At 49.7% G+C, this 102,800-nt stretch overlaps 1 protein-coding gene and 1 long non-coding RNA gene across 3 annotated transcripts; one reads left to right on the forward strand and one right to left on the reverse strand.

Annotated features, from left to right (window-relative positions):
* Positions 1–14,367: 14,367 nt before the first annotated feature.
* On the forward strand, positions 14,368–74,457 carry SSH1 (slingshot protein phosphatase 1). Of its 2 annotated transcripts, XM_044244101.1 has the most exons (15): positions 14,368–14,495; positions 19,306–19,346; positions 41,155–41,258; positions 45,422–45,486; positions 45,936–46,057; positions 50,097–50,165; positions 51,496–51,561; positions 54,176–54,370; positions 55,503–55,596; positions 56,879–57,007; positions 59,530–59,576; positions 61,122–61,268; positions 62,822–63,022; positions 65,301–65,868; positions 68,346–74,457. In XM_044244101.1, exons 1-15 carry the CDS (start codon positions 14,427–14,429, stop codon positions 69,597–69,599), a joined length of 3,171 nt encoding a protein of 1,056 aa, XP_044100036.1. In that variant the 5' UTR covers positions 14,368–14,426; the 3' UTR covers positions 69,600–74,457. The 2 variants fall into 2 exon arrangements, with proteins under 2 accessions (XP_044100036.1, XP_044100037.1); XM_044244102.1 differs by lacking the exons at positions 14,368–14,495; positions 19,306–19,346 and adding an exon at positions 22,908–22,924.
* A 12,654-nt stretch (positions 74,458–87,111) lies between these two features.
* On the reverse strand, positions 87,112–101,422 carry LOC122902043. The gene is made up of 4 exons (XR_006383730.1): positions 101,342–101,422; positions 91,716–91,821; positions 89,872–89,949; positions 87,112–87,142 (listed from the first exon to the last, which is right to left on the reverse strand). It is a non-coding gene; the product is annotated as an uncharacterized LOC122902043 (long non-coding RNA).
* Positions 101,423–102,800: the final 1,378 nt, after the last annotated feature.

The raw sequence follows: 102,800 nt of genomic DNA on the forward strand, positions 1-102,800 counted from the left end.
TCGGTGGGGGGGGAGGGGGGAAGGGCGGGAGGGCTGATGGGGACAAGGAGGTCTGTCTCTCGGGCCAGCTGGAGACAATCCTTTCTTCCCTCTTCCTGCTGCCACCCTGGGGGAGGGGAGGGTTGTTCCCTGGGCCACTGTGAGCCTGGTCTGCCTGACAGCCCTGTGGGGAGGCCACAGATACAGGACAGGGCCTCCAAGCGGCCAGCCGGCCAGCCTAATGCCATTTTTGGATGCTGGATGCCTGAGGCCAAGAAGAGACTCAAGGCAACGCCTGTTTGGGCCATAAGGATGCGTGGCTCTTTGCTGCCGTATCCCAGAGACACGGGCGGCAGAACTCCAGGTCCCTCCTCTGCCAGGGCTAGACGTGGAGTTGTGATTATTGGAGCCAAAGGATTACTAGGTGCCTACTGTGTGGTTGGGGAGACTGAGGCCCAGAGACACGAACTAACCAGCCCCAAGTCAGGCATCCTTTGGGTCAGCTTTGAAGATCCAACCTCCACTTCCCTGTCTTCAGCATCATCGATAAACAAGTGAGGATAAAATAAGAAAATGCAGGGACGCCTGGGTGGCGCAGTTGGTTGGACGACTGCCTTCGGCTCAGGGCGTGATCCTGGAGTCCCGGGATCGAGTCCCACATCAGGCTCCCAGCTCCATGGGGAGTCTGCTTCGCTCTCTGACCTTCTCCTCGCTCATGCTCTCTCTCACACTCTCTCTGCCTCAAATAAATAAATAAAATCTTTAAAAAAAAAATAAGAAAATGCATAGAAAAAACATAGTGCATGGTATTTTTCAATAATAACTTTAATTTTTAAATTTTAAATTTTGTCTTTATTTGACAGAGATAGAGAAAGAGCAAGCATAAGCAGCGGGAGCAGGGGAGAGAGAAGCAGGCTCCCCACCGAGCAGGGAGTCTGATGCAGGGCTCCATCCCAGGACCCTAGGACCATGACTTGAGCCGAAGGCAGACACCCAACCAATGGAACCACCCAGGTGCCCCTTTTTTAATAATAATTTTTTAAAAGATGGAGTGAACTTTATTTTTTACTCTATATATTTCTATTTCAATTGAATTTTTAAAATAATAGTCATGTATCACTTTCATATCACATGACCTTGTGTCCCTAATTTCCTTTTGCCCCTAGTTCATCATGGGAATATTTTAAATTAACAGTTAATTTAAAGTTAACAGAAATTCACCAGAGAGCTTCACGTGCCCGCCGACTCTTATACCAGCAACGATTGTATATCTTATAAATTTCAGTATGCCAGTTTTATGTATTATTTTTTTTAAAGGGTTTCTTTTTAAGTGATCTCTACACAGGGCTCAAATTCCTAACCCTGAGATCTAGAGTCCTGTTCTCCTCCAACTGAGCCGGCCAGGAACCCCATGATGTGACAGTTTTAAATACTTTGCCTGGATTATCTCATTTTTTTTTAAGTTTATTTATGTATTTATTTGAGAGAGAGTGTTCACAAGCAAGAGCAAGAGCTGGGGGTCGGGGGCAAGGAAGAGGGAGACAGAGAGGCAGACTCCTCGCTGAGTAGGGAGCCTGATACTGGGCTTGATCCCAGGACCCCGGGACCATGACCCAAGCCAAAAGCAGATGCTTAATGGACTGAGCCATCCCAGGTGCTCTGGATTATCTCATTTAATCTCACAATAGCCCTATACACTAGGGGTTATTATGATCAGCCCTCCCTTCAGTTAAAAAACTTGTTCCCCATGTCCACTCATGCTAGACACACAATTATCCCCATACCCAGGAACCCCGATTCTTACACATATCCCCAAGAGAAATTAAAACATGCCTCAACCAAAAAGCTTGTACAAGAACATTCACAGCCCAGAAGTGGAAACAACTCAAATTATCTATCAGCTAGAGAATGAATGAAACCAGTGGTGGAGTTTTCGCACAATTCCCACCATGGAATATTACACAGTGGTGAAAAAGTCAAATGTTGCCACATGCGACAGCCCGGAGGAATGCATAGTTGCTATGTTGAGTAGAAGAAGCCATACAGCAGAGGAAACCCAAACATGCTTCCGTATTTGTGAAATACAAGAAAAAGGCAAAACACGGGCGCCTGGGTGGCTCAGTGGGTTAAGCCGCTGCCTTCGGCTCAGGTCATGATCTCAGGGTCCTGGGATCGAGTCCCGCATCAGGCTCTCTGCTCAGCAGGGAGCCTGCTTCCTCCTCTCTCTCTCTGCCTGCCTCTCTGCCTACTTGTGATCTCTCTCTGTCAAATAAATAAATAAAATCTTAAAAAAAAAAGATTCTATAAAAAAGAAAAAGGCAAAACAAATTAATGGTCATAGAGGATATGGGAAGATCGGTTGCCTCTGGGGGAGGTACTGAGGAGAACAGGGCACAAAGACATCTTCTGAGAGGCTGGAAATGTGCTCTTTAATAAGTTGGTGGTTACGGGAATATGTATACATAAAAATTCATACGGTTGCGTATTTAAAATTAAGATCAATTAGAAGAGGGGGGTGGGATGCCTCGGTGGCTCAGTGGGTTGGTCTGCTGCCTTTGGCTCCAGTCATAGCCCCAGGGTCCTGGGATCGAGTCCCGCATTAAGCTCCTTGCTCAGCAGGGAACCTGCTTCTCTTTCTGCCTCTGCCTGCCACTCTGCCTGCTTGTGCTCTCTCTCTCTCTGACAAATAAATAAATAAAATCTTTAGAAGTGGGGGAGGGAGAGAGGGAAAGAAAGAAGGAAAGAAGTCCCACAGACTGGGTATAGGGCTCATGTGGTCTCAGTGATCATTAAAGCCCTTAAGAATCTACTCTAAATCCCCAAAGCTCGCTGCTTGTGCTGGTAGAAGCTTCCCAAAGAGCCCCCCAAAAGGACCTCTGGAAGCAATTTCTGTATATTTGGGTGGAGCTCTGGGAGTCAAAGATCCTTCTGTTCCAGTGGCTGGTTGACAAACAGTGTGACCTCGTAGCAGCTCTGAAATACTCTTGGTTAAGGCGAAAGAATCATTCACCTAGAGAATTCCCTGCGGGAGGCAGAATTCTGCGTCCCGCAGGGAATTCGAGGTGGGGCAGGTGAAGCTGTAGAACAAGTTAGCACATAGCTGCTCTCCCTCAGAGAAACTGAAGTTTTACTTTAACTTTTCTAAGTATGAAGGTCATCAGAACCTCTGTAAACGTGTACAACAGTGGAGGCGTAAAGAAGAAAGGGCTCATCACCTGCCACCAATCCCACCATTAGCAAATAGGGGCTGTTAATGTCCGATGAATAAGGGGGCCTGGGTGTCTCAGTGGGTTGAAGCCTCTGCGTTCCACTCGGGTCACGATCCTGGGGTCCTGGGGTCAAGCCCCTCATCGGGCTCTCTGCTCAGCGGGGAGCCTGCTTCCTCCTCTCTCTCTCTCTCTCTTTCTGCCTGCCTCTCTGCCTATTTGTGATCTCTGTCTGTCAAATGAATAAATAAAATCTTTAAAAAAAAATAAGGGCACTTGTGTGGCTCAGTCATTAAGCATCTGCCTTACTCAGGTCATGATCCCAGGGTCCTTGGGGTCAAACTCCACTTTGGGTTCCACACTCAGTGGGAAAGCCTGCTTCTCTCTGTCCCACTCCCCCTGCTTGTGTTCTCCCTCTCCCCGTGTGTCTCTCTGTCAAATAAATAAACAAATAAAATCTTTCAAAAAAAAAAATGTCGGATGAACATCCAAGTAAAAAAATGGGATTGTGTTATATGTTGCCGTGTCTCCTGTTCTGTTCACTTATCAGTGCGGTAGGTCCTGGAATATCTCTCTCCAACAGCATCCATCTCGCACAGGGTACAAGTGTCTACGGATATAACAGTTTTTCAAGTCAGTCCCTATGGGGGGGCTGTCCCTATACTCTTTTTTTTGTTTGTTTGATGTTACAAAGAAATATCCTGAACATGTTTCTTGGCACACTTGTCTAATTATTTCCTTAGACTCAATTCCTAAAAATGAAATCATTGTGCCAAAGAGTTTGCATGTTTAGAATGTTGTTCCAGGGACGCCTGGGTGGCTCAGTGAGTTAAGCCACTGCCTTCAGCTCAGGTTATGATCCCAGGGTCCTGGGATGGAGCCCCGCATCGGGCTCTCTGGTCAGCAGGGAGCCTGCTTCTCCGCCTCTGCCTGCCTCTCTGCCTGCTTGTGTGCTCCCTCTCTCTCTCCTTCTGTCTGACAAATAAATAAAATCTTCCAAAAAAAAAAAAAAACAAACAAAACAATAAAATGTTGCTCCAGGGACACCCGGGTGGCTCAGTCGGTTGAGCGTCTGTTCTTTGACTCGGGTCATGATCCCAGGGTCCTGGAATCGAGTCCCGCATTGGGCTCCCTGCTCAGCGGGGAGCCTGCTTCTCCCTGTACCTGCTGCTCCCCCTGCATGTGCTCTCTCTCTCTCTCTCTGACAAATGGATAAATAAAACCTTTAAAAATAATAATAATAAAAAATAAAATGTTGATCCATTTTGCTAGATGGCCCTCCAGAAGGGCTCTATCAACTGACAAATGTAAGGAGGTGCCCACCCTGTACTTGCACCATTCCAAGAGTGAAAGCCTCCTAGGTTTTGCCCAGCGCCCCCACAGCACAGGCTTCAGTCTCCGCCCAGCCCAGCTGGTGACATTGCAAATCTTCTCATATGGTGATGGGCCGGCCCTTTTGGATCCTTTCCTTCCTTACCTACCTTCCTTCCTTCGTTCCTTTTTTTTTTTTTTTTTTTTTAAGATTTATTTATTTATTTGACAGAGAGAGACAGAACCAGAGAGGGAACACAAGCAGGGGGGGTGGGAGAGGAAAAAGCAGGCTTCCCATTGAGCAGGGAGCCCGATGAGAGCCTGATGCAGGACTTGATCCCAGACCTGAATCAAAGGCAGCCGCTTAATGAATGAGCCACACAGGTGTCCCCCCTTTTGGCTTTCTTTACCAAGTGCCTATGTCGGTATGTTTGTATGTACTCATGCATTTATGTATGTATTTATCATTTTTCTCTGGAATTGAGCTGGCTCTTTTTCCTGTTGAATTGTGAGAATTTCTGTTGCAATTATTTTCTCCAATTTGTTTGTCATACAAAGATTTTAAAACTTTTTGCTATCAAATCTACTCATCTTTTTATTTTCCTTCATGGCTTCTGCCATTAATGTCATATTTAGAAGCCTGCATCCCCCCTTCCCCCCGCCCCTTATTATAAATTACTTGCACAGGGGCGCCTGGATGGCTCAGTGGGTTAAAGCCTCTGCCTTCAGCTCAAGTCATGATCTCAGGGTCCTGGGATTGAGCCCCGCATTGGGCTCTCTGCTCAGCAGGGCGCCTGCTTCCCTTTCTCTCTCTCTGCCTGCCTCTCTGCCTACTTGTGATCTCTGTCAAATAAATAAATAAAATCTTTTTTAAAAAATTACTTGCACAGACTTTTAAGAACCTCTGAGGGCTTTTTTCCCACATTTATTTATTTACTTTTAAATATTTTATTTATTTATTTGAGAAAGAGAGAACGGCAGTGGGAGAGTGAGAGGGAGAAGCAGGCTCCCCACTGAGCAGGGAGCCTGATGTGGGGCTCAATTCTAGGACCCTGGGATCATGACCTCCGGAAGAGGCAGGCACTTAACCAACTGAGCCATGCAGGTGCCCTTTTTATTTTTTTTATACTTAGATATTTGATTTATTTGAAATTAATTTTGGAGACTAGAAGCGGGATATGGATCTTGCTGTACTGGCTAGCTAATGGCACAAAAACTATTGGGTAAGTCACTTGGATTTTCTCTAGAAATACCCACCTGATTTTTATCATTCACTAAACTCCTCATATGTCTGGGTCTATTCCTGAACTCTCCATTGATCTATCTGTGGCTTTCTAATCCAGTGTCCATTCTGTTTCAATTTCTGCAGCTTCATCATGTTAGAACAGACCCCTTCTCTTTACTTTTCCTTCTCAGAGTTTATCCCTCCGTCTTCTCCCACAGTTACCTTTCCGGGGATGGGGAGGTGCGGGGAGTGGTTAAGGTCATGGACTCTGGAGTGCAACAAGCAGACTCAGTTGGCAGCCCAGTGTTGCCCTCTCTACCTGTGTGGTCTTGCACTGATGTTTAAGGAAACCAGAGCACCATAGAGCATGGGACTCTCAATCTTAGGGCCATGAGTTCAAGCCCCACATTGGGCCTAGAGCTTCCTTTAAAAAAAAAAAAAAATCATCATCATAAATGCCAACTATGAAATTATTCAAAAGAAGGCAAAAAGGAAATCAGAGCACAATTGGGAGGCACATGGCAGGAGGTCCAAGAGCACACGCTTTGATATCAGACATGTTAACCCCCAGCTCCACACCTCATGGTCCTCCCGATCTCCAGCCAGTGCCCCCTCCCCCGCCATGTTTCGTGTGGAACAGGGGAGGGGCCTGGGAACTGCTCCTTATTATTGGAAAAATTACATAACTAGGGACTTTCTCCTACTGTGGAATTAAGATGAAATAGTGATTGTCAGAGGACGCAGTGCATAGTATGTGTCCAACAAATATTCGCTTGTTCTGTTATCTCTCGTCAGGACCCCTTACCCCCCCAAAAAATCAGGCTGAGATTTTCACTGGAATTGCATTTGATTTAATAGAGAGAGAGAGAGAGAGAGACGGATAATCCTACTATAATAAGTCTTTTCAACAAAAACAGGCAACCTTTTCCAGGGCACCTGGCTGGCTCAGTCAGTGGAGCACGTGACTCCTAATCTCCAGGTTGTATGTTCAAGCCCCACACTGGCATAGAGATTACTTAAAAATTATTATTTTGGGGGGTGCCTGAGTGGCTCAGTGGGTTAAGCCTCTGCCTTCAGCTCAAGTCATGATTTCAGGGTCTTGGGATCGAGTCCCACATCGGGCTCTCTGCTCTGCAGGGACCCTGCTTCCCCGTTCTCTCTGCCTGCCTCTCTGCCTACTTGTGATCTCTCTCCCTCTGTCAAATAAGTAAATAAAATCTTTTTTAAAAAAAAAATTTTTTTTTTAAAGAAAATGTTTCCATCTCTCCATGTATGTCTCCTCTTTTGTTCTTTGGTAGCTTTCTAACTGCTCATACTTTTCTTCCAAAACTGGGATCCTGTCTTATACTATATGGTGACCTACTTCCTCTCCCCCACCGCCGACTTCATATTTTATGAAAATCTTTCTGCAGTAATGCATTGTTTTATGATATACTATTCTTTTTTTTTTAAGATTTATTTATTTATTTATTTATTTGACAGATAGAGATGACAAGTAGGCAGAGAGAGAGAGAGAGAGAGAGAGGAGAGGAAGCAGGCTCCCTGCTGAGCAGAGAGCCCGACGTAGGGCTCAATCCCAGGACCCTGGGATCACGACCTGAGCAGAAGACAGCAGCTTAACCCACTGAGCCACCCAGGTGCCCCATGACATATTTTTCTATGGCTGCTGTATTCATTTTCTGTGGCTGTATAGCAAATGGCCTCGTAATTTAGCAGCTTAAAACAATAAACATGTATTATCGTACCTTTTCAGTGGGTCTGGAATCTGAGAGCAGCTCTGCCAGATGGTTCTGGTTGCGTCTCTCTCTCAAGCCCCATCCGGGATGTTGGCCCCGGCTCTAGTCTCACTGAGGGCTTGAATGGGGCCTGAGGAGTCACTTTCAAGGTGGTTCGGTCATGTGGGTGGTAGATTGGTGTTGGTCGTTGGCCTCTGTTCCCTGCCCTGGAGGACCTCTCTCCACAGGGCTGTTGGAGTGTTTCCTCATGACGTGGCAGCTGGCTTCCCTGAGAGGGAGTGATCCAAGGGACAGCAAGATGACAGCCATGGTATCTTGTATGACCTCGCCTCAGAAATCACGCACTGTCACAGCCGTGATGACGCAGGTCAGCCCAATTCATTATGGACAATGTTCCACAGGGGGCGGGTACCAGGAGATGGGGATATGGAGAGCCTTCTAGGAGGGCCGTCATATGCAGATACCCCCATTGGGAACATTCCCCTCCTGGGAACATTTAATCCCTCTGTCTCACAAGCTGAGGTTCCAAGGCCCAGGAAGGGTCAGCGTGCACATAGAGGGTGTTGCCTGTGAATGACACACTGGGGAGCCTTGGGGATGCCTGGAGGCAGGCATGGCCTCCCCACCTAGCAGAGAAAACCCATAGGTTGAAGCAGGAAGTAGGTAGAGGTAGGGAGCCTCTAGCCAACATCCAGGAACACTGGACTCTGAGGCTGCCTGGCCGCCGGTGCTCATCAGCCCAGAGAGACACCTTGACCACAAGTGCTGGATACCACCCATTGCTAGATCCATCCCTGGACACCACACCCCATGACTGAGGCTTTGGGTCTCAGAACACCATTCTCTGCACAGGGGAGCCCCTCCAAACCATTACCTCTTGGGCTAGAAGGGCTGACAACCTGTAAGTGGCCCCTGGGGGCTGGTTGGCCTGGGTTCGAAGACTAGCTCTGCTTGGAGTTTCAGTTTCTGCACCAGGGAAATGACATTATTAGGTGTATTCATTTCCTCGAGCTGCTGCCACAAAGAACCACAGGCCACGTGGTTTATGCAACAGAAATCTGTCACCTCGTAGCTTTGGCTCCCAGAAGTCTGCAATCAGGCTGTTGCCAGGCGTGGCTCCTTCTCAGGACTGTGAGAATCTGTTCCATGCTCCTCTCCTAGTTTCTGGTGGTTTGCTGGGGACCTTGGGGTTTCCCTGGCTTGTGGCAGCGTACCTCCAACATGGCAATTTCCCTGTGTGTCCCCCTCTGTGTCCGGATTTCCCATTTCCATAAGGACACAGTCACATCAGATGAGGGCCCACCCCAAGGACCTCATCATCATTTGATCATCAGCAGAGACCCTGCTTCCAAATCAGGCCACATACGCAGGTCCTGACGGGGAGGACTTCGACATCTCCCTGGAAAGGACAGAGTTCAACCCACTACACGAGGTAACATGAACAAGTGGAACAGCTGCCTATTCCTTTGACGCGCCTGGTGGGGTTCAGTCCTCACAACAAACCCGTGAAATAAATGAGTGCTGTCATTCTTATCCACGTGTTACAGAGGAGGAAGGTGAGCCTCAGCTGAGGGAGTTCTGTAGCTCCTAAGTCAGGATGCTGGGTTGAACCCAGCAGATCCCAACGTTTCTATACCTCCCCGGTGGGCTTGTCGTGTGTTCCTTCTGCCCAAATGCCACCTTGTCCAGAGATTTCCCTGACCACTCTCCTAAACAGCCGTACTCATCACCCTTCTCCCCTTGGTCTGCTTTCTTTTTCTCTCAAACCCTTTTCACTACTTGACATCCTATTTCATTTATCTGATCTTTATCCGTACCTGCCTTAGTCTAAGAAATTTGCCGATATTTATTTAAGCAAGAGATATTTCCCATGTATTATAGCAAATATATTTGTTTATATGTTGTTTGGCTCTATCCCTCTCCCCAGCTTAACTGAATGCCCTCAACACACAGTGACTGTTCCATTCACTTGTGGACCCCAAATACCTATGGATAGCAGAGACACTCCATACACACCTGTTGAATGAACTGAATAAATGAGAAAGTGACACAACATCCAGAAAGTGTCTGGTATATACTACTTTATGACATTATAATGATTTTTTTTTCTTACAGTATATATACTGGTAGGTTTTCATATTCATTGTCTACGACTGCTATCCCCAATTACCAGAAACATAGTGGCTAAACTACAGGAGATTTTTTTCTCTTGTAGTTCTAGAAGCTGGAATTCTGAAATCAGGTAGGGCTGAGTTCTTCCGGAGACAGTGAGTGGAGAATCCATTTGCTTGCCTTTTTCTGCTTCTAGAGGCCTTGGCTCAGGGTCTTGCTTACATCCCTCCAACCTCTTCCTTTTGTTGTTGTTGTTAGGTCTCTTTCTGCTCACTTTGATCCTGCTACTTTTTTTGTTTGTTTGTTTGTTTTAAAGATTTTTTATTTATTTTGACAGACAGAAATCACAAGTAGGCAAAGAGGCAGTCAGAGAGAGAAGGATGCAGGCTCCCGACAGAGCAAAGAGCCCGATGCAGGGCTTGATCCCAAGACCCTGGGGTCTTGACCTGAGCGGAGGGCAGAGGCTTTAAACCACTGAGCCACCCAAGCGCCCCCTGCTACCTTCTTCTTATAAAGACCTTTGGGATTATATCGGGGCCACTCGGATAAGCCAGGATACTCTCCCCTTCTCAACAGCCTTAATTTAATCACACCTGCAATATCCCTCTTACCTGGGTCAGGTAACATATTCACAAATTCCAGGGATTGGGATACAGACTTGGTTTTTTTTTTTTTTTTGGAGGGTCATTATTTAGTCTACCAAAGCTTCATTACCTCTGAATTTCAATTCCGAATAGTTAAAGAGGAATTGCAAATTAGTTTGCTCTAAGGGGCACCTGGAAGGGTCAGTTGGTTAAGCTTTGGCCTTTGGCTCAGGTCATGATCTCAAGATCCTGGAATCGAGCCCCTCTACCACTGCCCGGTTTCCTGCTCAGCAAGTGAGGCTGCTTCTCCTTCTCCCTCTGCTCCTTCCTCACCCCCCAAGCTTGTGTTCTCTCATTCTCTCTCTCTAGCAAATACATAAATAAAATCATTAAAAAATAATAATAATAAACTAAAAAGGGAATGGTCCATAGAGTTCTGGAAAGACCTCTGTCTTGAACTCGAAAGCAGAAAACATGATCTTGGTTACCAGCTTCATGGCTCCCTAGCTATGTGACCTTGGGTGTGTGACTTGACAACTCTGTGCGTCAGTTTCCTCAGCTGTGAAATAAGGATCACAACAGTAGTGACAAGAAATAAAGAAAGCAGCGCAACCCAGAAAGAATACTGAGGCCATAGCAGCATAGAGAAGGGGCACCTAATCCAGCCTCCATCAGGGAAGGCTTCCTGGAGGACGTGAGCCTGCAGCCTGAGTGGGGGCAGTCACGTGTTAATAAACTGTGTCCCCAGCACACACACCAAGCATTTTGCATAGCACCTAGCAGACAGCAAATAACTCAACAAAATATTGTTTTTAATAGTGGAAAATAGCTTTCACTTCTCCTTTCCCCATCACCCCCTTAGTGCCAAGGTTGAGTCAAGCCCCCAGACCGTTTGCACAGGAGGTTAGAGTGACCAGAATTTGAAATCAGGGCAGAATCAAAGCAGGCTTTCTCTCATGGATTTTGACATCAAGTTTGATTTCCAAGTATGTTGCATGAAAATATTTTTCAGGTTACTTACTGAGGTGGGTTTTTGTTTGTTTGTTTTTTGGTGCCCCCTTAAATTTTGTGCCCTCACCTTGGTCCCAGCCCTGCCCCTGAGGTTTTTTTTTAGGGACCATGTGACCAGACAGGGATACTTATGACAATACCCAGTGACACTTGCTGTGTCTTCAGGGATAGAATAGGGGTTATGGGATCCTGGAAAGGACCCGGAACCTGGACCAGAGGCTGTCTTGATAAACTGGGCTGGAAGAGAATAGAAGAAAGAGCAGAGGGACGACTTGACCTTTGTGTAGGTAGTGGTTCTCAAACTGCAATCCCCAGACCGGGATCTTTAGCTTCCTCAGGGAATTGTTTAAAAATGCAAGATTTCCAGCCTCCCGTGAAAACAGTACACCAGAAACTCTAAAGGTTGGGGCCTAGAGGTCTGTGTTTTCTCCAGCAAATTTTCAAACACTTGACTAAAAAATGCTAGTGTTGGGGCGCCTGGGTGACTTAGTTGGTTAAGCCTCTGCCTTCGGCTCAGGTTATGATCTCAGGCTGCTGGGACAGGTCCTGATCTCAGGCTCCTGGGCTCTCTGCTCAGTGGGGAGTCTGCTCCTTCCACCCTCCCTCTGCCTACTTGTGATCTCTCTCTGTCAAGTAAATAAATAAAATCTTAAAAAAAAAAAAAAAAAAAAAGACACGTTGGCAAAAGTCTCTAAACCATAATGCCCCACATCACTTTTGATTTTGGCTCAGGTCATGATCCCAGGGTCCTGGGGTCTAGTCCTGTATTGGGCTCTCTGCTCAGCGGGGAGTCTGCTTCTCCCTCTCCAGCTTGTGCTGTCTCTGTCTCTCTCTCAAATAAATAAAATAAAAATGTAAAAATACCCCCCAAATCCATAATCCACCAACTGTAATATTGACATAAAAGAAAAATAAATCATAGCAAAACACATATTTCGGTATGTAAATACTTGGACACAACTTTCCAGGACACAGGAAAGTCTCAGAATCTGTTTTTTTAGATTTTATTTATTTATTTGACAGATAGAGATCACAAGTAGGCAGAGAGGCAGGCAGAGAGAGAGGAGGAAGCAGGTTCCCCACTGAAAAGAGAGCTGGATGTGGGACTTGATCCCAGGAACCAGGGTCACAATCTGAGCTGAGGGCAGAGGCTTTAACCCACTGAGCCGACCAGGCACTGCAGTGTGCATCTGTTTGTTTTTTTTTTTCCAATTTATTTATTTTCAGAAAAACAGTATTCATTATTTTTTCACCACACCCAGTGCTCCATGCAAGCCGTGCCCTCTATAATACCCACCACCTGGTACCCCAACCTGTTTTTAATGAATATGTTTGGGGAGTAAGATATTCATCATTCAACTGACTTTTGTCCCTAATTTTGTGTTATAACTGATTTTTTTTTAAGATTTTTATGTATTTATTTGACAGTGAGAAATCACATATAACTGATATTTTATAATAAACCCTATATAAGTATGACCATTGGTCAGCCAAGATCACAGCGACAAAATCAAACGTGCTGGGTCAATTACTCTAATATTAGGAGTAGTGCTGGTATCCATAAATTTTTCCCAGATGGTAAACAACTCCAGACAAAGCTCTCCAAGTATACTTTTCCCTCTATTTAAACATAGTTGCATTTCTGAAAATTCAATGAAAGAGACTTTATGTTGATATCTAAAGGAGTTAGGTTCTAGCTCCACAGAATTATGAATGGGTTTCCCACCAACATAAGGTCAAGGTCAGTGGGAATGGAGCAATTCTCTGGGTGCACTCTCCAGTGCATTGCAGGACATTTAGCATTCCTGCCTCCTGCCCTCTAAATGTCTGTGGCCTTCCAGTCCCCATCAGCAAGACAACCAAAAATATCCCTACGATTTAAAAAAAAAAAAAAAAAGTTTCATAGGGGCTGAAATGTCCCCACTGAGAACCACCTTTAATATGAATGTTGCTGAGCCAGATCCCAGGAATAAGTAGGGGGTTCCAGCCCCTGGCTCTGGGGGAGGGGTCCAGGAGGCTGCCTGGGTTTGTGGTTGGGGTGTGAGCTGGCGGGTGAGGCACTTTGCTAAAATGCAGGATTGGACCATGCTATTTGTGGGTGCTAGTGCAGTGTGCATGTAGAGACAGAAGAGGAGGGCTTTTCGGAAATCAAAGAGAAGCTTCCTATCACTGAATAGAACTAGTACCACCAGACTACTACGGTACTCCACCTCTTCATCCCCGTACTGGTCACATCTCCCCAAGAGGGCCGCCGCAGCCCCTTCCCTGGTCTGCTTTAAACCCTCTGCCACACAGTCCATTCCCTCCCCGGGAGCCTAGAGCTTCCTAGAGCGCACCTCGATGTGCCATCTTTTCTTGCTTCCCTCACGAGGCCCTGGCCCCTGATCGACAAACAGCCTCCTTCCAGTTTCCGGGCTTTTGTGCAAGCCGTGTTCCCCCTCAAGCCCCAGGGCTCCCTGCCCTCCAGTCACCGTTAATCCTGCTCTTCCGTCAGGCCTCGGAGCAAATGCTCTTTTCTCAGAAAAGCCTTCACTAATTTCCCAGGGAGTTGGCCGGGTCTATGGCCACATAAGATTCATACAAAAAATAGTAGCAAAATAACTTTTAAACGTGCCTAGCAATTGGATTCACTCCTGCAAAATCCCTGAAGACGGGCCCATTCTCTCTGGCACACTGTTGACTCTTCCGTGCCTGACACTTAGAAGGTGCTCAGCATTGCACAAATGAATGAATTTCTGCAGACTGCCGGTCTGGGAGTTTATTTCCTGGACCCTGCGTCACCCTGCCTGCGCAGTAGTCGGACCTCGGTTTCCCCGTCCGCGCTGCTGGCGGGTCTCCCGGGGCAGATGTGCCCGCGGGGGGGCGCGGCCCCGGTCCCCAGGCTCGAGGGTCCGGGGGCGCGGGCGGGGGCGTGCGTGCTGAGCGTGCGGGGTGGGCCGTGACCGCCCGCCCGGAGCCTCCTGCCGTCCGCCGCAGCCGCCGCTTCGGGCTCCCGCGCCGCGCACGCGCACGCGCGCCGCCCGGCGCCCCGCCTCCCCGCTCCCCACGCCCCAGGGGGCCCGGCGCGCGCCGGCGCGGGAGGCGGGAGGCGGGGGGAGGGGGGCGGGGGTGGCGGACGCCGAGGGGGAGGGGCGGGCCCGGCCCGGCTCGGCCCGGCCGCCCGCGCGCGGCTGCTGGAGCGCCCCGGGCCCGGCCCAGGCGGCGGCGGTGGCGGAGGCTCTAGCCCGAGGCCTCGGCGGCGCCCTTGCGCCGCACCGCAGCCATGGCCCTGGTGACCCTGCAGCGCTCGCCCACGCCCAGCGCCGCCTCCTCCTCGGCCAGCAACAGCGAGGTGAGACCCGGGCCCACGGCCCCGGCTCGGCCGAGCAGCTGCCGCTCCAGGCCTGGGCCGCGAGTGTGGGGTGGGGGGCGTCCGGGCCTGCGGGGGAGGGGCCCCGCGCTGCGACCCTGCCTGGGCAGTCGGCCTGGGTTACTGTGCGGGGGACCGAGAGTGTCATCCCGTCTGGGGGTGACTGTGTGTGCAGCTGTGACCTCTGTGTGGGGGGTGACTTTCCGCGAGACTGTACTGCGGCTGTGACCTCTGTCTGGGGGTAGCTGTGTGTGTGACTGATCCCCGTCTGGGGGTGACAGTGTGGGAAACTGGCTGTGCCCCTGGGACTCCTAACGGGTGACTGGGAGATGCTGGTTGTGAGATCTGTGGTCCTGGGGTTGGTCTAGGCCCTCTCCCCGTGTGCCTGACTGTATGTGAGTTTGTGTGTGACTGTGGCCTGTCTCCTGGGAACCGTGCCTGCCTGATGCTGTGACAGAGGCCCCCCGGAGGTGCCCCTGTGAATGTTTGAGATTGTTTCCCTGGACTGCATGCCCCTGGAGGTCTGCCTCTTGGTGTGAGTGGCTGGCCTGTCGGGTGCCCGTGTCACTGTGTGACAGTGACTGAGTGAGCTCAGGGCGCCCTGTGACTGGGTGTCTTGTCTTTGTGTGAGTCTGGATCTTCCTTTTTGTGATATCCTTTGAGACTGCATGTTTGTGTTTATCTGGCTGTGTGGCTGGGGGTGATTCTAGGGTTTACTGTGGTTGCAGGGGTGCATTTTGGTGACTGAGAACACATCGCTGCACCCTGCCGGTTTCTGTGCCTCTCTCTGCCATCAGGCCTCTGTGGGCCAGCTCCTTGCTCTGGGGTAGACTGGGAAATGGGTCTTCTGAGTGGGCGGTTGGCCTGGGCTGCACTTGGGGCCTCAGGGTACTCTAGGGCTGACTCTCTCGTCCCCCACTCTCCCACCTTCTCTTGGAGAACTGTTTATGGCCTCTGGTCTCAACTCCTAACCATGGCAAGGCTGAGAGTTGGCCTGAAGACAGAGAAGCTGGAGGAGGAAGTTGGGAAGTGTTTGGAGAAGGGAGAGAAGGCTGGAGGAGGGGCCTGCAGGCCCAGGAAGTGGCCTGGCAGCTCTAAGCCATTCAAGCCCCTTCTCTGTGGGGGAGGTTGACGGATAACACGGAAAGGTTTGTGTGAGAGAAGAGGAACTGGTTTTGGTGCAGTCCTATTTGTCCTGCAGGCCCAGGTGGCTCTTCTGCCTGATTTTGTTAGGAGACTCTGGAACATTTTCAGAGTGGCGGTAAGGGTGGATCCTCCCCGCCCCCAGCCCCCTCCTTTCCTGGAGAGGCCATTCATGAGTTACCTGGTCTGCAGACAGGATTCTCCTCATCCTTCCTCTGCGAGTCAAGTTCAGGGAAAAGGACACTGGTGGCCGGTTGCCTGCAGCTGAGACTTGAGGCTACAGTGGCTCTTTTCCTCACCACACAGATACCTATTTTCCTCCATCACTGTGATTACCATCAGTTTGCAGTCTATAGAGAGCTTGCACTTGATCTCAGACTGCCTTCTCAACAGTGAAATGAGGCAATGGTTGGACTCCAGTAAGGGCTTGTCCACAGGACCCCTCAGCCTTGGTTTCGGATTCTAAACTCCACGTTCCCTGCGTAGCTCACACCTGATCTTTTCCTGTCAGAGACACATTTTTTAAAATTTCATGTTATCTTTCAGCTGAGCTATAATCCATGTATCATCTGTTCACCATTCCACAGTATATGATTCAGCGACTTTTGGTACCTTCACAAGGTTGTGCAGCTGTCCCCACGGCCGGGTGCCGGAAGTCTTCATCACTATGAAAAAGAAGCCAAGTACCCCTTAGCCACCACCTGCAGCCCCCTTCTCAGCACCCCTACCCTGCTCTCACCAAACTCTAGGTTCCCACTGATCTGCTTGCTGTCCTCATAGATATGCCCGTTCCGGACATTTCATATGATCACAATCCTACAATATGTGACCCTTTGTGTCTGGCTTTTGCCACTTAGCATGATGTCTACAGGGTTCATCCATGTCGTAGCACAGATCAATACTTCATTCCTTTTTATTGCCAAATAATATTCCATTCGGTGGATGTATCACATGTTTGTTGGACATTTGGGTTGTCTCTATGAGACACATTTCAAATTATTATGTAGAGCATTACTTTTACCAAGTGCCAGGGACCCATTAAACATGAGAATAAAACTCAGCCACCTTATTTTTTCCCCCAAAGATTTTATTTGAGGGAGAGAACTCAAGCAGGGACAGGGTGAGAGAAGCAGACTGAGCAGAGAGTCTGACATGGGACTCGATTCCAGGACCCCAGGATCATGACCTGAGCCGAAGGCAGAGGCTCGACCCACTGAGCCACCCAGGCGCCTTGGCCCCATTTGATTGGCTGTTAATAGAGCAGCAGCATTAGTTGCCCAGTGAACTAGCCGAGGTTGGGATGTTCCCTAGAAGACAAGGCTTGCTTTCTGATGGGGTGGGGCCAGGCAGTATGGAGAGAGCAGGCACGTGCATGTGAACTCAGGAGACGAGGCCATCTGTGCCTCAGGTCTGACCTTCCCTGGACCTCAGTTCCTGTGAAAGGGCCAGCTTCCCTCCTATGTGTGTCCTTGGGCATGTACAGCTTGCTTCCCTAGGAAAACTAACTGCACATTGCCTCCATTTCATTTCTGGGAATCCCAGAGAATGAGCAAGAATTAAATGTCTTTTTGAGGCCTGTACCCCTAACTCACTTTCTCTCTCCTCGAAATGCACCTCCTCCCCTGAGTCAGACTCAGCCAGGCTGACTCAGCTGACTCAGCCGGGTTAGCGTGGGAACAGAGAGGGAGATCAGCCCGCCCAGCAAAGCAGCTCTCCTCTCTTAGTTTTTTCTCCCTGCCCCCACCCCATCTTTAATTATCTCATTTATGTCGCTTTACTGTTAATCTTATCTCATTCCTTTGCGAGAACAAGCAGAAAGCCCCACAGCAAATAAATCAATAACTTTCAGGAATGGATTGGAACATTGTTATTTTTGACAAATGTTCAAGGTGACTCATTTTTATGGGCAGATCTCCAGAGTCTTTTTTTGGCCAGAGGGAGGTGGGACACAGAGGAGGGGGTCGGACGTGGTGTGTTGGGGTTAGATCAGGATCAGGTTTTCTCAGCCTTGCCACTGCTCATGCTGGGGCCAGAAAATTCACCATTGTTGGTCTTTGGGGGTGGGGTGGGGTGTTGTCTTAGGCATTGTGGCGTATTTAATGTAATCCTGTCCTCCACCCCCAAGATGCCAGTAGCATCCTCTCGATAAAGGCTCCAGACATTGCCCAATACCCCCCTATTGAGAAAAATCATCCCCAGTTGAGGACCCCTGGGTTAGATCCAGCATTGTCTTCTAGTGGTTGTGTGAGTTGTTTGTGCTGCCGTCCGGGACAGAAGCTCATGGCCCTGTGGTCAGCACAGCCTCACCTCATGGGTTCCGTTTCTCCTTTGCCCATGGGGTAGGGAGGGTGAGAAAACCAAGTGACTGGCCACCAGTGCCCGCCGCTACACATAGAATATCTTCGTAACATTTAGGGACCCCGGGATTCTCCGCTGTCCCCCTCTTTCTTCGTTGTGAGACTGCCCCCCCGCTCTGTGTCCCTTGCTCCGCAGGCCCCTTCCCGCGTGAGCTCCTCACCCTTTCCCATTACTGCGGACTCCTGCCTGGTCTCTGTCCTCATTCAGCCTTGCATCTCTCCCAGAGATCGCTGCTTTCCAGGTTTCTCTTTCCTCTTCAATGGGTTCCTCTGTGGAACATCAAAACATGCCAGGTCCCAGCGGTGCAGAGTTGTTGGCGGGGCGGGGGTGTTTTCTTATTTCAGTTTTCTCATTGAAAGCGAAAAAGAAAAATTGCAATCAGCGCTTAAGTCCCTATTACTTTTAGATTCTAACCCTCTTGGCTTTTAAACTTTTAGAAAATATTAAATGTCCGTTTCTTTTGCTTATATAAATAAACCAATAGCCTAGAAAGTTTTATGTTAAACATTTAAGCCTTTTTGGGAACCACCAAGAGCTTTGGAGACCCACAGACAGACAGGCTGCTCCTGGCCCCCTTCCATGGTGAAAGGCTTGCCCAGAATGATTTTTCTTTTTTCTTTTTTTTTTTAAACCCATGTGTTGGAGCTGAAAATGATATTGATCACTCAGCTATTACCTGGCTTGAAGGAGGAAATAGATTCTTCTTAAAACATCACACCCCCCCCCCGTTAAAAAAACAGGGTGAGGGTGCGCCTTGGTAGCTGAGTGAGTTAAGCGTCTGCCTTAGGCTCAGGTCACAATCCCAGGGTCTTGGGATGGAGCCCCTCATTTGGCTCCCTGCTGAGCAGAGAGTCTGCTTCTCCCTCTGCCTGATGCTCCCCCTGCTTGCGTTCGCTGGCGCACTGTCTCCGGCAAATAAATAAAATCTTTAAAAAAACAAAACAAAACAGGGTGAGATCGCAAACCACACTGGAAAGTTGAGATGAGCGTGTGGGTGAACAGGGCCAGGTAGGAGTGTCCAGTGAACAGGAATCAGTGCGGGACACTGCGGAAGGAATGTGGATAAAGGCTGGGAAACCTGAAAAATCCCTCCATGGAAAGTTCTCAGCCGGACAAGGGTGGGTGGAGCAGGGTTGCTGAGGAAAGGGTGCGACCATGTGGACAGAGCCAGGTTTCCTGGACATCTGTATCTCTGTCAGGCATCAGAGCAGAAAACGTGAGACTTGTGTCTGTGTGTGAGGCTCGTTGCTAGTGGCGTCTGTGGTGTGACACTGTCTTTCTTTCTCCGTAGTTGGAGGCTGGCAGCGATGAAGAGCGAAAGGTAAACCTCAGGTAAGCGGCCTCGATTTTCGTTCCTGAGTCTTTCTCCTAAGCAGGTTGAAAGACTCTTGTTCCTTTCTGGAAGGGAGAATCCTCGGAAGAGAGGATACACCAGTGCATTCAGTGAGAGCTTTAAAAATCACACCGCAAGCATGTACAACGGTAGCGCGTCCACGTTCGTGAACATGTTTAACCATCAGGAGCTTTCATAACGTTGTATAACATTTCAAAAAGAAGGAAGGTCATTGCCAGGATTCCACCGCCCTCCTCACTTCCCCACTTTGAACATCTTTAGAGACTTCCTTCCAGATTTTACCTTTCTGAAAAAATACTCTTTGTCTCGTGTTCTCGCTTTTCCATCCAGCTTTTGGTACAGTATCCTCCTGCGGTAAGCACGTTGCTGATTTGAAATAGATGTCCCACCCCCTGGGTTCAAGGTGGGGTTTTTTTGTGTGTGCCTGTGTGAAATCTTGTGGGATGCTCCATGAAAAATAATTCCTCAGGCTGTAGTAATAATTCCTCAGCTGCTGTAGTCACTAGCAGACCCCAAGGGCATTTTTATTTTTCTTTGCCAAAAACGAAGGCCTTCTTTTGAGTATTTTGTTTACGGAAGATTTAGTTCTCCGTTACATAATATATTCATATTATATAATGTGTTGTACCCTAAGGCACCAGTCTTAAATTCAGATTCTTAAGAGTCTAAAAAAGTAAATGGAGTTTCGAGGATATTGTTCTTTGCGGGGGTGGGGGGAATCTGTTTCATCTTGTGAGGAAGAAGAACACCAATTGGGAAAGGGAATGTATGTTCAGAAACTGGGGTCCGCCATTCATTACTGAGAGCAGGATGTTCTCTGGTTAAACTCACGGGTCTTTGAAGATTCATGTCTTTGGGCGAAAGGAGAGAAGACACTCACTTTTATTGTGGCATACAGTATTTGTGAAGATTTTACGTATAGGGAAATAATGGCCCGGAAAAATCAGAGAGGTCTTATTTCAGGGGCTGGGTCCTCATTTTAACGATACCTTTGGGGATGATGACGGATTTTCCCTGTCCCTGGGGTGTTGGGTTGCTCGGGGTCTGGGTCAGGGCTTGAAGGCTGGAATCAGCCAGACTCCCAAGTGGGGGCAGTCACGGGCTGTGTTTTGTGTTTTTGAGCTTGGCTCTCTGGGTGGAGGCAAAGAGGGGAGGAAGTGGAAATCCACTCTCTGGAGGCTCTTTGGGGGAGGAAGTGCTGGAAGAAGGGCTTGCTGACCACCGTGGAGGCCACGAGGGAGGCTGCGTCTATAAGTGCATCTCCTGCCCCAAGCCTCCCTCCAGTACTCCCCTGGAGTGGGAGTTTCTTCTATCCCCGAGGCCTCCCCTTGGCAGGGCTTATGCCCAGGAGAAAGTATTTAGCTGTCTCACTTAGATTGTCTTTGGGCAAAGAACTAATTTTTTTTCCCCAAACTGCCCTTACTTAGTGGACAGCATAGTCCAAATGGAATTATTTCATTTCAGAACTCACAAGTAGCAGTGATGTGCAAATGTGAGTACCCTGGCAGCCACTACAAGCCCTTTCTCTGCACAGTTGGGAGCTCGAGAGGACCTCACAAGGGGGAGGGAAGTCACCTCTGCGTATTGCCATATTCACTCCTCTCAGCTGTGCCAGGAGGGGTTTTTTCCCAGTTTACAGGGGAGGAGCCTGAGGCCCAAGGTTGCGCATGGCAGGTACTAAATTTGAAGCGAGGCCTTTGTTGCCTCCCACACCTGTGTTTGTCGGGATGCCCCGACACTGGCATTCTGGAGACCGGTGCCAGGACCAGGACTGAGGAGCCCTGCTGACTTTGGGTGGTGTCCCCTGGATGTGTGCTGACCATGGGAATCCCTCATCACTGCCCCCAGCAGGCCTCCCCCCATGCCCTTGTGAACGCTGGGAGACCCTGGCCTGGAGCTGGGAATCTGGGCTCTGAGCTTATTCTCTTGGGTTCCCCTCTTAGTCCCTCTTCCCCCACCTTGACATTGACCCCCCATTTTTAGGCAGACAACACCATCCTGCTTTCTAAGTATTGTAGCCACGCAGGAGAAATTCTGGTTTAAGCTTTGACTGCAACTCATTCATGGCCATGTGTTGATTTGCATTTTCAAGCCTTTGCTGTCCAGGCTTCTAGAAGAAGTAGTAATGGAATAGTCCGTTGTGTTTGCTTGTCTGGGGAAGAGGGGATTTCTCCATGCTTCAGATTGGTTCTGAATAGTTGCTGGTAGGAAGGAAGCCTGGAGCTAGCAGGATACTCCTTTCCCCACTCTCCTCTGTCCACCCTTCATTGAAAGCTTTCATCTTTCGGTAGTTCTCTTTGACGCAGCCATGGCCAGGAAATGGCTGAATCACATGGGCGGGTCTTCTGGGCCTCAGCTGCTCCTCTTCCCCAGTTTCCCCTGGTGGCCCCATAGCTCAGGTCCTTATCCCTCCCCTGTCCTGTGTCAGTTGTTATCCAGGCCACCCTCCTTCCCACTCAGGTTTCCATCCCCACCGTCAGATGGACACAGTCTCAGAGCGCCCCTGTGCCTCTTGCTCTGGTCCCATCTTGCCTGCTCTCCACCTTCCCCCTCCGTGGCTGCCCCATGCTCTTCCCACAGCCACCCCACTCTTGCATGGGTTGTGTTCATCCCACTCCCTGGCCAGGCTCTTTCTTGAAACCAGTTCCATTTCCTGCTGAGCCAGCTCAGTAGTCCTGCCCCCAGACGTGTGACTTCCTTCTGTCTGGCGGGAAGCCCTTAGCTCCCCTCTGTGGACCACGTGGCTCCACCCTACATGGCAGGTGCATGTGCTTTTGTCCCATCCCTGACCGGCGACGGCACTCCCCTTAAGGACGGGGCCTTAGTTCCCTGCTTGGGCATGACATTTCAGCTGCTGCAGTATGTTAGCTTTGTCCTGGCCCTGCAGTACAGTGTGTCCCTGGATGAGAAAGAGTGAGGTGTGGAGGAGACAGTGGGGGTTTGGACACAGGTAGGCGTATGTTCACAGTCTGGCTCCTACCCGAGCTGCTGAGCTCCTTTGCCTCTGTGCCTTACTACACTTCCGTGGGTCTCTTTCATTCCGTCTGTCAAACACATATAACTCGCACCTAATAGGGTGGTGGAGGGGCTGAGTCAGGGCTCCTTGCACGGAGCCCGGCTCACGACAGGCTGAAAGAGCCATGGTGACGTTTGGTCCCCGTGAGATGTTCACGTTCATGTCAGTTCACAGCCCAGACTTAGCTGGACTTTCTGCAGGTGCAGTGTCCACTCTGTCACGCTGGGCCCCTGGGCCGCCACCGGGGACACTCTGTGACCTGGAGCAGCCCCGTCCTTTTCCCAGCTGCAGCCCTGTGGGATGCAGACAGCTTCGGGCACACTCCCCAGGGTCAGCGTTGTGATTCAGACAGTTTCTCAGAAGGCCTTCCTGGGGACCTCGCAGGAGCTGATCACCTCGTGCCCAGAGCGAAGCCGACTGATGCAGAGCAAAGGAGGTCTGGTTCTCCACATTCTCCCTGCTGCCCTCCTCACGGACAGACGGCCGCTGGCCTCCTGCAATCCCCTTCTGGAAGCTGTGCCGCCCAGCCTGTGGGAATCGGTGAGCAGACAGCTCCGCTGGCAGCGGCTCCCGGCTCCCTCACCATCCTGGGAGCTGCCTCCATCTGGCACGAGATGGATGCGTCTGTGCGCCAGGCAGGGCCCCAGGGAGAGAATCTGGCTATGGTTTCCAGAGGGTGGCTCGGGAGTGAATGTTTTTTATTGTTGTTGTTTCCATCCAGAGTTCCCAAGTCAAGCGTATGAAAATGCTCATTAGAGTTCTTTTAATTTTTTTTCGTGCCTCCCCCAAACAAACATGGGGCCAAGGCTGCAGGACTTTGTCTTCTGTTTTATGTGGCGTCCATGCTGAACGGTGACCTCCCTGCACCTCTCCTCTCTGTTCATGTTCCCTTCCCCTTTGGATCTTGACCTGGAATTCCTCAGAAGCCCCCGCTGTCCTGGAATGTGGTTGTACCTTCCCTCCGTCCCCCACAGCAGCTCCCCATGTCCTCACTGCCCCATGTCCATTCAGCACCTGTCTTTTACGCCTGTCTGCTGTGGGCGTTCCTATTCGCCTTTCTCAGTGGTTTCTTAGGCTGGACTTTCTTGTCCCTGTGGATGGTCCATCCGGTGAAGTCCTTCCAAGGGGCATCAGGCATCCCCTGCGTCCCAGTTCTGTGGCAGGTCACTATATCCGTTAGCAGTCACCGTGGAACAAGTTAGCCCAAACCTGACAGTCCAAAACAGTTCCCGGTCATGGCCTCGCAGTCGCCAGGGTTGAGAATTGGGACATAGTCCAGCTGGGCTCTCCACTTGGGGTCTTACATGGCTGTAGTTAAGGCATTGGCCAGGGCCAGGGTCGCACCAGAGCTTCAGGTTTTCGTCCAGGCTTACGTGGTTCTTGGCAGAATTCCTTTTCCTGCAGCTGTGGAGGTCCTGGTGGCTTGCTTCTTCAAGGCCAACTGGAGGATCTGTTGCCATGGACTCTTGAACCCACTGAGCCACCCAGGTGCCCCTGCCATGGACTCTTGTAACGGATGCCGTCGCAGGAGTGACCATCCCATCACCTTCACTATACAGTGTCACCTGAAGGGAACAGCTGTCCCATCCCGTCAGGATAGAGGCTCACCCAGGGTGCCTGTGACAGGGGCTGGGATCTTGGGCCTTCTCCTAATTCCACCCACTGGTCTCAGCCTGTGCGTACATTACATAAAGGTGACAGCGACTGAGAGATGCTCGCAGGGTCGTCAGGAGCACCAGCAAGCCCGCAGGCCTTGACCCTCACGCCAGTGAGTGGCACGTTCTTTCTAGTAGGTGCCCACATGCTTGTTCTCACTTTCAGGCTTGGCATCTCTTGGATTCACCCCGACTTTGACTGCCTTGTCCTCTGTTGGCCCCTGCATCTCCCTCCTTGAGCTTCGGCTTTAGGGGACGGTCTGGGTTTGGCTCCCCCCGTCCCCCACTGCCGTCATCTGTCGCCTCACCAGGCAGTGGGCCAGACCTTACACAGCTTGTGGGGTCGTTGGCAGAATTAAATATCATAACTCCGTGAGCCTTTTCACTATTGTAAACTCTGAACAGATGTCCTTTGCCTGTACCTCTTTCGGAGGTCAGCTTCTGTAGTGATTTCCTGGCTCTTCCTTTTCCTTCCTCCATGCGCTCTTCTCTTCTCATATTTCCTTGGGACCAGCTTTGCTGTATATATACTTAGGTACATAAAGGTTCCCCGGCCTGGTGCAGTAGGAAGATGGTAGGGGCCTTTGTTAAAGAACGGTTCAGAATCTCGAGATGGTGAGAGCAGAGCTAATCCTTGAGGCCCTCCTGAGCCTGGGGCCTTGAGTGGCAGGACAGGGCCTCCCTGGCCTCAGCCCTCCCAGCGCCTGGCACACACTGGATAGGCCACTGAGGTGTCACACAGTGACTTCCTCCCATAGAGGAACTCGTGGTGCTCTTGGATGACCTACCGGATACTGAGGACAGATAGCCTTCCCGCCATTTCCCCCTGTAGCCACTCTTAGAGCATTCACGGCACCCCTCTGTCCTAACCTTTCTGCTTAGGTGCCACTCACCCAACATATATTTCCTGGCACCTACTCTGTGCCAACACTATTTCCAGGAGCTGGGAATCAAGCAGTGGACGAGACAGATCTCTGGCCTCAGGGCTGACATTCTGTTGGGGGAGACCAGGCAGTAAGGAAGATAAACTAGAATAGCATGTCAGTAAGTACTAGGGAAAGAAAGTGAAGCAGGGACAAGAGGCTCTGGAATGGAGCCTCCAAACACGCTCCACTCTGTGAGTTGCCAGATGAGAGTTATTTCTTCTAACATACACAGACCTCCTGTAAGGAAGGCGCCATTTTGATTCCCATCCTGTGGACTGGAAGAGTGAGCCTTAGCTGGCCTGACTTCGTGTGGTATGAAGTGACAGAGGCAAGACCCTCAGGCTCCTTGTCTCTCTGCCTTCAGAACCTGTCCTCACCCCCCAAATTCAAGAGCCATCTCAACTACCCTCCTGCCGGTGGTTCAGAGCTCTCACCAGGAGGCTGAGAGGAAGGAGTCCACCCGGAAGAACTGCCATCTTTGCAGCCATTCTTCCTGCTTGGAGCCTAGCGGCCCTTCTGTGAACTGTATTCTTGAGCAAGTCATGGGGGACCCCCCGCCCCGTGTCCCTGAGCCCCACTGAGAGCAAGAATTGTGACACGTCCCCCTTCTTGGATGGTCCCTGGGCAGTCACTGGGCAGAGCCCCTTGGGAATGACAGTACCACCTCCTGTTTCCTGCAGGTGTAGGTGCTGGATTTGGAATCTTGCCCCATAGGTTATGTCATCACCATAATCCTCAAGGTGGCTGCCAGCCCCAGCTTAGGAAGCTGCAGTTCAAAACGGCCGGTGGGACGTCAGGGCCAGGGTTTGAATGCAGGTCCCTGTATTCGGAAACCCGTGTCCTCTCCTTTCTGCCCCGTCTGGTCCCTCACAGGAGAAGGACGCAGTTTTATGTTCAGCAAATTCTTTCCTGTCCCCATCCCCTGGACTTTATAGGCACTAGCTCCCCACCGACCCCCACTTTTCAACATTGGGGTACACAGACTTTTGAACTTCTGGAGTTTAACCCAGGTGCTCTCCCTAGTGTATTGGGACATTTGATTTTCAAATCAGAATTTGCCTTTAGGGCAGGTTAAATTCTTTGTTAGAAAAACTCCATCTACAGTGGGGACAAATGAGGACAGAGGAAAAGAATGTGATTCTTGATTCTGTAGGAACTTAATTAAACTTCTTATTAAGTTTAACTTGAAATGAATTTTGCTAGAGTCTAGTAGGTTTCATTAAGCTTTACCAGTACTTAGACTTCAAAAGAATGCCACGGGGCCCCGGTCTCCTCCTTCCCAGGCACGGGTGCACCAGGGGAGTGCATACGGTGTCAGAGTCCATGGTGTCAGAGTCCATGCTCGGGTGGTACCAGCAATCATGCCGGCACTGGCCGTGAGCAGAACAAAGCTGTGAGAGGGAGTCAGCAAAGCTAGGTTCTGTCCTGAGAGGTGATGTGAACCTTAGCCAAGTCACTAGACATCTCTGGGCCTCCACCTACTCCTTTGTAAAGTGAAGAGACGAGATTAGATTGTTGCCCCCAGATGGAGATGAAGAGTCCTCAGACCCATCCTTCTTGGCCTGTGTCCTCGTGTACTTGTCATAGTTCCCTGTAGATTTGTAACAGACTGCCCAGACTTTCCCCTTCATTCCAGGACAGAGGTCAAGGTCATACATTTGTGGGGATCCTAGCCAAGTCAGGGTTATGGTCTGACCCTGACTTGGAGGACACTGGCGTGGCATCTGAGATGAAGCGGACCCTTTGTTTGCACTCCTCAGTGGAGCCCTGGGCCAGCCACACTTTGCTCTCCGGAGCAGGCTTCAAGGGACTCGCCTTTGGCGTACCTTGCCCTGTGGTCAGAGCTCAGGATTTGGAGCACTTATTAGAAAATTCCTAAGACGAGGAGAAATCCAAAACAAGTCGTTTTGCTTCGAGGAAGGCTGCAGTAAGAAAACAGGATTAATCAAAATGGGATTATTCGGAGTCCAGACAGCCATTTTCAAGGCCTGTGAGTGATTGGGGGGGGTGTGTGATCTCGAGTCCCACTCTGGGGCGGGGTCACTACTGGGACACATGGGAGGTGACATGCCAATGGGGAAGCCAGCTGGCCCACCCAGCTGCCTCCCCAGAGTCCGGAGCTAGCAGACTGCCCTGTAAATTATGGAGGTCAAGCCGTCAGGCCTCGAGGCCCGGGTACAGCCCCTGCCCCCGCGCTGCCTGTGTGACTGTGACCTAGGGCCATCTACCTGCCCTCCCCAAAAAGTCCTTCTCCGTCTTGGGGCCCTTGGGAGCCTTAGGGAGAGCCTTTCACTGCCTGGGCATAGTGTCCTTGTGGATGCTGTTGGACACATGGTAGCTGTTTGTTTGGTTGGGTTTTTTTCAGCTGTTACTTTCATTGATGGTAGTGCCTGCCAGCCCCGCCTGCTGCCCTTCCCGACCTCCTTCCCCTCCACAGATTCCCAGTTTCACCGCAAAAGACCAAAAGGTCAACCCAGTGGAATCCAGAGGAGAAACCGCCAACGCATGACCTATTTCCCTCCCAAGTTCTACTGAACTTTGTACCAGACCTTTATCTGGGAACCAGCATGTCTTGTGGGCCTTTATTTTTACAGATTTTTTTCTTAATGGCTACTTTTGGAGTTATTTTTAAAAGACTTCGTTTAAAAGAAAGCGGTTGCTGTTCAGTGTTAGGAAATATCTGATGCTCTCGCTACTAGGGGCTGCCCTGCACCGGCGGACATAACTCCCAGTCAGGTCTCAGCACGTGGCTTGGCAAGAGTTCTCAAGGTGTGTTTCCCCAAATCTGGGCCCAAGCGAAATTCCCACAAGGGAGGGATGTGGTTTGGAGAGAGCCAGGTGGCTACCCCTTCTGGGTATCACTTGTCATTTCCCACATGTCCAGGCCCACCTGCTCTGTGCCTGGTCAGTAGCAGGTGGAGGTTTGGGAATGGTTTCTTTAGTCTGGGGCTGAGGCCACAGAACCATGCAGCAAGAGGGCTTCCTAAAGGGCCTGCTTTCTGGGTCCTGGGCACCCCTGTGCTGACCCTACCATGTGGGGTGGGAGGGAGAAGTGTCTCCTAGGAGGCAGCCTAGAAGTAGAGGCAGTTTTTGAGTTAATTTGCTTTATTTAACAATTCAGCCAGTATATATTTAGTGTGTATATACTGGGATCTGGCTGAATGCTGGGGTTCTTTGTTAAATAAAGAAAGAGTGCTTACTACCACAGGCAATGTGGGTATGCTGTGTCTACCACAGCTTTGTCCAAAAGGGATTTGAAACACCCTATAAAATTCAGAGAAAATTAACGAGAAAAGTGGGGCACAGGGAAAATAGGGAAAAAATAAGATGAAGCCAGGAGAAGATTTGTATGTGGAATGTATGTATGGTGTAACATTAGTATAGTTACCAGAGCGCAGCTACAGATCTGACTTCAAGCTTCCTAGTGGTCAAAGCAAAGAAAGAAACAAGATCAGTTGCTTGATTCATGATATTCCTAAAAATACCACCAGGTTAGTTCATTCCTCTGAAGAATGCTTCCTGATGGACACCTGTGGGTGTTCCTAAGACAGCCCAGTGTGGTGGGCAGATAAGCAGGTTGTCTTAGGTTTAGCCCTGAGGCCCACAGAGGGAGCTGATGTTATGGGCCCGTCCCACCAATTAACCTGGGTGTTTGTGGTCTGGAGAGGTGAGGTCAGCAGTAGGACTTGGTGCCAAAGCTGCTGGCCGCCCCAAACGTTGCAAACAGGATGCTGAGTCACATCCTGCGGGCCTTTAAGTCCTGACTACATGTGCCCTTCACAATAGGAGGCTCGCACGGGCAGGCTGGCCTCCCGCTGTTTCAGAAGTGTGGTCACAAGCCAGAAAATGCTCCAGTTAGGTTTTCGACAGGTCAGAGCTGTAGGTACCCAAGGCCCCCAAACTCTGGACACACACAGACCAGGAGGAAGTGGGAGAGTGGAGTTTCCCATCACCCTTTGTGGCCTCTGTCCTGGAAAACACGGAGAGGGAACAGGGTCTGAAGACAGGTCGAGGTCTCCATCAATGAGGATATGAAAGTCTCCAAAAGATGGAAGAGGAAGGCCGTGAAGTATGCCGGTGGCAACGACTCATAGTCTTAAAAGCTTTTATCACCTGCCAATAAAGGAAAATTACAAGCAATGCTTTCCCAAAGCCCAATTAAGTGGAAATTTTCCAAATAGCTTTTTAGATTTTGAAACTATAAAACTTACAGGAAAGTTCTCACAAAGAATTTTTTCTGAAACAGTTGAGAGTAAAGTTGCCGGCCTGGTGCCCATCACCTTTTGCATATAGGCAGCAGCCTTCTCCTACAAAGTAGACCTTTGATCCTTGACCCTGACACATTACCACCCACAGAGCCCCATCAGGGTCTGCCCTGTGACTCGGTAACCTTCTCTGTAGAAGAATCTAGTTCAGGATTGTATGTGGCTTCTAGGTGTCCTGCCTGAGTCTCCGTCATTCCAGCCCATGTCCTCCATCTCCCTTGGACAATCTTATGAATAGGACACTTGTGCAGGGGACAGGCCTTTTGTTTTGTTGACTGTCCCTGAATTTAGGTTGGCATGGTATTCCCAGGAAATTAGATTTGGATGGGGTCTCTTTGGCAGAAATAGCCCAGGAACAATGCTGTGCACTTTGCTACCCACCACGCGAGGGAGCACACAATTTCATTTTGTCCCGTTCCTGGTGTTGTTAACTTTGGGCACCTTTACTATATGATTATTCTTTCCCCCTTTATCCTTAAGAAGTATTTCTTGGGGGCTATACTTGGAAATTATTTTAATTCTATCCGTCTTTGTCTATTTATATCTGTACAGACTCATGTTTGTCTGTTCTATCCCACGGTTTTTAATCCAGTGGTTGTATTATTGACTTCAGAGTCCCCTGCTTGGCCACTGGGGTCATGTGCAACCTGGCTTCCGTGACCCTTGAGGTCCTGTCCCTGCCATCCTTCAGCACTGCACGCTCTCCAATACCAGATGTTCCAGGCCTCATCTTGTCCTCTCTTTGCCCCATATCTGGAGCCAGTCATTTGTCCGAGGAGCCATGCTTCCATTTAGTGAAGAATGGAATTTACAAGGTGTGCTTATCACTCTGGGGGTGTTGCCCTCCTCAGGCCCTCTTGGGGCAGAAATAGGGAATTTGTATATATATATACACATACACACACACACACACACACACACACACCTGCATCTCTGGTTCTCTATTTAAATAATTTTGGGAACCCTGAGTTCAGACCTTCCTCTCTGATCCAACATCTCACAGTTTATTCTAGTTTTCTCTGTCTTCATCTTTGTGACTCCCTTCCCTGACCGTGAGAAACCTGGTTCCAGACTGACCCTAAAACACTTGCTTCTTTGAACAGTCTCCTTGGCTATCACCAGCCTCCCATCTCTGCAGCCACCTCTCCTCTGCACAGATTCCTTCCTAGCCCTGCTCACCACATCCCTCCCCAGATGCCTGCCTGGCTCAATCCGCCAAATGGTCTTGGGCCTGAATTGTTGGAGAAGAGAAGTCAGCATTTCTGGGGCGCCTGGGTGGCTCAGTGGGTTAAGCCGCTGCCTTCGGCTCAGGTCATGATCTCAGGGTCCTGGGATCGAGTCCCGCATCGGGCTCTCTGCTCAGCGGGGAGCCTGCTTCCTCCTCTCTCTCTCTCTGCCTGCCTCTCCATCTACTTGTGATCTCTCTCTGTCAAATAAATAAATAAAATCTTTAAAAAAAAAAAAAAAAAGAAGTCAGCATTTCTGATGCTGTTTCCCTGAGGTGTCCGTTCAGCAGGAGAGCCAGGATGTCAGAGTCCTCTTCCTGGTTTCCCATCCTGGCTCTTCCACTTCTTGGCCCTGTGAACACAGGCCAGCAGCTCAGGCTCTCAGAGCTTCAGTTTCCCTCAAAGACAGACACTGGGGATTAGGTTAATGTGTGTAAGTGACTTAACATGACACTCAATAAGGATGTTCATTATTAGTATTACATTCATCGAGTGCACACTGCCTTTTGGGCCCTCGGAGATCCAGAGAAGGAGAAGTCATAGGCCTAGCCTTCGAGACACTCGAGGTGATGTGGAAAACTTCGTTGTGTTGTCCGAGGCCCTTGGTTGCCAAGAAGGCCTGGCCACCAGGTGACTGTATGTCCACTTGGAGCCTTTGTGTGGCGAGTCTTAGGTGTCTGGTACAGCCCGCTGGTGGCGAACACCGCATGTTCAGCTGCTTGGAGATGCCCAAGGTGACTTAGTCATGCACTGCTTTGAAACTGAAGAGGAGGCCAGCTCAGTGAGTGTGTTGCTGAGTATTTACTTAGAGCCTCCTGTATGCTAGGCAAGGACGGCGCCTTAGAAAATTACGTGTGTCTGGCCCTCAAGTCTGACGGTGAAGTTCAGATACACTGGCGTGAGGATAACTTCACTGTGCGTTTTAGTAAGTATTTCTGGGAACACAGTTTGGGGACCAGGGGCCTTAGGTTCCTATCATTTCTTAAGTATCTGACCTTGGAGAGGTGACTTAATGTCTAAGGCTCAGCTTTGTTACCTGCAAGCAGAGGGAGCTGCTATGAGATGTTGAAAGGGTAGAGCCACGGCTGGCCACTGGGGCAGCCAGGGAGGGCTTCCCGGAGAAGGGGGTCAATTCTGGCAGGTGGGCACGAGGTGGGGGGCAGACAGGAGAGAAAGAGAAGGCCATGAAGCAAGGCCAGGGTAGAAGAGTCAATGAGGACGACCGCACAGAGAGAAAGCAGAGACTGTGTGGAGTACGGGAGGAACTGTGTACAAGGTCACATGAGGAAGGTTTTTATTATCAATCACTTTTTCTGATTGTTTTATGAGCTCCTTGAGGTCAGAGAGTGTCAGACGAATGAAATTGAGGTCAGCAACATGGCTGATTAGAGCTACCACAGAAAGCTGGCAGAAGCGGGTTGGACTGTACCAATAATGTGGCATCGTCGAAAGTTCTAGAGCTTGGAAGGGCGTAGCAAGAGCTGTGTTGAGGAGCTGTATGGTGGCTGGGAGGTCAGAAGTCCCTGCCCTGGTTCTCCTTAGAGAGTTCATGAAGTTGAGCTGCCCCCCTCCGCCGTAGCTGCCAGCCACATGCACCTCACTGAACCTGAATTTAATTGGAATTAATAAAACGACCAATTCAGTTGATCGGTCAGACTTACCACCCTGTCCGGGTTCGGGAGGTGCTTGGGGCTAGTGGCTCCCTCCGGGGACGGTGCAGTTAGAGAGCATGTCCACTCTCCCGCAGGAATGCTCAGAGTCCTCAGCATAGGGCCAGGCGCACAGCGGGCCCCGGGGAATGTGGTGTGGCTCGCGGGGATGAGGGAGGCCAGAACTGGAGCGGTGACCGACCAACTGGGGAGAAAGGGACCTTGGGAAAGATTAGGACTCAGCGGCGAATGAATGTGGGACGGGGCTGCATACCAAAGAGAAAGGGCAAAAGACCTGGGGCGGTTGAGATCATCTGTCCTTGGAATTTTTGCGTTGTTTCAGAAACATTTCCTCCGTGTGTCTGTTATTTCTGGCTGGCTACGTTGTCTTTGCTGCCGCTGCATTCCCAGCACAATGCGGCCTTTGTGTCTTCTGCCCTCCTCAGGGGGCTTAGATCCTAGTATCTTGGATGTGCAGAGGAAGATAGCAGTGGCTCGAGCTTCCACAGGCGGAGGACCTGAGGGCTCTCACGCGGGGCGGGCCACGAAGGGACCCATCTGAAGTTTTGGAGAGCCAACTCTGGGCACATCATTTGCTGTCTTTCTTCTACGGGGTGGGGGAAAATCCTGCTGCTGCGAACTTGCTGGTATATTCCTGGTAGGAGCTGCTCGCTGCTACCCGTTGATAGGAAGGAGAGCTGTGTAGCTGGCTTCAGAGAATGTCTCTTACTGTCTGAAATACTTCTGGACATTCCTTCTCTCTGAGAAAAGCCTACGCTTTCGAGCCAAACAATACATGCCCCGGCAGCAGAGACATTTGTACTGAGCCCTGCCAGCATTTCTTGCCTGTGACCCCTGTTCCCTAAGTAGAAGGCCCTGCCCAGCTGGCATTTCCCTGTCCTCAGCATTCCGGCTGTCGGGGAGAAGCTGGGGAGCTCTGGTGGAGAGACATGGCAGGTGAGCTGCTGGTTTTCTCCTGCTCCGAACGACGGCCTTTGGGACAAGGCCCCAATGAGCTGCACTGTGAAGCACGAAGCAAGACAGAGCAGGGCCTTGGCATACACTGGGGTCTTGGAGGCTCTTGACCAGGCCTTCAGAGTGAGGGAAGGACCTGAGGAGAGCACACAGTGAGTCTCCAATCATTCCGTCCTCTCAGACTTCACTTCACTGGGAATGAGGTCCAAATCCGTCCAGACCACCGTCTGTAGCTGCCCGGCTTTGCCTGCTGCTTCCAGGGCCCCGGGACAGGCAGGCAGGCCGGCCATCGTGCCCTCCGACCCAGGCACCCGGCCATGCAGGTGCCCAGCGTGGAGCTGCTCGGCGCAGCCCTGCCTCTTCGTGGACACGTGGCTGCAGACGAGTCTTTCCTCTTCTCTATCTTGTCCCCTTCTTCAAAAGCATGAAATTGGAAGAATTAAGTGGAAAAACAGAGGAGCAAGCTCTCTGAAAACTGCACGGCACCATTCAGGCGGAAGGTAGCATCAACACGTGTTTATCCAAAGCGACACTCTGCATGTCATCGGTCTACTGAGCTGCCGGGTGCTGAGAACTTACCTTGACAGGTTGATGGCTCGACTTAAGCCCAAGGTTTGATTCTTAACTTTGCCCATTCTGAAACTGGAATTTATTAGCACACCAGGGATGATCAAACTTCTGAGGAACCGACTTAGGCTGATCAGACTCATAAGGAACCAGAATAGGCATTTATGAATTCACAGGGGGCTTTTCACAGCAGAGACCAGGGTCTTCCTTGGTTTGCTCTGGGGTATGTCTGACATGATCCTCCCACTCTCCTGCTCCCCGATGCCCTCTTCTGTGTTCACTGATCCTCTGAGGCCCAGCTTGGTGGTGTTTCTTCCGGGGAGATCTCCTTGCCCCCCCGCCCCCGGGCTGTGCTGGGGGCCCTTCCCGTGGATATGCACGTGGGCAGCACGTATGGAATCTGCTGCTTCACCTTGCGGTCACTGTCCTGCGTCCGTCCCGCCCCCTGGAGTGCGGTGTCGCCCCAAGGCAGAAGCCAGGTCTGCTTTATTTCTGCATTCCCAGGACTCAGCCCTGACCAGGCACGGCAAATCTTTGTTCGAAATAAACAGAAATTCCTCTTCGGAGCATTCACTTGCCTTTTCTGTGGTGACCAACTTTATATTCGTTCCCCTTTTTTTTTTTTTTTTCCTAGAATTGTCATCACGCCTGCTGGACAGACATCAGTCCCCTGAGCCATCCCTGTAGCAGGCCCAAGGGACTCGAGGGTTGATCCTGTAGACCAAGTTCAGTTCATTTCAGTCAGCCCCATCCGTTGATTCTTCTCAGAGCCTAGGCTTAGGGCTCTGAGTCTCTGATTTTTGTGTGAGATGTAGCATCTGAAATACTGTAAGTAACTTTCTGAGTGTGGTGAAGATCAGGTGCCCGATGTTAGCCAGAATGCTCTGTCCACAGCGGAGCCCATCCCAGGGCCGACGTGTCTGTTTTGTTACTGTTGTTTCATAGCGTCCCGCGGGGTTACCTTTCAAAGGCCGGGACCCTGTGACTGAAGGTGTTTGGTAGAAGAAGGGCAGGTGCATTTTCGTGCTAACCTGTCTGGCAGCTTCCAAGGAGGGTGTTCTGGTTTTTGACCTCGCGTGACCTCCCCTCATCACACCAAATCGTGTCTGCTCTCCCTCCGAGAGGGCCCTGCGTTTTTCGTGGTTATTTCTCACCAGCAGGAAACACTGACTGCGCACCTACTGTGTGAAAGCCGCAGCGGGCGCCCGTTTTCTCTGTCTCTTCTGTCACTGTGAGGCTCAGGAATTCTCACTCTGCAGCAGGAGCACTTTCTTAAAACACAGATGCCTGGACTTCCCGCAGACGTTTTGAGCTAGAATCAGCTGAGGCTGGACCTGGCCACGACCGTGTTCTAGAAGTTCTGCACGTTCTTGGGATGTATAGCGGGTGTTGGGAATCAGGGGCGGGAGCGTCGTATTCCGGTGTGTGGTGTTTTACACCTTACATTTCCATTTTCCAAGGAACTGTGCTGCTGAGTGGCACAGCACACAGCCAATCCACCTGAATATAGGCCTGTTCCTTAGAGAGGGTTATTGTCTTTACTGACATGCGGCCAGGCTTGGCGTCGCATCGAACACCTCTGTCCGCAGGTGTTCGGCTGTTTGAATGAATGAACAGAACCCTGTGAGTATCATGACGAACGTAGAGTAGAACATAAAGTAGAGCCCAGAAATACAAGCTCCCATACCCCACTGCATTTTATTTTCTTAAAAGCCCAGTGTGCCCCAGAACCCCCAGTTTAAAAAATGAGGTGATCCCCGGAGGCGGCAGGAGATTGACTGGCTTTCTTCCTGTGTCCTTTGGAGAACAACATTGCCCAGCCCTCAGAGCTGTGGGAGCTGGACACCACGGTGTAGCCTTGCATCCGGCCACAGTCTCTGTCCACAGTGAGCCCTCAGCAAGTGACAGCAAATGACAGTGCTGTTGATGAGAAGCCTGCCCTGAAGGTGGCTTCTCCACCAGTGTGGCCATGGCTGTGGTGCTGCCCACAGAACTCCACCCCCAGCTTCCCAATCTGTCCACAAGGACTGCCCCCCAGTTACAGAGGAGCCTGTGGCGGAGGGGGGATGGCGGTGGTCCCCTGAGGCCTCCTGCTTGCCCCCGGGGCTGGTCGGGGAGCTCTGACGCTGCCGAGTCTTCTCCCACTGGAGTCCTGTTTCCCTGAATCATGCCTGCCTTCCCCTTCCTCTGCACGATGCCTGCACCTGCTAGAAAGAAGGGCTGCCTACCCGACCATGTTCTGACTTCCCAGTGACATGTGCTTTAATGTAGCCGAAGTGGCTGCCCTGCACTTAGCTGGCAGGGGCAGAGGTGACATCAGGGTGAGTCTCACGCCAGGCTGGGGAGGCATGGGAGCACTCCTGAGCTTAGGGAGATGGGCATGGGGCAGAGAGTTGGGTGTCGCCCCAACTTGTAAAGGTGTTACTGAGTTCCTGGGCAAGGTGCAGAATCACTCTAGTATGGGCCCCCACTTAATCCTCTTGTGAGGATTTATTTATCCTCCGGAAGCTGGGGGAAGCTTCCAGACAAGGCCTTCCCAGGAGTCTCTGCCCGCCACTCCCTCCTTCAGCAAGGGTTCCAGAATCTACCAGTTAGATGCTCCCGCTTCCCTCTTCAGAACACCAGCAGGGCTCCTTTCTTTGGGTGCTTATCCCATCCACCCTGGGATGGTGGCTAGTCGTGTCCTTCATTTCACCAGCTCAGGGTGGTGCTGCAGACCGCAGCCTGGGGGCTCCTGCCCGGCGGGTTTGGGGAGGGTCTCATGCCAGGTGCTCAGGGTTACCTAGGCCTGCTTTACCTTTGCAGCCCGCCCTGCCCTTCATGCTTGTGGTTCCAGAAGCTTCTCCTGTGTGTGCACATGCAGGTCCCTCTACCTGGGTTCCCCCCACCATCTTCCCCTCACTTTGCTTCCTAAGGCAGCGATTAGCATGACTGAAGAATTTTTGGAATGCAGAATGCTTTGACAACATGGGATAAATGCGGCAGCTGCCCACGGTCACCATTGGGGGAATGTGTGGCAATTTGACAGAATCAGGAGTCCTTCAGCCTGTCGATTTCAACCAGAAGGGGGTCCTCATCTCCCGGGTCTGTTCCTTGGCGGCCAGCTGTTTCCCCTCACAATGTAAGGCACACCCTGGTGCTTGTTCCTAAGGCCTCCCAAAACCCGTAGGAGTAAAGTGATTAGAGGAACTTCAGCTGTTTTGCTCCCTCTGAATGGCCCTCTTTCATCTGGATATACAGGGACAAGAGCCTTTTTAAACCCAAATATCAGGGGAGGACAAGAGTCCCACAAGAGCCATTCTCGCTCTGGGTGGAACACCATCCGGGGACAGGGACTCCTGCCCAAGGAAGGACTCCAGCCCCTTCCTTCCCTTTCCTCTTTCACCGGAGGGAGTGCAAGGCAGGAGCTCGGGGGCAGTCAGAGATGCGAAGCCGAAGCCGGCTGTCGTGAACATGTTTTATTTCACTGACTTCTGCGTCTCCCTTCAGCCAGCTCACAACTTCCGCTCTTCAGAGGTTTCCGGCCCCAAATAGTACGTACCACTACCCGATCTCTCTGTTCCTACCACGCATGGGTTTCTGGATGACGCTGGCCGTTTATTCATCTGTCCTTAGTGCCTTGTAGAAAAAACCCTAATGCTGTGTGGTCTCCTGAACCGGGCAGTGGCCAGTGTCTGAGAACATATCTGTACGGCGGAGATAAAAGCATTGGGGGGTTGGGGGGTTGAGGGAGCAGGGAGGGCCGGGGCTGAACTTGTTTTTACTCTCCCATCAAGGTTTTTCTTAAAGCAGTGAAGGAAAACAGTTCAGTTGTATTGGTCTGGGTCTGACCTTTCTGGAACTTCAGTCACATACTTTTTAGGACACCAGCATTTGTGGGGGAGAACTCTGGTTTTTCTGTAACTGGGAGGGGTGGTTTGTGAGTCTATATTTCCTTACCCCAAGTAAAATGGGTGTGCCATCCCCAAAATGGTTGTTTGTTTTTTAAGATTTTATTTATTTGAGGGGCGCTTGGGTGGCTTAGTTGGTTAGGCGACTGCCTTCGGCGCGGGTCATGATCCTTGGAGTCCCAGGATCCAGTCACATCGGGCTCCCTGCTCACTGGGGAGTCTGCTTCTCCCTCTGACCCTCCCCCTTCTCATGCTCTCTCTCTCAGTCTCTCTCTCACAAATAAATAAATTAAATCTTTTAAAAATTTTTTATTTATTTGAGAGAGTGAACAGGGCAAGGAGGAGCAGAGGGAAAAGAAGAAGGAGACTCCCCACTGAGCAGGAGCCCAACTGGGGACTCGATCCCAGGACCCTGGCATCACGACCTGAGCTGAAGGCAGCCACTTACCCCACTGGGCCACCTAGACGCCCCCTCAAAATGGATTTCTTAAAGGACATTCCCATCGTTGTGCCCTGAGACTCGCAAATCAGGGTACCACGCTTCCCTGTATTACAAGCCCACCACAGAGAACCCCATGGGGCCTGGCAGTGGGAAAGGGTGTTCTCCTTGGCTACCCAGAGGGTGTGCGAAGCTCAGGGCCTGGAGTGAGCTCAGAGCAGAAGACAGGAAATGGGGCCACAAGGAAGATCTGCATTTAGTTTCCGTAAATGCTGTGGCTGCCCATGCTCTCCATCCTCCTGGCCCCAAGAATCATCGAATGCGGTCACCCTAAGGCTGTATCTGCTTACTGTCTCCCCAGCCGCAGGGCAGCCTAACAGGCTAAGATGGAGAATGTGCTTTGTGGGCTTCCCCGCAGCTTTAAATCTTGCTCTTTACTGGAAATGCTGGTGCCTCATTGCCGAGGGCAGAGGCAGCATTCCAGGGCCCTCTTCCACCCCGCCTCTGATTTCATATGTAGATGGGGACTCTGGTTCTTCTGCAGTCGCAGGAACACTGAGACACTGGCCTTGCACGCCATCACGGGATAAAACCAGCCTATTCTTTTGCATTGTTCCCTTTTTTCCCCCCAAAGGAAATGTAAGGGAAACCAAGGGGAATTTTTGCCCGTGATTTCCAAGGCAAAGGCCACTGTTAATGGCTGGCTTTTTCCAGAGTGTTGGGGCTTCTGATAAGTATGGATTTTTTTTTTCCCTTTTTTTCCCTTTTCTCTTTTTCTTTTCTTTTCGTTTCGTTTTGTTTCTCTCTTTCTTTCTTCCTTCTTCTTCTTATTCTTCTTGTTCTTCTTTTTTTTCTTTTTGGTGGGGGCAGAGAGAGATGAAGAGGGAGAGAATCTTAAGCAGTCTCCATGTCTAGCACAGAGCCAACCTAGGGCTTGATCTCATGACGCTGAGATCGTGACCTCAGCTGAAATCAAAAGCCGGACGCTTAACCGACTGACCCACCCAGGAGGCCCCTCAATATTTTTTTTTAAAGATTTTATTTATTTATTTGACAGAGAGAGATCACAAGTAGGCAGAGAGGCTGGCAGAGAGAGAAGGGAGGGAAGCAGGCTCTCCACGGAGCAGAGAGCCCGATGTGAGGCTCGATCCCAGGACCCTGGAATCATGACCTGAGCCAAAGGCAGAGGCTTTAACCCACTGAGCCACCCAGGTGCCCCCCCCTTTTTAAGATTTTATTTTTTAAAGTAATCTCTATGCCCACCGTAGGGTTTGAACTCACAACCTGAAGATCAAGAGTCCTAGACTCTATTGGCTGAGCCAGCCAGGTGCCCACTCTTCTGGTATTTATAATCCTGGGATCCCCAGCTCTTGTAACTGGCAACACAGACATACAGCTGATAGAATGGAAAGGATGGCTTGGCAGCAATAGTTGGGAATACTAAATGAAGAAAAGCTAAAAACTGCACGAATGTAAAGGATTGGTAAATGAAATCTACAAAACCATCAATAACTCAACAGCTTGAGTAAGAGAGGCAGTTCTCGGCCTTATTCTTGGGTATTTGAGCAGAGTCACTATTTTTGGCATGAGAATTCAACCAGGAGAAGTCACAGATTTTATTGTGGACTTCATAGTGTACAAAATCACTGGTTTTCTAATTCCAGGAGCCACCGAGTTCAATGTGGTGAGTCTTTTTAGCACCTAGAGTTGTGTATTAGGCTTAGCCAAGGTTTTCATTCCATGGTTTAGAACACTTAACTACTAATATTAGACGTCTGAGGAGAAGGTGATCTTGCCCTTTTTTTGGTATTTATAGAAATTGTCCTTGTATTGGTGAGTCTTTTTAGCACCTAGAGTTGTGTATTAGGCTTAGCCAAGGTTTTCATTCCATGGTTTAGAACACTTAACTACTAATATTAGACGTCTGGGGAGAAGGTGATCTTGCCCTTTTTTTTTTGTATTTACAGAAATTGTCCTTGTATTTCTGTCAGGAATCGATTCGCTTCCTGTTGAAACAAACACTCAAATCATGTATGTTAATTGGTTGCTCAATAGAGAGTTAATGATTTTTACAATTCTCTTTGTTGTGAACTGAGATCTTTCACAAAATTAGTAGAAAGGGAATGCTTTTCTGTTATCATGTGTAGTACATGTTTTCCCTTATTCTGAAAATCAAAGAATAATTGCTTTAAAAAGTTAGTATTTGCTCAGTATAGAAAATTTGGAAGATAGAGATTTGGAAATTTGGAAGAAGAGAAAGAAGATAATCATAGGTGGTCCATTCCCCCCCCCAAAAAAAAACCCACTTTTAATAAGTATTTGCTCAGTATAGAAAATTTGGAAGATAGAGATTTGGAAATTTGGAAGAAGAGAAAGAAGATAATCATAGGTGGTCCATTCCCCCCCCCAAAAAAAAACCCACTTTTAATAATTCTAGCTTACAGGTAATTTTCCACATGACAGTATTTCTGAATAATTGGTAGTAACTAGTAGCTAATACAATCTGTCAGTTTATAGTCTTAATTTCTGTGTAAGCTAAAGATCCTTTTTTGATAGCCAAATCATGAAATGTTTAAAATTTAAATTATAACTTCTTAAGGCTGTATGTCAAATGTAAATGTTACTGCTGGTTTAAAACAACAAAAACCTAAGGTTCCTTCTGCTGAGAATTTCATTATGTCAACTGGAGGTTTTCTGTCACAGCAGTGACACTGTAACCCTAAGTTAAATCACCAGTCAAGAACTGTGGGCTTTTGCTAAGATGCAAACCAGTAGTGAAAGCGTAACTTCCTCTTCTTTATAGCCCATCAAGGGAAGGCACCAAGATCAGTGAAGTTGTCCTAAGTCAGGGAGTACCAAAGAAAATTCACCAAGTTCAGAAAGTTGCTCTGTATCTTTAGAAGACATGATGTAGGGAGATCCTTTCACGGTATCCTATAGGAGGGGGCTCTCAGCCTTGCAAGAACCTTGGGCGTCTTAGCCGAGGCCTGAGTTCATGACCCAGACGCTCCAGCAGCAAGCTTGTAGCCAAGATGTGGAAGAGTGTAGCGCAAAATGATTTTAATCGCTGTTTTGTCCTGTGTGCATTGTATGTGTCGTTTGTCTGCACTAAAGCTTTTCCTCTGATGCATTGTCTTTGAATTCCAGCCTGACTGTGCTCTGGTTTTATTCTTCCCAGCTTAAGTGAGAGCTTTTTCATGGTGAAAGGAGCAGCCCTCTTCTTACAGCAGGGAAACAGCCCTCAAAGCCAGCGAAGTCTTCAGCATCCCCACAAGCATGCAGGTAAATTGAGGTTTTGACCTTGGAACTTATTTTCTGTGCAATGGGAGAACCTCCCATTACTGGTGGTGAGCAAGTTGCTGGTTTTCAAGGCCAGAGGAATAGTGGAACACAGGCTTGTCATGCCTGGTGCAAAGCAGGAGCTGTTCCCTTGGGCAGGTAAGCCATGCACGTTTTCCAGGTAGCCCCGAGAGCCAGCACCCTGTGGACTGCGCATGTTTGCGCTAGACGTAAGGCAGTTGGCAGCGTTCTGTTCGGATGTAAAGGTTTCCCACCCGCAGTTTATCAGTAAACTACAGATTTTGAGTTACAGTATGAATTTTTTTTTTTTTTTAAACAAATGCACCAGAACTTGTTATAGCCAAGACATTGTCCCTTTGATAGTTACTCCCTTGGGATGCCCTATACCTCCTCTGAGAACTCTGGTCATTTCTCTGAGCTTCTGGGAAGCTCTCATTTGGGGAATTCCTTTACAGGTCTGTGGCGGGCATTGGGGTAGGAAGTCTTTATGATTTAACAGTGGATTTGGTTTTGGGAAGTAGACCGAAGTGATAAAGTGGGGATCAAACCCAGTATTCATTTAGGTCCAGTAGCACACAAGTAGGAAATTCTTGTCCATTCCTGTCTGAGGCACTGGTACTTGATGCCCATACAGTAACAGAGGCTGCTTTTCTCAGGTGCCTGGACTCTGACACCGAAGGCAGTTTGCAAAGAGGAACCAGCAAACATTGCGTACAAGTGCATCTTTGTAATAGGCCTGTGGCCTCTGCAGGCAGTTCTGGGCAAGGCAGTGCACTTCGCAGTGCGATCTGCCAAGCCCTCTGACCTCAGAACAACAGCAGGTGAAAGCAGCCAGGAGCCGGGGCCAGTTCCCTTGTCACCGGGATCATTTTGTCTCTCACCTCAAGTCATCTCACCTCATTTTGGATCTGAATGCCTAGGTTAGAATTTCGTGTCTTACACTTTACAGAGAACACCAGGGGTCAGTCAGGATTTTCACATACTGTTACTTGGAATCAAGACCTAGCTCTGTTTGAAGCTCGGTTGTCAGGAGGCAATGTGGTTTGGGCAAGAATGTGTGATTTGGAGTCAGACAGACCTGGCTTGTGATCCCAGGCCTACAACTTACTGAGTAGTCACGGTCAACTTCAGAGCCTCAGTTGCATGATCTTAACAATGGCCATCAAATACCAGTACCTCAGACAGGGGTGGAATTTAAAATGGATGCATGCAGGGGAGCCTGCGTGGCTCCGTCGGTTCAGCGCCTGATTCTGGATCTGGCTCAGGTCTTGATCTCAGGGTTGTGAGGTTCAGCCCCCTCGGCATGGAGCCTACTTAAAAAAAAAAAGTATGCATGTAACATACTTACCTCCTCCTGGGTGCCCTGTGTATGGTAGCAATGACTGCGAGTACTGTAATAAACAGAACCTTCCTTCTTGCATCTGCTAATGGTTCTGTCCTGTCAGGAATTCAACCATTGTTCGTGTCTTAGCACATACAGCAAAGTGAATGCTCCAGCTTTGTTCACCCGTAGCATACAGTGTCTCCATCCTCTGACCCAAACAGTGTTCTCATACTGTGTGCAGCTTGGGGAAGCAAGCACAAAGCCATGTTATTTGGGCTGGTTCATGCATCTCTGGAATGTACTGGAGAGTAAAAAGAGAGCTATGGGCCTGATGGCTCTCCTGCCCCTGAGGTCTGGAATGGCTGATGGGCTCAGAAAAGCAAGAGGGATGGGGACAGTCCCAGGACTCCCAGAAAATGTCCCTGGGGCAGACACAGGCTGGACTTGCCATCAATTCCTGTTTTTCTAGAATCCCTGAGAAGTGTCGAGGCTGGCCCCCAGTCCCATCCGCAGCCTTGCAGAGCAGAGAAAGAGCGAGGGTTAGTTCTGCCCGTGCAAAAGCCGTTCAGGTCACTGCAGCCAGTCCCCAGCCCGAGACTGTGGCGAGGGCTTCTGCCTGATCTTCCCGCAAGTGCTGAGTGAACACGTCCGCACGTGGAGGCAATGTGCGGAGGCCAGGCTGCGGTTGGGAGTTCTGCTGGTCAGCATTTTCCCGTCTCCACCAGCAGTCCCGCTGAAAGGAGCCTATCTGTGTGGAAAATGTCCCTTTCATCTGGGCAGTCACTGATAAAGGGGCTTGTTTTTTCTTTCCTCTCTGTGCTTCTGTGACTCGGGGTGAACGGTGGTGGCATGCAGGCAAGCCCAGGACCAGCCGAGCCGGGTGTGTGCCCTTGGGACGGTGGTGTCACCACAGGCGAGGGTGCTGGTGGGTAGAGGAGGCGGAACGAGGAGTTCCGCGTCCTCCTTTTTTTTTTTTTTTTTTTTTTTTTTTTTTTTTTTTTTAAAGATTTTATTTATTTATTTGACAGAGAGAGATCACAAGCAGGCAGAGAGGCAGGCAGAGAGAGAGAGGAGGAAGCAGGCTCCCCGCTGAGCGGAGAGCCCGATGCGGGACTCGATCCCAGGACCCTGAGATCATGACCTGAGCCGAAGGCAGCGGCTTAACCCACTGAGCCACCCAGGCGCCCCCCGCGTCCTCCTTAAATGTGAACCGTTACCTGCCAATCATTCCTCATGGAAGGCAGCGCCGGTGTGGGGTGTCCTACACCGTGCTGTCCTGTCACACAGAGAACAGACGAGAGGAGCCAGCTCCCAAAGACCCAAGTCCTCTCTGAGGCAAAAAGGACAATTTGGACATCATCCGTCAACCTGCCCTGAAATTCCAAAGATGCCTTTGCCAAAGGAATAAATGCAGTGTATTGATCCTTCTGGGATTCCGGTTGTGATCTCTAGGATAATGTTTGTTTGTTTGTTTTAAAGATAATTCTGTTACTTCTTGGCATGGCACAAATCAGATCTCCTAGGAATTAGTCCTGCTACTACTTGTAGACCAGTGTCTTTGCAGACAAACCTTTCCTTCAGAGAGAAACCATGAGATAGGGACGCCTGGGTGGCTTAGTCATTCAGTGTCTGAGTCATGATCCCGGGAGTCGTGGGACTGAGCCCTGTGTCGGGCTCCCTGCTCAGCAGGAAGCTTGCTTCTCCCTCTCCCCCTGCTTCTCTTCCCTCTCTCGCTGTCTCCCTTTCTCTGTCAAATAAATAAAATCTTCAAAGTGGGGAATAAGCTATTTTGGAGTCCCGCTTGCTGCTCACTGATTATGAATCTTGGGTAGGGTCCCCGCCTGGAAAACACAGCCTATTTCCCGTGTTGGTCCTCCGTGTCCGTGTCCGTGGAGACTCACCAAAACGGAGAAACTCTCCTCCCTACATCTTAGCCCAGAGGCACCTCTTGGGCTCTGGCATTGCTCTAGGAGCTAGAAGTTCTGCGTGACTGCCTTTGGAAAGTAATCATGCTTTATCATGCTTTATTGAATCCAATTATAGCCTGGCGTGCATATAAACTGCCGCGAAAAGGGGTACGAGCCTTAGGCCATGGGCAGCTGCTAGTAGCCTTCATAACATTTTATGACCTCTGAAATTGCTTGGGTAATCATCAGTGAGCCAGTGGGCGAGAATAATGATGAACATAATGATCAGAAGGAGGCCCAAGACCAGGCCCAAGACCAGGGCCCAGACGTGCAGGCATTTGGCGGGAGAGGCGTAGGCCTGTGTCCCAGTCACCGCACCTGCCACACTCCTGTCCCAGACTCCACGGAGAAGGCGAGCACCACAAAGCCCTGGCAGCAGAGGGACTGGACAGTGGTCGGGCACGGAGGTCTCACTGTGGATATTCATCAAGCTCTGGGGCACACGAGCTGGGGGGATGGAGCAGAGGGAGAAGAGAGAATCTCAGGCAGACTCCGTGCTAGACAGGGAGCCCCACACGGGGCTTGATCCCATGACCCTGAGATCATGACCCAAGCCAAAATCAAGAGTTTGATGCTCAACCGACTGAGCCAACCAGGCGCCCCACATTTCAGAACATAAAAGCAGTTTCTAAAAACATGGGCATCAGCTAGATCTCCCCATCCTCACCAGGCAACATTCAGAAGTGGAGTAAGAGAAATTGAGCCTTCTAGTCTTTGTGACACTTCTCTTGGGGTGGAGGTGGGAGATTTTGACTCTGCCGTCTTCATCCAGACCCTTCACATCAGCCTCTGGCAGGTTTCTCCCTAGAAGGTGGGTGGGTGGCCTTCTAAAACTTTCTTCGTTGGTCCAACAGGTGACTTGCCCCAACATCTTCAAGTAATGATCAACCTTCTGCGTTGTGAAGATCGGATCAAGCTGGTAAGAAGAGACGAGAGTGGCAAGTTTTAATTTTTAATTTTGTGATTCAGTACAGAATTATTCACGAGCGGTGAGAGGTGGGAAGTTCCTGTGTTCTAGCAAATTCTCCCAAATTATTCACAAAAGCCAGAGCCAGGTTTGCTCTTCACCACCCACTAAGTCCAGAGAAAGGGTATGTTAGGCGTCCGTGTGGGTCTGAGGGTGGAGATCTTCGTTCTCCGGATTTTAGTGGTTCACCCATTTATCCCAACTCCGGAGCAGTCTCCCAGAGCCAACCACTGTCCCTTGTGCATGGATATAAACCAGACATGGCCACTGCTCTTAAGAATCTCATCTTAATTCCTGAACTCACAGGGGGAAAGGTAGAAAAAGTCCTTGATGTTGATTGGGTGATGGAAGGGGCCACCGCCTCGAAAGACAGGCCCTTGAGCGCGTCCTTGCCTGTCTAGGCCGTGCGTTTGGAGAGCGCCTGGGCGGAGCGGGCCCGGTACATGGTGGTGGTGGATAGCAGCGGGCGCCAGGACACAGAGGAGAGCATCTTGCTGGGAGTCGACTTTTCCAGTAAGGAAAGGTGAGTCTGGTGGGCAGCGCTTCCCTTCGGCGGCAGGGACACGGGTTTCATGGAGAAAGGTTTCTGTGCTGCCATATCCATGGGTGGTGATGGTGGGTGTGTTGTTTGGTTAGCGGCGTGTGTGAGCAGACATGCAGAACAGTAGGATGCACCCCTGCGGCTCGGGCATGCCTGGTGCTGTACTAGACTCCATCTCTGCTCTCAGCTCTGGGTTTGCTGAGAGGATAGAGAAGTTTCACTGAGCCTAGAAGTTTACTACTGGGTTGCTCTTGGGGATGCCATGGAAGAGAGCACCTGAGCCAGGAGGGCTTCCTGAAGGAGGTGATGGCTGTGGTGGACACCCATGAACAAGCAGGAGCCAGCCATGTGAAGCAGGGATGGGACTGTGCAGACGTATGTGACTGATAGGCATCCTATCCAGTACTTCCCCATATCCCCATCCCAGGTAGATTCCCAAGTATTTGTTGACAGGTCCTTGGTCAGGTGCTCGAAGAGAGGTTTGGAATTTTCCAGTGACTGGAGGCCAAGTTAGTTGTATCATGGGCCCTATTACATGTGTGCAATGAGGGCAAAGGGCTCTTATATCTAGGATACGTGAGTATGTGTGAGATCATCGCAGAGCCTGGGTTTGTGAGAACTGGATTAAGATAGGCTCTCTGTAGTCATAGTCATTACTCATCTACCCAGGCACGTGTGCATTCTCCTGTGTATGAGGCAGTGGGCCAGGTATATGGAGAAGCAGCCGAGGCAGTTCTCTCCTGCGGAGAACCTGTAAGATTAGCAAGGAAGGAGCCATGACCAGATGGCGGGGTGATGGGGGGTTGCCCAGGGGTTGTGGAAGCATGGGACAGGGGTGGGCTTGGAAGGGGCAAGCCAGGGGCCTTCTACAGCGGGTGATGGCTCACTGAGTCTTAAAGGGCAGGTGGGCACCAGGGATGGGGAGGGAGTGGGGGTGCATTCGAAGGCATCATGAGCAGAATCAATGGCAGGACAGAAAAAGCCACAGACCGGTGATTGGTGGTGGCTATGTGGTCTCGTCTCGTTCCTGCGAGAGAGCTGCTAATTCTGGCTAACAAGTCCACAAAGAAAGAGGGGAGGATATTTCTTTTATGACCTTCTTCCCAGTGTGGGATAGCATCCTTAGAAAGCTCTGTGCGGCACATGTAGGGAGAGTGAGCCAGTGTCTGTGGCCTTGGGCAGGCTGGGAAGTCTGGATCTGGAAGACTGCAGAGCCTGGCAGGTCCCCATGGCTCCATGAGCCATAGAGAGCGACCCGGAAGGCGAGAGGGCCCAGCGCCTCATGGCAGGGTAGCCCCAGGCCAGCACTGTGGGACATGGTGGAGCTCCATGTTCTGTAGAGCGCGGAGGGATTTAGTGTGGAACAGCGATGTAGTGATATTTGCTACATCGGTGATCAGCCAGCCTTTCGGAGTTCCTCCCTTGCCACGTGTGGGCCATTCTTGTAACACTCTCTGGCCCAGAGCAGGATCCTGCCTCCCTGTGGGTTGTGGCCACGGCGGAGGTCTGCCCTCCCACCAGCCATCTCTGTCGCTTCTCTGGGAGAACACAGGGCGGTGCCGCAGTGTGTCATCAGCGTTTCACTGAGTCCTTAAGCCGCCCCGTAGAGCAGGTGGCCCTGACCCATGTGTTACAGGTGAGGCATAACAGCTTGAGAGGTCGGGGTGGGTGTCCCAAGGCCACAAAAGGCTGGCAGAGCCGGGCCTCAGAAGCCAGCCTTTTATGGCCGCCTTGTGGTATCGACCCCACACAGCGCTGCGCTGTAGCTCTGCCTGCACCCCGTCGTTCATGAATTCATCTGTATTTGCTAGATCTTTCCTTGTGCCTGGCCTCTGCTCTCCGACCTCATAGTCTGGAGGTCATGACCATGGCATTAGACACATGCACGGGCACCCCACATCGTCCTACACAGCTGGGGTAGACAGGCCCGCGTGCAGGCGCCAACCCCGAGGCCGGCGCGGGTGTCTGGTGGCCGGGGCCGCAGACACTGAGAAGGTGGTCAGAGGGCAATGGGAACCCAATGGGCCTTCCTGTCGTTGGGCCTGAGGGGAGGCCCTGCAGGCCTGGGCATGCGGAGGCCGTGGACTGGGCCCCCGGAGAGCCTCCGTGTGTGTCCCAGGGAGACCGGCGCTCTCACGCCCGGGTTCTGTCTTACGTTTGTCTTTGGGAGGCGAGAGCCCCATGAGAGCCATGAGCAGGCACCATGCAGTCTGCGAAGGGCTTCCATGGCGCACCTGGAGCTGGGCCTGGCCCCCACTTGGCCCGAGAGTCCCCACGCTGGCCCCACGGGCTCCTCTGCTCCTGCTTTTCCGGTTTCCTCTGAAACTTTTTCCTCTGTCAGTTGCCCCTGCCCACTTCACCCTTCGAGGTCCTTCTCCTCTGGAAGACCCCATTTCCCTGGCTGGGCAGCCCCGCTCCCCTGTCTGCCAGCACGCAGGCCCTCCCTCCCAGGAGACGTTTTACAGTCAGTCACTCCAGGGCGACTGCAAACTCACAGAGCGACAGATGAGGGGACGTTAGGGAATTTGCAGTTTTTACAGTTGTGTCATGGTCCCTGTCTATGCTCTCGACTGCAGGTGGGGACTCTGAGCGGGGTCCTCTGAGGACTTAGCCCCGTGCGGGGGGCTCTCTCTGGGCTCTTCCCCATCTCTGCAGGTGGGCGAGGCCAGTGTAGATGTTACCCTTGTGTCATCTGGACGGTTTCATCTCAGCCTGCCCTGGAACGCCCCTTCCAGCCCTGGGCCTGGGGCTTTGGTCCCTCCAGTCCAGTCCAGTCCAGTCCAGTGTCCTTGTAGCTCTGTCTTCTCTCCTCATTACCTGTACCTGGCGTGGGTCCTCAGTGCTGAAGGGGGCCGGCCTTCCAGGCCCAGCCCCGTGTTCCCAGGTGCCCTCTGCCTTGGCCGCTCTTGGCACGTCAGTTTGGGGCTACAAGGGCCCCCTGCTCGGCTTGCCCCTCCAGGTCTCAGCATATATTGTGTTTTGCAGCTCTACAAAGGAAGTAGGGTCAGCCCGTAGATATTGGGTAGAGGTGCAAGGGAGGGGACCAGGGAATTTGCCTAATGCAAAAGACTTAGTGTGATTTGACCAGAAGGGCTCGCAGCTGCCGTCCCCACAGACAGAAGCAGAGGGTGGAAGAGCCCCTTGCTCACCAGCGCTGCAGAGGAAGAGGGGTCTGTGGGCTCAGAGCTCCCTATCTGCTGTCGGAGGCGTCACGTTACTCCCTGGGCCGTTGCTAAGAGGTAGCAGAGGTGGATGTTCAAGATCCCTGAAGGCTGTCGGAGCTGGCCTTGGCTATGGCTATTCCCTTGGTCTCTTAAATGCCTTTAAATGCCTGAAGGATTTTCATCACAATCTGAGTAACCCTCTGAGAGGGTCCTTTTTGTCCCTCTGTGTTTCTTGGTGGCACCTGTCACCAGAGTCGTTAAGTATCGTTTCACTGTTAGGGTGAGCAAAGCAAAAGCAGATGAGAGGCTGGTTTTGAAACTGCAGCTGTACAAAAGGTACAGAAACAGAGGCCCAGAAGTGAACTCCAGCCATGGTGTTGGCACTCTCTCCACCCCTGCCACCCTAGGACAAGAAGCCCGGTTGGCCACCACCACTCGCCTGTGTCCCCTGGAGTGTGTGTGGTCTCATGCCAGGAGTGCGCCAGCCATCAGTGGCTTCACCGCTGCTGCAGTGTGGGCATGTGGTCAGCTGCTCGCTCCCTGCCCCCCGAGGGCCACAGCCAAGATCTGGCGTTTCCGGAGCTCCCTCCACGCTCCGGAGGGATCACAGTCCCCTGTGACTGTCACTGGGACCCTTTCTGGCGGGACCATCCCAGGCTCATGTCTTCTAGAAGTCAGTGGCAAGTGGTCCCTACACAGACAGCCTGAGAGCTTCTCCCAGATACACACCCAGCAGCCAGGCCCAGGTCGGGTGGTGGTTCTCTTCTGCGAGCTGGACAGGCTGGGTGAAGGCAGGGAAGAGGGTGCATGAGCGGGCAGACCCTGACTCTGGGCATCTTCTCTTTCCTCCTGAGCAGTAAAAGCTGCACCATCGGGATGGTTCTCCGGCTGTGGAGCGACACTAAAATCCACCTTGATGGAGACGGGTAAGGAGATCTCTTTAAAAGATTCTTCCAGGGGCAGCTGGGTGGCTCAGTAGGTTAAGCATCTGCCTTCCGCTCAGGTCCTGATGCCAAGGTCCTAGGATCGAGCCCCACATCAGGCTCCCCAATCAGTGGGGAGCCTTTTTCTCCATTCTTCCCCCACCTTGTGCTTTCTTTCTCTCTCAAATTAATAAAATCTTAGAAAAAAAAAAATACTAGACGATTCTTCCACTGTAGGCTTTGAAACCCGAGTTGGTTGGGCGTCCTTGGATGATCCTGGGGAGCAGAGTCATCTGTGTGACGTGCTCATTACAGCAGGAGAGGCAACATGCCCTCCTGTGTGCCGCACAAGGACGCCAATATTTGGGACATTATTTAAGGGAATTTGGGTTGTGAAGTATCAACAGAAGAGTGTTTACGGGGGATGTGCTGCTGTGTGACGTTCCAGAGCGGCAGACAGCTGACACTCATTCATTCACCTTAATGTGTTAAATGAGCACTTGGTACGTGCCCTCCATGCGGAACTGGTCCCTGTCAGTTCACGGCTGGAAAGGACATGGTGGGAGCTCACAGCTGTGGGGGTGCAGGGAGAGAGAAGCAGGTGGCAGGCGCCTCTGCAGAGGAGGAGCCCTTCCACGTGGCCTGGGCAGGTGGACAGGAGACAAAGAGCCACCCGGGTTCCCTGTGCATTTGCTTCCAGGGGAAATATGGGGCTTCTGCCGTGAGGGGGAAGTAGCTGAACACAATTGCCCCTCCACTGAGATGCCAACGGTAAAAGTTATGTTGCCTCATACATAGACTCGGGGAAGAAAAATTAAAATGTGGTTTTTGTTTTGTTTTGAAGAGGCGGGATCACGGTTCTGGTTTGTTTCTGGTTGTTTTGTTTTTGTTTTTGTTTTTGTTCTTTTTTCGCTTCATCACATTTTGCCATCTGTGACTCTATTTCCCATGCAGTGACAAAAACGGGGTGGGTGGGGGGCAGGCAGTAGCAGGGGGTGGGGATGGTGGCAGGAACCGGACCGAGATGGTGTCAGATGGCGGTGCTGCCTTTGCCAGGGCTTGTGTTTGTGATAGACCTTGCTGGTTACATAGCTGGGTTAGTAGCCAGTCTTCCAGACTGGAGAACGTTTTTTGTTTTGTTTTGTTTTTTTACTTTTTTCCTGCTCTTGCCCTGGTTTGATCCAGCGGGCCAGTATTCCCTGCTCAGAAAGCACCAGGATGTCCGCCGTGGCCCCGCCTGCTCACCTCAGGATGCTGTGGCCACAGAGTCTGATTCCTTACCAGGCCTCCTTTCTTTTTTTTTTTTGTTTTTATTTTTGTTTTCCATCCTCAGGGGCTTCAGCGTCAGCACAGCAGGACGAATGCACATCTTTAAGCCTGTATCCGTCCAGGCCATGTGGTAAGTGTGCTTTTAGGGACTTTTACCACCTTAGCAATATTTTTTTAGCTGCCAACATGAATAGGAAAACCCCCTTCGACTTTAAAGCTTGTTCCGGTGCGTTTATTTGTGTGTGTGTAGCAGAATGTAGGTAAGAGAAAGTGAACCCTGTTAACCATTTTTTAAGTGCGGTTCAGTACACATCCATGATGTGCAAAACTAACTATCCATTTCTAGAACTTTTTCGTCATCTCATTAAACGCTAACTCCCTCCCCTACTGCCCCAGCCCTGGTTAACCTCTGTTCTACCTTCTGTCTCTACGAGTTTGCCTACTCCAGGTCCCTCCAGGAGTGGGGGGTCATCCCCGACTTGCCCCTGTGTGGCTGGCTTCTGTCATGGCGACGTCACAATGTTTTCGAGGTTTGTCCATCTTGTAGCATGTGTCAGAAACCTTTCAAGGGCTGAGTGTTACTCCGGTGTGTGGTTAGAGACTATTTTTGTGTGTGGCCCCATCAGCTGTCAGTAGACATTTGTGTTCTTTCCACCTTTTGGGTGTTGTGCTCGGAGCTGCTGTGAATACGGCTGGATGGACAGCGTGTCTGTCGGAGTCCCTGTCTTCAGTTGTTTTGAGGACGTACCTAGAAGTGGAATTTCTAGAGCACGCGGTTAACTCTGTGTGTCGCTCTCTGGGGAACCAAAACTGTTTTCCGCAAACCAGGCTCTTCGCCCCATTTCATCGTCCTGCCGGCCGTGCACAGGGTTTGGTTTCTCCGGGTCCTTGCCAACACCTGCTAGTGCGTGAGTTCTCATCTTCGCCTTCTTAACGGATGTGAAGTGGCATCTCGTTAACGGTGCTGGTTTGTATTTTCCCGCCTGATGAGTACTGGGCCGTCTCTTCACGTTCTTGTCGGCCCTTTGTACATCTTTTTTGGAGAAAAGTCTGTTCAGGTCCTTCAGCCAGTTTTTTCACTGGCTGGTTTTTTTGTTGTTGAAGGTATGCCGTTCTTAGGTATCCACAGTTCCTGCCGTCCCCACGCCGTCCCTGTGTAAATCTGCATACTCCTTATTCCTGGCACACACTCGGTTTGTGCCCTGAAGGGAACAGCGCCCTGCCAGGCACTGGGCATCCGGGAAGGCATACGACGGACAATAGTTGGTGTCCTCGTGGGGTTTACACTCTGTAGAGGGGAGGTGGCCGCAACCTGCGCAGGGTCATGTGTCGGACCAGGGAGTGCAAGGAGCATGTTCTCACAGGGCTCCTTGCTGCGGGATGCGGGGAGCAGAGCCTCTGTGGGGGCGGGGGGCTTCCTGCTTCGGGGATGCGGTAGCCGTGGGCAGAGGCTGCACTGGGGGAGACAGGTTGGGTCCGGTGCTTCTCCAGACCAGGCACACGCACCTGCAAGCCTCCCTCATCCTTGGAGGGCCGCACAAACACCCCTGCAGCGAACCCAACACAACGGTCTCTGTCTCCAGCGATCTGGAAGAGGCTCGGGAGGGAGCTGGTGGCTGCTGAGGAGGGTTCTGCCCAGCGCTTCACAGTCACTACTTTGTTCTCTGGGACCGTGAGAGTTAGGCTGAATTCTCCCAGGAGCCAGTCGGTAGTCAGTATAGTGCCCTGTTGTCACCTCATCTGCTGCTCCACACTGCCCTCCATTCAGGCTCCTTCTGGGGAAAATCACGAAATCCGAATGCCCGTGATGTCCCAGATGTTCCTTGCGTCCCTGGATCATTTCTTACCTCTTTCTCTTCAGGCAAGTGAAAAACAGGCCCACAGGTTTTTCCAAAACTTGAGGAGCAAAGCTAAATTTAGTAAATATGCAGCTCAGGCCTGTGCCCTGAAGCAGCCTAGAGAGAGGACAGACATGCCTGAGTGGGACACGTGCAGCGGACGCCGGGGGTGGGCCCTTCCCTGAGGACGCTCGCTCCCTCCGGGGCTTCCCACTCCCTCCCTCCATTGATGCCTTGGTTCACCCCCTTCACTGAGAAAGTTTCAGCCTAGATTTTTGTTTAAAAAAAAAAAAAAAGAGACTAAGCTGTGTTACCATACACATTCTCCCCATTTTCCATATTGTTCCTTCTGTCCCACCCTTCCTTCCTGAACCTCTTTTTCATTTTGTCCTTGTGTTGATGTGAGTTCCTAGCACTCATTTCCCTAAGAGATGGAAGCATCAGAGCTGTTAGTAACGGTGATGGGCAAAGGTTATAAAGCAAGTTATTCAGAACGCAGTAAAATGTGCAGCTTGTGAAAGACTCTTTCCTTCCACCTGCTGGGTGTCGCAGTGGTTCCCACGGCCTCAGAAGTAATCTGGGTTCTTGGGCATTCATTGGCGGAGTGGGAGATGGTCCGGGAGCCAGCCCAGGCGGGAGAGTTACAAGGTTTGTACCGTGTCCTCATGGGCCACAATGAAGGATGTCTCATTGGCTCTTGGGTTTGCAGCGTGTGTCCCCGAGACGTGCTCCCATTCCTGGCAGCCTGGCAGCCTGGAGGTTTCAGACTGCCTTGCTTTCCCCACGTAACCTTTTACATATGGCGATGCTCGGAGGGAGTCCTTGAGGGACCCCCCCCACCCCACCCTCAACCCCCATTTGGAGGGAGAAGCCCAGGCCTGACCCTGTCCCCCCTCCTCACCCCAGGTCTGCCCTGCAGGTCCTTCACAAGGCCTGCGAAGTGGCGCGCAGACACAACTACTTCCCCGGCGGTGTGGCGCTCGTCTGGGCCACATACTACGAGAGCTGCATCAGCTCAGATCAGAGCTGCATCAACGAGTGGAACGCCATGCAGGACCTAGAGTCCACGCGGCCCGACTCCCCGGCCCTATTTGTGGACAAGTAAGTGCGGCGCGGCCCAGCCCACGCCAGCCAGACCCTGAGTCTGCCTGATGTCCCTCCCTCCTCCCCAGCAGTCCCAGGACCAGCATCCCGAGCTGGGGCTCCTCACCTGCTGCCCCCAGGTCATCTATGGCCTCAGGAAGGCTCCGTGACCCCTGCCCCACTTCTGAAATTAGAGGTGCATTTGTGTGTGGTGCATTCTGGGGAACAGCTCCGTAACTCCCATCAGCTTCTCAAAGGAAAGCACCGCCCACATGCTTCACCAGCTCCGGGGCCGTGTTCTGTGGTCTGGCCTCTCCCTCTGTTCCGAGGAGTATTAGGTATCCGTCGTCCCAGGATCCCAGAATGCAACCACACTGACACTGCCTGGGGACAGCCCTCCTTGGTGGCCCCAGTAGTGAATGGGGGCCCATGTCACGTGGCCCCCAGCAGAGCTCATGTGGCCTGAGGCTGCACTCACTGATGGTCTGGGTCCAGAAGAAAGAAACAGCTCCCCTACCTTTTGTCTTAGCTACGGCCCTCCTCCCCCCAAGTCGTGGGTCCCTCTGGGACTGTGTTACAAGGGCCATGGACAGGGAGATCAGCCTGAATGAGGAGACGACCGGAAGCCACATTCTAGGAAGCCCCAAGTGGTGAGAGCGTTGGGGAGAATCTCGGTTGCCTTTAAATATAGAAAGGGGCGACCCATGGAAGAATTGCCGTGGTTTGTGTAGAAGTAGGGCTGGTGGGTAGACACTCCAGGGAAGCACATAGGTTCTCCATGTAAGAAGGAGAGGAGCGGAGCCGGGTGAAGTGATGCCCTCACATGTGAACATGTTCCAGTGGAGGCAGAAGGATCCGGTTGGTGGTGGGCAGACATGCTGTGCGTGCTTCCAGTGTCTCGTCCCGAGAGCCTGAGTCTCTGCAGACCTGAGCAAGGACCATGCTTTCCAGCCATAGCTCTCCATCCGCTCACCATTCTGTGGACTCCCATGGGGGTTCTAGACCCAGGCCCGGATTCTTCTGTCCCTTTCCCCTCCTCCCAAAAACATGCGCACAAAGAACGTGGCTCTTGGAGCATCTGGTGGGTCTGCAAACGCGGACCTCAGGCTCCCTGTTCTTCTGCATCTTACTGGATGTACCTTCTTCCCAGGCCAACCGAAGGGGAAAGGACTGAGCGCGTCATCAGGGCCAAGCTCCGCAGCATCATGATGAGCCGGGATCTAGAAAACGTGACCTCGAAAGAAGTAAGAGAGCTCATCCCTCAGCAAGCCAGAGGTCACAAGGTGTTCATGTGTCCTGTCGCTCTAAGCACAGCAGAGGCGGGCCTGCCGCATGGCCTTCCCCGACTCTCAGAGGCTTTGTCCCCCCCCAAGAGCCTTAGCATCCCACTCTAGTCTGGATCCCGTTGTGCTCCATACCAGCTGTGGGGCCTTGAGCACATTTCCTGATCTCTCGAAACCTGTAAGACCTTTGGTGGTAGTTACCCAAGGCACATGCATTGCCCTGAGACACACTGGCCTACTAGCTCCCTCTCCTCTACCTTGTGTTTTGTTGTGATACAGCGAACGCTTATTGCTTATTTCAGGATTCTCACTTACTAGCAAGTTACCAACCCTGGACTGCCTTCTGTGTGCCTTCAGATTTTTTTCTGGATCACTTTTTTCTTGTTTCGGTGGCTTTTTGTTCAGAGACCACAATGAATTATAATGTGTTTAAACTGGGTAAATCTGAGGGCTTGAAAGGGCCATTGAAAAAAACCATAGATTACCCTTTTTATTAATTAACACACATAAAAAGTCATATTTGGGGGCAACCCTGTTGGGTCCCCTCCCTCTTTGGGAGCTTTGTTCTGTCGCTCAGTAAGCTTTGCTTTGCTGCACACCAAAAACAAAAACGAAAAACTGGGATGCCTGGATGGCTCAAGTCGGTTAAGGGGCTGCCTTCGCCGGCTCGGGTCGTTATCCCAGCGTCCTGGGATCGAGTCCCACGTCGGGCTCCTTGCTCCTCAGGGAGCCTGCTTCTCCCTTTGTCTCTCCCTGCCACTCTGCCTGCCTATACTCTATCTCTCTGACAAATAAGTAAAGTCTTAAAAAACAAAACAAAACAAAAAACTATCATATTGTGAAGCCTGCTAAAGCAGGATAAAACTGACTTTATGTATTCACCGTGATATATTTGATATTTAATTGTAAAAATAGAAGTTCCTTAAACTCAGTAGAACAGATCCCGTGCAAATCAGCTTGTTCATATAAAATAATGAACTTCTCCCAGTCAGACTGACTGTGAGGCTTCGTAGCCTGTGTTCCCACCACCTGTGTTTGTGCTATGTGCGTCTCAATGTGTATGTGCCAACTCTGGGGTAAAAAACAACAACAACAACAAAAAAAAAAAAAAAAAAGCCAAAACAACCAAACACCTTTTTTGAAAACAGCCACAGTTTAAGTGGTAACATGACTTCTTTGGAATTGGACAGCCCTTGTTTTGTTTTGTGACGAATCACTTTTCCTGCTGTTCTCCACTCCACAGATCCGTAATGAATTAGAGACGCAGATGAACTGTAACTTGAAAGAATTCAAGGAATTCATAGACAATGAGATGCTCCTTATCTTGGGACAGATGGACAAGCCCTCCCTCATCTTCGACCACCTTTATCTCGTAAGAAGCATGGTGCACAGCAGGGTCTGGTTTGGGAAAACATTGGTCTGCAGACTTGGGTTGGAGCTTGCAGCAGAGTCAGAGACAGGGAGAAACTGGCGTTGCTAGAACCTCATTTCTGGCTGTTCTGGGAACCCCAGTCTTCAGCTCCCTTCCTCTGGCTTGCACAGTTGCCCTCTGCCAGATGTCTGAGATGGGGCTCCTAGCTGAGCTGTGTGGAGTGGTGTGAAGGCTGTCTGGCATGGTCCACTGGCCGCAGTTTTCAGAATCTCTCCACCCTTGGTCTTCAGTCACTAGCACAAAGGTCCTGTCCAGTTACCACCACACGATTTGCAGGCTAGTGCCCCCAGTTACTAAATGACACATGCTTGCCAAACCCAAGAATCACGCCTGGCATCACCGAAACGTTAAGAAACAGTAGGCAAAACAGACTGAAACCGTGAAACTCAGTTTTTTCCCCTCCTTCTGTCTGGGCAGCAACTCCGTGCCCTGCTCCCTGGCCCACCGAAGGGACAGGCCCTGGGAGGCCCAAGCGGGGGCAGGTTGCGCAGCTTCCCCAGACCTCCATCTCTTGCTGGATGCTCTTAATGCTGCAAATCTCCATAGAAGGCAGCTGGCAAGTTCTCAGAGTCCCTCAGAGAGACTATAGAGGAGAGCGTGTTACTAAAATTAGAGAAGCAGTACAGTGTGATGAAAGTCAGACCCACCAGGGCCAAGTTCCCACTCCCCAGCCAAAGCAGCGAGCCTCTTTGCCTTTTCTCCCGCGTTCTATACCATGTGGGATGGTTATGAGGATTAAATAGAAGACGTTCTTAAAGCACCGAGTGCAGTTTCTGTAGGCACTGGTAAATGGCAACCATTGATACAGCAAAAATCACTTCCTGGGAAAGTGGAGGAAGTGTATTTGCTCCTGAAGGCAGGGACAGTTTTGTTTTCTGCCCACAGGAATTAATTAATAATTCTTCAAATGCATGTGTTGTGATATATATACTTAATACTATATATATATCTCAAATGTATATGTATTTATGTATATATCAATTCGTGTGTGTGTGTGTGTGTGTGTGTGTGTGTGTATTTAATGTTTATATTAAAACCTATATGAATGTCTGGGTTTGAAGCCTTTCTGTATTTGGAAAGCTGTCCGGCAGCCCTGGGCTCTCATCTCCCCAGGAAGTTGGTGGTTTTTTTCATGGTGGAAGCAACAGAAAGCAGGCCATCTCTCCACTAGGTGGTGATCACACCAAGAGGAAGCTCACAGATATTGCGAGCTTTCGTTATTTTTTTCCAGTGAGGTTTGGTGCTTTATGTCACTTTTTCCATGAGAGATACTAAAGGAATTCTTATATTTGAGCCTCTCCCTCCAGCATGAAAATCCAGCTAGCACCCACACATTGCCAGCTCCACTGGGCCCCGTGGGGCTCCTGCATCCTGAGGGGTCTACCCTCCTGGGAAAGGAAGTTTCTGCAGAGACTTAGAGGGGGATCTGACTCTGTCATTTGCATTGCCTGAGAGTGAAGTGATAGCTTTTTCTTTGTTTTGCTTTTTTTTCCCCTTCTGTGTTCCTGGGAAGTCAGAAACGGGAGCGTTCGTTTTTAATGCGCTTTCATAGGCGTTACATTAAAATGTATTATGGAAGGTTCAGAAACACCAGTAACTCCAAAGAAGAAAGTAAAAAGCTTCCCCAATTTGGCAAATCTAGATGTAGTCACTGTTAACGTTTTAGTATATTTATTTTCCCATCTTCTGGGTTTTTTTCTTTTTATGTCTATATAGCTTCTTAAAAAAAAAGAAAGAAAGAAAGGAAAGGAAAGACTCATACTGTTTATATAGTTTTGTATCCTGTTTTCTTTTTTTAAATTGTTTTCATTATATGGCATTTTCCTGTGTTGTTAAAGAGCCACCCAAAGTATGATTTTTTTTTTAATTGCCCCATCGTGTGGCTTCATCATTTATTTTACTAATTTCTTCTTGTAGGACCTCTTAAGTTGTTCCCATTGTTTGTCCTCGCAAATAACCATAAATATCCTGGTGCATAAACCTATGTGCAAATTCCGGGTATTTCCTTAAGACAGCGGTTTGTACGGGGAACCACTGGGTCAGAGAGTGGGAACTTTTAAAAATACCCAGAAAGGTAGATTGACTTCTGCTTTAAATTAGTGGTGTGTGAAAGTGCCCCTCTCCTGAGTGGCAAGCCGGAGGTCACTGCCGCTGGTGACGGGACCCTGCCGGAGCCGTAGGAAAGGACTTTGTGAGCGCGCGGTGGGGGGGGGGGTGTTACAGATTTCACCTTTCCCCCAAGGCCTGGGGGCAGCCAGGGCCTTCCATGCAGGCTGATACTGCCTGGAACGCCCCGGGAGCCTGCTTTGCTAGCGGTCTCTTTCAGTTCTGTCTTCTGTCTAAAGCCAAGGGCCCGTGACGTAACCCTCCCCCACCCAAGACTAGCCCACCCCGTGCCTCCCCTATGCAGTTCTGAGGCTGACACGTGACACTCATGGGGGTTTGTGTGATCTGTCCCCCAGGGCTCTGAATGGAATGCATCCAATCTGGAGGAACTGCAGGGCTCAGGGTGAGTCTGCTCCCCTCGTCTCCCCTTGTCCTTCCAGGCAGCTCAGAAGCCTCCGAGGCTGAGCCCTTATAACCCATGGCCAAGGGCTGGGCTGGACAGATGTGCTTCAAAATGCCACCTCCTGGGGCGCCTGGGTGGCTCAGTGGGTTAAAGCCTCTGCCTTCGGCTCAGGTCATGATTCCAGGTCGTGGGATCGAGCCCCGCATCGGGTTCTCTGCTCAGCCAGAGACCTGCTTCCTCCTCTCTCTCTGCCTGCTTCTCTGCCTATTTGTGATCTCTGTCAAGTGAACAAATAAAATCTTTAAAAAAAAAAAAAAAAAGCCACCTCCTGAGTATTTCATGGGTTTTAGATGTGTGATTGTTTGTGTCACCAAGAATGATTCACAGTCACAGCCAGTGGCAGAGGACAGCCTGGATGCTGGTAGGGCCACAAGCCCCCTCCTGGGCCCCACTGCCCCCCGGCACAGGTGCTGACAGGTCTAGTGTGGACATACACACACCGGTCTGGCCACTCAGCAGCTCTGGTCCCAGAACCACTCCTGGTCCTCCCGGATGTTCTACTTCAGGGCCTAGTGGGAATCTGGCGGCTGAAGACTCAGTCTTGGTCAGAAACATATACCCGTCTTTGTCTGAGAAATGCCCAGCAGCAGGAATTAAGGAAAAAAAAAAAAGTTTAAATCTAGACCTTCAAGAACAGATGTCTGGACATTTTTTTTTAAACAACGCAGCCACAAAAATCACCATTCTGTAGGTCTGACATGATGGCATTCTTGAATTACTGCATTTAAAAATGAAGACTAAACAAATCTTAAAACATATCTTTAGAACTACTGGTTAAGATGTGTTCTTTCAACAGAAAGTTTTCTTAAAATGTAGAGTGATACTATCGATGCTTTCTCGCACTGGGAATGAATAAATGATTTTTTAACGTATTTTGTAAAGCACTTGTAAATATTCTCATAGAAACCCTATCTGAGGTATCTTCTAAACTCCTGAAATTATTTTGGTCTTCCGGGAATGTATCGGTTTAGAGAACCTGCACTCAGAGACCCACCCCACCGTTTACTTATTTATTTGTACTCTGCCTTGTTTTGAGAGGATTTAAGGCAATTCTCAAGGACATAAATAATGGATGGAATGGATGGATATATTCTCTTTTAGCTCTTTGTTTTTTTAAGCCTCTATCTATTCATAACAGGAAGTTTAAAAATTTGAGAGTGTCTGAAAATGTATCTAAGTATATGTATAAGTATATGTCTGCTTCCAGAAATCCCATTGCTTAGCAACGCTTTGAACTTTCTTTTTGTAAGTTTTTTTTTTTTTTTACAAAGAAATTTGTTCTTTATTATAATACATTCTCACCATATAGAGGGCAGTTGAAAAAAAAATTTCCTATTTAAGGAAGAAAGTCCCACCATAAACATACACACTTTACGAGTGTGTATTTAATTTTTTCTTTGCTCAGTTTTCTGTTACTTTGGGGTTTTTTTTGTCATTCCTCATTCTGATTCTCCAAATTTGTTCTTTATTTTTTTCTCATTACAGTGTGGACTACATTCTAAATGTCACCAGGGAAATAGATAATTTTTTTCCTGGCTTATTTGCATATCATAACATCCGAGTCTATGATGAAGAGACAACAGACCTTCTTGCCCACTGGAACGAAGCGTACCATTTCATAAACAAAGCAAAGTAAGTGGGCGGAGAAGCTCAAAAAGCTGGTCTGAGGAAGTAACTGGCAGATGCTGGGTGGGCAGAAATTGATGGCAGTCCCAGACACAGAAATCTCTGGTTTATGGAGCCTTTGATGTCTGGTGGGCCTCTGGTTTTAGACCACAGGACCCCTAGCACCAAAAAGGCACAGTCATTGATCTTCTCAGGGTGGGGGCCCCAATGAACCTTTGTTTCCCCCATCATCGATTGGGATATCAGACCCCATTTCTGTCATCAGCACTGCTTCCAGGCAAGGGTCTCATATCCAGTAGACATTCATGGGAGCTCTGTCTATAGGGAGTCGCTGAGCCAAAGGAGAGGGGTGGGCACGTTGTGCGTGGACTGTGAGCACCTTTGGGGCTGCTTCCCCAGAGAAAGCTGCTCAGGCAGGAGCCTGGAGGGAGGGCCCGCCTTCTGCACCTGAGTTGATTCAGTTTTCCTGTTCATAGAATGGGGCAGACCGTCAGAGGTCCCCGTTGCTCTGAGCCTGTTACTGGCATCACCTCTTTTTTTGTCCTCCCCTATTCTCCTCTGGAACAACTCTGCCTTACTGAAGTCCAGAATATAAAGACTACCCTTTGCTATTGAGAGAAACCCCGTCTTCTGCTTTGTAATCCCTTAAGGTCAAAGCTCCGTAACATGTCCTTACCGAATCTTAGTTTGTTTGCATTCCTGGGGGGATAGATTCCAGACCAGCAGTCAAACAAAAAAACAAAGACAAAACAAAATGCACTGACAGATGGGGATGAATTTGAAGCCTGTGGTCTAGGAAAGGGGCCCAGACCCACCTGACAGGCCAGCTGCTTCCAGTATAAACAGACAGGCTGGTGGGTCTACCTCCTGTACAAATAAAGCTGTCCCGGTGCAGCCCCTTCCAGCATCGTGAACCCTCCCATTTTCAAGCCGATGAGATCTGGAGAAACACAACCTTGCCATTTCTGTGCAATCAGTCCTGCCTGGGCCAGAACCGCCTCCTTACAAATGACCAGCCCACCTGCCTTCTTCCCCTCATCCAAACCCGGGTGCCACCGTCCTCGCTCTGGCTCCTCCACCCTCCTTTGTGGCGAACATCTTGCCCTCCCAAGGACCTCGTGGCCTTCCACTTGCTGGCCCCGTTTTCTCTGCGGTCACCCGTTCCGTGTCTCCATCTGCTGGGGCAGCTGGGGAGCTTTTACAGATGCCCCTTGCACTGCCCCTTTGCTTCCTGCAAGAGAGTTTCTGGTCTCCTGGCCCATCCCAGCGATCCTGCTTTGTCCCTGAGGGCTGCAGATCTGGGAGCTCTCCCAGCACGACTTGGCAAGGCAAGGACTGATTTATCTCGATTTCCCATTGTGTGCTAATTGATTTTGCAGTGAAGTTATTTCCTTTTGAGGGTGTGTGGCCATCTGCTGCTTCAATATCAGGACATGGCAGGGGTGGGGTCTGGGCACGGAGATAACTTCAGCATTTAAAGGAAAGAAAAAAACACACTGGGTAAAACCTGAGAGAGTGAAATCGTGAACGTTTTGGGACCCTCTCCCCTGCTTCTGCAGGAAGAACCGTTCCAAGTGCCTGGTACATTGCAAAATGGGTGTCAGCCGATCTGCCTCCACGGTCATAGCCTATGCAATGAAGGAATTTGGCTGGCCTCTGGAAAAAGCATACAACTACGTGAAGCAGAAGCGCAGCATTACACGGCCCAACGCAGGTTTCATGAGACAGCTGTCTGAGTATGAAGGCATCTTGGACGCGAGGTGGGTGAGCGTCTGCGGGACGGGTTGGCAGAACCCACTGGGCTCTTGTCAGGCCTGGCAGTGGCCTCTGCAGCTAAAATCCCGCCTCTGGTCAGGGAAGGGGGGGTGTAGGGGGAGGAGCCAGGCTGAGACAAACAACTATTGTTTGGGGTTTAATTCGTGGTTTCCAGGAGGGATCTGTTTGATTTTGTTGGCATGCACAGAAAGCTGTTTTGCTGCTGGAGGGAACGGTGTGCGGCTTCTCATCCAAGGCATGACGTCATGGGGGTGCAGGCACGTGGCCATCCCCGTTTCCTGAGCATCTGCTTTGGGCCTGCCAAGCCCTGGGCCGGGCCTTGCCACAGGGCAGGTCCGAGGACGGCAGGATGGACTGGCTTCCAGCACTGATGAGCTGGGCCGCATCCGGCAAGCTTGCCCATCTCCCCCAGCCCTGGTTTCCCCTTCTGAGTTTGCAGCCCAAGCCCACCTGGTAGGGAAAGCTGTTGTGAGATTTACCTGAGGACTGCACAGGTTGACCTCTGCAGATGCCATGCTAGAGGTGGCTTGTGGTGAATAAAACAGAGCTTTGGAAATCTCCAACCCCTATCCAGAAAAGGTCTGCCGAGGACAGGTTATCCCGGGCGTACAGGGGAATAAAGAGTGGACGCTGGAGGTTAGTGTGCCCCATGTCACACAGCCGGCAGGCAGCACAAGGAAGAGGGCACAGTCAGGTCTGCTGGCCCCCACGGCTCTGGCGCTGGGAGGCCCCGTGGAGGCGGGTTCCCCCCAGACGCTGGGACTCTTTCTCCCTGGATGATTTCTCGCTGGTGTTACGACAAGGCCACATGCACAGTCCATGGGCTTCTTGGCCAAGTGTGAGCAAGAATGGGTGCCCTGGCAGGGTGGGACAGGGTCTGAGAATAGCTCTGGACATCTCTGGAGTCCCTTTCCTGTCACCCAGGGAGCGGCTGGACAGATCCCCAGGCAGGGCCCCTGGACGAGGGGAGGCAGAGGAGGGTGGGGAGGAGGCGGGAGCATCCTGCCCTCCTTTCCCTTAGCTCTTCAGACCCTTGCTGCCATCAGGGGTTTGCCGCCTCACAGCCTCACCAGGGGTCTTCAGGCTGGGGGCACAACCACAACGCACTGACCTTGACTTGAAACCCCATCTGGGGGCCCTCTTGGCCTTGCCTGGAATGGGCACATAGAGCAGTCTTGACAGGTTGTGGTACTCCCATATGTTTCAAAACAACAACAGGCTCCCCCGCCCCCACTTTTCTTTCTTTTTTTTTTTTTTTTTTTAAGATTATATTTATTTATTTAATAGAAAGATATACAGTGAGAGAGGGAGAAGCAGGCTTCCTGCCAAGCAGGGAGCCCGATGCAGGGCTCAATCCCAGAACCCTGAGATCATGACCTGAGCCCAAGGCAGATGCTTAACAACTGAGCCACCCAGGCGCCCCTAAAAACAACAGCAGGCCCTTAATCCACATCCTTTCCCAGCTCCTGCTCCCATCATAGCCCACACACCTGCAGGATGTTGGCACTGGTGCCCCAAGGGTCCTGGAGGTGATTTAAGTGTCTGAGTCCACGTTATAATTTTTTTTTTTTTGATCCTTACATTAAAAATATGTTATAACCAGGGGCGCCTGGGTGGCTTAGCGGGTTAAAGGCTCTGCTTTCGGCTTGGGTCATGATCCCAGGGTCCTGGAATCAAGCCCCACGTCAGGCTTTCTGCTCAGTGGGGAACCTGCTTCCCCCACTTTCCCTCTGCCTGCCTCTCTGCCTACTTGTGAATCTCTGTCTGTCAATAAATAAATAAAACCTTTTTAAAAAAGATACTTTAGGGACGCCTGGGTGGCTCAGTTGGTTGGACGACTGCCTTCGGCTCAGGGCATGATCCTGGAGTCCCGGGATCGAGTCCCACATCGGGCTCCCAGCTCCATGGGGAGTCTGCTTCGCTCTCTGACCTTCTCCTCGCTCATGCTCTCTCTCACTGTCTCTCTCTCAAATAAATAAATAAAATCTTTAAAAAAAAATAAAAAAAAAATAAAAAAGATACTTTATAACCATACTACCATGGTATCATGAGACCTGTTTTTAAAAGCGATCTGTCTGCCACATGGTCGTTGTGTGGCAGAGTCACTGAGGGCCTCTGCCAGGAGCCGTGCAGGTTGAGGTTCCGAGGCTGTTTCTGTCAGCCCTGAGCTGTCTCTCTTGCTGGCCCAGCCCCGGGCGCTCCTCCTGGGACCCTCAGGGCACCACCCTCCGGTGACCTTCCTCTGCTCTTCCTCCCCCACAGCAAACAACGGCACAACAAGTTGTGGCGCCAGCAGAGCGAGACCTGCCTCCAGCAGCCGGCGGATGGCCCAGCAGGGTCTGGGGACTTTTTGCCGGAGACTTTGGACGGCGCCCCGGAGGCCCAGCTGCCCTGCCTGGACGATGCTGCCCAGCCCGGCTTCCCAGACAGTGGCGCTCCAGGGGGACCCACTCTCCCCTGCTGCTTCCGGCGGCTCTCAGACCCCCTCCTGCATTCCCCCAGCGACGAAACTGGCAGCCTGGTCCACCTGGAGGATCTGGAGAGGGATGCCCTTTTGGAGGAACCAGCCGAGCCAGCTGAGGCACACACACCAGCCAGACATCCCCAGGAAGCTTCTGGACTCTGCGAGAAGGAAGTGAAGAAGAAGCTGGAGTTTGGGAGCCCCAAGGTCCTGAGTGGCTCCTCGCCGCAGGTAGAGGAGATGGAAGGGGAGGAGGTCTCAGGAGCAGGGCAGTGGGGACGGCCCCCACCCCAGCTCGAGAAAAGCCTGCTCAACCGGGAGAACCTTAACAACAACAACAGCAAGAGGAGCTGCCCGGAGGACTTCGAGGTGGGCAACGGGGCAGCGTGGAGGGCAGCGGGCATTACCGGAGCGTGGCTGCGGGTGCCTGGGAGTGCAGGCGCACTGTGGGGCTGGGCTGTGCGGTGCTGTCCCTGCAGGTTTTTCCCCCACTGCTCTCCCCCCACCCCATGCCCTCATTCACGGCTCAGGCAGAGCTTCCGACTCAATATCCTTCTTACTTAAAATGTAAAACAAGACTTACTACCCAGCTTCAGCATTTATCGGACCGAGGCTGTACCGCGCCCCACTCAATTTTCCACACTCTGAATCGTCTTGAGCCAAACCCCAGCTGGGTTGCTCCTTGCACAGAAGCCTCAGTGAGTGACATAACCACAGTCCACCCTGAAGAAGTTGATGTAATTGCTCAGTATCATCAAATAGCCGCTCTTCCCACTCCCGCTCTAATGCTTGACTCCCTGAGTCCCAAGTGGCTATCCTGTTTGGTGGGTTTCTGCAGCAAGGTCCTAGCAAGCTGGCCCTTGTTCAGAAAATCACTAATTCCGCCCGCCTTTCCTCTCCTCCGAGTGGCCCGGGAGCTGAGGCTGGTGTCCTGAGAGGTGTGCCGCCCACCTCCCGGGTCCCGCCCTCACTCTGCATCAGCTCTTGCCACGGCTGGGGCCATGGAGCTCCGTTCCCCCTGCCCTCCCTGTCCATCTTCTGAGACAGCCATGATTCACAAGGAGGACCACTCAGAAATGCATTCCCATATCCAGAGGGTTTGTCTTTCCCGTGTTCTAATACAAGCGAAAAGGGAAGTCCCAGCTACCAACCTCCAGACCGAATGTTAATTACTCGTGAATTTCTCCCACTCAAAGCAAATACACATAAAGACAGATGATACAAAACATCTGTCTGGGATGGTGATGTGTCCATCAGTCTGAAATGGCACTGGGTGGATGGCAGGATGAAGAGCAGGAGAAGCGTGGGTAAGAAGATACTGGCCAGAGCTGGATTGAGTGGGTGAGGTTCTCCAGGGAATAGGACCCGGAGACAAGCACTCATTCATTTGTTCAAATCTTATTTGCTAACTACGGTGCCAGGTTGGTGAGGGCTTCCACTGCAAGGGGACCGCACTTCCTCTCCCCTCACCGCTTAGCACCTGCTTAGCAGTCTCAGTAGAGGTCCAGCTCCTCAGAGAAGCCTTCCCTCTGCGGAGCACTCTGAGGTCATCCCTCTCCATCCTGACGCGTGTCACTCAGTTTGCTGGTTCACATGCGACCCTCTGAGGGCAGGGACCTGTCTTCTTCGCAGCCCCTGTGCCTGACCCATCTCCTGACACGTGACAGGCGCTCCCTAAATACAAGTCGGATGGGAGAATTTGCTCCTGCTCTGTTGCCCCCTGGGCTCTAAAAGGTGGTCTTCAATCTCCTGCTGGGGGACGTTCTGCCGCGTTTTAGAACATTAGGTTCTAAAGGTTTTAGGAGAAAACTTTGGTCAGAACTTCAGGAAAATTTCTGGGTCAAGAGTTTAGATCTCACCAGTTGAGCTGGAAGCCGGCCCCAGGAATCCTGATTCTACAGGAAATCCAGCCTCCCACCTCCCCAACCACACACTCTCCGTGTGCCCCCCTGCAGCCTCTAGGAATCCTGCCTGGGTTTCTTTACGATTCCTCCAGTGTGGGACCACCCCAGGACATCTTACCTTGGGGGACTTAACGTCTGTGAGATGGGATGGGACTAGGCCCTGACGGTCAGGGCCGTGGGCAGGGGCCAGGGAGAAGCATGGGCCAGCAGCTCTTTGCCAAGAGGCCTTTGTTTTAGGCCAGCTTGGGAATCTCACAGCTAAACCACTGTTCGCCTCAGCCCATAGGACCCTGTTGTCTGTCAATGGGCGTGTGAGGGAGGTGTGAGCAGTTGTCCTGCCTTCGGAAGGGCCCGAGGTGGAGACGCACATCACATTTGCCTAAAGGGAGAAGACTTTCTTCAGAAAACAGTGCCGACATGTTCCCCATTGGTAATAAAACCCACCTCAGCCTGGTGCCCTCATCCGGGACTATGCTTGGGTCTGTACTGGTTTTTGCCTTCGACCACCTCACTCTGAAGACCACGGCCAATGGCTGGATGGTGGTTCTTTGGAGCCACACTGTGTTCATGCTAAAAGGGAAGAGCCCTGTTTCCAGACTACATATTCCCCAAGCACAAATTCTTTCTAAAAGGGAAAGGAAGGGAGAGGTGTGCAATGGTGAAGGTGGGTTTGAGAGGGCTCTGCTCCTGACCATGCTGTGCTGGTTGTGTGGCCAGAGATTTGCCCAGGGTCGTGGTCCTGTAGCCTCTGGAAGGTTGGGTTCAGCCCTGTAACCACCACTGTTTACGCCCAGGTGGGTTCCAAGAGGCCTGCGTTGCTGCGCTAACTGAATGAGAGGCACTGCCTCTGCAGTGCCTGCCCGGCCCCACTCCAGCCCCTCCTTGTATTTTGTGTCCTCCAGCTCGCTGTTGTATACTCACGATGTTCTTATCCCCTTTCAGCACGATGCTATATTTGGGATCCTTAACAAGGTGAAGCCTTCCTACAAGTCCTGTGCTGACTGCGTGTACCCTATAGCCAGCGGGGCTCCCGAGGCCTTCAGGGAGCGGGGTGAGAACCCCGGAGCTCCTGCCATCTGTACCCAGCCAACCTTCCTGCCGCACCTCACATCCTCCCCTGTGGCCCACACATCCAGCAGGTCCCGAGCTTTAGAGAAACTGGCCTCTGGCCCCAGCGAAAGTCCCCCATTCCTACCACCAGCAGGCTCAAGGAAGTCAGACATCGGTGGCTCCGGGGCCGCAGCTGCCCCAGAACTACCAGCTAGCCTTCTGGAACCTTCCAGAGAAACCCAAAAAGTCCTGCCAAAGTCCCTCCTTTTGAAGAATTCTCACTGTGATAAGAATCCTCCAAGCATGGACGTAGTGAAGGATGACTCACCACCCAAGAAAGACCCGAAACCGGCCAAGGACCTGCGGCTTCTGTTCAGCAAAGAAGCCGAGAAGCCGACAAGCAACAGCTACCTGATGCAACACCAGGAATCCATCATTCAGCTGCAGAAGGCGGGCTTGGTCCGAAAGCACACCAAAGAACTGGAGAGGCTGAAGGGCACGCCCGCAGACCCTGTGTCTCCCTGCAGGGATGGCCCCGCCAGCAGGCTAGAAGCCAGCATCCCCGAGGAGAACCCTGATCTGGCTCCTGTCCCTCCGCTGGGGCCCCCAGCTCTGCCCAGCCTCTCGGGGAGTGATGAGAAGTCAGAGGCCATCCCCACTCCGTTTGAAGTCGCCCCACCCAAGAGCCCCGGTCCCTTCCTCTGCCGCCTGGATCACACCAGTCACTTCTCAAAAGACTTCCTGAAGACCATCTGCTACACCCCCACGTCGTCCTCCATGAGCTCCAACCTGACGCGGAGCTCCAGCAGCGACAGCATCCACAGCGTCCGAGGCAAGCCGGGCCTGGTGAAGCAGCGGACGCAGGAGATCGAGACCCGGCTCCGGCTGGCGGGCCTCACTGTCTCATCCCCACTGAAACGCTCACACTCTCTGGCCAAGCTCGGAAGTCTCAACTTCTCAACAGAGGACCTGTCCAGTGAGCCCGACGCGTCCACCCTCACCGACTCCCGGGACGCCCAGTGGAGCGAGTCTTCCTTCTTGCGTGAGTCCCAGGCAGTCCCAAGGAACCCAGCTGCGACCTCTCGGCCATCAGGGAAACCTGCTTCAGAACACTTGAGAAGTCCCTCGTGGACAAGCAGAAGCTGACCGGCCTCTTGCTGTATTTACTCGGACGTGCGTTTCCACCGGTCCCTCCCTGTGTCTCACTGTGGGTTTCGACTGTGATGTCTCCTAAACAAGTGACATTCTAACTCTTCCCACTCTCGCTGCAGAGAGGAGGAGAGGAAAAAGAAGAACCCAGCACAAGGAGAAGGGGGGGTGCCAGTCAGGTGGCCCAGGAGAACCAGAAGCCATCGGCCAGTAGATATAGAACTCTGCTCCCCAAGCCCTGTGTTTTCAGGAAGAATCCTGTTTTTAAAAAGAGCATACACAGACATGCACACACTCCCCGAACACTGCGTGTGCATCGTGAAGGCTCCACGATCACGGCGCACATTCCTAGCTCATTCAGGCCCTCACAGGGAAGTCCTTGGATGGCAGTATGAAGTCCTACCTCTGTTCTTGCTGTGCTTTTTATTTTTTAAAATATAGTCGTGACCAAGGCTCTTTCCAGGGAATAATGCTGTGTCAGAAAAGGTTTTTCCAAAAGAGATTTTTTTTTAATTCTTATTTTTTCGCTGGGGACCCCCAGAAAAGTCCTAAGTTGACTACGTGCAACACCGCTAGGTAAAGTCAGAACAGGCTGTCGAATGCTGTTGTTGGACCGACCCTGTGGTGCGTGGAGATGTTCGGTGCAGCTGAGTTCCTTGTCCTGGTGTGTGGTCCCAGCAGAGTGGCGTGCGTCCGGCCAGTACTGGGGTGAGGAGGGGATGTGTATATGTGACGTCCTCAGTCATTGCTAATGGTCACGTGTAAGTTGCCCCCAGTCTGCGGAGAAGGACCCAGGAGCATCACTGTGTCTCCTCTGCTGCTCAACCCGATGTGGTTGCCTTGAGGCACTGAGAAAGCTCAAGTGTGTGTGGCGGGGGTGGTGGGTCTGAGACGGGGATTGTCCTGCCACGAGCACTTGGGCCCATGAGGTTACAGGAACAGGTTCAGGGAGGAAAGGGGGCTCTAAGCAGTCGTGAGCTGCTCTGCCGGCCCCTCTCTCGGAATAGCCCTGCCACAGCTTCTCAGAGAAATGAGACCATTGAAAAGCTTCATAGATGTTTACAGTCACCGCTTCCTTTGATGAGGTACTGCTCCGTCTCTCTCGCCCTTCCTGGCAGTGAGGACAGAGTGGAAGAGGGCTCTGTACTCCTGGCCGGGGCTCTGGGGGGCCCCTTTCAGAATCAGGTGAGCTGCACCCATCACATAGCCACGGGATGCGGGCGTGGATGGAGGGAGTCCGCTGGTGTTGGTCAGTAAGACAGGCTGTTGAAAGTATTTTGGAGAGAGAGTGAGAAAAATAAAAGATGCTTGGTAGTAAGACAGAAAGGTTTCATCCAGGGAGTCCGCAAACTCTGGTAACAGACCCTTGAGCTAAGAAGCTTTTATATTTTTAAGGGCTTGTTAAAAACAACAATCTAATATGCAGCAGGGACCATGTAGCCTACAGGCTGAGATACTCCCGATCCAGTCCTTTAGAGAAAAGGTTCGCTGACTCTTGGTTCCACAACACAGGGCTGCCCAGGGCCCTCCAGAAAGAAACTGCCAAATTCGAAGGCCTGCCCTGCCCCTTGGACACCTCAGGCCCAGGCCTTGTCTTCTCCTGACCCAGACCTTGCCCGCCCAACCCCCATGTGCTGTCCCTCAGGGTAGGGGTTGGCCCGGAGGTGCTGGCCCATAGTTGCCCAAAGTATGGTGTGCACTCAGCCATCCGCTGAATTTATTCAGTCAAACTAGAAGCCTTTGGCGCTGACCACTCTCCGAAAGTGGCTGAAGGAGCTGCCATCTTGGATCTTACAGTGGTCAGATCTGGGTTAGGGTTAGGGCAGCACAGGCAGAGTTTTCAGGAACGAGGGCAGATGGGGGCGGGGGGGGGGGGGAGGTCCACATTTCAGCTAGTGGGTGGAGTTTGTGCAGAAACACCCTCTCCAGGAATTTTTCCTCCCCCATGTTGTTGATTTTTGTTTTGTTTTGTTTTTTAAATCATAATGTTATTTGATAGGAATTTGTTTTCCCACCCCTGTCATTCAAAATCACCTTAAAGGGTGATTATCTACTTCCTAGAATCCCTGTTGGGTTCCCCTCCCGCTCCCTGCCCCCGGCCAAAAGAAAGATTATTCTCAAAAAACATACGGAGTTCAGTATATGTTTTGCCAAATGAAACTTCGCATTGTGGCTCCATTTTTTGTCAAACGATCCTTTAGATTTGATGCTTGACAGGCTTACGTTGCTCTTCTAACCTCATGTGTCTGGTGTGTGGGAACAATATATTTTTGCAAACTTTAATTTTGAAAGCGTAGAAGGAGAACTACAAATCTGAGCAAGTCTTTGGCTTTTGGCGACCCTGTTGTTTGCACAAGCACGGCTTGTATGTCAGGTCTACACAGACCAGGGCCCAGGGCCCCATCATCAAAGCTAAATGGGGGTGTTCTTGATTGGATGGCTAGCACTCTGGCCCGGAGGAAAGGATACGGACTTTTCTCCAAGACCCACATCACCAAGAGCGCTCTTCCAGGCTCAGGGGCACCCTGGCAAACAGACTCACGCTGACCTTTGAAAAGAAAGCCTGTGCTGTAAGCTATGCTGCATCTGGACCAGCGTTCCGTCGGCCTGGGATCTTGCTGATGGTGAACATGCTGAACGTGGGAGGTCCACGCGGGAGGCAGGGAGTTTCTGCTTTGAAAGTCATTGATCCTGATGACCACCATCTTCAGGGAATGTCCTTGTTAAAATAGAGAACGGGAGTTTTCGAGATCCGCCGGATGATCTCCCTGAGTCTTGAACTGCCTCTCTTGTACAGCCTCACCTCTGTCTCGCTCACTTGTAACTCATGCGACATGCTGCAAGTTAGACTCAACTTCCCTAGATCTGCAACTTGCTTCAGTCCAGGTGGGGTGGGGGCTGCTGCTTGTCAAGCTTTGTTACGTGTGAGGGGGAACCTGGATCTGGGGAGAGGAGGAACCACACTGCCCTCTGATCATGATTCAATAATGCCCAATCCGGTTTCTTTGCCTTGGAGCTACTTTTGGGGGTCAGAGTGATGCTGATCATCACAAGGCTTCTTGCTCTTGGCATTCCCTGTTTCTTTGATCTCTTCGAGAGGGACCCATGCTGACCTCTGGGTGCCGAACTGCGCGCTCCTGGGCAGTGACACCCATTTGTCATGTGTGAGATCATTCACCAGCTGCTCACGGTGGCCGCACCGTCCAGCCTTCCCTTCTGTTTCCCCCCACCCCTCTAGCCAAAAACCATTCCATCTCATTCTAAAGTCTTTTCTCTCCTGCATAAGCCCAGAGGATGATACAGGGTGGAGCCAAAGTCGCAATAGAATTAGCATCTTGAGGCCGGCCCTGTCCTTGGGCGCTCTTGTCTCCACGCGGGCCAGAACCCAAAAGATTCAGGACTCCCCCTCCTCCCCTGGGGCCATTTCTCCCCAGTGAGAAGAAGTGATGCATCATTTAGGCAAGGTCACACAAACGACTTTACCCAGGGTGTCTGAAGAAAGACGTGCTCTCTGTTGACCAGAAACGCTTTGTTCCGGAATCCACCCAGACCCAGTGAGGGCAACCACGTGACCTCTGGCAGGAGAGCTAGGCAGGCCAAGGAATTTGTGATGCTGGGCACAGTGAGGGTGCACCTGCCCCGCTCCCATCCTGCAGGCTCTTGCCAACGCTGCATGCCAAACAAAGGGAGTTGGCTGACACCCCCTCCCCATGCTCACTACTTGGTCTTTTCATTGTGTGCCCTGCAGCTGAACACCTATATATATGAACTCCCTCTGCATACATATACGCATATATATATGCACATATATATATGCAACTTGAAGCAGACCATCTCACGGGCCACTTTTCTCCCATCGACACACACACTGTGTCCCCCGAGTGCAAAGTGGATCACCTTGAACAATACAGAGTGGGGCCATGTGCAGCAATACTCTCCATAGACCTGGACATTGACCATCACCACCCCCAACACACACACCCTTTTGTCTAGCCCCGGGCCCCGGCTTCAGTCCATCTCTGCCACAGGAGTCTTGACAACCAGCCCTCCAGCCCCTTTGCTGTCCTTTGTGTTGGCCTTGCTGCACAAGAAGGTGGGCTGCTTCCTCCCTCCTTTTTCCGACACTGTAATTATTGTTTTACAATTGAGTGCCTTAATAATAGTTTACAAATACTGTGTATTTATGGGAAACTGGTAAGCTCGCACCTTCTGTGATTGGGCCTTTGCCTTGGCGATGGTGGTTGGCGTGAGGGCTGGAGCTTGCCCTACCCCATGCTTGTGTTCATCTGCTGTGCAGTCCTATGCAGGGAGTGGGGGGGTCCTCCCCACCCCACCACTGTCTCAGGAGCATTGGTGGTTCCTGCAGGTGAGGCTGGCGCTTGCTCACTGTGTGTCCCACAGTAGCAAGGAAAGCACAGAATTTGGTTCGCTAGCCAGCCAGGGGGTGGCACCGTCCCCCTTCCCCCCCATTGCACAATTGTGCTCTTTAAATAGAGAAGTGTTACCACCTAGGCCTCCCTGTGTTTCCTCCTCTGCTGGTGTCCTGAGCTCGCTGCCACCAAATGTGGGGACGGACACCAGCCCCGGCGAAAGGAGGAGCTAAGATAAGTTCTCTGGTTTTCAGAAGCTGCCAGTGGGTTCCAGTGTGTTGCGTTAAGATATTGATGATTTTTTTTATTCTATTTTTCTTCGTGGTTTTTTTTTTACATTATATATTTAAAAGGCAGTATCTTTTGTACTGTGAATTTGCAGTAGAAGATGCATAATGCACTTTTTTTTTTTACTTCTGTTGGTGTGTACTGTAATAGTCTGTGTGCTTCTTGTGATGAAAATAAACTTGTTCTTTATAAACGTCTGACGGCGTGTGAACTCGTGCAAAAGGAAGCTGCTGCTTCAGTCGTTGCCAAGACAGTCAACATACCCGCGCCGTCCTGACAGCCAGTCTTTACTGAGCACCTGCCTTGTGCTCAGTGGTATAAAAACCCAGACACATTAGACAGAAGAAAGAACCAAGGAAGCCAATGTTAGCTCCTCCAGGAATGGTCTTGTTTTTCCTCCCGATTTGATGAGTAAGGAAGCAGGCCTGCTTGTGGGTGGTCATTTGGATACCCAAAAAACCTATCCCTGCCAGGGTGGGACTTGGGCTCTGGGTGGCATCTCTTACACGAAAGCAGAAAGCTAGAGTGTGTTCAACACCACCGCCTGAGCTAGTCCAGCCACATACTGTGGGAGAGGAGACTGTGGAGGCTAATGATTGCTGGTGGCCAAAGCAGGAATCCCAGGGCACCTCAGTTGCTGCCCACAACAAAGGCTTCTCTCGTGCCCAGGCCACAGTGCACTGCAGGTCAGGACCTTTTGGTGGCACTCCTTCTTTGGTGACTCATGAAGCTGAGCTACTCTCATTTTCTTTTTCTGTTTATTTTTTTATTATTATTATTATGGCTACTCTCATTTTTAAACCCTGCTTTCTTGGTGTTCTTTGCTCTGGCTGTGCAGTCGGGGGAAAGATCATGGGGCCTCACGTTCACTCTTCACTGCCTTTAGATGTGATACACCTGTGTTTATGATGTAATGGGCGAGACCTAGTCACGTGGTCCCTGCACCCCCAGCTGCCAAGACCACTGGGAGATGTGAGGTACACACATGCTTGGCGGGCACTACTGTTGACCACAAGTACCTTGGCATGACCACTCAATTCCAGTGCCTGTGGATCCAAGAAACCCTTCGTTGCATTCACCTCAGCTTACTGTGTCTGTCACCTGGACTCACAGGAGACTGATGGATAAACCAGAATGCAAACGAATTACTTGAGAGCAAGACTTGAAGCTGTCAGGCAAGTCCCAAGTACTCTCACTTGCACACTGAGTCCTCGAGACAAAATCAACATTTGAATCCAAATTATGGTTAGGAATTGTTTATGGAGTATGAAATCAAAGCAAAAGGTTAAGGAAGAGGGTGATTCCTGTGGTTAGTGCCAGCACGCTGCAGGGCAGTCCTTTCTGCAAGACGTTTGTGAAACCAAACCCCTGAGAGTCATGGTTCAGGACAGTCTTCATCATTGGCAAGGCTGGGGATGCCTCCTAAATTCTCTCCAGGCTTCAAACATGAATCAGAGCCTGGGGAGCGAGGCCCAGCACTCTGTGCGCTCCTGATGGATTCCCTGGGAATTCTAACGGCCAAGCACAAAAACCATCAAAATAAGAGTGTGATGCAATGGGGCAGGCTTCCACTTTGCTAGCTACGCTCACATTCCACACATGCTTCCTCGAGACAACACCCACATCCCCCTAATGGAACCCGGGCATTCCCAAAACTCATCAGATACTCCACTTATCCAGGGTCCTAGGAGAACATTCCTCTCATTGGCTGATTTTACCCTGGTTTCGTTCTCAGAGTAATGAGCCCGAGGTTGAGTGTAATCCCAGGTAGTTTTGTAGAGGAGGACTCCTTGCTTGCTTGTGTTGATGCCTGGAGAAGCCTCTTTTGGCGAGGCGCTTGCAGGAGGCTCCAGAAGGCAGGGCTTGGAGAATGACTGGTGTTTCAGAAGGATTTGCATCAGGGGTCCCGAGGCTCTTTCTAAAGATGTGTGCCAACAGCATCCTGAGCGAGCCCTGCCCAGAAAACACCAGCCACGCATCCTGTACCCTAGCCCAAGGGAGAAGATTCTACCAGCCCTTCTGTGTCCCTGTCACTTTCCATCAGGAATCCCCGAGTCCCCCAGACAACCGTGTTGGTGTGATCTGCAGCTCATGCTGAAGAAACAGGCCTGCAGAGGGCAAGTGGTTTGCGCACAGTTACATCTGGGAAGTGGTGAAGCCAGTGGGTATGGCTTCCTCCCCACATGAAAACTTTCCCAGGGCTGTCCCCACCCCAGAAGTAGAAAAAGCAACCCAAAGATGCATCTTGGTCTCCCTATAGGTATTAGCAAGAAAACACAGGAGTCAGGAATGAAGCCTCCAGCCCCTGGAAAAACCTGACCCACGCCATGCTCCAAAGGCTATTTGGATAACACAAAGTGTGTGTCTCTCTCCCAAATCCTGTCCACCATTGTTTGCCTTCAAAGGGAAACCGCTTGTGCATCCTGGAGTATAGTTGTAAAGGGTCCCCTTTCAGCTCAAAAGTCCTCTTGTCATCAACCGATACAGCAAATAAAATGTTGGTGTTTACTGGAGCAGCCTCCCAGCATAGGAAAGGAGGCCTAAGGCCCTGATGCTAAGACACAGATTCTCCTGCAGGTGGTATGTTGGAGGTGGTGAGCTCTCTCTAGTTTGGAAGTCGGATATGAAAATAGGTTAAGAACAATGCTACCTACCTCGTGGAGCCAAGAATTTGAGAATTAGCTAATGTACGCAACCGCCTTCGGCCAGGCCCACCATCTGTGCTGTATCATGCTGGCCATTCTTGTTGGTACTGGCAGCAGGGAGGGAGGAGGGGGAGGCAGAAAGGAAGTCACCTAAGCTGAGCATCTACTACTTTCAAGTGTTACACATATATTACCGAGTTGGTCCTTGTAACGGGTTTTACCCCCTTTCACAAACAGAGGTGGAAGCTCAGAGAGGATAGGGAATGTGGGTCAGAGCCACATAGCCAGAAAGGGACAAAAATCCAGGGTGCCTGACTCCAAATTCATATACTTTCTATCCTGCCATCCTCGCCCCAATGAAAATAGCCCATAGTGCACACAGGGCAATGTTAAGCACGTAGTAAGTGCTCAATAAATTTTTAATGATTGTGAATGAGTGAAGGAAATATGGTCCGAAAGCGAGTCCTAGTTCCGTTCACCAAGGCCTGGAAAGTTTGGGGACACCCATGATTGCCTAAACCAACTCCCTCTCGGAGAGAGGCAAAAAGCCTGTCACCTTCTGGACCCCAACAAGAGCTTGGCACATTGGACCAAACCTTGGGTCAGCACCGGGCATCAGCTATGAATCTGAGAATCCAGAGTTTTTCAGAGTCCAGAAGGATCTGAAAGGTCACCCAAGCCAGATCCCTTTATAACACCCATCCATTCCGGCATTCTCCACCCCCACTCCCATTCGTGGCTCCCCTGCCATGTGCTAGGTGTTGGAGACAAAGAGGAGGCCATCTGTCATCCCTGGGGGTCCTGACAGCAAGCCTTTCTGTAAGGGACAGGAAGAAAACACACCACCTGCTAAAAGAAATGGAGTCAGACAGGTAGGATTCCAGGTTTGTGTCTTCTCCTCCTCTTACCTATTTTCCAGCATCTCTGCAACAGGGTTCTGTAATGAAAAAGGAAAGTGTAAAGATTTAATGGAAAGGATGCTTTTGTAACTGAGCTGAAATTTGCCCTATAAGTTCCCAGGCTCATGGCTCTGGGGGACTCAACACAGCATTTTCCAGAAGGTCTTTGCTCTCCTCTGATGAGTTAGCATGGCCCCAGAACAGAGTGCTCCCAGCCTGCAGTGGCTCCCTGTCCTGCTCCGTGAGCCCCTCTGGGCTGCTCAGGCCTGCCCTCTGAGCATCTGGGGGCTGGTGATGCAGCACCCAGGGTTGGTTTCACAGGACGAAGACTTTGCGCGGGACTCTGTACTTACCAGGGTACTGCGATTGGTCTAATACTCTGCTTGCCACTCTTTTGAAATCCCTAATAATTTTTTTCTTTTTTAATATTTTATTTATTTATTTGAGAAGAGGGGAGAGGGAGAAGCAGGCTTCGAACTGAGTAGGGATGTGGGTGTTGATCCCAGGACCCCAGATCATGACCTGAGCCAAAGGCAGACGCTTAACCAACTGAGCCACCCAAGCACCCCTAAATTTCAGTGTTATTTGTTACATAAAGTACTTAGAACAGGTCCTGGCACAAAGTAATCCTTCTGTGAGTGGTTGCTGGAACAGTGGGGAAGACAGTGGTTAGACCCACCCACAGATCAGACCCTGTTGATGGGCCGCGCCCCCCACCCCCACACACTGCCTTAGCATCTCTCTGAAGGGCGGAGGGAAGCAAACCCAAGCTGCCTGGAGAAGGGGGAGGAGGACTCCAACGCGTTGTGCATACACATCGCCCCCAGCCCCTGCCCCTGAAGCCTCGGAGGGCAGAGGGCCAGGGCTCTGCCTCTCTCCAGATATAAACATCGCCCGTCCCGCGACCTGGACCCCAGCGGTTCTTTGCAATAAGCCTTTGGGGAAGGGAACGGCGTGGGCGGCCTGGGAGCGTGGGCTTGTCCCTGCTTCGATCCAGAGGCACATCCTGTTCTGGCGTTGCCATGGCACAGCCAAACATCTGCCACAACAGATGGCTGGGGCCGGCAGCTGGCAGCGCGGCCGCGGGCATGGGAGGCCAGGGTGGAGCGCACGCAGGACGGGGCAAGACTGGCGCTGGACACTGACTTGGGAAACCTCCTGGAAACTGCCCACCTCCCGGGCGCATGCACGTGCACGCGCACACTGTGTCTGGAAGGCTTCCGGGACCGGTTCGTTTCCCATCGGGAGCAGTTCCTGACTCTGGCTGTGCTTCCTGGAGGTCTCAGGAGAAGATCCCAAGCGCACAGCCCTAGCAGGACTGTCCCCCGCGCCCCAAATCTGAATTCTCATCCTGGTCTAGCTCACAGCGGGGCTCCCAGAACTGCCCTAGGTGGCCCCATCTGGCTCCCAAAATGGAATTTGCTTTCCTGGTTGTTATTTTCTGTGATTAGAAAGTAAAACACAGTCATTGTATCAAAATCACATGATGTCTACAAGGACAGTAGTGGCCCTCCTGGTGTACAAGTCCGCCGCTGGCTGTGCCACACACCTCTCATGAGTAATAGGCACGCATAAAGGGCTTAGAATGGCACCAGGCCTAGGAACGTGCTTTACACGCATTTGTCAAATAAAATGATTGTTAATATCTGATTCCATACATCAGGCTGGCAACACAGGTATGAATACATTTCCTACTGGAAGAAACAGAGGCTAAGATGAGTGACATCACCTGCCTAAGGTCTCTAAGCAATGTCTGACCTGGATTTGAATCTAGGTGACACCAACACTAGAGCTTTAAGCCCAGAAACTTCCAACACCGACACCCCCTTCTGCTGCTTCTCTTCATCCTAGAATACCTTGCCAGGTCCCCTCCTCTCTTCAGGCCACATGCCTCCAGTTCTGACCTCATTCCTGCTGGAAGCCTCAAGGGGTCCAGCTGAGGTCACAGTTCTGGCCCTAGACTCATGGAGGCCACACCCTGTCTGGGGCCTTTGCGCTCTCCTCACCCCTTTGCCTGTGTTCCTGCCTTCCAAGGCTTTCAGCACTCTCTGCTTGTTGCCTCCCAGGGCCTAGACCTCAATGACGTCACAGCTCTTCCCTCCTCCCACTTTCTCTGCCCGGCAGTGAAAGTTTGGTAAAGTTAGTTGTAACAGGCGACATTGCCGGCTTTGTTCAGATGAAGACTCAGAAGTTGAATGGCTTACCTAGGTCACCCAGCCAGAAAAGGAATTCTGTTCCAGACCCACCTCTTCCAGAAAACCATCCTAATAGCATGGCCCAAGTCCGGAAGAGAGAGCTGTTTAGTCTGAGCACTCCATGGGCATGTATAAGACTGTGAGTCCCTTAGGTTGAGCACTGGGTTGGGTTTATTGTGGCCCACCCTGTGCCGGACATAACAGGCACTCAATAAATACTTGTTCAATGAACGGTTACATAAGTAAAATGATGAATGATGGAGCATTGATCATGATCATGATGTCTCTTTTCCCCTCTGGAGTTATGAGAGGTTGGGGGAAGTTAGGCAGACCCAGTTGAATCTTTCCTCTGCCACTTCCTGGCTGTGTGACCTTGGCTCAGTTACCTAACCCCTCTGAGCCTCCACTTCCCTCTCTGTAAAATAGGGTTACAGTCTGTGGGGAGGGGTGGAGATGACTTACAATGACTGTACAGAGTAGGTGTTCAGCAAATAGCACCACAGAGAGGTGATTCAGGCCCTGAGTCAGGCTGCAAGGGTTCCCAGTGTGAGATCCAACACCGACTATCTGTGTGGCCCCAGTGGCCTTAGTCATTTTCCTTCTCTGGATCTCATTTTCCAGATCTGTCACTTGGGGATCATAACAGCACGGATCACTCGAGGTGGTGAGGATTAAAGGGGAGTCCACTTGGTAAGTCCCCCAAAACATGGGCTTCTGTGATTTGGGGTGAGTTCTCCCACTCTTCTACCCAATCCAAGGCCCTTGCTCCATGCCAGGCACACGATAGGGGCTCAGATTGCTGGAGGAACTGAAAATCATTTCTGTGGCCCTTTGGCTGTGGACCCAGAGAACCGAAGCAGCTCCCAGAACACCCTCCCCACCTGGGCCGGCTCTGGGGTGTTTTTCCATCAGACCTCCCGACTTGGTGGAGCCTTGGCCCTGTCACTACCTTTGTGCTGAGTTCAGTGGAGCTGGGATGACAGTGGCTCCTCCAGGAGAGCCCCTCCTCACAGAGGCTGGAGAGGAGGTGGGGAAGGCTGGAGTGGGAATAGAAGCCCCTCCAGAGTCGGCCTCATACCCCAAGGGGAGGAAGTTACTTGTACAGGAGAGCAGGCCTCAAGCTAGCACCACTGCTCCTTGCTGTGTGCCTGTGGACTTGTCTCTCCACCTCTCTGAGCCTCACTTCCTGGACAATGGGCTGTTGATGACATGGGTGGCCCCTAGAATTATTGAGAAGTCGGTGAAGAGTGAAGCATACAGTAAGTGCTCCATAAATGTATAGGCACTGCTGTCTCAGCTTTTCCTATAGAACTCCTGACTTCCACAGATGGGGAAACTGAGGCCCAGAGAGGGCCAGTGACTTGTCCAAGGTCACAGAGTCTGTATCTTACTGGTTCCAGCTGTGGCTTTTTTTTTTTTTTTAAAGATTTTATTTATTTTTATTAGAGAAAGAGGGAGAGAGAGCAAGCACAGGCAGACAGAATGGCAGGCAAAGGCAGAGGGAGAAGCAGGTTCCCTGCCAAGCAAGGAGCCTGATGTGGGACTCGATCCCAGGACGCTGGGATCATGACCTGAGCTGAAGGCAGCTGCTTAACCAACTGAGCCACCCAGGCGTCCCTCCAGCTGTGGCTTTAACCATTCTCCCTGTTCAGTCCCAAAACAACCAGCAGGGTTGGGCTTCTGGGTCAACCAGGCAGGGGTCTCCCTAGAGCAGAGGGGTTGGGTGGCAGGTGGTGGTGGAGAGCAATAGGAACAGCCCCCTTTACCCAGGGCCTTGTTCTCTCCTTAAATCCTACAAACTCTGTGAAAGCGCTATTGTCATCCCCATTTTACAAATGAGGAAACGGAGGCTCAGAGAGGTGACTGTCCCTTGCCTGAGCATACAGTGGAGTAGGAGGCTCTTGACCCCAGCCCCAGATCTGTTTGTTGAACGAAGGAAGTGACAGCCACCAGTCCAAGGACACACAGTGAGTTACATGGTTTCAGGAGTTAGTTGGCCTCCCACACCCGGGAAAGGGAAGTGAGAGGAACACACAAGGTCAGGCGCCTCTGGACTTAGTGTGTTATTAGCAGCTCCCCAAGGGCAGGTGGGAAGGGGCCCTATCACCTATTCCCCTTCCTCCCCCTGAGGGTCCAGTAGCCTCTCGGGGGTGCCCAAAGGGTGTTGGGATGGCTTCTGCAGCCCCAGGGGGCGGGGGGAGCCAGATGGGTAGACTAGGGGCAGCCCTGTCTTCTACCTGCCCCCCCACAGGATGCTCCCCTTCCAGCCGGCTCCACCTCCTCACAGACCGCTACACACGGACCCCAGGCACCACACCCCTTCTCCCTGCCTGGCCCTAGTATATAGTCTGGAGGAGAGTGGGCATGGCACACACCTCCTGAGCCCTCCAGCCTCCAGGGCAAGGGTCCTAGCTACAGGCCGTGCATGCCTATCTGCCTCCAGGGGCACCATCTGTGGCAGGATGGGGGGCATGGCTAAAGGCCAAGGCAAAGAGCAGGTGCACTTAATACAGGCAGGTTCAACAGGCAGGGTCTGAGACCTGCTCGACAGTCTACACCAGATCCACGAGCTGGTCTCAGCATCTCAGCGGCACAGGCATGTCTTATGTATGCATCCGCACTTGAGAGAAGAGAAGCCTGAGGTCTTAGTGGTTCAGCGTCTCCGAATTTCACAGAGGCTCCATCTAGGCCAGAAGGGCTTGCTCTGGCAGCCAGTCTTGTGAATTTGCAATAGTATGATCCTGACGACCATTTATTTATTTATTTATTTATTTATTTATTATTTTTAATTTACTTGACAGACAGAGATCACAAGTAGGCAGAGAGGTAGGCAGAGAGAGGAAGGAAAGCAGGCTCCCTGCTGAGCAGAGAGCCAGATGCGGGGCTCAATCCCAGAACCCTGGGATCATGACCTGAGCCGAAAGCAGAGGCTTTAACCCACTGAGCCCCCCAGGTGCCCCCTGACGACCATTTATTATGCTCTTATTGCATACCCTACACTTTGCTAAGCATTTAAATATGATCTCCTTAAACCTCACAGCAGCCATGAGACAGACTAACGCCATTACTCTCTCCTTTTACTTTTTGGTTTTTTTTGTTTTGGTTTGGTTTTAAGATTTATTTGCTAATTTGAGAGAGAGAGGGAGAGAGAGCACGGGTGAGGGTAAGCAGCAGAGGGAAAAGGGAGAAGACTCCCCACTGAACAGGGAGCTGAAGCAGGGCTCCATCCCAGGACCCTGGGATCAGGACTGAGCCGAAGGCAGATGCTTCACCCACTGAGCACTCAGACATCCATAATCTCTCCATTTTTTTTTAAAGGTTTTATTTATTTATTTGACAGAGAAAGGCACAGTGAGAGAGTGAACACAAGCAGGGGAAATGGGAGAAGGAGAAGCAGACTTCCTGCTGGGCAGAGAGCCCAATGCCAGCCCAATCCCAGGACCCTAGGATCATGACCTGAGCCAAAGGCAGACGCCCAACGACTGAGCCACCCAGGCACCCCTCGTCTCTCCTTTTAAAGGTGAGGAACTGGAGGCACAGAGAGGCAGAGTGACTTGCCCAAGGCCACACAACATCTCTTTGGCAGAGAAGGAAATCAAAACGGGGTCTGCTCATTTGCCAAAGCCTGTGCTCATTGCCAAACTGCTCGAACGGTGCTAAAATGACAGCAGAAAGTCTTGCTCTTTTTCTCAGTCACCTCTGGCTCCCTGACCAAGGAGGAGGAAGAGCTGGCATCCAGTTCTCTCACCCCATCAGCCTCTTCTCCCGGAGGGATGTCACTGTTCCAGGCCCTGGGAAAGTTCTCAGTTTACAGCTGCAAGAAGGCAGCCCTAAGCTGGGGACAAGGAAACTATATTTGCATTCATTTTATTTTATTTTATTTTATTTTATTTGACAGACAGAGATCACAAGTAGGCAGAGAGGCAGGCAGAGACAGGAGAGAGGAGGAAGCAGGCTCCCCGCCAAGCAGAGAGCCCGATGCGGGGCTCGATGCAGGGCTTGATGCGGGGCTGGATCCCAGGACCCTGGGATCATGACCTGAGCTGAAGGCAGAGGCTTTAACCCACTGAGCCACCCAGGTGCCCCTGTATTTTCATCCTTTAAAAGCTGTTTGAGTCCTGGGAGCTTCAGAGAAATAGGGACAGAGGGGGCCATAGATTTCTTCCAGAAATGGTCTCCTTTTCTTTGCACTCCCTGGGTAATTAGTGTTGAGGATCAAGAAAAATGACTGGTCTTTTCTCACTGAACTGGTGGAGGGGAGGGAAGGGGGACAAACATCTGTTCCTAATTCATGGGACAAGGTAATATCTCTGTGGCCCTTGCTTGCCCTGGGTGCTCCAGAAGCCTCTCGGTGTCCTGATCGGTGTAGGGGACAGAGAAACAATCCCTTGCCCCTCGCTGGGCCGTCGGCTACTTGGAACCAAACCATAGAGGTAGCTGCTCAGCCTCTAGTTGGAAGACCACCAGGTTAAAGGGCTATTTCAGAAACCAAAACGCTCAACTTCTGTTTTCTGGGAGTGTCGAGGAGCAGGACGGCAGGATGAATTTATAAATGAAGAGCCAACTTCCTTCCCTCAGTGGTCCTACATGCGGGCGTCCTGAGCCTCAATTTGCTACCTAGTCTGCTCCTTCACATGCCCACCCGCAGGAATAGCCAGAACAGAGCGCAAAGCAGGGTGGTGTCTTGACGATGTCTTTCTGGTTCTTTCTCTGGGCATAAACATGCAGATAATCGTTATTCCATTGTGTGGTTTCTCATATAGGAGGACACATAGAGGGCCCCTGGGGGGCTCAGTCAGGGAAGTGTCCGCCTTTGGCTTGGTTCATGATCCCGGGGTCCTGGGATTGTGTCCCATATCAGGCGCCCTGCTCAGTGGGAAGTCTGCTTCTGCCTCTCCTGCCGCTCCCCTGCTCATGTGCGTGCTCGCTCTCTCTCAAATAAATACATAAAATCCTTTAAAAAGAAGAAGAAGAACGACGTGTGCATGGATTGTTTCCAATTTCCTACTATTGTAAACAATGCTGCAGGGAACACCTTTCTGCCTAACGCCTCTGTGGCACCTGCCATCCTTCCCTTAGACCTGATTCTCAGAAATGGTAGCCTCCCTCCAACGGGAGCCCCACACTGCCTCATAGTCACATCTTCAGGAAGTTGCCTGCCCTGTGGAATCGGGGCTGGCCTGCACAGCGTGTGACTCTCAAAGCTAAATCGTAAACAGCATCTCAGTCTCTGCCTTGGGCTCTTGAATCTCACCATCTGGGGAAGTCAGCTGCTGTGCCATGAGGATACTCCAGCAGCCTGAGGAGGTGCACATGTGATGGGAAACTGAGGCACCTCGCATCAGCAGCCACACCAGCTAACCAGCCATGTGGGTGAAGCAACTTGGAAGGGGTGTGGGATCTCAGTGAAGCCTTCCGCAGAGTGCTGTCCTGGTTTCAGCAGACTGTAATCTTTTTTTTTTTTTTTTTTTTAAGATTTATTTATTTGAGAGAGAGAGAGCAGGGGCAGAGGAAGAGAATCTCAAGCAGACTCCCCATTGAGCACAGAACTCCACACAGGACTCAATCTCACAACCCTGAGATCATGACTTGAGCCAAAACCCAGAGTCGGGTGCTTAACCGCCTGAGCCACCCAGGCGCCCCCGCCTCCAACCTTCTAAGAAGCCCTGACCCAGAACCACATAGCTATGCGGCCCCCAAATTCTCAACCTGCAAGAGCTGATAAATGATTTTGTTTTAAGCCAGTACACTTTTGGGTGATGGATTTTGCAGCCAGAGGTAACTAACAGACAAAGAGTTGAAGACCAGAGCACTTTTAAGAATCATGACAAAGAATGCCATTTCTCCTTTCCTCTTCATTCTGCTGGACTGTCAGCTCTGGCTCTGACGTGGAACTGGTCTGATGATCTAGAGTGACCTCCCCATACGAGTTCCCATCAGCTCTGGGAACATGGAGTATATTTGGGAAGCCCCAAACATGATAAACAGTCATCTCCACGCTGTTCCCTCATGAAGACTGATTTTTGATTAATGGCTGTGGGCATTTCCAGGGAGAGATGGTCACAGCCCGTTAATGTACCAACGAATGCATCAAATAGCCCAAGCCGGCAGCAGAGAAAGCCCAGCCCATTATCAGTTAATTGCCCCTTTCTTTCTTTGGATTCTCAGAAACCTTTTAAGGAGGGTCAGCAAAACCATCTGGCTCATGAAAGAGTATTTCATCAGAGGCCATGCAGCCAGAATGAGGATTATGGTGAGGAAGTCGGCTTCCATTCCTCAGGCTCACGTGCTCTAAAGCTTTCCCCCGTGACGCACAGACCCAGGGAACCCGCTTAGGTACTTGGAGAAATGTTGAGGGTTCCATTCATTTAATCATTAGTATGTTTGGTTAATATTTATTTAGCATCGTAGATGCTCAACAACACTATGTTGAGAACATTCAGAGGTGTGAAAGTCGTGGTCTTTGTGCCTGACGTTGTTCACAAAGGCAGCGAATGAAGTAAAAAGTCCATAGGTGGTGGTGTTCATACCATGTTCCAGTCCCAGCTATAACCACCTACAAGCTGTGTGACCCTGGACAGGTTTTTGTTTATTTTTTAAAATTTTTTTCAATTTATTTATTTTTAGAAAAACAGTATTCATTATTTTTTCACCACACCCAGTGCTCCATGCAAACCGTGCCCTCTATAATACCCACCACCTGGTACCCCAACCTCCCACCCCCCCCGCCACTTCAAACCCCTCAGATTGTTTTTCAGAGTCCATAGTCTCTCATGATTCATCTTTCCTTCCAATTTACCCCAACTCCCTTCTCCTCTCTAACACCCCTTGTCCTCCATGCTATTTGTTATGCTCCACAAATAAGTGAAACCATATGATAATTGAGTCTCTCTGCTTGACTTATTTCACTCAGCATAATCTCTTCCAGTCCCGTCCATGTTGCTACAAAAGTTGGGTATTCGTCCTTTCTGATGGAGGCATAATACTCCATAGTGTATATGGACCACATCTTCCTTATCCATTCGTCCGTTGAAGGGCATCTTGGTTCTTTCCATAGTTTGGCAACCGTGGCCATTGCTGCTATAAACATTGGGGTACAGATGGCCCTTCTTTTCACGACATCTGTATCTTTGGGGTAAGCTTCTGCACAGCAAAGGAAACAGTCAAAAAAACAAAGAGGTAACCCACAGAATGGGAGAAGATATTTGCAAATGACAGTACAGACAAAAGGTTGATATCCAGGATCTATAATGAACTCCTCAAACTCAACACACATGAAACAGGCAAACATATCAAAAAATGGAAAAAGATATGAACAGACACTTCTCCAATCAAGACATACAAATGGCTATCAGACACATGAAAAAATGTTCATCATCATTAGCCCTCAGGGAGATTCAAATTAAGACCACATTGAGATATCACCTTACACCAGTTAGAATGGCCAAAATTAACAAAACAGGAAACAACATGTGTTGGAGAGGATGTGGAGAAAGGGGAACCCTCTTCCACTGTTGGTGGGAATGCAAGTTGGTGCAGCCTCTTTGGAGAACAGTGTGGAGATTCCTCAAGAAATTAAAAATAGAACTTCCCTATGATCCTGCAATTGCACTCCTGGGTATTTACCTGGACAGGTTTCTATACCTCTCTGAGACTCTGTTTTCTCTTCTAAAAAGGAGAAGATAATAATAGTATCTGTTCGCATGATTTGAGGATTAAAGGAGATAGGCATGTGAAAGGATCATTATGGGCCCTAGAGCTTGGCATGGGTTTAACCACTGCGGAGAGTGTAATTGTTAATAATAAAAGGTCCCACAGCACCACAGATAAGCCCACATTACAAATAAGACAGACCCTGGGGCACCTGGGTGGCCCAGCCAGTTAAGCGTCCAGTTTTTTATTTCTGCTCAGGTCGTGATCTCAGGGTCCTGAGATGGAGCCCTGCATTGGGCACCCTGCTCAGCAGGGAATGTCCTTGAGATTCTTTCTCTCTCCCTCTGCCCCTCTGCCCCTCTGCTTGCATTCTCTCTCTCTCTCTCTCTCTCTCAAATAAATAAATAAACCTTAAAAAAAAACCAAAAAAACCCAAATTTGAATCCCAAATGTGTGCCATGGATCAAATGCCTTCACCCCTCTGAGTTTTGGTTTCTGTTTTCTTTTTTAAGATTTTATCTATTTATTTGAGAGGCAGAGAGTGAGCAAGTGAGGGAGAGAGCACAAGCTGAAGTAGGGGCAGAGGGAGAGGGAGAACCAGGCTCCCCACTGAGCAGGGAGCCCGAAGCGGGGCTTGATCCCAGGATCCTGGGACCATGACCTGAGCCAAAGGCAGACGCCTAACTGACTGAGCCACCCAGGTGCCCCTCAGCCTTGGTTTCTTGATCCATGCAAAAGGTCTAATCGATGCTCCTCACAGGGCTGTTGTGCAGATTAAGGAAAGCAACGCGTGCATCTAGGTGTTCAGCACACAGGAGACCCACAATACATGGCAGCTATTTCTATTAGCAGGGAAGATGGTCAGAAAAGAAAATCGTTGCAATATAGTATGACAAATGATGTAGAAAAGGCCTTTCGGTGGGTTTTGAGGTATGGGTGTGGATTTCTGAGGAAGCAACTGGAAGTCCGTTTGTGTACTAGCACCTTAAAGAACAAGTCCTCCTTTGAATTTGGGGCAGGAACTCTGGCTTCAGGGGTAGGACCCTGTGTGGCGAGCCTGTGCTCCTGGAAGCCCGGAGCAATCAGGTTGTTATTTAGAGTCTGTCAGATCAGGGCACCTGGGTGGCTCTATTGGTCGGGCATCTGCCTTCGGGTAGGGTCATGATCTCGGGGACCCAGGATGGAGCCCCATGTTGGGCTCCCTGCTCAGGGGGGAGTCTGCTTCTCCTTCTCCCTCTGCCCCAACCCCCCAGCCTGGTTCATTCTTTCTCTCTCACTCAAAAAAAAAGAAAAAGAAAAAGAAAAAAAAGGCTGTCAGACCAGGGGAGCCTGGGTGGTACAGTCAGCTAAGCATGCGATTCTTGGTTTCTACTCAGGTCACAATCTCAGGTGAGATCGAGTCCCACTCAGCATCTGCTGAGGTTTTTTGTTGTTGTTGTTTTTATTTTATTTGTTGGGGCACCTGGGTGGTTCAGTGGGTTAAGCATCTGCCTTCAGCTTGGGGTCCTGAGATCAAGCCCCGGGTCAGGCTCTCTGCTCAGCGGGGAGCCTGCTTCTCCCACCCCCTCTGTCTGCCGCTCTGCCTATTTGTGCTCTCCCTTTCTCTGTCAAATGAATAAAAATTTAGAAAAAGATTTTATTTATTTATTAGAGGGGGGAGAGAGAACTAGAGAGAGAACACGTGAGTGAGCATATGAGTGAGTTCATGAGTGAGCATGGGCAGGGGGAGAGGCCGAGGGAGAAGCAGACTCCCCACCGAGCAGGGAGCCTGACTGGGGCTCAATCCCAGGACCCCGAGATCATGACCTGAGCTGAAGGCAGATGCTTAACCGAATGAGTCACCCAAGCGCTCCTGCTGAGATTCTTTCCCTTCCTCCGTCACTCCCTTTACTAGTGCTCTCTCAAATAAATAATTTTTAAAAAGAAAAAAAAAAGAGTCTGTCAGACCAAGGTCCAAAATTCAGCTCCACCCTTGACTTAGCCAAGTGAAATTAATCAGTGCAGTTAAATCCATTTGCTTCTCAATGTCTTCAGCTGTAAAATGCTGCCAGTGATGGCGGTGGTATGTGCTGAGCGCTGGCTGTGTCAGACCTTGTTTTAAGTACTTTGCATTCACGAATGCACTGAGTCTTCATGACAACTCCGTGAAGAAGGTGCTATTATCATCTCCCCATTTTACAGATGGGCAAGTTGTGGCACAGGGAAGTTAAGTCACTTACCAGTAAGCGGCTAAGACTGGTTGTAAACCCAGGTCCTCAGGGTCCTCAGCCAGTGCTCTGAACATTTTAACTCTGCAGCTTTCCATCCACATGACATGGTTTGGGAGAGGATAAAATCAGATGATACGCACATAAAATGCTAAACGCAGAGTCTACAATATATTTTTGGTGTACCCTGGGAAGGGAGCTCCTGGCATTTTCCACCATTCTTTGCAAGCCTGTCTTTTCCAAGGAAGGTATTTTTCCATCCCTACATATTTTAGAAAGGTCGTACACACCCCCTGCCCTTGCTGGCCGTCAGATATACAGAGCAGGACGCAGAGAGGATGGGTGAACATTTGAGGGCTCCCCAACTCAGTGAATCGTGAGTTCTCAAAGAGCCTGCATCCCCTAGCTTGCTGGGTGGGTCTTCCTGCCATGCTCCAGGCTGGACATATTTCCATGGAGCTTCTGAGCAGTCGAGTATATATGTCCACCAAGCTAATGACGCCAAGGGCATGGCCAGGGTCTCCTAGCAGACCACTGAACACAGGCCTTGAATACAGCCTCATCAGCTGTCTTATTACTTATTGTTTCTGCTTTAGGGACTAGAGAAGGCAGAGGGAGCCTCATTGCATGGTATAGGAGAAAGAGACCAAGCCTTGACTTCATGGCCTTGGGCAAGCTTCTCCAAGCTTCCATTTCCTTGTGTGTAGAGTGGGAGGATAAGGGCTATGTATCAGTTAACTACTGCTGTGTAACAAACCACCCCAAAGTGTTAGCGGCTTAAAGCAACATATATTATTTAGCTTGGTGGTGGGTTTGCTCTTTTGTCTGTGGTCATTTGGACGGTCAGTCATGGCTGGATGGTGTAGGGTGCCCTCTCTCAAATGTCTGCTGATTGGTGGCTGCTGGCTGGGGGAGACAGGATGTGTCTGGGTCATAAGGCTGTTATTATCCAGCAGGCTAGCTGCTTCTTCCTGGGTTTTTTCACAGGGTGGCTGGGATCCAAGTACAGCAAGAGAGGGTAAGCTCCATACACAAATAATTTGCAAGTCATTGCATGTGTCATATTTGCTCGTGTCCCATTGGCCAAAGCCAGTGCCATGGTCAAGACCTGAGTCAGAGTGGAGAGCAACTGCAGGGACAGGGACGGGGCTGGATGGAAGAGAATAATTTGTAGCCATTTTTGCAATCTTACCTCAGTGACCCTGCCAGGGATATCAGGAAGAACAAACGAAAAAGGACACGGTTCTCAGTAGTAACTAAGTTAATAGAAATCACTTATTGGCTTGGAGTAGCAGCTCAAAACAGGTTGAATGAATAATCCTCACTTTCCAGGGGAGGGAACTGCTGTTCACAGAAGTTGATCATTTAATCAGGGTCACACAGCTAATTCTTGAAAACAACTGCACTCAGAACCCAGGGCTGTCTGATTCCAAAGGTCATAGCCGTCCCTGTGGCTGTTTTCCCCAGCACGTGCGATTCAGTTCAAACATTAATAGGAGCTAAGAGAAGCCTCTATCTGGGTTACAAACCCGGTTTCTCCTGTCCGACCATGAAGGTCTGGCCTCATTATTTGAAAGAAGCCAGCTGACTCCTGCTTGCTGTCTGTAGTCCAAAACTGGAGTACAGCTGAGCCTGGCACAAAGCAGAAACCAGGGAGCATTTGCTTAAATCCAAGAGAGTGACGCTTCTTCCCATAAGAAGCGGTGTTTGCATGCAGAAACCAAGGGAGAGCTGCTTTGGCTCCCACAGGGTAAATAATGCCTTCCTGTGACTGACGTTCTGGGGGCAGGAATCTCTCTGTTTCAGAGGGCTGTTCCCCCTTTTCAGCTTTCCTTTGGGAGAAATCATTTCCTCACCTCTCAGAAAGGGACTTGGCACTTCCTTGGGGAGAAAACAGATGATCCTCTCTCTTGCTCTTCGGCTTGGGAAAGGCAACAGCTGCCAGGGAGCTGTGATCAAAACCTGTAAAAGAAAAGGGAATATATTCCAAACCACCTGAGAAAGGAGCTCCTGTGCTCCCCCCTCCCACCCCCCTCGAGGGCTCCAAGCCTACTGTGATTTACCCTGGTGTGTTCAGGGATTCTCCACCCTGTAGGATAGCATCTGTAGGAGAGCATCCCATCCTGCATGTCCCAAGTGTAGCTCTGACGCTGGAGAGTGTGAACACGTGGGCACTTTCGACTGGTTTCTTTGCTTTTGTTTCTATCTGGAAGTTTCCATAATTAAACAACAACAACAGCAACAAAACCCAAAAAACAGCAGTAACTCAGCAATTTGGAAGCAGAGGCTGCAGAGGGGAGAAGGCAGGTGCTGAAGTCAGAAACATGCAAGACAGAGCTATATAATCTCAGTTCCTTCCCCTTCTAAAGCCTCAGTTTCCCCTTCTGTAAAACAAGCATGATTGTAGGCCCTCTCTGCTAGGATTGCCGTGAGGATCTCCCGAGATTTTTCCTGCAAAACCCCAAGCCCAGTAAGACAGTAAAGCTGCCCATGTCTGTGCTAAGGTCTCTCTGCCTTGCTGTTGTTGGCATCTGGGGCCTCATACTTTCTCGTTGTGGGGTGGGATGGAGGCTGTCCTGTACTTTGCTGACATTTGGCATCATTCCTGGCCATCTCATAGTTGTGGCCGCCAAAAATGTGTCCAGATACCGTCTGATGTACCCTGGGGGCAGGGGTGGGGTGTGTAATTGCCCCAGCTGAGAACCCAGGTCTAAGCCTTTATCTTTGTTGCTAATTAACAGTAATCCCCTTACCATGTGGAGGAACACGGGCCAAGGTAGACTGGGGGTGTGTTGCTAATACCCCGGTAAATGACACAGGTAATTGCCCCCACAACGGGATTTACATGGGCGAGTGCGTGGGTTTTTTGGGTACCCAGAGTCATATCTGAATTTTGAAAAATCTTCAAGGAGCTTGGGGATCTTGACAGAACACCTTGAATATACAGAATTCTTTCACCCTCTTCGAGAAGGTAACATTTTAAAAATTTCAAACCATTGAATGCCCTTCATAGAGATGTGAGAAAATACGGAACAGGAAATAGAAACAGGAAACTCACTCATAACTTGAATGCTGTTGTTCAGAGAGAATTTCTATTACTGTGGGGGTGTGTGTATCCATAGAAATGGGACATAAATGCTTTCTGACCTGCCTTTTTCATTTAACAGCACATCTGGGGCAGCCTTCCATATGGTCAAGCTACCAATCGTCTTCTACAAAATTCTTTTCTAGTTCCTGCATAACCACTCATGGCTCCCCGTGGGCTGAGGGATAGTCAGGCTTCACAGGGGAAAAGGTTGAGGTCATATTTGCAGCAAACCAGTCCTTTGTTGATGTTATCTGTGCAGGTGGGGGCCGGGGACGACAGACCTCATATAGGAGGAAGGCAAAGGTTGGATTCTGGGAAGTCCTATTTGCCTCTAGTATGAGGAACAGACATTTTTGGCGGCTGTTCATTCTTTCCAGGGCCTGACCTCAGCCTGTCTTTCTGGTCATACCCCCCATTTATTGCATTCTGTCCCATTACTGCACTGGAATGTATTTACCTATCCTCTGGTTTCCATCAAGGGTTGTTTCCTGAGCAAAGAACAATGAATGTCCTGACCCATATATGCTCAATCCTCATTATTGGCGGACTTCATATTTGCAAATTCGACTACTTCTCAAAAATTTCTTTGCAGCCCCAAAAGCCACACCTGGAGTGCTGTTGGAGTCATTCATGGGCACGTGCATGTGCAGATTGGAGGAAATGTTAGTCATCCAGCATGCCTGCCACCGGCTGAGGTCCAGCAAGGCAACAATGTTCGGCCCTCTTTTTTTTTTTATTTTTTTTTTTAAAGATTTTATTTTATTTATTTGACAGAGAGAGATTACAAGTAAGCAGAGAGGCAGGCAGAGAGAGAGAGAGAGGAGGAAGCAGGCTCCCTGCTGAGCAGAGAGCCGATGCGGGACTCGATCCCAGGACCCTGAGATCATGACCTGAGCCGAAGGCAGCGGCTTAACCCACTGAGCCACCCAGGTGCCCAATGTTCGGCCCTCTTATTTCAGCTCTCCTAATGTTAGCATGTGTCCTTTCACTGTATACTTAGTATTTGTGTGCATTTTTGACATGGGTATGCATACAGGGCTTGATCTGCTATTTAATATGGCCCCCAAGTGTAGGGCTCAAGTGTAGTCTAGGATTCCTAAGTGGCAAGGAGGCTGCAGTGTGCCTTAGGGAGTGTTTGCGTTAGATAAGCTTTGTTCAGACATGAGTTACAGGGCTATTGGCTGTGAGTTCAATGTTAGTGAATCAACTATATAAATATATATTAATGAACAATGTATATATTAAATAAGGTGCCTTCAAACAGAAACACACATAAAACAAGGTTTTATATATATATATAAAATATACTATTATATATTATATTATACTTTATTATATATTTTAATGAATTTAATAATACATTAATAAATCATTAATTATAAATTGTATCATATTTATATATATATAAATATCTAAATATATAACATAATATCTAAATATATAACATAGAATATATAATATATAATTATATATAATATAATAATATGAATAAATTATATTGTTTGATATATTTGATTTTATTAAATTTAATTAAAAATCTATTATTCAGGGGCACCTGGGTGGCTCAGTGGGTTAAAGCCTCTGCCTTCGGCTCAGGTCATGGTCCTAGGGTCCTGGGATCGAGCCCTGCATTGGGCTCTCTGTGCAGCAGGGAGCCTGCTTCCCCCTCTCTCTCTGCCTGCCTCTCTGCCTACTTGTGATCTCTGTCTGTCAAATAAATAAATAAAATCTTTTAAAAAAATCTATTATTCAATATTTAATATATTAGTATATTTACTATAGAAAACATAATAATAAATTAAAAGGTCAATAAATTGTAATGATACATATTTTATTTTAATTATATAAGTATTATATTACATATAATATTTTATATCTAATACAATTATATATAAGTTTTATATATATATTATGTTTTTTAAAAATTTTATTTATTTATTTGTCAGAGAGAGAGAACACAAGCAGGCAGAGTGGCAGGCAGAGGCAGAGGGTGAAGCTGGCTCCCCGCTGAGCAAGGGGCCCAATGCAGGACTTAATCCCAGGCCCCTGGGATCACAACCTGAGTGGAAGGCGGCCACTTAACTGACTAAGCCACCCAGGTGTCCCAAAACAAGGTTATATATCGATTGGTTGATGAAATGCCATGACCATGGCCTGCAGGAACCTAGCCCTGTATGTCCCCTAGGAGCAAGGATTCAATATTCAGTAATGAAGTGTTTGTGGTGACTTTATTATAGAGTATGACAATAGTAAATAATGGGAATTGAGTGTATCGTTGCATCCAACCATGATTATGGCCTTAGGATAAATTTCTGAGAATGGAGTTACTGAGCTTAAGTAGAATAGCCCTACTGAGAGGTCTTTTGAGTTTGTATCAGTTAGCTCTGATTATGCAACAAACCTCAGTTTCCCCTGTAAAATAGAGATAAGAAAAACCATATTAATTTTCATCTGCTTAGGATCGGGACGCCTGGGTGGCTCAGTTGGTTGGACGACTGCCTTCGGCTCAGGGCGTGATCCTGGAGTCGCGTGATCCTGGAGTCCCGGGATCGAGTCCCACATCGGGCTCCCAGCTCCATGGGGAGTCTGCTTCGCTCTCTGACCTTCTCCCCTCTCATGCTCTCTCTCACTGTCTCTCTCTCTCAAATAAATAAATAAAATCTTTAAAAAAAAAAAAATTTTCATCTGCTTAGGATGAATAGTCGTGGAGCTAGAGCCTGGCAAGTTGGTAACACTGGGCCTGGTGAGAAGTAAGTACATGCTTAATAAGTACCAATTCCTTTAGAGTATTTATTTGTATTCAGGATCTGGGGCAGGGGCTCTCACAAACATAATTTCAGGTTAGCATCACATTTTCTTGCCCAGTGAAGAGATAAGGAAACTGAGGCCCCAGGAAGTGATGTGATTCACCTAAGATCCCAGGGTCAGGAGGACCTGTAGCAAGGCCGGTCATTACACCAAGGCTTCTACCATCAGCTCAGTCCATCCTGGGGATCTTGCATGGACTCAGTCCTAGCATAGGCTGGGCCCTGTGCCAAGTGTGCAAACCATTTTCTCATGGATGCTCCCACGTCATGAGGTGGTGTCAGAGGAGGCTGAGTAGGGAGTGGGGATGTTCATCCCCGCTGGGTGGTCATGAGGCCATCCCCCCATTGGCATCGGTGGAGACCACAGGAGGAGTCTAGATTTCTACCCCCACCTGATGAGATGATGTGCATGTCTCTCTCCACTAGGGTGGCCTCAGAGGAGTCATAATAGAGAGGCAGGAGTTTTGCCACTATCTGATATAGTCCTCAATGTATGTAGAGAAAATCTTTAAGACAGTTGTATAACAAACAGAGCTGACATAAAGGGAAATACATTTGCTATACTTCACTTGTACTGGTAAAATGACACTGGTAGATGGTGAACACATCTATAGATATATAGAGATAGATAAATAGATACAGGCTCATCCTATCTATCATGTAATACTTAGAACAACCACTAAAAAAAAGCCCCACACAGAAATAAACTAAAAAATACTAGGGATAGATCAAAATGGAATTTTTTTAAAAAGTTCAAGTAACCCACAAGAAAGCAGAAAAAAGAAAATAAGACAAATATAAAGTAGAACAATCACAAAATAAAATGTCAGATTAAGCTCTAATGTATCATTGCCTTAAATGTAAATAGTCTAAATGCACTAATTAAGAGATGGAGATTGGATAAAAAAAATATGAACCAACAATATGCAACCTATAAGAAACTCACTTCAAATATATCAGTATAGGCAGGTTGAAAGTAAAAGGAAGGAAGAAGATATACTATGGAAACAGTAATCAAAGGAATTCAGGGTGACCATGTTAATATCAGATAAAGTATATTTCAGAGCAAAGAAAACTATCAGGCAGAGAGGGATACTCTATAATGATAAAAGATTGTTAGGTCTTCCCCCAAGAAGACCTAACAATCTTAAATGTGTATACACCAAACAACAGGACTGCAGAACATGTGAAGCAAAAACTGATAGAATTGAAAGGAGAAATAGACAAATCCATCCTTATAGTTTAAGATTTCAACATGCCTCTCTCAACAATCAAAAGAACAACTTAAAAAAATCAGCAAGGACATTATCAACTGACAGGCTCTGATTGGCATTTGTAGAACACTCTGTTGAAGCACAACAGGACACACATTCTTTTCAAGTACCCACAGAACACATACCAACACAGACTAGATCCTGGACCATTAAAAAGAAACTCAGGAGATGCCAAGTGGAGTGTGTGCATTTTTGATAACTATGTACATCTGTTGACTGTACAGTTTGAAATACTAGTGTTTTTTTTCCCATTAGGTTTTATAAAAATGCAAAAACAAATCTTTGGGGCACTTAGCTGGCTCATTGGGTAAAAGCATGAGACTCTTGATGTCAGGGTCGTGAGTTCAAGCCCCATGTTGGGTGTGAAGCCTACTTAATTAAGATTGAAAAAATTCTAAGAAAAGAAGCTTCAACAAATTTAAAAAGAATTAAATAAACTGTACAGTGTGTCCTCTGATCATGATGCAACCAAATTAGAAGTAGTACCAGAAAGATAACAGGATAATCTCCAAACACTTCAAAACAAAATAACACACTTATAAATAATTCATGAGTCAAAGAGGAAGTCTTCAGGGCAATTTAAAAATACATTGAACTGAATGAAAATGACAATACAACATCAAAATGTGCAGCACACAGCTAAAGCAGTACTGAGAAGGAATCCTATAGTACTAAATGCATATATCACAAATGAAGTACTAAATACATATAGTAGATAAAGTCTCATATCAATAATCTAAGCTCCTACTTCAAAAACCTAGAAAAAGAGGAGCAAAATAAGCCCAAAGTGAGCAGAAGGAAGGAAATAATAAAGAGCACCAATCAATGAGATGGAAAATAAAAAACAATAAGAAAATCAGTGAAATGAAGAGCAGTTCCTTGGAAGGATTAGTAAAATTGATAAATCTCTAACACTAACTAAGAAAACAAGAAAAGAAGAAGACACGACTTACCAATATCAGGAATGAAATAGGAGCTATTACTACAGATTCTCTAGGCATCAAAAGATAATAAGAACGCTCTACAAACAACTCTATCCACATAAATTTAGCAATTTAAGTGCAGTGGGCCAATACCTTAAAAAAACACAAACTACCATAAGTTACCCAATATGGAATAGATAATTTGAATAGCAAAAAAACTATTAAGGAAATTGAATTTGTAATTTAACTGCTCCCCCTCAAAAACAAAAAAAAGTCTAGATCCATATGGTTTCAGTGGAAAAGCCTACCCAACATTTAAAGAATTAACAGCAATCTACACAATCTCTTCCAGAAAATAGAAGAGAAGATAAACACACCCCACCTCATTTTATTAAGGCAGTGTTACTCTGCCTTATCAAAACCAGGCAAAGAGTACAAAAAAGGGAAACTACAGATCAATATCCCTCATTAGTTTAAAAACAAACATGCTTAAAAACACATTAGCAAATAGAATTCAGCGACATGTAAAAAGAATTAAGCACCATGACCAAGTGGAATTTATTACAGGGATACAAGGCCAGGTCAGTATTCAAAAATCAGTCAGTGTAACCTGCCATGGTAATAGGCTAGAACAGAAAAATCATATAATCATATCATTTGATGTAAAGAAAACAGTTGACAATATTCAAACCTATTCATCATAAGAACTCTTTCAAAAAGTAAGAATAAAGGGGGAACTTTATTATTATCAAAAATAAAACTTTATTATTAAAATACTAAACTAAACTTTCACAACTTGATGAAGAGTCTGTACAAAGAAAATCTATAGCTAATATCACAGTTCATGAAGGAAGACTAAAGGCTCTGCCCTGAAGTCAGGAATAAGGCAAGGATGTTTGCTCTTACTATTTAGTCAACATAGTACTAGAAGTTCTAGCCAGTGCAATAAGGCAAGAAAGGGGAATACAGGCATAAAGATCAGAGAAGAAAAAATAAAACTATCCCTCTTTATAGATGACATGATGGTCTGCATAGAAAATCCCAAGGAATCTACAAAACACTTCCTGGAACTAATAAGTGAGTTCAACAAAATTGCAGGATACAAGTTAAACATACCAAAAAAAAAAAAAAAAAAAAAAAAAAGAGTTGTATTTCAATACCCTACTAAGGAACTCATAGACACTGAAATTTAAAAATACAATGCTATTTATAATCATAAAAAATAACTTAGGTGTAAATCTCACAAAACATGTACAGGGTTTATATACTAAAACCACACAACACAATGAAAGAAATCATATGATATTATGGATTGAAAAATAGTATAGTAAAGCTGCTGTCATTTCTTCCCAAACTGATATATGGGTTTAACAATTCCTATAAAATCTCAGATTTTTTGTGCAGATGTAAACAAGATTATTCTAAAATTTATATGGAAAGGCAGTGAAATTAGAATAACTAAAACATTTCTTAAAAAGAATAAAGCGGGGGGCGTCTGAGTGACTCAGTCAGTTAGGTATCTGCCTGTGGCTCAGGTCATGATCCCGGGGTTCTGGGATTAAGTCCCACATTGGGCTCCCTGCTCGGTGGGGAGCCTGCTTCTCCCTTTCCCTCTGCTGCTCCCCCTGCTTGTGGTCTCTCACTCTCTCTGTCAAATAAATAAATAAAATCTTTAAAAAAAACAAAAAATTTATTCAACAAAATTATACTTGGCTGGCTCAGTGAGAAGGGCATGTGACTCTTGATCTCTGGGTGGTGAGTTTGAGCCCTGCATTAGGTATAAGGATGACTAAAAATAACTAAATAAACTTAAAAAAAGAATAATTTGACATGGAACATGGAATTCTTAGATTTAATACCAAAAATGTGATCCAAAAAAGGAAAATCAACAAACTGAATAACAAAATTAAAAATATTTTCTCCACAAAAGACTATATTAAGGGGATGAAAAAAATACTACCTACTGGGAAAAAATTTTGGAAACCACATATTCAAAAGAGGATTAGTATGTAGAACATAAAAAGAACTCTCAAACTTAACAGTCAAAACACAAAAGTCTCAGTAAAAAAAATGGGCAAAAGACAAGAAGAGAGAAATGGATGGTAACTAAGCATATGAAAAGATTTCAGGGGTTGGGTGGCTCAGTCAGCTAAGCATGCAACTCGGTTTTGGCTCAGGTCATGATCTTAGAGTCCTGAGATCAAACCCCACATCGGGCTCCGTGCTCAGCAAAGAGTCTGTTTCTCTCCTTCTGCTACTCATCCCCCCCTCCTCTTTGCTTGCTCTTTCTCTTTCTCTCAAAATAAATAAAATAAAATCTCTTGTGTGTGTGTGTTTTTAAGAGATTATTTATTTATTTGACAGAGAGAGACACAGCGAGGGAGGGAACACAAACAGGGGAAGTGGGAGAAGGAGAAGCAGGCTCCCTGCTGAGCCGAGAGCCCAATGTGGGGCTCAATCCCAGGATGCCGAGGTCAGGACCCAAGCTGAAGGTAGATGCTTAATGACTGAGCCACCCAGGGACCCCTCTTTTTTTTTTTTTTTTTTAAATAAATGAAAGAGTTCAAAATTGTTACCCACTGGAGAAATGCAAATTAAAACCACAATGAGATACCACTATATATCCATAAGAATGGCTAAAATAAATAATAATGACAACACCAAATGCTGGTGAAGATGAGAGAAACTGGATCGTGTATGGATTTCTGTTTTGTTTTTTTTTAAAGATTTTATTTATTTACTCGACAGAGATCACAAGTAGGCAGAGACAAAGAGAGACAGAGAGGGAAGCAGAGAGCCCAATGTGGGGCTTGATCCCAGGACACTGGGATCATGACCTGAGCTAAAGGCAGAGGCTTTAACCCACTGAGCCACCAAACCTGGATTTCTGGTTTGATAGGGGTATAAAACGGTACAGCCACTCTGGGGAATAGTCTGGCAGTTTCTTAAAATACTAAACATACAATTATCATACGACCCAACCATGGTACTATGTGGCAAATATTTTTTTTCATAGAGAAATAAAAATGTATGTTTACACAAAAACCTGATGAGATTACTCTAGAGGTTTCTAGTCTCTCATGTATTTAATATTATTATTTGTTAATGCTTCCACTGGGCTAATTCACTCAGCTTCCAGGTTGCCTGGGCAACCCAAGACTAATGTCCCCATTTGGTACAAAGAGAAACCAGAAACACGAAGTGCTGAGGAGCTCCAAATGCAGGCTTCCTAATCCTTTATTCTGCATACATGAGCCGGGGCACCTGTGGCATGTAGCATTCGGAATCACTCTTTTATTTTTGCTGATCATTCAATTCCCCTTCATCTAGCACATGTCTTAGGTCATTTCAGTAACTACTGGCAAAAGACTCTAAAACCCAGCATCTCACCTTGGACTGGAGTCCCTTCATTTAAGGGCCAGCTCAGGCAGAGCCAAGATTACCTTCAGACTCCCAGTGACTTGTCTGTGGATTCAAGAACAGTGAGATGCTGGGTTTTCTCCAGGCAAAGGGTTGCACAATCTTCCTGCTCTTTCTGGGAGTAGCAGCTCTCAGGTGACCACATCCAGGGCAGGTGTGGGGTGTGGGGTGGGGTGGGGTGGTGAGATAGCCTTGTTTCTTGTGTAAGAATCACCACTCCCAACCCAGGGATAAAACTAGGAATTGAAACAGGCACCCAGAAGGCAAAGGCCTCGGGAACTTTCTTTCTCAATGTAGTCCAGTCCTCTCTGGTACTGTCATCTGGGGGAAATTGGTGTCATGGAAAATTTTACTTCTGATTTCATCATTGAGAAAACTGGGCTAAGTGAATCAACAAGTTTTAAACATCTGCGTGTGACAGGCACTGTGCAGGACGCTTTGCTGTGCCTTAATTCACTGAATCTAGATCTTTGAATATTTAAAACCCCACCCCGAAGTAAGCATTTGGATGAACCCCACCATATAGATAAAGAGAGTAAGGCCAGAGAGGGGAAAATGACTTGCCCAAGGTCACGAGGTGGGTACGTAGAGGAGCTTGAAGCTAAGGCCAAGGCCACCAGGATCCAAAGTCGCTGTTTTTTTCTATTCTTTTTTGCTGCCATAGAGGCAGTTTAATGGACTAACCCACAGAGGGTCCAGAGTTCTGCCATTAGAGGGATATGGCTTTTATCTTTAGCTCTGCCTGGCTCAAGTTGTGTGACCTTGAGCAATTAATTTCTTATTTTCTTCATCTTTATAGATGGGGATTAAGAATCATTTCTGCAGGGACACCTTGGTGGCTCAGTCGGTTAGGCATCTGCCTTTGCCTCAGGTCCTGATTTGGGGGTCCCAGGGATCGAGCCCTGAATCGTCGTCTACATGTTTAGTGTGGAGTCTGCTCAAATTAATAAATGAGTTCTTAAGAAAAAAGAATTGTTTTTGTAGCCATTGGATTGTTGGAGGAACTTCAGGAGATTTTGTGTTCAAAGCACTCATATAGTGCCTGACAAATGTAAGTGATGTTCAATGTAAGCAATGATCTGTTCCCAAAAAGTAAGTTAGTTTGGTTCCCGGTTCCTTCGCAAAGCACTTGCATCAACCTTCAAGTTCCCCGAAACCACTCAGAGCTCCGCTGCTAACAATGGCCCTTGTTTCACTAAAAATAAGAATCATGATAACAGCTGATGGTTTCTGTGCATGGCCAAATGCCTGGGTGCTTCTCCAACCTCATCTCATTTAAATGACGTGAGCAGCTATGTCTTGCTGTGGAAGGGGTGCTCCTGTGAGTGGCTGCTTGAAGGCAAAAGGAAACCCCCCCCCCAACTTTGCCGAGGCCCTGCAGTGGTAGCATCATTTGCTGAGGGCTCATCACAAGTTAGTCAGCCTCCTA

The sequence above is a fragment of the Neovison vison genome, chromosome 3 (genome assembly GCF_020171115.1).
Source record: "Neovison vison isolate M4711 chromosome 3, ASM_NN_V1, whole genome shotgun sequence".
Lineage (NCBI taxonomy): Eukaryota > Metazoa > Chordata > Mammalia > Carnivora > Mustelidae > Neogale > Neogale vison.

What these genes read in the sequence shown, in the direction of transcription:
- SSH1 (XM_044244101.1), top strand. Translation starts at nt 14,427, where the DNA reads ATGGCCCTGGTGACCCTGCAGCGCTCGCCCACGCCCAGCGCCGCCTCC. An exon ending in CCGGCCCTATTTGTGGACAA is followed by an intron (nt 54,371 to 55,502) that starts GTAAGTGCGGCG and finishes CCTTCTTCCCAG; the next exon opens with GCCAACCGAAGGGGAAAGGA. An exon ending in CATTTCATAAACAAAGCAAA is followed by an intron (nt 61,269 to 62,821) that starts GTAAGTGGGCGG and finishes CTGCTTCTGCAG; the next exon opens with GAAGAACCGTTCCAAGTGCC.